This window comes from Saccopteryx bilineata, chromosome 5, assembly GCF_036850765.1.
Source record: "Saccopteryx bilineata isolate mSacBil1 chromosome 5, mSacBil1_pri_phased_curated, whole genome shotgun sequence".
NCBI classification, from domain to species: Eukaryota; Metazoa; Chordata; class Mammalia; order Chiroptera; family Emballonuridae; genus Saccopteryx; species Saccopteryx bilineata.
Genome location: NC_089494.1, coordinates 249,687,886 through 249,832,064, shown reverse-complemented (window position 1 = coordinate 249,832,064; position 144,179 = coordinate 249,687,886). Strand labels below are relative to the sequence as shown.

General features: G+C 42.2%; 1 protein-coding gene across 1 annotated transcript; it reads right to left on the bottom strand.

Annotated features, from left to right (window-relative positions):
- Window positions 1–53,164: 53,164 nt before the first annotated feature.
- On the bottom strand, window positions 53,165–110,062 carry DHX15 (DEAH-box helicase 15). Its single transcript, XM_066279250.1, has 14 exons — window positions 109,833–110,062; window positions 102,758–103,193; window positions 97,274–97,467; window positions 84,829–84,988; window positions 82,934–83,152; window positions 76,632–76,799; window positions 67,596–67,682; window positions 66,016–66,165; window positions 65,539–65,647; window positions 64,836–65,027; window positions 61,936–62,058; window positions 57,465–57,655; window positions 54,873–55,042; window positions 53,165–53,734 (listed from the first exon to the last, which is right to left on the bottom strand). The coding sequence occupies exons 1-14, from the start codon at window positions 109,901–109,903 to the stop codon at window positions 53,617–53,619; spliced, it is 2,388 nt and encodes a 795-aa protein (XP_066135347.1). The 5' UTR covers window positions 109,904–110,062; the 3' UTR covers window positions 53,165–53,616.
- Window positions 110,063–144,179: the final 34,117 nt, after the last annotated feature.

Below are 144,179 nucleotides of genomic sequence, written 5' to 3'. Positions count from 1 at the left end.
CCTTCTCGACAAAGAAATAAGGGTGTTTTTCCTACAAAATATGTTATTGAAACTTACCTCATCTCCAGTGTGGTCTGTGGGAACAAATCCAGAAGATGACAGAGAAAAAATGGGGTTATGTGGATATTATAGTTTCCCCCACATTGTCTCTTGTTAACCTGGTTAGCACCTGGTCACATGTGTTACAGTTGCTTCTGCCTCTTTCTCCTTTGTATTGAAATAGCTTCTGTTGCTTCCCAAATGCCAAGCACTGGCCTCAGCTTTGCACGTGTATGATCTCATTTAACTCCTAGAATAACCTCAGAAGGTAGATGTTACAATGTCCACTTTACAGATCATAAAACTGAAACTTAGTAGCTTGTGGCGCCAGCTGTGAAATACCAGAACTCCGCCATTACACTGCACTTGAATTTCCTTCTTGAATGTCTATATGGATAGATTTCCATTTGGATCGGTCAAAATTTTAAAGCAAAGTAGAATTCTTATACAAACCTGCTTGGGAAGATATAAATGTTTCAGAGATTCTTTTCTTCCCAGTAGAAATGGAGGACTGTGAAGCCTGGGTGATCCTCACCAGTAAACACAATGACAGTGTTAATAATTGTGCTGCATTCATCATTACATGTAACCTTTCTCTCTTCCCTTGATTTCATAAACACTGCATATTAAGTCTGGGCCAGATGCCTACAAACATCTTTGAAGGCAATATTTTATCATCTGAATATCTGGCCATTTGAAGAAGAAAAAAGAATAGCTTTCTCCAAATTCCTCACCCTAATAATTGCTTTTAAGGCTGAATGGAAATGTAGCTTTGTGCCTGTCGTAGCCCCCCCCCCCATGACCACCCACAAAGGCCTCTTCTCTTATGAAAGGCTCTCTCAGAATCCAAAAGCTGTCTAAGAAAACAATTATTTCTCTTCATAACTCTTCTGAATCTGCTCAAAGACCAGAAACTGCAGGGAATTTGATTAGAATCACGAATAGATCTAAGAGTAATAGTAAAGGACAATACTCAGCACTTCAGCTTGGGTTCCTAATCAAATAATTATTTGATTTTCATTATTTTGTTTAATCTATAATACCTCTTCCCAGGACATACCAAAATCTTTGATTTCATGTGTGCATAAAAATGAATATTGTATCAATATTTGTGTTGTGGCTTCCTAACTGGAACTAAGTTTACCGTAAAATAAAGATTTTAAAGTTTTCTTAAACACCCAGGGCTCATCATATTTTCTACTTTAGCTACAGAGAATTATTTGGCTATTTCTTTTTAGACTACGGATTGTCTTTTATAAGTACTGGCTAACATCCACATCAGGCAAGACCATAATGGCACTTTCAACAAGAACTGTTACATATGTACACAGGTTAGTTGCTTATTTATTTTAGTCCAATCCTTCTGCCTACATTCCAGCTATTGCATTCTGTAATCATGAAGAATATCTTGGGACCAGGAAGGCTGGATTGTGTGATGGTTTATTTAAGTGTCAATTTGGCTGGGCCATCGTGTCCAGATATTTAGTCACATATTATTCTAGATGTTTCTGTAAAAGGTATTTTTCAGATGAGATTAATATTTAAATGGGTGGGCTCTGAGTAAAGAAGAGTGCCCTCCATAATGTGGGTGGGCCTTATCCAATCAGTTGAAATCACAAAAAACTGACTTCCCCTGAGCAAGAATTCTGCCAGCAGATGGTCTTCAGACTGGAAGGGTAACTCTTCCTTGGGTCTCCAGCATGCTGACCTACTCTGCAGATTTTGGACTTACCAGGCCTCTAAAATTGCACGAACTAATTTTTTAAAACATCTCTCTCTCCCCTGTCTACTGCTTCACTGGAAAACCCTCATACCGACTATTTCTGAAGAGTCTACCATTGCTGTCATTTGCAATGTGGTTTCAGGTCTCTGTTTAGCTAATAGAACATGTCCTAACTGCACAGATGAGTCTAAGAAGTTCTAGACTCTCAACCACATTCCTTCAACCATTCTGCAATAGTTGTAACATGATTTGAATGGGCAAAGGCTACAGTCACCTCACTTCCTTGTTAACAATCAGCCAAAAGACACTAAGACATAAAATGCAATACCTTTTTCAAAATTACAAATTTTGAGATCACTACTTTTCTGGAAGATCATCTTCCAGAGTTAAGGATACTTGTTTTTTTTTTCAAGCAGGCAGTCATTCATGCAAATTAACCACTGAGTATCAGAGGCCTATTCCACGTACTGGAGACATGAGACGTGGACTGTCCTCATGGAGCTTACAGTCTAGTGGGGAAGACATAAAAAATAATGGCAAAAACAGAGATGCGAATGCAGAATGGAGAACATAGTCAACAATGTTGAGATAATGACGTGTGGATTCAGCGAGGGGACTGCTCTGTAGAGCGCATGGTTTTCCCACCACTTTGCTTTACATTTGAAACAGGTGTGGAATGGTACTGAATGTAAACTGTGGTTTAAAATAATAATAATAATTTTTAGTAAGTTATAGAATGTCCAACCACTGGGTTATATACCTGAAACTAATATTACATTGTATGTGAACTGGAACTGAACAATGAAAAAATGATTTAAAAAATATAAATAATGACAAAAAATATATATATTATCACTTGGCCTTAACAACCCTGACAAAGAGCCTAAGATTTCTACCCTACCAGTATAATACTGCAATCTTAGAATGAGGTGGAGTATTGTGGAGGAAGGTTGTCATGGGCTGAATTGTGTCCCCCCAGAAAATTCATGTTCAAGTACCAGCCACCGGTACCTTGGAATGTGACCTTATTTGGAGACACGGTCTTTGCAAAGGTGATGATGTTAAACTGCAGCTACCAGGGTGGGCCCTGGCCCAGTATAAGTAGCATCCTCACAAGAAGAGGACATCTGGGCACAGACACAAACAGAGGGAAGACGATGTGGAGAAACGCAGAGAAGACAGGCACCGGCAAACCAGGGAGAAAGCCTGGAGCGGGTCCTTCCCTTGTCGCCCAAGGAAGGAACCCACCTGCTGACAGCTTGAGCTCGGACTTGTAAAACTGTGAAAATAAACGTCTGCTGTTTAAGCCACCCAGTCCACAGTGTTTTGTAAGAGCCTGCTAGCACGCTAACACCGAGATTAAGCTCAAGCGTTACTTAGCCCAGTGGTTGAAGATAAGAACAAATAAACAAGTTACTGTAAAGGTGTGATTGAGCCGACTTGGTAACTGATACCAGTGAAGGAAGAAGGGAAGCAAGAGATGCAGGTGGGCTTGAGTTGTGAGTGTAGCAAATTATAACAGAGGCCACTACCTCCCTCCCACTTAGCCCATCCACCCCACCCACTCACCCCCACCACACACCTGCGTGTCTTTGTGACTTGGCTTTGCAGCTCCGCCCATCAAGAGGTAAAATCTATTTCTCCCCTCCCTGCATCCAGGCTGGCCTGTGAGTTGCTCTGACCCACAGAACGAGACAGCAGTGATGTTGTAGGAGTTCCAAGCCTAGGCCTCCAGAGATCTGGCAGCTTCCTCTCTCTTGCTTTTCATGAGAATTCTGTGATTGCTGCTGTGTGAATGAGCCTGGGCTAGCCGGCTGGACCATGGACACATGGATCGTGGCTCAGTTAGCCCCACAGCCGCCGCCAACTACCAGCTATCTGCCAGATACAGGAGTGAGGCCCTCAACTGCCCGGTGACTGCAGACATAACTGAACCCAGCCGGATCCAACAGAAGAACTGCGTGGCTTAGCTCAGCCCACATCCCTCACCGGTACAACTGCGCCCTTACCCATGGTTATCGTTTTCGGCCACAAAGTTTAGGTACACTGCGAAAGACAACTGAAATATAGGGTGAGTATTGGCACTATTTTCCCAGATAGGAAACTCAGAGGGATGCAAACTGGATAAGGAATTCTTCGACATAATGTGCTTGAGATAACGGGACTGTCAAATGGGACTGGTTAAACAGCTCTGTAGCTCGGGAGAGATGGCGTACCTGTAAATACAAGCCTGAAAGACAGTCATACGACTGATTTCTGTGCAGGGGTGGATTTCCACAGAGTTCAGGAACGAGTGACAGCAGGGGAGATCCAGGTTGGAGGCCCAGGAACAGCGCATTAAAGGTCAGGCAAAGCAAGAGAGTCAATGAGGGAGAGGAACAGACATGATGAAAGACAGGTGTCGCCAAAGTCAAAGAAATTTCTCAACAGAGGCAAAGGCACAAAAATGTCTAACTATACACACACACACACACACACACACACACACATATGGCTAATAAGAGTCCATAGCACCTGGGAATTATGAAGTCATTGCCAAAAGGGTTTCAGCAAAGTGAGTCCTCACCTGGGAAGCAGGCCAATGGTAGGCAAGGGAGTTGAGAACAGTGGGCAGTGTCTGCAGCTACAGCTATGGACAGTGAGTGAGCCTGGTGACCCATGGAAGGCTTACTAAGTAGCGCTGAGTTTGGGGACAGTAAAATTAGATGGCATTTCTTGGCATGACTGGGTCTTTCCAACAGCAGGCGACAGCTTGCCTGCAGAAGCAAAGGAGGCGGTTGGTCGGGCTAACCCAAGGCTGGAATTTGTGGACAGGTATAAAAGGCGAGGGAATAAAGGCGTTGAGGTTTTGGCAAGGATTGGTTAAAGTGATAAGTCGTGGCCTCGGGGTTGGCTACAAAAGGAGTGAGGGTAATGGTACTGGTGAAGAACGAGGAAACGCAGAAAGAGATCAGAGATATTGGAAAGAAATGGGTGAGGGAACTGAAAAGCTATAAAGCTATAATCATAGATCGTTATACTGGAGTTTAACCTTCTAGGACATTCCAAAGGATGAGGCCACGCTGTGGGCCATGTGAGTGGGCTACCGGAACCTGGTGGTGGATGAAATATTGCAATCTCTGAAGCTAAAGCCACTGGGTATGTCCTCTAGGGACAAATGCTGATAAAGCCACTGGGTATGTCCTCTAGGGACAAAGGCTGAAGATTGCCCTCAGGGGAGAGAGCTGGGGAGCGAGGGAGCTGTGATCGGTGTCTGAGTCCTCAGCGGTCATGGAGAAGCGACAGGGACAGAAAGAGACAGCAGGAGAAAGGAAGAATATAGTGTATGGGAATCCACTGAGGCGACAGGGATCGTCCAGCTTTGTATGATAGTGGCAAAGCAATGTTGTGGAAGCAGTAATGACCACTGCTCCTCTGGGTCCAAGACAGCAAACAGCCGCTGCTCCCCCACCCCAAACGCACTCTCTTCAGGAAGAATCTAACCATAGCCAAGGAAGGCTTCCGGAAAGGGAGTATGCGGTCAGCGGACCTATCCTGAGGACGCTACCTGAGGACAGAAGTCGTGCCCTACACTGCATTTAATGTTCTGGGTCAGTGATTTTGCGGTTTTTTCATCTCGTGACACACATAAACTAATTACTAAATTCTGCAACACACGACAAAATATATTTTTTGCCAATCTGACAAAAAAATAGGTATCATTTTGACTCATTCACACCGGACAGCTTTTGTTGTGTGGGCTGTTGTCATTTTCTTTTTATTTGGCAACCTAAGAAAAGAAGTCAGCACCCCTGACTAGACAGGTATTGTATGTTTTAAAAATTCTTGCAGCACACCAGTTGAAAATCACCGTTCTAGGTGATGCAACTAATGTTTTGTTTTGTTTTTTAAGATATTTATAAAACAAGTAAGACAAAAAAAAAAAAACTGTAGCTGTTTACTCTAAATACCATACAGGCGTAAAAGAATTATTAACAGCCCTGGCCGGTTGGCTCAGCGGTAGAGCGTCGGCCTAGCGTGCGGAGGACCCGGGTTCGATTCCCGGCCAGGGCACACAGGAGAAGCGCCCATTTGCTTCTCCACCCCTCCGCCGCGCTTTCCTCTCTGTCTCTCTCTTCCCCTCCGCAGCCAAGGCTCCATTGGAGCAAAGATGGCCCGGGCGCTGGGGATGGCTCTGTGGCCTCTGCCTCAGGCGCTAGAGTGGCTCTGGTCGCAATATGGCGACGCCCAGGATGGGCAGAGCATCGCCCCCTGGTGGGCAGAGCGTCGCCCCTGGTGGGCGTGCCGGGTGGATCCCGGTGGGGCGCATGCGGGAGTCTGTCTGACTGTCTCTCCCTGTTTCCAGCTTCAGAAAAATGGGAAAAAAAAAAAAAAAAAAAGAATTATTAACAACAGCTAGCATTCAAGCGGTGCTTGCTACCTTCTTAAATCTTCTATAGGCCCAGAGATAAGATGAGGCACTGTCCCTAAATTCTTCAGGAAAGAGGGACACTCCGGTGGTTTTGAAGGCTCTCATATTAGAGAATATTCTCTAATTACTTGATTTAAACAACTAAGTAATGCTCGGGGGAAGACTCATTAGCCTGCAGTGACCTTGGTCCACGCTTATTTGGGACACAGTGAGAGGTCAATTGACGGAACCGGTGAGAGAGAAGGCAGAGATTTATTATAGGTTTCATCTTTGTTCCTGGAGGGAGGCCCCACAATGCAAATGCTTAATATCACTGCATTTTAAAAATAACTATTAAAGCAAGCATATTGTATATTTATTTAACATTTACTTTATTTCTAGGTCTGTACTCAGTGTTGCTATAACAGACATGGTCTGTCTCTCTTCTCAGAAGAGAAGCCCTCCGGGTCACCATAATGGTAATGACAAAGAGAGCACTTTACACTTTACAAACACTCCCCACACATCATCGTAATACTGCTCACAGAACTTAGAGGATCAGGGACTGCAGATACTCCAGTACTTTCAGCCTTTTGTATAGTGCGTTTTCACCAATGAAATAAGTTAGTTTTACATCTCATTTGCATAATTGAACTGCTTTCTTTGACTTCTCATCTGCTTTTCTGATGTTCTTGTTTAATAAAAAAAAAATCAAATGCTTTTTTTTTATTGCTTTATATTTATTTTGAAATATCCCCTAATTGTGGGCAGTATATTAGTACAGGAAAAGAATGAGTATGGCCAAAACTTGGGGAAATGACCCAGTATTTATTTTAATACTTGTAAAAAAAGAATCAACCTTTTTTTAATTTTTTTTTTTGCTAGCAACTTGTTCTTTAAGACCTGTTTAATTGAGGGAATAATTTAAAACTATTTCTAATGCAATTGTTACCAGCAGGGTCAAAAAAATCAATTAGCAATGGAGTCCTACTTCTTAAAATAACAAGCCTTTGATTAACACTGTAAAGATGATTCCATTCCCTTTTACAATTTTCTTTCTTTTTTTTTTTTTTTTTTTTCTCTGTTCACAAAGCAATGTAACCCTTTTACTGGGACATCACACGAAGAAAGAAATGAAAGATTTCATTAGCACTGCTGCGTGGGCCTCAGAGTGTGTCCCTAACGTCAGATGCTATTTCACTCTCCAGTTTGGGTGACTAATTTTAATCCAGAAAATGTAATCTATCGAAGTGCAATAAAATCCCAAATAAGACTTTACGTTTGACTTACTAATTCAACTGTTCTCTTGACATTGTCAACAGAGCAGATTTAAATGAATCAAGGATCTTAACTTTCAAGTAAGTCTGAAAGCTTCCTTGCTTGCTTGTGACAGACAGACAGGGAGGAAAACAACTCTCCTATAGACATTGCTAACTGCCGCTCCTTCCCTTTGCTAAGAGAGGACGGGGCTGCCGGCAGGAGAGTCAAGGCCAGCAATGGAGAACTGGGCATTCACCTTGCAAGTCCCCAGTTGGAAATTTCCAAACTTGAAACAGCAAGTAGGGCAGACCCTAGCCATTAACTGTTCTAGTCTCTATATTCATTCTTTATTTTCCTTTCTTGGCAATGCATACAGTTTAAAGGAGATAACGGTACGTAAGTAGATAGTTAGGAAGGTGGGTGGGTGGATGGATAGATGGATGGATGGATGAATGGAGGGATGGATGCATGGATGGATGCATGGGTAGATCAGATAGATTAGATAGATAGATAGATAGATAGATAGATAGATAGATAGATAATAGACAGACACATGATAACTAGGTTCAAATGCATATATACACTACATATGGATATAGATACAAAAGGATTTATATACAGCAGTCCCCCCTTATCTATGGTCTGTCTTTACATGGTTTCAGTTACCCACCAACAACTGTGGTCTCAAAATAATAACTGAAAATTTTAAGGAATAAACAATTCAATAAATAATTCATATGTTTTAAATGGTACATTGTCTTGAGTAGCATGATGAAATCCCACACCGCTGAGCAGGGACACAAATCATCCCTTAGTCCAGTGTGTTCATCCTATAAGTTAGTCACCTGGTAGCCAACTGGGTTATCAGATCAGTGGTTACCTATTTTGAGAGATAGGGAAAGATCGCATTCACATAACTTTTAGTACAGTATATTGTTGTAATTGTTCTGTTTTATTCTTGTTGGTGTTAATCTCTTGCTGTGCCTTATACATAAAGTAAACTTTACCATAGGTATGTGTGTCTAGGAGGAAAAAACAGAGTATCTATAGGGTTGGATTCTGTCCGTGGTTTCAGGCAACCCCGGGGGAACTTGGAATGGACGCCCGGCAGACAAGGCGGGACTACTGTGCATGTTATATGTATCATGTGATTTATGTCTCTCCTACTAAATTCAAGCGCCCAGAGGGCAAGAAAGCACCCAGTAGCTGCTCAGTAAATCTTGTTCAATGAAAAACATCAGCAACACAAAAGGACAACTCTTCAAGACCACTCCTTGACAAATTCCTCCTGTGCCTTCCTCCTGCCCAAATGCCTCCTCTCCCCATCCCAACCCTACCTCTCACCTGCTCAAATCCTCCCCACTTTTCAAAGCCCACATCAAATGCCACCACCTTCTTAAAGCCTTCTGGGACTCTTCCAGCTGAAAGGGAATTCCCCTGGGTCCAAATGACCACAGCAATAATATCTGCTCCTTTCTTACAGCACATAGGCGTGGGCAAAAGTTGTTTTACAGCTCTCTGTAAATGGCAGTAATGCAAATAAATAATACAGTAGCAAATAAATAATGCTACAAGGATAAACCTTGTTTCCGTGAACTCACAACTATAAAGCTATGTTTGCCCACGCCCTGTGTAAGAAAGCTAATCATCCTCTTACCTCTGGCAAGGCTCTGCTTGAAACTCACACCCCTGTTAGAGACAGCATATTTTATTTACCTTCGATGCTCCCACCCATCCATCAGTGCATCCACCTGAAGGCAGCCTAGCATGATGGTTAAAATGTGGACGTAGAAGCCAGACACGATCGATAAAAATCCTGGTTAAATCCCTTCACCTCTCTGCACCTCAGCTACCTCACTGGTCATAAGTAATACTGACAACAGCACCCACCTCTTAGGGCTATCGTGATAATTAAATGAGTTAGTCCACGTAAAGCACTTTAAACGTTTTCTAGAATATTACAGGCGGTGTTCAGTACATGGATTCTATTATCATTGTGGCAATATCATTTACTGAGACCTACTGTGCCCGGCACTCTGTGAGGCTGCCACCTCAGTAAGTACTCTATAAATATCTGAGGACTGACTGATAAGACCTAACATTGACTCGGCCCTTGATTCATCGATCACAAAGGTCTTCCCAAGTCCAAGGTCTCATTGAATCCTTCCAACCATTCTAGGGGTGGATGTCTCCTACTTTCATGCAGGAGCAAGTAGAGTGCCTTCTGCTCTGAACTGCACGCACACACCTATTCCATGGGTGAGAATCTCCGCCGTGTTCACCTCACAAGCCCTCCAACTTCTAGAGAGTTCTTTTCCCATTCCCTCCCGCAGCTCCCGCGACATCACACGAAGCATATTTCTTAGCATCTGTTCAGCCTGACTCCTGTCATTAGATACATTCTTGCGTGTTTATAATGCACCACTGATTTGTTTCAGACTAAATTGTGGGATCTAAAAATAAAGTGATGTTGAACATATTTCTTTGCATATTAACTTTAAAGAAATGGATTAATCTTTTAGAAATAATCAAAAATGAATGACCCACTCAGCATGTTAGTTACCAAAAAAAAAAAAAACTTTGCAAAAATTAAAAAAACCTCAGATCCTCACTTCTTCTTTTATCATTTCTGAATTTATTCATTTAATATATACTTCATCATTTTTCATTTTAAAAAATTAAGAGGTCTGAATAGCCTCTAGTAAACCAATCGTGTCCTTCCCTGGGGAGGCGTAACTGAAGGCTGGATTCATTTATTCTCCGAGTCAAATTTCCACTTTCAAAAATGACATGGCAGAATTGTCCTCATCATCCTAAGAGATGGAATAAAGAACAATAGAGTGAGGCACATTATGGCATGGAAGTTGTTTTCTGAAATTTCAGCCATTTATCCAACACATCCGTTTGTCTGTCTACTACAGGGTAGGCAGGACAGGGATCCAGGGCCAAGGATGGGGTTCCTGCCCGCAAGGAGCTTGCTAAATCCACCAGGAGCTCAGAGTTATGAGAAACAACAATAAAACAAGGGAGAAGGTTACAAGAGAAGAAGAGAGTGCTGGGGGAGGCACAGAGATATTCATTCTTGCTGAGGTAAAAATATACGTCATGTCTATCTGCTAAATCACATAAAAGGTTTCCCCCTTCAACATATCCTCACACCCATCTTGACGACTGGCTTCTTTTCTTTTGGGGGGGACCTTAAAACACTCTCGATCATCAGCTGTTGGGTGTTTATCTTAAGCCACCAACTTCAGGTTTGGTGACATCATCTTATTCAATTCAACGTTTTCCTGTTACTCTGAAAGGGTTACATACACAAATAAGTAAGTATGCTTTCTGGTGGCAACACTAAACAATGAGGCACGGTCTGGTTTATGAAATGCAGTCATTCCACACCACGTTTCATTTTGGAAGAGGAGGGCCACAGACGACTATGAACAATTACCAAAATCGTCAATGGAATTCAATAAACATTGTTTAAAAAAAACTAATTATTTGTTACAATAACCAGCTACTACTGCCACTTTGTATTTGGAGGTTTGTAAACTACTTCCATTTGAAATGTAATTGATTCCATTTTTATCATTTGTTCAAGTTTATGTGGTTGTTCTCATCCTAAGAGATGATAACATCTATTTTCAGCAAATTATACATTATAATTCCTCATTCAAAAGCGGTAACAGAAAACAAAACGCTAATTTATGCTGTAAACGAAACTACAGAATCATAATCATTCATTGTTAACATTAGGGACGAAACTGCTACTGGAAATAATAAAATTGGAGCAAAATGTGGTAGAGCTTTTTTGGTGAGAGTCTTCTTTTTCTTTGTATTTTTTTTGTTTTGTTTTGTTTTTTTGCTTGCTTGCTTTGTTTTATTGTTATACAACTAACACACTTTCTCATATTCTTTCAGGCAAGAGATGACAAGGATGTTTGGTCTTCTCCCAGATATAAGCCAGACATTCACCTTGCCCCTTAGGTATTACCTGCAGTTCTATATTTCAAATCTACAGGAAGATGTGCTCACAAAGCACTAAGAAGTGCACGCTAGAAAGGGGAAGAATATTACAATGGCATGCCTGCTTTTCCACTTTTCATTAACCTTCCACACCTACATGTCCCTTCACATCAGCCATCAACCCCTCCCCCACCCTGAGTCTCATCTGTGTGAGGACCCCTCTGCTACACTTTCTTGTCAAGGTGAGCCTTCTCCCATGGCAAGCTCACCCTCTGTGTAAAACCGACAGAAAGCCGCCACTTTAACAAATCAGGTCAATTCTCATTAACAAAACATTTAAGGGGAGGTGGAGCCTGGTAGCCTGTTCCACACCCTGTGCTTTCCCTAAATAACCACCTCCAAGTGCAAAGATAGTAACATCACCCAATGGAATTTGCTCTTTTCCTGTTTTTATTTTTTCCTATTTTTCAAACATATAATCCAAAAGAAAGAAATATTTAAATATCATTGTTAGAGTGAAAACCTAAATTCCTTGAAGGGACCAAAAAGTCCCACTGCCTTCTAGAGTCAATCGCTTTTCTGCTGCCCTTTTATTTAATGCCGTCTGCTGCCCACATGCACCTTCTCACTGGCAGCGGGAGCATTGATTTCCTATGGTTGCTCTGGAAGGAAGTTCTGCTTTCTTGATGATGACTACAAAGGGGAGGTGACCCCGTTCTCGTTCCGGTGCGAAGCCTGCACTGCACTTTCGCGTGGCCACCAGGGCCGCAGGAACAATGGGGAACCCGCCAGATTCTCTCCGTCCCCTCTCAGAGGCTGTCTTGCTGTAAGTACTGACATTTCTATTTTCTCCTCCCCCATATTCTGGAAGATATGAATATGAGAGATGAACCACCATCAGTTCATGAAAATAAATGTTAGGTGCATGATTTCATATGGGAGACACCAGTTATAACACCATGGCCAAGATGAGAAAGGTAAATTTTGGATTAAACTGCGAGCATAAATATATGCCGTGCAAACCAAAAAGCATCTGCTTATGACTGTGAATGTATGCCTCAAAACATATGTGTATGTGTAAATATATATATTATATATATATATATTATAGGGTCTTGATGCATATGAATATAAATTACTTAATGAGACTTAAAATTGGATTTCTATTGTAAAGTATTATTTACATTTGAAATGAGCCTTCCATAAATCATAATTCTTTGATGTTGGCAGTTGCCAACCTGAAGACTCTTTCTGTCTCTCAAACTGGATCAACTATTTAAATTCTAACGAATGGCAAATTCAAACATGTAGTGCAGCCCCAAGAAAAGAAAGGAAGAGCCCTGGCCAGGTCGCTCAGTTGCTCAGTTCGGTAGAGCATCATCCCAACGCGCTCACGTTGCACGTTTGATCCCCAGTCAAGGTCCAGGTTAGACTCAACCGGGGAATGCGTGAATGAGCAGAACAACGGCAACAACAACAGAATGCTTCTCTCTCTTTCTCTCTTAAAGTCTCCAAAGTAAAAATTTTTTTAAAAAATTATTTTAAAGAAATGAAGGCATCACATAGTTATGGTTGATTCATTAGGGAATTATTTTTTTTAAGGTTGTATTTATTGATTTATTAGAAAGCAGGGAGGGAGAGAGAGAGGGAGGAGGCGAAGAGCAGGAAGCATCCACTCATAGTAACTGCTTCTCATCTGTGCGCTGACCAGGCACGTGTGGGGTTTCAAACCGGGGACCTCAGCATTCCAGGCCGACACTTTATCCACTGCGCCACCACAGGTCAGGATCACCAGAGAATTCTATTTAACTATATAAATAAATAAAATGGGCAAAGTTGGCCAACAAAGATCTTTGCTATTTCATGAAGCTAGCAAATGAATGACACCATCATGAACTTGCTGAAAACGTACATGTGACCCCATGACCTTTTTTTGTTGTTGTATTTGTCCAAAGTTAGAAGTAGGGAGGCAATCATGCGCCTGACCGGGATGCACCCAGCTCGCCCACCAGGGGGCGGTGCTCGGCCTATCTGGGGCGTATCTGCGTTGCAGGGAGCCATTCTAGTGCCTGAGGCCAAGGCCATAGAGCCATCCCCAGCGCCTGGGCCAACTTTGCTCCAGTGGAGCCTTGGCTTGCAGGAGGGGAAGAAAGAGATAGAGAGAAAGGAGAGGGGGAAGGGTGGAGAAGCAGATGGGCGCTTCTCCTGAGTGCCCTGACCGGGAATTGAACCCGGGACTTCCACATGCCAGGCCAACGCTCTACCACTGAGCCAACCTGCCAGGACACCATATGGCATCTTTATGATGCGGTGACAGTCAGCAAACTGTAAACAGTAAGTTTGTACTTGAGGCTTGGAAATTAGACTGTCTGGAGGAGAGTCCAGTCCTGCCCCTCAATACCACTGAGATCTTAGGCCAGGTACTCTCTGTGCCTTATTTTCCTCATCTAAAAAATGGGAAGAATAATAAAAGTACCTATCCCATATGTTGCCCTGGAGATTAAATGAGTCAAATACTTGTAAAGTGTTTGGAACATCATTGGTAAACAGTAGCTACTGTCACTGCTCTTTGGTTCCCAAGCTTTAGGTTCACGGAACTTTATAAAGAAAAGCAAACGGTATTTTTAAGCTGGTGCCTTAAGAAAGCTAGCCTGACTGTAAGACCCCCAATAAACCCCCAAGCTATTACAAGTCTCTTACTTTTCTGTCCCAATATTGAGAAAACTGTCTGGGCTTAGGTTAGCTAGATTTATAGGTGGTTTTCTAAAAAACAGGTAAGTCAAAAATATATATGTAAATACACCTGAAAACTATCTTGTTGTTCAAAATACATCTTCAGGAAAATAAAAGTGTTTATAATGTAGAGAAGCCCAGTTTCTATTTTTGGAACTTTGAAATATTGGCTTTCTAACAACTTTGTAAATGGGGGGCATGCCCACATCTTGGCTCATCTCCACAGATCCAAACATTGTTACCACTTTAAGAATTACAAAATACCCAGAAAAGAGGAGGAAAAATACTAAATTCTTTCCAGTCCTTGGACGGGATGGAAAAAAAGCTTTCCTCAGTGGGCTGTTTACTGCTCTGGCTATCTATATGCATGAAAGTAGTGCCAAGCCATAGAAAAGAAAGGAAAAAAAAAAAGGCAGTCAGCACAAGCTTTCAACAACTTACCCACATCCATTAATGATTCTGCATTGAAACATCTATCCTGCTTGAAAAGACAGAGTGAGGACAAAGAATTACAGGTACTGGCTAACAAAAGTCCGGGGCCGAATTCAAAACAGACACTGCCTACTCTGACAAGAGAGCATGTCTCCTTAGAAGGATGCCATTTTATAGTTCTAGTCTGGAAAACTCGGTGGAGTGGCCAGGGGCTGGGGAGAGAAAGAAAAGTTAAAAGAAAAAATCATAGTTAAGTTGGTTGATAATGTTTTATGTATATATATATACACACACTCAGTAACCAAAAAAACTGGTCAATCAGGTGAATCAAGTCAGGTGTCTGGCCTCACAGACACCCAAGCAGTAGGCTAATTGGCTCCATTTTTCATTCTCAATTGATTGATTCAACATCATACAAACCTGGCCTGCTTCGATTTGGGCTTACATAGTGACAACGCATAAGGTGACCTAGGTCCAAACTGCAAGCAGGAATGACCACTCCGCGGTCCACTTCGTGACAGAGACAGAAAGCTCCAACAACTAGGAGAGAGACTTGCAGGTTGAAAAGCACAACATAAAAGGATGAGGTTGGGTTCAGAAGCTTGCACTGCTGCCATCCCTAGGCGTGAAACTGTAAATTAAAGAATGGTCTGTTGTATGCTGCACTGAGCCAAATCACAGGCATTTCGCATACACGCTTTAATTGGGGTTTTCATTCTAATTGAAGAAATAAATTCCACCTAAGCAGATGCTTGCCCCCCCCCACTATGGTATGTTTTGCTCATTGGCAAGTAGTTGCAAAATATCTACAACACGGTCTACTCAGATATAAGATGGAATTTCCCAGTTTTTAAATGGTAACAGATGCAGTTTCAGCTCTAATACACACTGGCTCTCTCCCAAAAAATCACCCCAATCCCCACCACCACCAGCTTTAATAACGAAACATCACGGAATAACTAAAAGCCTTCCAGTCAACGATGATTCATGCTTGAGTTTTGTTAGTGTGTGTGTGTGTCTGTGTCTGTGTGTGTGTGTGTGTGTGTGTGTTTAGTAATGAATAAACTCCCGAGTTGTTCCCAAATGTCCAGGTCTCTTTATAAAGAACCCCCATTTTTGTTATTTTTATCACTTGCTTGTTTATAAGCAGAGGTGTTATAATCAGGTTTCTTGTGAAAATGAAAGTAATCAAAAATGCCTTGTGATTCCAGGAAAAAGAGCTTCTTAGGGAGACATGCCTGCCTGCTATTGATTTGTAAACAGGCTCCTTTTACATGGTATTAGATGTTGAGAGCACATCATATTGATCTAGAAATAAAAAGCTTGATTTTTTTTTTTTTTTTAGTGCAGGCAACCCTTACCTTCTTAAGTACTTTATACAGTAGGAAGAGGGTTTTATTTTTAATTGAGGTGGAGTAAACAAATTATATTTGAAGAGCATTGCTATTTTTAGGGAATGGAGAATTTGTGAGCTTTTTGGCAGCAATTCAGGTAAAAAAATCATGAATAAGTCTCGCTCTTTCAAATTTGGCCCAGTCCTCTGCCTAGCAGCCCTGCCCAGCGTCCAAGATGAGATTTAATGTGTTACTTTTGTTTTGCTTATTTTTTTTCTCTTCTCTGTAGGAACAGTTGGGTGTAGGTTTCTCAGTCATTTGCCCATCATGCTCAAACGCTGCCATGCAAACTCGGGATCACTAAGAACCGTGGTCCTTATACCCATGTGTTCTTCAGCCCTGGAAACCTCAAATCCCGCGCAACGCACTGCCTGGCTGCACCTACCCCCAGAGATGGAAGCTTCTGTAGCACTTGAGGGCACCTTCCTCTAATGATGTGCATCGCTCATTTGTTTCTGTACTTCATCTTAAAGTTCATACCGCGCCACTGGAAGAAGGAATCGATACTACCAGTGATCTCCCTCTCCCCACCCTCCAGCTCCCCTGCACTACGAGGAGCACACCACCCACTACCAGCCTGTGAGCTAATCACCCTCCACAGAGCAGCGCTAGCTGCTTTATCAGAAATTCTTTCCGATTTTCTTAGCAACGCGAGGCGCCCTTTCTAGAAGAAAGATCTTGCCTTTTGGGGAGGGGTGAAGAAAATGCTTTTCCAAATCAAGTTTAACTAACTTTACCTCAAGAAACCAACGGTTTTCTCCTTTTTAAAACGCTGCCCTCGCCCCTTTCTCTGGTTCTCCTCTTTTACTCTCACCTTGCCCCTCACCCTTGCCTCTCGTCCACCTCCTTTGGTTTCCAAGGAGTTTGCACGAGATTGCATGTCTTGCAAAAGCTGGCCGCAGCGCTTAGCTTTTAAACGCTCTCAACGACTTGTTTCCTATCTCATTAAAGATGTTGCTCGTCCTCCCATCGCTGGAAAGCTGTATCACTGCGTGCTTTCTCACCCAAGTCTCTTTCCTGTCTTCCTTCGGAGGAAAACTAAGTGCCCGTTTTGCGCGGCCCTGAGGTGCCGGTCGGAGAAATAACGCTGAGAAACTTATCCTAACGTAGCTGACTCCAGGACTGGGGGCCGCGCGGCGCGGCGGCGCAGCGCTGCCGAGGAATTCTGAATCCCCACTGGGCTCGCGCCGGGTGCGTGGGCTAAGCCTTTGCTACGGGTTTCAGTCCTTAAAGGCTAGCAGAGGCTGGTTTCTGACTCATCGACAATCTCTCTCTCTCTCTCTCTCTCTCTCTCTCTCTCTCTCACACACACACACACACACACACACACACACACGTGCACAGACAGGCAGAGACAGACACACAAGACACACACACACACACACACACATACACACACACAGGTGCGCTGACGATCGCTCCTGGAGAGAGCTGGAGTTTGCAGAACCCGAGGGGTCGTTGGCTCTCGGTAATCAGAAGCACGCACGCGGAGGCGTGGAGGGCATCAGGGCCCAGCCAGACTCGGCAGGTTGGCCTGGAGAAAGGCCCCAGCTCGGGCCACGGGCAGCCAGAGAACTCCCCAAGCCCCACAACTCCAGCACTGGCGCGACCACCCCGGGATTCCTGCAAGTTTCTACTCATACCGGGGCCTCCCGTTTCCAGGCTGCCTCGCCCAGAACCCTCATTTCACGAGCCTGGGCCGCCCTCCTGCTCCACCCGGAGCTCCACACCCCCAGAGCCGCCGGCACACTTCCCAGGAGCGGCCCAGACGCCCCCACCCGCGGCGGCGGCCCGGCGGTCTGGCCAGAGCTCGCCGTCTCCCGCTGCTGCTGCCACGGCGGCAGGAGCCTCTCTCCAAGGCTCCCTAGACGCCCTTATGTATTATTCACTCGGATGGCCACGGCGCTTTCTGGAGAGCCCACGCCGAGACGCCAGGTCTTCGCCCGGCAACTGCTAGTTTGGCGATTTCCGTTTATTTTGAAAGCTGGGGGTGATGCTGGAGTGGCAGAGCACATTTTTCAGTTGTTTTGCTCTTGGATTTTTTGCGAGGAGCTCTCAGGAGCGCTTTGAGCCGCGGGCCCCGGAGGGAGCGCGCCAGAGCCGGCGAGTGCAGCGGGCGGGCTGGGAAGAAGAGACGCCACGGCGAGCCGGGCTGAACTGAGCTCTTTTCTTCCACACCACCCATCCCCGCCGGCCCGCTCCCCCCAGCGGCGCGCGCTCCGCTAGCCCGGGGAACCCCCGCGCCCTGGACCGCCCACCGAGTTGCTGTGCCTTTAACCATTGCTCCTTCACCTCGCCTCCGGCCCCAACTTTCCCCAGCCAGGACATGAACGCGCGGAGCGCGCGCGAGCGCGCGCGTACACACATGCACACGCGCACACACACACACACACGCACACAAATCTCTCCTTCCTCGACTCCAGCTCCACTTCCCCGTGTAGTTTGGGAATGACAGATGTCTGTAGACTTTCACCAAACATGCGGTGGGGCAGCAGACTACAACAGTTATTTAATTAAAAGGCATTTTTACCTCTCTGTTTCTCGCTTTGGCTCCCAGAATAGCTTTTGCACCCCTAGAACCTGAGCACAAGCCTGCCTCTCCAGGTTACCAGTGGCCGCTAACACCCATCTGCTTCCACACACCCCCCTTCCGGAGTCTACCCCCAGCTTCCCTGCCCCCCACCGCCCACCCGTCACACCGACATGCACACCTAGAGGCCAGCAGCGGGGAGCGTTGAGGGCACGATGCAGCCAGACTGCATTGCACAGTCATCAAAGTTAAGTGTGTGTGGTTGTGGGGTGCTTGTGCGCGCCGGGGGAGGCGCGGGGTCATGGGCACCTGAGTATCCACTCTGCCCTCCCCCTCCGCGGGGTTAGGGGACGCCTCCACTTGAGATTGCAGCCATTTTAGGGAAAGAGGTGGCTCGGGGCCCCGGGGGGAGTAGAGGAGGAAGAGCACGTCGCGAGGGACTCGAGGCTCCACGGCCCCTCCGCGCAACTGGCGGGCGGGCAGGAGCCGGGCGCACAGGGGCGCGGCGCCCGCGGCGACTTGGGGAAGGTTGCGCTCGAGTTCCCTGGTTTTGCCTGGAGTTGCTCGGGGTAACGTGCCGGCTCCAGCTTCTTTCTCGGGTTCCCGCTGGGCTGGGAGGTGGGGGGCGGGGAGGTTTCGGTGGCAGACTGGGCACGGGAGGGACGCGACAGCCCCTGGAGACTGGAGAGCTAGTTTTGGGGGAAGGGAAGCACCTTCTCTCACCGGTTGGCACTGACCCAGACAGTGCGACCCACTTGACCCCCGGCCTCCCCACCCCCTCTGGAGCCTCTGCCTCCCCGCTGTGTGCCAAGTGAGCGCGCAGTGGGGGGCATGGGGCGCGACGCCGCCCGGCACCGAGCCACCCCTTACCTGGCTGGAAGGGGTTTCCCAGGAGGAGCCGTAGTTGTAAAAGAAGGAAGAGAAGAAGGTATCTTCCGACAGCCCGCGGCCCGCCATGCTCTGGATGCAAATAAAATGAGGAAGGGGGGGAGCACACAGCAAAAAGCAACCAAAATTTTTCAAAATCAAATTAAACCAATAAGCGAAGAAGAAATTCTCTCGAAAATAAAGAAAAGGAGGGGGAAGGAAACGGCTAAGAGAACGAAAACTCTCGGCGATGCTCCCTCTCCGCTAGGAGGGATGCTCGGGCTGCCGCCGCCGCCGCCGCCGCTGCTGCCGCCGCCGCCGCCGCCGCCGCCTTCTCAAGACGGTACCTAGAGAGGTTCGTCCTGACTTGGGCAGCCGCCGCCGCCGCCGCCTGTGCCGGCTGCGTGTGTGCGCGCGTGTGTGTGCGTGTGCGTGTGTGTGGTGTGTGCGCGCAGAGCAAGAGACCGCAGGGGAAGCAAGAGGGCGAGAGAATGAGCGAGCCTGGATGGAGAGCGCAGAGGCAGAGCGGACGGGCGTGTGCGCGCGGGAGTGCGTGCGTGTGTGTGTGTGTGCCTATGTGTGTGCGCGCGCGTGTGTGGCTGGGTGTGCGTCTGTTTGGGGAGCTCACCGGAGAGCCAGGGCCGTCACGTGGGCGCGCTGACTCCGCCGGCTGCCGGGGACAGCCTGTACTACAGCCCCGGCCACTAAATCAGCCCGCGCCGCCAGACCTTGCAGCCCCCTCCCTCCACCTCCGGCCGCAGGCCGCCCTCCCCGCAGGGCCGTGCGCGCCCCGGGCTGGCAGGGAGCACGGGTGCGGCTGCGGGCAGGTGGGTGAGTGGGGAGAGGGTCACCCAAGCCGCTGAAGGGGAAAAAAGAGCCCGCGGAGACGCAAAGGGTCCACGTTACGTCCCGCGCTCTCTTGGCACACCTTCCCCCCGACCCTCTTTGAAGATTTTTTTTTTTCTTTAATCCCCAAAATTGCTTTCCGGTGCAGAGACCCCTTTTCCAACCACGGGAAAAATATATATTTTTTCATACAGTTGCGACGTCTCAATTTTCTTTCTTTCCCGGTGCCCCTTATCCCCCCGCGCGTGCATACACGCAGGCACATGCACACCCGTGGCCACCTCCTCCCATCCCAAATGCAAACCCATTTCCTTTTGCCAGTTGCTGTAGTTAAGCTAAGTCAATGCTACATCGAACTAGGCAAGGCTGAGAAAACTGGGAAGTGGATTTAGGGGACAATACTGCCCCAGCAGGAAGAAAGGCTCTAGTTTGGCGTTCTGTTGATTTAACAGTTAAAAACGAAAACGGGGTTTGTATCTTCTGCACTCAAACTCAGGCCCTTCAGCCTAATTCTTCAAATCAAGCTATTCTATTAAGTCTATTGTATGTTCTAAACATGTAAACATAAAATTACTCACACATGATGGTATATTAGGACCAAACCAACCGTTCTCAATCTTAATAATCAAGTACCTGAAAGTTTTTTTTTCTGCAAAAAGCCATTCTTGACTTGTTTCCCCAAACTCTTTGTACAGATATTTATAGCAAGCAAAATTCCAGTAAAAACTGGCATATCTGTGTAAGATGCTCTTGCAACTATCTTGAGACCTTACAGAATAAGAAACTTGAAACAACCTGTTATGGACAATTTATATTGTTTTGTTTGAGTCCTTTTCCAAATGTTGTCCATTTTTATTCAAACCTGTTGTGTTTTTGTAAGACTCCATACTTCCTCTTGTACATTCCCAACTGGAGGTCAAAATCCTCTGTGCAATAAACATTTCCACAGGAACCTGGTGATGTCACAAACACCAGCTCACGATTTCAAAGGGGAAATGAAGCAGGAGAAAAGGATCTCTCTAGAAAGACAGCTTCTGCTTTCTTGCAAATGGCGTTACTTCTACTAGAGATACAGAAAATATATTCGGTTTCTGGCTAAATATGTTTTCTTTTTCTGGGACTGACTTATTTTTCAAACATATGTCAAATGATCTTTATAAAACATAAGTCATCGCCCTCTTTTCAGGCTTTGTGGAGAATGGTGCTTCAAAGCAGTGGTCCCTCGCTGCACTGGCCACTGTAGATTTTAATAAAGGAGAAGAGAATCTTGTTGTTGTTTCTAAAACCTGGATGTCAGAAAAGAACATGGAGAGATGAAATTTAATGTACTAACTTCAGACCCAAATAATGCTGACTGACCGGGCTTCAGAAATACCATAGTTTATAAGAAGTATCAGTCTCACAGAAATTCTATTTAGCTATCAAAGTTACTGCTGATCTCACCACTATTGAATAAAGGGGCTTCTCCCCCATTGTTTCTTCTATTGTTTCCTGTGTCTCCAGGCTAGGAGGAAGAGGGACACATCCTGCAGGCTGTGTCCCCCTTTAATCCCGCTGCAGTCCCACTCCTGCAAATATTAATTGTAAAGGGACTGGCCACTATAAAATTAGGCCCAACACCCGGGATTGCTTAGGCTTCCTGTCTAAATAAACTCCTTTAGATAGAATTTATGAAAAGCATTATAAACATTTACTTTGTCAAGTGCTTTTCATATGGAGTACAGTAGCTCTAGTTACATTCCATCCCCACAGGCACCTGGTTTCCGCTGTGGAGCCACTTCCGGCTGATGCAAGTTAGTTCTGTCTCTGTGATCCCCTTTCCTGTTTGTTGAGTGAATCTGGAAGAATCGGGGACTCTTTGTCCCTATTTCACAGATGTGGAAATAGGCCCAGAAATGCTAAACACCTGCCCCAGGCCACCCAGCTACAAAGTAGTAAGAATTGAACCCAAAGTTTGTGACCCACCTACCTGTCTCATCCAGATCTGACTGAACCCATCACAGCTCCACTCTTATGTAGTCATTTCATGTCCCCCCCCCCGAAACAGAGCCAGCAGTTCCACTCTCTAACCAAATTGGTGTTAAGTATACATTTGTTAGACGTGTTCATTTAAAAACTAATTACCTGGTTTTTTTTAGCTCATCTGCTCCTCAAGAGGACCCTGTTAGGAAGCTATTATTATTTTTGTTTTATTCATTCATTCATTCATTCATTTTTAGGTGAGAGGAGGGGAGATAATGAAGCAGACTCCCATGTGCACCCTGACCAGGATCCACCAGCAACCCCATCTGGGTCCAATGTTCCACTACCAAGCTATTTTTAGCACCTGAGGCTGATGCACTCCAACAGAGCTATCCTCAGTGCCCTGGGCTACATTCCAACCAATTGTGCCACTGGCTGCAAGAGGGGAAGAGAAAGAGAAGTGGGGGGGAGAAGTAGATGGTTGTTTTGCCTGTGTGCCCTGACTAGGAATTGAACTGGGCCATCTATATGCCGGGCCAATTCTCTATCCACTGAACCATGAGCCAGGGCCTATTTTTGTTCTATAAATGATAAAACTGAGGCTCAGGGAGAGACCCCGACTCACCATCCTACCTACATCTAGGAAGTGGCAGCGCTGGGCCTTGAACCAAAGACTTTTGTCTCGTGACTTCTCTTTCCCTGAAATGTAGTCTGTCCCATCTCCAAACATGTGGACCCACTGAGCAGGCTCAGGGCCTGCAGAGACATCCAACCAGGGGCCGGCAGGAGTCAGTAGAAAGAATGTCCTGAGCAGCCAACGGGAACATCTGTATGAACAAAGTCAGGCCTCCAGCCACAAACATGTGGTTCCCCTCAAATTTCCAGCTCTCTCTTCTTTAAACAGGGAAGGCCCAAAGAGAGCCACCTGGGTAGACTTCTGATAAAACGCCTTCCTCTCAGCCCAGCCTGCTCCTCTCCGGGGCAGCCCTTCCGCTCTGAAAGAATTCTTCCTCGAGAGGTTTGCTCACCTGGCATTAGCACAGTAACGCGGAGGTTTGTTTGCCAGTTCCCAACAACATAACAACAAGCCACCCCCCTCTACCCCCACAGGGGCCCAGAACAGATGGAGACAACCAACCCCTTGGGAAAACAGAGAGAGCCGCTAGCTCATTGAGAAAAGATCACCCTGGCCACCTTGCCAACTCCATGCTGCGCAGAATACAAAAGCCTAAAGATGGAAACCCAAAACAGAAAGCTCTTGATTTCCAAAACCCTTGGTGGCGGGTTTTCTCAAGGCAAACCAAATTTTCTTCTGCATGCATTTTCTGTCATAGTGTCAAGTCACGATTTGCCACACTTGAACATGTGATTTGTTGAATTGATATCATTCCATTAATGAGAAAAACCGTCTTTATTTGTACACACTCTTTCCCACCCCCTGCCAAGAAGTAAGTGTTGTATTAATTCCATATTGGTAATTGGTTGGCAGTCCAGACGATGCTGGGGCGTTTTCCTTGTTTATAAATGAGGTGCATTAACACACTCAGACCACTAGGGTATCATTTAGTGAATGGCTGCTCTGCTCTGCAGATGCGAGAGGCCAAATTTTAGATGTGGATAAAAAATGATCGTTTTGGCAAAAACTGCAGATGGGAAGCAGATGTAATGTACAGAGGAAGTTTTATTCTGTTCAGTCTCCTTCCTTTATTAAAATGGAGTCTGCTAATTAGTCTTATTTTAAAAAGCCCTCTGAATGCAAACTCCTATGTGTTCATTCCAGGCAAAGTGAAGACCTTCTCGTTCCTGCCTTCAAGAAGTTGACTGACTCAAAAAGATGTTACTTGGCGAACAGTTTTTCTTGGATATTTGTTTAAAATTTTACATCTTCTCACCAAAATTATAATTACCCTGGGTAAAGATCAGCATGGAGAAGGAGAGAGACAAGGAGACATTGAGAGGGCGGCAGAGGCATGTAGCCAACAAGGACGGTGCCCTGTGAAATGCGCAGAGAGACCAGGGCAGCGAGAAGGACGCGGCAGTTAATGCAAAAAGAAACTAAAGAACTAAGGCAGAAAATGAAACCTCAAAAATAACTATGACAGCCCTGGCCAGTTGGCTCAGTGGTAGAACGGGCCAGTGTGTGGAAGTCTCAAGTTCGATTTCCAGTCAGGGCACACAGGAGAAGCGCCCATCTGCTTCTCCACCCCTCCCCCTCTTCCTTCTCTCTCTCTCTCTCTTTCTCTCTCTCTCTCTCTCTTCCCCTCCTGCAGCCAAAGCTCCATTGGAACAAGTTGGCCTGGGTGCTGAGGATGGCTACATGGCCTCTGTCTCAGGTGCTAAAATAGCTTGGTTGCTGAGCAACAGAGCAGGGGCCCAATGGGCAGAGCATCGCCAGGTATGAGGCTTGCTTGGTGATCCCAGTCGGGTGCATGCAGGAGTCTGTCTCTCTGCCTCCCCACATCTCACTTAATAAAAAATAAAATTAAAAAAAAGAAGAAGAAAATAACTATGACAAGAGTAATAACAAACACGTACTGAATACTTATCACAGACCAGGCATGATGTTATATACAGGACAGTCTTCCTTTTTTTGTTGTTTGTTTTTTTGGTTTTTTGTTTTAGCTTCCCTGAGACAAGAACTGGAGTGCAAGGTGTTAATTTGGTGGGAGGTCCCAGGAAATACATGTAAGGAAGCAGGGGAAGTGAGATAAGGAAGTGGAGGAAGCATTACCATGACAACCAGAACAGGCTCCTACCTGGGAACCACGGGGAGACATGGAGAACACACCTTCCAGGGTTACCCCATTCAAGGGGCAAGGAAGCCAGGGTACTGAGCCCCCCCACTCCTCACTGAAGGCTGCTCCCAGGTGTTAGGAACACTGCGGCACACTCAGACCCGTGGCAAGCAGGGCCAAAGTGGGGTCTGGCAACCAGAGAAAGTCCTCAGGCAAACAGAGGCAGAGGCTGACGTTGGAAGCCGGGGCCATGTCCATGGTGAGGGGCGTAGGGGTATGTATGGGGAAGGCACCCAGAGCACCTGCTACCCAAACACAAACTCATTTCACTGTACGAAGACCTCATGAAGTGGGAACTAGTACATTTCTACTTTTTCCCAAGAGAACACAGGCTAGGAGAGTAAGAAGTGGCATCTGTTGTTTTTACCCGGCTAACACTGGTTCCCTCTTCTGGTAACAGCCCCCTCCCTGCCTTTCCTTTGAGGAACACTCCCTCCCCCGCCTCAGCGATCTGACCTAACTTCCCCACTCAAAGCCTGCAGCACTGACCCCAGCTGACCCGATAAGAGCTCTGCCTCAGATTTTTGCTGGAGCCATGGGGCAGGAGGTGTGCTCTTTCTGCCAGGAGAAGGAAGCCTGGAGCTCGTCCAGATCATGCTACTCCCAGGAGAATGATCCCAACTGCTTGAGAACGAAGCCAGCCCCGAGGAAAGCCGGCCTGAAAAGCCAGCTCTGAGAAGCACCACCACAGTTTCCTGACTTTCATCTTTAGAGAAACTGGATCCAGCCCAACCTGAAGCTAGACACCTTCCTGGACTTTCCAAGTGCGTCGGCCAATAAACTCCTCTTTCATTAGAAGTCCGTTTGGGCTTAGTTCATAGAAGTTAAGCGACTTGGCCAAGATCGCACAGCTAATGAGTAGGAAGGTAATATTCCAGCCCAGGGAAGCCTGCTTCCCCGTATCATTCAAGGGCCCAGGCTCTTCACCGGAACGCTCGACGGTGGCAGTTTAGCATCTACCACAGGGCAGAGCTCAGAGCCCCATCACCCTTCTCATCGCCTGGCCCTAGCGTGGAGCCTCTTTCTTCCTAGATGCCACTGCCAGTTTGTTGAAGAGCCTAATGGGTCAGGGTGTGCCTCAGCTTTATTTGAATTGCTTGTTCCGTCAAATCATTAAAAGTGTGCCATGTCTTATTGATGGTCACTTGCAAAAAGGCCAGATGGAAGTGATAGAGAGTTTGAAAAGAAAACAGAGAATTAAGACCCTCATTTGGGGGCGGGGGAGAGTAAGCCCATTAGGAGCTATTTATGGACAACTCCTCTTTTATTCAGGATTCAGTGGCAAGTGACTGGCTGAAAGAAAAAAAAAACAATTCACTGGCTTTCCTAAGGGAAGAGACCAAGAATAGGGTTGCCCTTAGGAAAGGCTGTGTCTACCAAGGCTCAAACAGCACCAACACCACAGTCTCCTGGATTTGCCTGCCTTCGGGTTGACTTCATTCTCAGTTGTGCATGGAGCCTCCAGCCGTGTCTGGCTTACCTCTTTCTTCTTACCAGTGGTCCTAATGGAGAGTAGAGAGATGCCCCCCTCTCAACAGCCTCAGCAAAGCCCCTGTGAGTTCTCATCACTGGCTCTGATTGGGTCACATGCCCATCATTACACTAATGACGATAGCCAGTGGGCCGCAAGCTCTGACCGACCGCAGGCCCCTGCTTGGCTCTCCTGTGGAATCAGCACCAGCAGAGCACGTGAACAGAGACCGGAGGAGGTGCGGTTCCCCAGAGGAAAATCGGGGCACAATCTGATAACCTCTTATTTCTAGATGGATGATGCCTGGCTGTCAGGGAGGCAAAACTGACGGTCATCCCCATCAGTGTTGACATGACAGAGAACATGTGACCGCTTCCTACTGTGTTCAGAGAAAAGTGACACTACACATAGAACAACAGAGAATCCATATATAACAACAAAGTTAATTACAGGTTCTGATCTGCAAGCAATAGAATTCATTTCAATACCTTAAGCTGATACTCTGAAGTAACGCCTATAATTGCTGGGAGAGCCAGAGAACTGGGTGTAGATGCTACAAATAGGAACAAAGCGGCCAGGAAAAGGAGCCGTATGACACCCACTGCCCTGGAAGACTTTTGCAACCTGGTTGACTAGAACACCTGATCTCCTGAACTTAGCAGCTACAATACATTGCTCATTTCTTCTTGTCAGTCTGGGGCAGGTGTGCGTGCCTGGGGACACCATCCCATGCATGACCTTACCTGCAAAGGAGTCTGAGAAATGTAGTTTTCAGCTTTGTGGTCTCTAAGTACCAGAGGGTTAATTAAGAGGTGTTGAAACGGACACTGATGAGTTAATTTATAATATCTGCCATAGAGCAGATTACAAGAGTTTGGTGAGAGAGAACTAATTTAAGGCTGGACTCAAGATCTGATCACTGGTCACACTAGCTTGTCTGACTTGGCTCTGGTATTTGCTAAAAAACTTTAGAGGATCTAAGTGCCAAGGATAAGATGTCCACAGATGCCTATACTCTTCAGACCGCTCCTGGACCATACCTGTAAGTGCTGGGTGCCATTTGAAGACACAGATGATGACAGGACATTGTGTTTGTCTGTGGGAGGCAATCAGAAAGAAGGCTGGACCATGTTAGATGAACCATCTCGACACCTCTCCCCTTGTACCCCTATGGCCAGTGTTCGTACTTCTGCCCATTTACCTCCATCACCCTAAGCCAGGCCACTGTCCTCTCTTGCCTGGGCCTTCCGTTTCAGGCAGTCCCTGGGCTATGGATGACACAGGTTCTGTAGGTCGGTTCTTAAGTTGAATTTGTATGTAAGTTGGAACAGGTATGTTTGCCTATTAAACGCAACAAAGACAGAAGTTTGTCTTAACCTTAGTACTTATTTTTACCTTTCTGGGCATATAAATACTTAATACATTTTCAAATACAACCTTAAATAATCCTGGATGACGCAGAAGATGATGGACTTGTTGGAGATGGCGGGACTGGCGTTCGAGTCAGGGTGTGATTCTGCTGCTGGAGTCAGTTTCTTGAAGTCGGCCTCAAGGGAGGTTTGTACAGAGCTTTTCTTTTTCTTATCATCAAAGGCCCTGGAGCATCTCAGGCCTTCGGTTACCGTCAACTTTGGTGAACCTTTCTATATCAGGACCTTTCTTCTCTAACTTCGCCATTCCTGCTTCAGTGAGACGAAAAGCATCAGCTGCCTCTTCTGTAGAAAACTTTTTTGCTTCCGGAGTTTCTAGGTCCCTGTTTTCTTCCCTAAATGCTGTCATCTGCTGCTGTAGCATCGTAAAGTCTTCATTGCTTAGTTCTTTGCCATGAAAGTCGAGTCATTCTCTCCGATGTCCAGCTGTAGTTGATTACCAATAGCCCTTCCAGAGCTCCGTCCCTAAGTCCAAGTTGTAGGTAAGTGATGTTTATAACTTGGGGACTTACTGTAGTCCAATCTTTTCAAAGCACGAATATAACCACAGCTGCCCTTCAATGGTCTCCTTTGCTCTTTAGATCAAAGCCCAAATTCTTAAAACGACCCCTTCCAATTCCTCCAACCAAACCGCCAGCCACGACTCCAAGTCTGGCACCATTCTCTTTGATCCTGGCTGGACTAAGAAGCCACAGGACCCCTCACGATTGGATTTCTACCACGTCCCTCTCCATTCTCATCCTGAGTGACCTTCTCCTTGTCGCCTTGTCACAGGGCCCCCAGCCCGACACAGCCACACTGCTAGTGAACACATTCAGGTTCCAGAGACATCGGATTCCTCCGCACCAGAACAGCTTTGCTCCTATTGTCCCATCTGCCTGGCGAGACCTGCTCCAGATCCAGCGTAGAAGTCACTTTTGTGGGGGAAGCCCTTTGAAACTGTCCGAGAGGACGCTCCCTATAACCTTGTTTCCACCACTCCTGTGGGCCATTTCCCACCAGCCACTCTTATGCAGTGTGATTTTCCCCGCCTACCATAGGACCTACTTACTCCATAAGAGTTGGCTAAACGAGACCAAATAAACTTAAAAAAAAAAAAAAAAAAAAAAAAAAAAAGCGATCTCCCTACACCGAAAGCAATAATAAAGTGTGTTCTACTACCACCTTGAGACCTCAATTAATGTGCTTTTCTCCTCGTGAATCTTTGCTTGCGCACAAACAGAACCTGACAGCCCGAATTAAATCATTTATCTTTCTAGTTCTCTGCCTTGGCTCTAACACTAGTGAATAAACTCTGATATTTCATCAGAAACTGGCGGAAGCAGAAGCCACGGCCCAGTGCAGCCCATATATACACACATACAGGAGAAATGCCCATCTCCAACCCCTCTTTCACCTAGGAGGAATTAAACGCCCACTTACCCCATCTGATCATTTTGTTTTCTCACACGGACCCTAAAGAGCCCGTGTCTGGGTGTGCGCGCTCACGCGCACGCGCACGCTGGCGTACCAAGCCCATTATTCAACCCCGTACGTGAATTTCACAGTGCAAACCGCCCCAGCAGGAAAGAACACGACCAGAAACGCACAAAACTCCAGCTAAATGTTATGTTCCAGTTCCCTCTTATACACGGTGATGCCTTTTGATTGAGTGACCTATGGGTTTCCAACCATGGGCCCGTCAGAAAGTAAAAGCATTTCCACCCTGCAATGTATAATTAAATACATAGATGAAGTTTTCCCAGGTTCTGCTTTCGGAGTCAGACAACGCTTGTTTGCCTTCCATCATCATATATAAACACCCACAGGCCGGGATAATTCACCTTCGTTTTCCTGTCGCTAAACCTCAAATCAGGGCACCCTGAACCGCGCTGAAGCGTATCAGGAGGGCATCTGGTTATGAAGTCTGCAGCATTTCTTTTTCTTTGGATAACAAAACTATCCTACTTACAGTCCACTATTTGGAAAGGGATAACACGGGTATTAGACGCCCGCCGCCCCATTGAGAATGCCCGCGTGGGGTCTATGGATTCAAACAGCTTTTTTTCTTCGAACCTCTGTCTCAGGGATACTAAGGAGTCAGTGAGTGGTCTGGGGGTCGCTTCTGCCAGCTTCCCCTGCTGAGACCTAGACGCCGTGGGACCACAGCGAGCAGAAGGCATCAGGCCGGCAGGAGGAAGCCCAAGAGCCTCGCGCAGCACGGGGTTGGACCAGGGTTTCTCCAGCTTCAATACGCACAAGGCCCCTGGGAGCTTGTTTCAGTGGAGAGTCTGGCTTGGTGGAGCCAGGCTGGGGCCTGAGATTCTGCATTCTCTAGCAAGCCCCTGGGCGATGCGGATGCCGCTGGCTCTGGCACACAACTTGAGTGATGCTACTTTAGACCTCAGCTCCATTCGAGTCCGTAGAGGCCGGACTGGGGACCACCGCCTTGGCACCTGGGCACTCTTGGACAGATTACTTGACATCTCTTGGCCCTGGGTTCCTCATCTGTGCGACAGCGATGATAGCGCCTATCGGGTAGGTCTGCCAAGAGGATTAGATTAATGCACGGGAGAGGCTGAGAGTAATGGCTGGGGCATCATTAAAGCTTCTGGTGAGTGGTTCTTAGTGTCACCTGGTTCAGGGGCCCCCTGTGCTGACGCACACCGACAGTGACAGGACTCAGACCAGAGGCAGCTTCCCCAGCCTGGGGAGCGTGCCTTGTCCATTTTATTATTTCATTATCTTAAGTATTAAATTATTTTCTTGGTTTTATTTTCTCATTACACAAAGTAATACCGTACATGTTTTGCTTAAAAAAAGAAAGAGAAGAAAACAGGAAGGGAGGTAAAGAGGGAAGGACAGAAGGAGGGAAGAGAGAACAAATAAAATAAGAGAGCTCAGGACCCATATGGGTCTATATTGCTCTAAGTCCTATATACACGTGTATTTCAAACAACAGAATGATATGGTACCTACCCTTTTATGTTCACTTGAAACATCACAATAACAATAGAAACAATAGTAGCAACATCAACGATAACAATAGATCCTCTTTAGTAGGCTCTTGCTGTGTGCCAATGCCCTCCCCCAAACAGTGTCTTGACTCATTCATTTCCACCACGCTCTGACATTGACTCGTATCATCCTCACTTTAGAGGGGACAAAACTGAGGCACAGAGAATATAATTTAGCCAAGGTCACACAACTAGTAAATGGGGAATTTGGGTTAAAAACCAGGCAGTCGGGAAGCGCAGCCTGGGTCTTTAATTTCCATATTCTGCCTCCTTTGCAGGTTCGTCCTCACGGGCTGTTTTATTGCTTGATCCCCGCCCCCCCAATTGCTGCATCAGGAATATCTCTCCCTGCCATCCATGTTTTTGCACAACATCATTTTTGACAGCTGCGTAGTATTCTGTTGTCCATGATTAACTCCATTTTACAGATGAGATAGGTGAGGCTTGGAAGCTCAATAGATTGGCAGACCTTAAGGGTAACAACAATGACCCGCCTAGGAGTCTAGGTTCTGTCCACCCCACAGGGACACTGAGCACCTACCATGCACAGGGGATTTGCTGGCCTTAGTGGAGAATGGAAGACCGACAGAATTCTTACTGCTGGGGAAATGGCTGCCAGTGAGTTGAGCCATGTGAAAATGTATGTAAGCACATACATGAGCAAGATGATCTGAGGTACTGATAAGTGTGAGCAAAACAATCACACCCTGTGACGTGATGAGGACGAGTAGCAATGAGAATGTCGGAAGACTGTTGGAGGAGATGGAGATTTGAAGTGGTGACCCAGTGACAAGAAAAAGGTAGGTCATCACATAGCAATCTGGAGTCTGATTCATTTAAATCTCTGAACATAAAACAAAACAGTAACTCCGGAGGATGGTGTGCAGAAGTATCACTTACCTAAAAAACGCTCATAAAGAACACAAGGAAGGCGTGCAGAGCGGGCTTTAGAGCCAGAGGCTAGAGCGGGTGACCCTGGCTCTGTCCTCTTGTGGCCTGAGACAGTCTCCATCACCTGGTCAGCAAAATGAGCCTGGGACACTTACCTTAGAACAGGGCTGCTGCGAACTTGAAATGGACCAGCCACGGGCGGCACCTGGCCCAAAGACATGGAACACTTTGGCTGCTGTTGACATTGACACTCAGTGTTTGGACAGCCTGGCTGTTAAAAGGTCAAATCTGGGCTATGACGACATCAGTATTAATAGTAGAACAAGGAGATTCCTGAGACCTCACAAGCTACACGGATCTGTGAGCCTTTGGGGCATTGTCACCATGTCGTGATTAAGAGGCAGGCAATACTTTGGACATCGTGTTGCTGAGTCTCACCACCAGGGCAGCTTACAAAATTCTCAGCGATGACTTCTGGTTTTCATTTACTGTGTTTGCTCTGGTGAACTGAGGAAAAGGGTTGACAGGACCCCCTCGACCACTGTCAGCATCTCTCAACTCTCAGGTGGTGTCATTGTTGAGACAGAGGTGGGAAAGATTCGTGGATCTACGTTCATGGCAATAAATAATATTAACGATGGCTCCTACCCCGGGCTGGGCGGTGGGCTGAACACTTGACGTCCATCCCGCCATCATCCTCCAACTTTCTCTTCTCTGCATTTCACAGATGAGGGGACTGAGGGTAAGGAGCTTGGCAAGGCCACACCGCCCGGTAGGCAGCAGGCTCTGTGCCGTGTGCGTGGTCCTCACTCACAACAATGCACCAGGCTCTTCTGCTGCAGGGACACCCCCCCCCCCAGGCCGTTTTTCCCTGGTTAACTCCAACCCGGTCTTCTGATCCAGAGATGTCACTTTCTCAGTGAACGGCCCACACTCCGCATTCTCCTCCACGTCACCTGTCACAGCCACAGTGCTTCCCACTGGCCTCCCTTATAAAGTCGGGGTGAAGAGTACAACTAGGACATCAAGTACGTGGGACCAGAGCAAGCGCCCCCGCTTCCCCGCTGGGCCTGTCCCTGCCTCGGTTTCCTGGTCTGTGACCCCCGAGGGACGTAGCGATAATGACCTTCCAGGAGCATGGCCACGAGGGACTAACGTTGCTGTCACGCTGGAGGAAACGGCCTGCAGGTAGCCTGGGACATAGGAGGGTGGGGCCCCGCGGCCGAGCCCCTCACACTGAAACCTCAGTGAGGACAGGGCTGTCCCATCACATCACGGGGCAGAGCCGACCACCACACGTGCCCTGCAGAACTCCGTGAGGTGCTGTTACCATCATCATTCCCATTTTACAAACCAACTGTTGAGTCGTTGTCCCAGGTCACCCAGCTGGTGCGGACTTGTGGGCGAGGCGGCAGGGAGGTCACAGAGCTCAGGAGGAAACATTCCAGGGGAGCTGCACCTCCACGTCCTCCTCCAAACCCCCGGCACAGGAGTCTGGAGAAGGTCACCTCACTCGCTGCCCTGAGCAGCCAGAAACAAGGATGGCCAGAAAGGGGTGAAGGGGGCTCCCGGGGAAGACCCAGGGGCTTTAGTGAGCCCAGACCTCCTTGACCAGGCGGTGGGACCTCCCTGCAGGCCTCGGGTTCCCAGGCACAGAAGAAGTACAGAACAGAGACCCCCTTTCTCTCAAATGCCCTGGTGTTTTTAACTTGTTCCTTCATTTCCCCGGGGGCCTTCTGAGGGGCGGGGCCTAACGACTTCCCGGAAAGCGGACTGTGGGTGCTCCCGGTCTGCAGAGGAGGGACCCGTCCGGCCTGACCGTCTGCAGGGTCCCCATCCTTCACCCTCTCGGACCAGACCGCCCGCCAGTTTTCCCCCTCTTGAACTGAAGAGACTTGCAGACACAACAATCCTTTTAGCTTTTAGCATATTTAATAATTTATTATTTATCTGGTATTTTTTTTGGTAAGTGTATTCCTCAGATGGTGCCTTTGCATCTCCCGTTTCCAATTTGCACCTGCCTGACACAGCTTATATCACAGCCCCTAGATGTTCTTAAGGCAGGGATCCCTCCGCAGGCACCTCCTTCCTGTCCTCATGAATTCCCATGCATGCTTCATTTGCTCAAGAAGACAGCCTTCTCCCCTGTTCCCGTGCCCCTGCTCACGGGCACGCAAGCCACACGTGTCGCTTAAGACAGGGTTGGTTTTCCCAGCACGGGTTCTTTTTTTAAACATGTTTGCCCTTCAGCCTGCCATTAACCAGTTTCTTGCTACTTTGAAAAAACTTGCTCTCCTAAATTTCATTGCTCAGTTTTCTCCTCAGGGACTTTACCCTTTATTAAGACGTCAAAACCAATTTTGGAGCAATCACAGATGTCAAATAGTCTCATGAATCTTTCACGTCCTCCCCAGCTCCTGGCACAGCGGTGGGCACACAGCAGGGAGACAATAAATACTTGTTGCCAGCAAGGTGGTCCACAGGCCATGTTTAGAAAGGCAGGGTGGGGTACTGGTTAAGTACCGAGGCGTGGAGGTGTGAAATCAGCCTGTGTGGGTGTGAGTGCTGGTCTTGTCCCAGGTTGGCCATGTGACCGTAGGCACGTTACCCAAAGGCTCTGAGGCTTCAGTTTCCGCAGCCCCGCTATGGGACTGGAGGTCATCCTGCCATCTTCCAGGGCTTGTTGTAAGGATGAAATAAGTAACGCATTGAGGCTGGTTCCTGGCAAAGCACATTCTCAGTGAATGATAACTTTCGTCATCACGGACTGCCTACTGTCTGCGAGACCAACAGATATTAGAGAGGACCTTGAGTCCCAGACTCGGGCCAATCACACCTCTCCTCCCCTCAAGTTTGAGAACCACATGTGATAAAGGGACTAAGAGGACCTTGTCCTTGGTTGTCTACAAAGCGTTCCACGGTGAGAAAATGGTCGGTCCATGAGTCTCAGTGTCACTCTGTCATTTCTGTGTGACCTCAAGGCTAGCACCTGTAAAATGAGGATGGGACTTTGTCTCCTGCTGGGGAGAGAACCCACAATCTCTGTCCTCAAACCTATCACCTTCATTCAAATAATTTCTCAGCTCAGTAGTCTCAAATGAATGGCCCACACACCAAGTGGGACCAGCTGCCAGGCAGAGGCAGAAATGCCCACTAGGGGGCGAGTGCGTTCGCTCATTGTTCCCTGTGGTGCATTAGTCCCAGGTCAGGGAAGGGAAGCTGGAGACATGGGCACACCTTCTCCAGCCCCATCCCTGTGTGCCCTATCACTGCCCCAGCTCAGGAAGTTGTATCAACTCCATCTTAGAGCTGAGAAACCTGAGGCTAACCTTCCCTGGATCACAGAGCTAAGAGGAGACACTTGGGACGGAACCTCCATTTCTTACTCGACCAGGCTGCCCCCAGGACCCCAGGAGGAGACAGCACTGAACTTTGCCTGCAGGAAGGGAAGGTGTGCAGAAACCTGAAATGTACATACTGACAAAATGGTGTGTTACGTGTCTCTCCCCCCCCCCCAAAGGAGCACAGATTTAGGCTTACATTTCCCAAAGGGTGTCCCATGGGACATAAGTCCTTGGGAGGTGCTCCCTGAAAAGGGGGTAGGGTCATGGGAGTCCATGAAATGTGACCTTCATTGTTCTCTCTGAAATACAACATATACCCTAGGTCGGTAAAAGTCCTAAGAAGTCATGCAGTCGAGTCCTGTTTGCTTAACTTTATTTAAGCTGGTCAGCATTTCCTCAGCCTGTCTGACATCAGGGTTTTTAATACACATATGACAATCCTAATGTTCACTTTGAGAAATGCTGGTTTTATCAAACAAGGAAGGAAGATAATAAAAAGTAAAGAAATAGGACTTCACACACTTGAATAATGAATTGACACAGATGTCCCAAGGATAGAGGAAACTGTGACCATGCAAGGTACTTATGGAAATTCCAAGTTATAAACCAAAACCAGAACCAGAACCATAAAGAAGCCTAGATAGTCTTTACATTACGAAAAACCATTTCCCATTCACAGTGGCTCCCACATAAAATCCAGGAGACAAAACAAGATGGCAATCAAGTTGTTTCACACCATGGGGTGCAAAATCTGTCCACCCCTCGTTCATGCTCAGAGCTGAGATCGCGGCATGGAGCGCGAGTTTATTCATGAAGTTGCTGTCTTCACTAACATAATCAGAGGTTTGCTATGGCTCTGGGTTGGAATGGCTTAGAAAAGTACAGTCCATGCAGCGTTATTTACAATGGCCAACACATGGAAACAGCCGAAGTATCCCCTGGCAGGTGAATGGGTGAAGAAAATGTGAGAGCCTGGCCTGTGGTGGTGCAGAGCAAGTGTCAACCTGGAACGCTGAGGTCGCCAGTTCAAAACCCCGGGCTTGCCCGGTCAAGGCACATACAAGAAGCAACTGTGAGTTAATGCTTCCTGCTCCTACCTACTCCTTCTCTCTCTCTCTCTCCCCTATCTCTAAAAGAATCAATAAATGAAATCTAAAAATAAATAAAGCAGGCCTGACCTGTGGTGGCGCAGTGAGTAAAAGCATCGACCTGGAACAATGAGGTCGCCAGTTCGAAACCCCGGGCTTGCCTAGTCAAGGCACGTATGGGAGTTGATGCTTCCTGCTCCTCCCCCCCTTCTCTCCCTCTGTCTCTGTCTCCTCTCATTAAATGAATAAATAAAATCTAAAAGAAAAAGATAAAACATTTTAAAATAAAGCACAAAAATTTGTTTTTTTTTTTAAAGAAAATGTGATATGCAGGTGCACGTGTGCGCGGGCGCGCGTGCGCACACACACACACATACACACACACACACACACACACACACAAATACCGTTCAGCCATAAAAAGGACATCCTAGCATTTGGGACAACATAGATGGATCTTGAGCACATTATACTCAGTGAATAAGTCAAACAGAGAAAGGCAAGTACTGTGTGACCTCACTTATGTAGAATCTTAAAAAAAAAAAGGGATAGAAGCGACCAAATGTGTGGGTAGCAGAGGTAGGAGGTGGAGGCTGGAGGAAGTGGAGGAAGGAGCTCCGAAGGTATGAACTTCCAGCCCTAAGGCAATAAGGACTGGGGATGGGATGTGCTCGATGACTTAGTGAGCACACTGCTCTGTTTGAAAACTGCTGACAGAGTAAATCCTAAAAGTGCTCATCACCAGGAGAAAAACATTTCTGTAACTGTATGAGGCGGCGACGTTAACTTAACTGACCATAATGATCGTCTAACAATGTATACAAGCCGAGCCATTATGCAGTACACCTTAAACTTACATAATGTTGTATGTCGATTATATCTCAATAAAAGTGAAAAACAGTTAAACCAGTTCTTAAAGGATTACTCAATAAAAAAATATGAGACCTATAGATACATACATACATACATACACACATAGAAGTTATACAGAGAGAGAGAGAGAGAGAGAGAGAGAGAGAGAGAGAGAGAATAGAGCAGCACAGTCCAGCAGCTTGCACTGACCTCATGCCTCAGGATGACACAGAAGAGGAAGACTTAACTGTCCCGGCCGGTTAGAGGTGCAAATCCCTTGATCTTCCTCCTTCCTGTAGGTGTGGTCTAATTCCCTCCCCCGGAACCTGAGCCGGCTGGACCAGGAGAATAGTGTAGCAATTCCGTTCTGGGACTTTTGAAGATAGGTCGTGAGAAGCACGGCAGCTTCTGCCACAGTCTCGTGGGCCCCAGCCACTGGTGGGCAGGGAAAGGTCCAGCGTTCCTGTGAAGAGGCCACGTGGAGCTCTGCTGAGCTCGGCCCCCAGCCAGCACTGCCGCATCAGCCATGTGAGTGCCCCATCTTGGAAAGGGACCTGCCAGCCCCATCAAGCCATCTCAGCCCTAGAGTACCAGCGAGCCATCCAACCATGCCTCCCTGGATGACCTGACCCTGCATTAATGAAATATAATAAGATGACTGTATTAACCCACTGAATTTGTGGTCATTCGTTAAAAGTCAATCAATGACTGGAACGCAATTTTATTGAGTGTCTACTATATGATAGGCAGGCACCAAAGTACCACATTTCCCCATGTATAGGATTGTTGGTCAAATAAGTTTGTAAATATGATATATAGGTTTGCTCACTTATAGTTTGTATTGGGTGTGGGGGACAGGCTGTAAGCAGGCAAAGTCATTATAGCCTAAGACCTAGTTTTAAGACTAGGCTTTTCCCCACACCCTTGGCTGATCGCATGATGTGGGGTGGTGCACTCTCATGAGGAACCCCATTATTCCTCAGATAAGTGACTCTGTATCAGAGACTTCCTTGTTTGTATATTGGATTAAAGGTTTTGATTTCTGCACTATAAAGTGGGGCAGACCGGGAGCTTGCTCTCTCGGTTCCTGAAATTAGCATTAGAGGAGAGAGCAGAGAAAGGCCACGTGGAGGAGAGGGGAAGCAGCCAAGATGGTGGAGTGCTGAAGGAGAAGCCAGTTGGTGCAGAGTTGGTGCAGAGAGGAGATGGGAACAGAGGTAAGTCTGGTGAGCTAAAACCTTTGATTCTAGGAAACTCGGATAAGTCAGTAGCTTTGTGAGCACTGAATGAGTGGGTTTTGGAGCCCAGTGTGTGTATTTCTTGCCCACCGAGTACAAGCTAGGATTAAAGCTAATTGCCCACCAGTTCTTGGCTCCATTGTTGCATTACCGTCTGTTCGAATCTAATGCGAACCTGCATGGGCCAGGTGGCTGTGATGGTGGCCGTACCTACTGGCTTTACAAAGATGCACCTTTAAAAAAATTGGGGGGGTCTAAAATCTGGATGCATATTATACAGTGGTTGTAGATTTTTCTTGTTTGCATTTCCATAGATGGAACTGAGGATGAGGCAATATATGAAGACAGTGACTCATCATCAGACATAGATTAGGACAAGCTAATGGGTGGGAGTTTGACAGTGATGAGGAGTTGTATGAATTTTATAATGAATAAAACTTGAGTTCAATAACTTTATGTAATTTTTTTTTTCTTCAAATTTCGGGCCCCAAAGTTAACCTGTGCCTTAGACATGGGAGCATCATACATGGGAAATACAGTTAGGTGCTTCATTATCTGTCATCTTCCTAAGGGCCTCCATGAGGTACGTATCTAATCGCACAAATGTGAGAATTAAATTAAGGCCTGGCCTTGTGTAATAGTAAGAAACTCACCCTGAGTCACAGAGGAACTGTTTGGTCTGTCTTTAGTATCTTTTATGACAAGGAAAACCCTTTGGGGAAAGAATCCACAAAACACGTTAGGAATAACAGAGGTGGGAGAGAAGCAGAGTGAATGGTGCGTGTGTGTGTGGGCACGCCTCACATTCCGGCCAAAATAAAATCAAAGCAGTAGGCGATGGAGAATCTCCGTGAAAACACGCTCCCCTACGGGCTGCAGCTGTATCACGGCTCTGGAACCCAGCAGAACAGAGAGCGGGCGGGCGGGGGGCCCTTTCACAACGTCCACTTGTCGTTGAGAGGAGCGCTCCCGGGCCAGCTCCACCCGCCGGGTAACCCAGGCACATTTCCTCACCTTCGAAAGTGCTTCAGAGTTTACAAACCCCGTTTACCCACACGCTCATTTCAGCATGAGAGCAGATGCTTGTCCCAGGGAGCAACTTAATCAACCAATAATATTTATCAGGTACCAACTACGTGATTAGGAGATAGAACCTATCCTGGCTCCCCCCACCCCAACCCCCGGCTCATTTCCCTTTGCTTTCTTTGCATTTTGTTTTGTAAGGGCTTAAACATGCTTCTTCCCTCTTGAGTCCGTTTCTCCTGCATACCGAGAGCCTGATACCCATGTGCCTCTGGTAGGAAGGGAAGGGGGAGGCGGAGGGGAAACGGGAGGAATGGATGGATGAACAGGAGGGAAGGACTGTACGTGTAGTTAAGCAGTTAAGGGTGGTGTAGACCCGTGGAATCACCCAGGCCTGTACATTGCTGACCACGTGATGTGGGCCAGGTACTTAACCTTTCTAGAGAGTCTTACTTCCAGAGTGACTGGGGATTAAATGAGATAACGCATATCTCACAGGGAGGGGCTGACACACTGAGACGCTCAAAGGCGGGAGTTATGAGGAGGGGACATACTGCAGAGGGCAGAGAGCTTGGAGGAGGAAGGCAGCACAGGGCGAAACAGGCACGGAGGAGAGGTGTCTTTAAAATATTACCTGGTCCTCGAGGTGCCCAAAGCCCACTTAGGAAGAAATCAAAAAAGAGACACTCTACCAGGCCGTTTAAGGTGTTGGTGTGGACAGTAGCAGGCGGGGAAGTCAAGGAAGGCTTGAGATGGAGGGAAGGTGGGCAGGGACGGAGGGAATCAGCTGGGGCGGGAGGGAGGCTGGCGGAAGGGGGTGGGTGGGTGGGGGGCACAGTGGGAAGGAAGGGACAGATCCTTCTCAAGCCAAAGACATTATGTGAAAAGCACGTTCAGGGCAGTGTGTCTGGGGGATCCTGAACTGTTCCCCGAAAAGACTAGGCAGCCAGGCACAAGTGCTGGTCCCACAGGTCTGCAACAGTTACCAATCCACCTGCCTTTGAATAGTCAACACCCCAAGTGTCACAAAACCTGCCAAGTGTCTCCCTGAAGCCTGGGAAGTGTGGGACCAGACAGGAATAGAAGGGGTGCTTGGGGATGGGGCAAACTTTTCCTTTCTTTTTTTTTAGGCGAGAGGCAGATAGTGAGGCAAACTCCCACATGCACCCCAACCAGGATCCACCCGGCAACCCCATCTGGGGCCAATGCTTGAGTACTCAGCTATTTTTAGCACCTGAGGCTGATGTGCCTGGGGCCACATTGGAACTAACTGAGCCACTGGCTGTGGGAGGGGAAGAGAGAGAGAGAGAGAGAAGTAGGGTGGGAAAGCAGATGGGCGCTTCTCCTGACCAGGAATCAAACCTTGGACATCCATACACCGGGCCAATGCTCTATCCACTGAACCACAAGCCAGGGCCATTTTTTTTAAATCCTTCTTGCCCAGGAAATGTTTCAGTAGTCACGTGGCAAAGGCAGGGAGTGAATCCGTATATGAGCTCCCAGCTTCCTCCCAGCTCTGCTGATCCTTGATGGTGAAGGACAATGAAACAACTGCTCCTCCTGGGAAGCCCAGGCGAGCCTTCGGGTTCACCTCTGCCTCCTGCCCAGCACAGTGGCACAAAGCCCCACAATCAGGGATCCAAAACCTGCCAGCCTTGGGCCAGGCATTTTTTTCTTATGTGTGGTGTAAAGTTAATTCTGATTTCTTGTTGGTAATCTGCTGCGTGTTTAAAGCATTGCATGACTTAAGTGCTCTTTTCTCCCTTTCCTCATTCAACAGGTATTTCACGGAGCCCAGCTCTGTGCCGGGTCAAGTGAGGAAAACCAAGCCCCTGCTCTCACCCAGACTTAGAAACATGAGAGGGAAAGAGAAAGTCAGGATCGGAGGGTCTTTGTTATTTGAAATAAACCTCTGGAACAGAAGTAGGTGGTGCAGTGAGTAGAGACCTAAGAAGGCAGAGGCAGGGAGAAAGGACTGTGTTCCCGAGGGAGGGGCACCGTAGGAAGAGGGAGCCAGAAGGCACTGCTCTATAGCTTTATATATATTGCTCTATAGCTTTTGGGCAAAGCATGTGATGTGTAAGTTGTAACAGTTTCCTATTGCTGCTGTAACACATTATGTAACGCAAATTTAGTGCCATAAAACAAATTTATTACCCTATAATTCTAGAAGCCAGGTCCAAACTGGGTCTTAGAGGCTAAAACCAAGGTGTCAACAGATTGGCATTCCTTCTGTGGACTTGTGCCCCCTCCTGGGACCACTCTAACCTCTCTGCGTTGGTCATCAGAACCTCTTCTCCATGTCCCTCCTGCCTCCCTCAGATCAAGACCCTTATGTTTACACTGAACCCAGTAATTTAGGAGAATCTGCTCATCTCAAAATCTCCATCTCATCTGTGAAGTCCCCATTAGAATGTAAAGTGATACATTCACAGGTGCTAACAGTTTCCTGGGTGCTTGATCTTGGCTACTGACTATGCTCTTCCACATTTATTCCACACTCCTATGCTTAATACAAACGTATGCGGTAGATGTTAATACTATCCCCATTTTACTGATGGGAAAACTAAAACATTAAGTAACTTCCTCAGTGAACTCAAACTATCTTTTTTTTTTTAAGTGTTTATTTTTTTATTTTTATTTATTCATTTTTTAGAGAGGAGAGAGAGGGAGAGAAAGGAGAGACAGAGAGAAGGGGGAGGAGCTGGAAGCATCAACTTCCATATGTGCCTTGACCAGGCAAGCCCAGGGTTTCAAACCGGCGACCTCAGCATTTCCAGGTCGATGCTTTATCCACTGCGCCACCACAGGTCAGGCTACCTCAGTGAACTCAGAACTTGAATCCAAGTCTGTCTGACCAGCAAAAGCCCACGATTTTAACCCAATGGTTCTAAACCATAAATTCACATTAGAACCAAATATGAAATTTTGGGAAAAAAAATTCTTATACTTGGACCCCAAACATATAGACTTTGATTTATTTGGTCTGAGGTGGGGGCCAGGTTGAGAACCACTGTTTTAACTGTATTCTAAAACAGCCCCCCATTAAAACCTGGCAAACCCCTTACCTCAACCAGGTCCAGGCAGAAATGCACAAAGATGAACACAGCTGTCTAACCAACTAAAATAAGATGCTGGTTTCATGTGTGGTAAATGATGGCATTCTTAAGCAATTAAATTTCATATTAAACATGAACATATTTATGTTTGATGGCAGTTTTTAAAAAATCTGAATTGTAGCATTCCGAACATGTCATGTTAGGGTGCTGGTTTTAATCTTTTTTGAAGTATAATATAAACTGAGGGAATGGATCAAACAATACAGCAGAGAACTTTGTTAAAAGTGTCCAGTCAACATTCCTACCAAAGCAGGAATACCTTCAAAATTGCTAGGGGTGGCCACAAATGAATTAGGGCTTTGTTACATTGAAGTTTACATCAGGGTGCCTTTCTGCAAAGTCAAGATCACTAAGAAAGGTCAAGGTATAGTGGGGAAGACTTGTATTTGCCCTTTTGTTATTATTTTAGCTAGCCAGTGAGAGGGACAGACAGGGACAGAAAGGGAGATAAGCATCACCAAATCCTAGTTGTGGCACTTTAGTTCATTGCTTTCTCACACGTGTCTTGACGGGTGTGTGTGGGGGGGGCGCCTCCAACTGAGCCAGTGATCTCTTGCTCAAGCCAGAGACCTCTGGTTCACTTTCAAGCCGGTAAGCTCTCGCTCAAGCCAGCGACCTCGGTATTTCGAACCTGGGTCCTCAGCGTCCAAGGTCCATGCTCTATTCACTATGCCATCGCCTGGTCAGGTTGTACCTTTCCCTTTTAAACTCAGAATAAGAGGACTTAACCCTTAAGCTGGGCAACTCAACTTCAGCAAGCAGATATTCCTAGCCAATTTCTAGGTTTAAGCTGAAATTATCCCTGTACATTATTAAAGTAGCATTTTGTGCCCTCTAAAATAATTTTATCTGCTTATTAGCTAGCAGTGTGACCTGGGACATTTACTCTCTCTCACACTTACTCTCTATATTGAGCAATAGAAATAGTGCCCAGGGTTCCTCCCAGTGCTGCTGTTTGGACTGAATGAGTTCATTTGTGCAATTAGCTCCAGCAGTGCCAGGAACAGAGAAGGGGCGCACTCAATAGCAATATTCCACCTTTTCTATGAATGCTCATTAGGGTAGTGAACACAGGGTATGGCTCACTCACATCTCTGAAAGGCCTTGGAGCTTTTTCCTTTAAAAGCCTAAAAATATTAGTTTTAAATACCGTATTCAAATTGTACCTTCCCCACTTTAAGCCTTGTTGATTGGCTTAGGCCCTCTGTCAACACAAGACCACATAAAACCTGTCATGTGTGGTGTATCAGTTAGGATGGGCTAGGTTTTACTGTAGTAACAAAGATCCCCAAGCCTCGGTGATTTCTACAGCAGGTTTATGACTTGCTCATCTCCATCTGGGGTCAGCTGGGAATTCTGTCACAACACTCTGGAATGTTGCTGTGGCAAAGAGCGAGTGCCCATGTCACTTCTGCTCCATCCCAGTGGCTTAAGCAAGTCGTAAGGCCACACCTAACTTCAAAGGGGATGTGGAAGGGGCTCCACATGCCTGGAACCAGAACATGGGAGAATCACGTTAGTGACAACCACAGGGATCTTACAGTTTGCAATGCACTTGTCACTATGATTATCCAGTCTAATTTTCAAAATATCCAAGACAGCAGTTAATTAAATGTGATAATTCAATTATAAGGTGTGAGCAAACACCAACAAAAACAGAAAACCCAGTATAAACACTGAGTAACTCTGCCCGCTCTTCTGAGTGGGAGCACCGTGAGCATATGAAATGGGTAGGACTTGTTTGCTCAACATCTGCCTGCCTCTTGAAGGCTGTTTCCTCCGAGTGGAATTCTCATTTTGAATTCACCATTATATATATATGAGTGAAGGCCAATTAGTCTCAGCTTAAATACTGTGATCTTTCAATACTGGAGGAAAAACCAGTCATTCCCCCCACCCCCTTGAAACAGTGCAGCACACACCTCTAACACATCACCTTCACGGGGAGATTTAATTTGGACTGTGGAATGCTTTCTGCCCTAAGGACTGACTCTAGTTCCTACCCCTGGGTGAAAGACGAGACTGCTTTACCCCTGTCCAACAGCCGAGGAAGTGAACAAAATCTCAACAGTCAAGTAACAAGGACACCAAGGAAGACTGGCTCAAAACCCCAGCTCCTCCAGGCAAGTCCCTGTGCTGAGACTCATCACAAGAACCGCATGGCTCCCCAGCTGGCTTCCGAGCAGGGTTGCTGCCACCTCTGCCCCCGCGGAGACCCAAGTGTGAGTGAGGACCTGGAGTTAACTAAGGAAAGAAAGCGCTTTGGCTTGAAAGCCTGAAGGCTGGGAGTCAGGCTTTGGGGGTGGGGGTGGGGGAGTAGAGACGGTTTATCTAGCCCACTTAATGACGCTAACGGAACACAAGTGGGATCTGCTGAAGGCTGGATTTCAGACGAGACGGCCCATGAATGTCAGCGCCACGGAAAGCTCACTCAACTCTCCCTGCTCTTACCACATTAGTAAATACTTCTTTTCTGCATCTGCACAGGCAGTCCATGAGATGGCAAAGTGATGTGACCTTCAGTATTTTCTCTCCATTGAGAGATTAAGGAGTGGTCAACTTCTACCTTCGGCAGTTCTAGAGACACAAAACCTGAAAGCTTCCTACAGCAAAACACCTGGAAATGCAAGTAGAATATAAATATATGTAAAATACATAAAATCTCTCAGAATGCATAAATGAGCAAATAAAAAAAACCTAGAGGAGCCAGCCCCGAGGATGGGGATGGAAGGACTGAAACGTAAACTCGGCCCGTGTGACCGGGTATGCTTGGACGTGTGCCAAACTCGACAAGACGGGGTGGGGATGTGGGGTGGAGCGGAACCAGTTCCCCCGAGGATCCTGGGCCTTCAGAAGAGCACTCCGGGGGGGGGGGGGGGGGCAGATGTGCAGTGAGGATCAGCTCAGCGCAGCCGAGGGTGGGACAAGGTAGATGAAGAAATAACCGGCTTCAGGGCCCCGCCTTCCCCTCTCTCTACCCCCACTTTCAAGATTTCAAAACCAGCTCGCACTAGGCCTTGCTCAGGTGACCACCTAGGCAGGCAAATCATCTTCCAGGGCGGGCCGTTGTGAGAAACTGGTAAGTTTCAGTGCAGGTTAACTGCTTCACTAGCACACTAGCTGGTACAGTGTTCAAACAATGGTAGACCAAATCAAAACCTGTTCTTCCACCACCACACTGTTCCTTAAGTGAAGGGGTGGCATGCATTACCTGAAAATGTAACAACAACAAAAAATGCGTTTCAACTTTGTCAAGGGCCCAGATACTGATCAAATGATTAGAAAAAAGTCTGAAATTATCAAAGGTTCCTGCTACAGTTAAATCACTATAGTAACACACACAAATGTTTTAGTTAACTATTATCGAAACTCTCTTAATGCCGCTAGCATAGTTCAAGGTTTTTGTTCCCTTTGGGAAAGCAGGAATCAAATGGGATTATAAATAAAAGCCACAATGTACTATATATAACTGCTAGGGGGAAAGCCCTTAGGATGAGATGAAACCAGGACAAGGAACTGAATAACCTTGAAGAGAACTTAAGTTATCTCAGAGCCATGGTTTTTTTTTTAAAACGCGGGTGTGAAATCAATGACCTGAGGTCCCTTACAGCCCTGTCTCTGCTTCTCTAACAGCTTTTGCAATTGCAACAGAAACTATTCAGCTGTTTGGCCCTCCCATTTCACAAAAACAGTATCATTTTAAGAGCCACAGTCAAACTCTTGTTTTGAATTTTAAAGTGCTACATGACTGCTAAGGTTTAAAACCCATCTTCATTGCAAACCCAAGTGGATTTTCAACCTAGTAGAAAATTTGAATTGACAAAGCATGCAAAAATGAGCTCAAAGAGCTGCAGCCGTCCTCGGAGTGGTGAGAGCTGGGTGGTTGAAGTGTTTACTGTTTATGCTACAGGAAGCAATTGGAAGCACGAGGGTGATCTGACCAGAAACTGAAAACTTCATTCAACAGGGAAAGTCTTTCTTCAAGGAAAAACAACACAACTAAAAATCACAAATTCTTCATTAGAACTGTGTTTTCACAGGATTTTTATTTGGGAAGAGACTGATGCACGGGGTAGATCGCGAACTGTCAATCACGTGTTTGCAAACTTCTGATTTGTTACAGTCACTGGGTTTACATACATTTATAGACGATGTTGCTCCATGAACACATAGTGAAAAAGACACTGTCCAAATAACTTTGGATGTGAAGTAGAACTTAGTAAGAAAAATCACTTAAGAAATCAAATCTTACAGAATGGAAAATACTTTAACCACAGCATTCACACATCCCAAATGCTTATCTAAACAGAGGCGAGGCAATTAAACCGCCTTCACTCAAAAGGGTGTTGGAAGGCAACCATCCTATTTACGAGCCACTGATAAGTTATGACAACACTATTTCACAGCCTGTCACTGTATTTCTTTTAACCCTAGGGCACTAGGAATCAGGATTTCCTTAACACTAAGGACTTATCTCAAATGCTTCAGTGCAGAACGTTTAAAAATAAAAAATCAGGATTGCAATGCTGAATTCAGAAACTAGATAATACTTGGAAATAAAAGGTGGGGGAGTGATAGACTGCCACTTCCCACTTTCCTTAAGTTTCCTATTTTTTAGTAAAGAGCAAAACTTTAAACTTAAAACATAAATCTAGCAGGCCTCAAAATCCTGTGGGAAACGAAGAAACAATGAAAAACTTAGATCCTAGTGGAAAACTTAGACCTCTGAGTAGGCCTCTGTATTGTTCAGCTATAGTAATAAATTCGATAAGACACCTAATATTCCTTTTCACAATAAAAATAAATTTTGAAAAAATTCTCTAGATATCATACCTATACAACACTATCAGTATTTTTTTTAATATAAAAGATAACAAGTGGATGTCCTTACTTATGTCATCAAATTATTTTTCTTAGGGGACCGGAAAAAGATGCTACAGAAGAAAACTAATTGTTGTTTTTTGCCAAACAGTTCAAAAAGTCCTGCTGCTCCTGCTCACCTACCTGTGCCTAAATTCCATCATGAAACTAAAAAGAAAGGCCGAAACATTCCCTGGAAACCTCCACTGGCTCCTCGGAGGAGAAGGCAGCCGTTTCCCTACAGACATGACTTGCAATCAGACGCTGAAGTCAGATTTCCACACAGCATCTACCCACGCTGTCAACTCACAGATACAATGGGCATCATCCACACAAGCCTTGTGATTCAATCCACTCTGGAACCATCCCTGCAAGCATCCCTGACATATAATCAGGGAAGGAAAGCGTTCAGGTTACTTGAATCTTGTCATATTCATAGCACGATCAATGTTTACAACGGGGACTCTCTTTCCAGATGACTTTTAACTAAGAATCCGAAGAGTCAGGGATTAAGCAAGACAGACTGCAGGAAGGAGATCACAGTAAATATTTCAAACACAAAGAAGAGAGTGGAGGCCCCATGAAATACCTACCTCATCACATTTGTAACAGTGGGACAGGAAAAGCAGCTGCTTATGGGTGTCCCACGTACCAGGTTAGTTACCTATTACTTCATTTAGTGAAACCAATCCTTGGGCAAAGTTCTAAAATCAATCCCCCCTTTAAAAATGAGGAAGCAGTTTAGGTTAAGTCACAAGCCCAAGATCTCACTGTGGGACACCGGCCGAGCTGAGACTTGGAACCAATCAGTTTACAAAGCCAATACATACTTCCATCCCACTCCTTGGACAGTCGGTCCGGCTCCTGGCCTGCTAGATACAAGGATAGACAGTTTCACTACCTCCAGTGTGGAAGGAAACAGCATTTTTAAAAAGAAAACACAAGAAACCACAGCAGTCATATTTTTAAATATCTGCTGAAAGGTTGCATCATAGGCTTAGTGTTAGGTATAAAGGACACAGGGACCTATGACCTGGCTCCACCCCTTAAGCTCAGCCTACCACCTTTTTTTTTTTTTTGTATTTTTTCTGAAGCAGGAAACGGGGAGAGACAGTCAGACAGACTCCCGCATGTGCCCGACCGGGATCAACCCGGCATGCCCACCAGGGGCGATGCTCTGCCCCTCCGGGGCGTCGCTCTGCCACGCCCAGAGCCAGTCTAGCGCCTGGGGCAGAGGCCAAGGAGCCATCCCCAGCGCCCGGGCCATCTTTGCTCCAGTTGAGCCTCGGCTGTGGGAGGTGAAGAGAGAGACAGAGAGGAAGGGGGGGGGGGTGGAGAAGCAAATGGGCGCTTCTCCTATGTGCCCTGGCCGGGAATCGAACCCGGGTCCCCCGCACGCCAGGCCGACGCTCTACCGCTGAGCCAACCGGCCAGGGCCAGCCTACCAGTCTTATATAGCTCAGTCTCCAATAACAGAAATAGGGAGGACCATTGAGCCTCACAATGGCTCCAAAGCATGGATGGGGAAAAGCATTTCATGTAAATAAGCAAGAAGACTTGGGATTCATTTTGGTTTGGAAATGTTTCCCATCCTAAAACTGAAGAAGTGACTTTTGGATTCTGTTCCCTTCTGACTAGTATATCACTGATCCACTCTAAAAATGTAATCAAGAAATGGCTGCACTGAAAATCCACACTATGGCCTGACCAGGTGGTGGCACAGTGGATAGAGAGTAGGACTGGGATGCAGAGGACCCAGGTTTGAAAACCCAAGGTTGCTGGCTTGAGCACAGGGTCACTCACTCTGCTCTCCCCACCCCCCCGTCAAGGTACATGAGAAAGCAATCAATGAACAACTAAGGAGACTAAGCCACAATGAAGAACTGATGCTTCTCATCTCTATCCCTTTCTGTCTGTCCCTCGGTCTCTGTCACCCCCCCACTATGATAAAGAAGCAAGTCACCAGTAATAAAAGCTCTCCTTATCAGACCCTGCAGTGCTGCTCAAGGAGGACCTGGGATTCAGTCAAGCTCCCTCCCATTCCCATTTCCTTGTGAACATTAAACCAGAATGGGAAACTAGACTCACCTCGCTCACACAGGTGCGTAGTAGGTAATACAGGTAAAATGTTCTCAACTTCTGTCTTAGACACATGCAGCAGACCCTACCCAGGCTTTACGTCCACAGGCTGCCTGGGCCACAGCCCAGATGGGACGAAGGAAACAGACGGCGTGGTACCGGGAGCTTTTAGAGGCAAAGGGAAGAACACCAACCAGCTCCGCTGACACACAGCCCCACGACCTCGGCTGTCAGCACTTCAGGAAAAAATGGGAATGCAATCTACCCTGGAGTAATGGGGCTGAGTTCTGATCAGGAACTCTGAAGAGTTTCTCCACATTATTTTAGAAGTTGCTACTGCCCGCTTTCCCTTGCACCAGGCCTGATCATTTGTTGCCTTCAGTCTGGGTACCTTACTGTTTCCTGGTGAAAACATGACTAGACTACAACTGTCCAAGAGCTACCTTAAATCTTCTACACTAGTCGGTACCAATATTCTATTTCTCTATAGTAAAAACCAGCCAACCAACCAACCACCTGGGCGCAATGGGGGCTTCAAAGACTTTTATCCCCAACAAACAAATCACCTTGCACAAAACTGACATGAGCAGATCCTGTTACATTCCTTTAAGGAGTCAGCTCTAAAGCTGTCTGTTTCTATACTAACTCTTCTCCAGAAGGCAGCACCACCCCATTCATGTTTATTTAATTGATTTTAGAGGGGATGGGGGTAGAGAGAGAAAGAGAGAGGGAGAAAGAGACAGAAACATCACTGTTCCTGTGTGTGCCCTGACCTCTGCACATCAGGACAGTGCCCTAACCACCTGAGCTATACAGCCAGGTTAGCTTTTAAATGTAAAGAGACACAGTAATAAAAAATAAAATTTAAATTACAAAAGTTCATTAACATAATTAGTCTTAGGAAGTAACAATGACACAAAACAGCCAAATATAAAACTTAACCCCGCAACCTCTGCACTTCGGGACTATGCTAACCAACTGAGCTACCCAGCGTTTACCCACAGGGACGGTACTGGGCACGACTAAAACTGCTGGGATCTGAACACATCCCTTCCCAGGCTTTCTCTAGTGTAAAAAGACACCAGAAAATTTAAACCAATGCTTAATGGTTGATGTACATACCAAGTTTGTCAACTCTACTTTTAAATTCAATATTCACAAAAACTGCATTGGGAAATATGGTTTGTTTCTCATTATAAACAGTGCTTATAATTAAGATATTCCTATCCCAATTATTTAAGAAGCCATTTTTAAAACATCTTTGATATTTTAAATGTTATTTGATGGGCTATGGACGTATGTGTGCAGTCTCCAAAGATGAACACTGCCCAAGGTCTGCAAGGGTCTCTTCTCAGCCCTTAGCCACACACAAATCCATCCTACAACAATCAGATACCTTAATTTATAGTGAGATTAATATGAGCCAAAAGCATGCTGTACTTGCTGGAAAAGACCATGTAAATCATTTCATGTTATCAATCATCAACAGAATCATGTTATTCATAAACTGCATTAGCAGAGAGTGGTGGCACGTCTAGCCCCTGGGAACTACAAATTCCACTGGCCACTTTGGACCAGAGTGCTGAATACAATTCAAAGAACACCTGGCGGAGGTTCATCAGGAATGCTCTGGACATCCAAACACCATGTCAATGAGGGAGGCTGAGGAGAAACAGGCTCTTCAGCCTAAACGGAATAAGGGGGGGTCACAGGTAACTCAAACGGCATTGTGCAACAGCCTTATTGAACTTTCTCTAGAAGGAAGAATTAGAAATGGTTACAGGGAGGTTTCAAGCTCAGCATTTCTAACAGAACTATTAAACTGTCTTCAAAAATAATGGTCTTCTTTAAAATATGTGCGCAGAGGAACGGCCATTAACATTATTCAGAAGAGAATCCTAGGTGCTTGTAGGTACCTTACAAACCTCATATTCTAAGGCTAACTCATAGGCACTACACAAAAGAAGTTAAGTGCGGAACACTTTCTGGCTTTTTGGATTCTGGCTAAATGATTTGATTACAGGATGTATGTTATCCCGCCCTATTCCCTCTGAGCTGTGTTCATTTCCTCACCTTTCACAGTCACAGTTCTCCTTACTGATGGCCTCCTTTCTTTATCCCACAGTCACAACAGAGAGCGCCTCTACTATTTGAACTTGTAAGACAACCCTTCAGAAAATCTTCAAAACAAGTTGCTAAACATTACAGAGATATTTTAACTTTCTTGTTCTACATATATCACTTCATAGCTGCAACCACCTATGTGAACAAGGGAAACTGTAACCACTTTAATTTTCAGTTGCCAAATCTATAAAACACAGGGGTTGGAGAATACAAGCATTAAAAGCCGTAACTTTGCAAATAACATCAATGATTAAGAAACCATCCACTTTGGTCAGATGTGGCCAGTCTTGCCAAACTGGAGACAGTGGGTAGGCGTGATGACAGGGAATAGAAGCTTGGCCTGCTTCCTTCTGTCCACGTGGCCCACACATCACTTGACAAGATGGAGAAAACATACGCCATTCCTAGAAACTCTGCCAAACACCAAACTTGGATTTACACATCAGGAGCTCCATTAAGTTTTCCTAGAAGAAAACCTAATGGTATAATACCGGATTTTTAAAAACCACAAGTTTAAGCAATATATACTATGCCGAGACCCATTTAAAATTGCCTTACGATCAATTATATAGATATGCAACTGTCTTACAAACTGTTCACTCATGGCATAAATTTTAACAGTCAACCTATACCTTTGGCAAGAGCTGCCTTTTTGGTGAAAATGTCTAACCAAGTACTTCTCTTAACACCAAATAATTCTCATAATGTTGTCAATGGATAATGTAGGATAAAATTTTAACCAATTTAAACATTATCTAAAATATTATTTCAGCATGTAAATTATTCCACGAGAACAAAATCAGATTCTTACAGAACACATTAACTCCTTCATGCCACTAGGCCTCATTTAGTAACAACTACCTACACTAAAAAATGTTAGCCTGAAATACTCTTTAATTTGCCCAATTAACTCCTGTAAGTCACATACTAGAATTATACTTCAATGTATATTTAAATTCCAACTATGCACATATTCTACATTTCCTTTACCATTTAAATATGTTTAAAGGGAGTAGGATAGAAGGGTGTCCAGACATTAATGAATACAGGATTTAGTGCTCAAGGGAAAGGAAGCGATTAGAGACCCTTTGATGGGTCACACTGAACATTTTATTTATGGTTTATAAAGGATTTTTAACTTCTTACTCCCTGTTACATAAAATGGAAAGTCAAATGCACATTTTAACACTATACTAATTACTTATGTACATTACATTAAAAAAATCCAACACTGAAATCAAGACCAAGATCTACAATATAGTAAATATCATTCCTTACTATCTATTTAATACAAATAAACATTTGTTTCAGAGACTAGAGTGCTCAGAATGTTTTTCTAACAAAATGAAATGCTAAAAATGTGGTTCACAAAATAAATTATCAGCCTTATGAAAACGAAGAGAAAGCTTTCCTTTCATTACTCTTTTTGAGATCCGATTTTGAATAAAAACTACCTACTTTATCCCATATACTACATCCTGATTAACCTAACAAAAGTACAAGACTATGTTTTTAAAAACACTGCTTTAATGACTACTTTACCTAAGGAATAGTCCTTGTAGGAAGATGCTAAATACTTAGAGCATACTTACAATTAAAAAAATAATAATAAAAACTAAAAAGAAAGAAAAGCACCACACTTAGGAAAGGAACTTAGGAAGGGAAGAAGCCATACTTAAAGAGACTAAAACAAAGATATCAAAGTACTTTGGCCAAAATTAGTATAAATAGACTTTATTGAAGTCAGTGCCTCTGTACTGAGACAGAAGATTGTGTCTACATAAGCACAAGTTGTAACATTTCACAACTTCTAAAAGGAATGTCAACAATTACAACGATCATGCATACCATGGTCGATAATCACATTTTAGAAGCATTTTCAACCATTTCTAAAGAAATGCTTATAACCTTGTTATATATAGAACTACTTTCAATAAACTGCAAAACATTGATCGACTCTTCCAGTATGAGCTACAGTGTCAACACAAAAGGGAGGCATAAATGTTTAATTTATGAAATCAGAATGGAATATTTACTGTAAAGAAAAATTAAAAAGCTTTCAAATAAAGGCCATTATTGAACCAACGTGAAGAGCACAACTTGAACTTTTCAGTTCATTCATCTTTTAAAGCTGTCCTCTGCATAACTTTAGTTCTAATAAGCATTGAATTCAGTACTGTGAATATTCCTTGGACTGAAGTTTGGCAATGATGCGGTCCAACTGTCTCTTTGCTTCACACTGTGGGAAATTGCTCATGTCATAATATTGAGGGGCAATTTTCACCAACCTGTTCAGAAGGAGGGGAAAAATCACCAAATTAACAGAGTTGCTAAAAGGATAGGCATTCCTCATCAATAAAATCATGTCAAAATTACAAATGCCTAATCCTTATAATGTGTTTAATTCTAGTAAACTATAAATATTCTGATGCCAGACTTACTATAAACTTAAATTCAAGATAAATGGTTTTAAAATTCTTTATTTACAAAAAAAAAATTCTTTACATTAAAGATATTAACATAAAAGTACTTCATTTATTCACCGTAGAACACTATTTTGACCAACCTCTCCAAGGTTATAGTAATAGAAGTTCTGTATAAGAAACATCTTGATATTTAAGCGATTGGATCTTCTCATTTTCAAATTTTTAATAACTGTAAATATATATATAATAAATACTCTATACCCCAAGAATACACTTGACTGAAAATATTTTTATGTTCAGTCATACAATTTTTTCTCAACAAAGCATGTAAGATAAAATGGAAATGTCCCATACAATTTAAGTGTCAGAAGTCATAAATCAGTGCAGAAAAGAAGCCTCACAATATATAGCAAGTGACAGCAACTAAGTAAGTGCTTTCAGTGTCACTATTCTTGGCTGACATTTCCCATCATAACTTAGTGAATGGATTCTGGGAGAAAAATAATAGCCCCCAAATCCCCACACAAATGGGGTGCTCATTTTGCTTGAAATACCAAATCTACTTTTTAAAAAAAATCAAACACGCTAAGATACAAAGACAGGAATAATTTTCGTATTTGCTTAAGGTTCCCAAAACACCACCATAAACATAATAAATACCTGAGAGCCAATTATAATGGGACAGATAAAATATAAAGACTGACTGACTTCTGGAACCAGGGAATTCAAACAGTTAGTGACCGGCTCCAAAAACTTCTGATGCTAGTCAACCATAGCTTTCTATTTTGGTTCAAAATCCCGCCCATGCCCACAATCCCACTGTTCTCTGAGCAAAGCAAACACTGTAAGAGATCAACCACACCATCAGGTCAAAACCCCTGGTACAGGGAATACCACGTTCTCCTACAAGGGGAAGAAACAATGCATACCCTATAACAAAGTCCGATTCCATTCTGGGCAAAATGTTAACATAAACTAATGAACAAAAGGCGTCACTTACCATTCTGGCTTGATATCTGTACACGTCCGAATGTAATTCTTTGTTGTAAGAACAAATTCGTTATAAAGCACCCATTCAGGCTTGTGGTCAAGAACAGTAGAGGGATGCAACTGAACCACCTGGTTATCTTTCACAGTTAAGTAATGCCCTGTTCGTTCTAAATGTGCCACCTGAAATCAAAACCCAGTAAATTAATGCAATGCTTCTGATCTGCTAGTTACAAAACAAGTGGTAAAAAACTATCTATATAGAATAATTAGGGACATGCAGACCTCTCACCTTCTGCTTTTGATTCCATGGCTATATTTATCGCTGCCTGATAGAAGCAGAGACCAGAAAAATACTACAGAAGCCAAACCCAACTCTGCCTGTGTTTTTAAGGCTTGTCTGCCAAGAATGGTTTACAATTTAAAGTAATTGGAGGAGGCAATCAAAAAAAAATTGGTACTCAGTAAAAGTCATATAAAATTCAAACTTCAGTGCTCATAAATACAGTTTTATTGGACCACTGGCACGTCCATTGTCCACGGTTGCTCTGGCACTAGAAGAGCAGGCCGAATTTCAACAGGGACCCAATGGCCCACAAAGCCTGGCATATATACTATCTGGTCCTTTTCTCTGCATTAGACTATTTGAGTGAGTTCTTTAGCACCAGATGACAACTATGGAGTAGATGAACAATTACTAGAAGCTTTATATTTAAGATAGAAAAATAAAGAGCAGAAAAAGGAGAAGCAGAAAGTACTTATGAAGAAACAACAGAAGAAGGAGAAAACAGAAGGTACATGCGCATCTTGGCTGTATTTCTCCTGTCTATAATCAAACACATTGGTGACTCTCATCTAATCTTCAATTAACAAATGCTAAAGCAGGTAACTATATGTCCTTTCCAATTCTAGACCTCTAACTGTGTAAATAATAAAAATAACAAAAAGTAATTTTAAAAATCTCAGTTTTAATCATTAAATATTAAGTATACACCTAAGCGCCAGGTACTATAATATAATGCATGGCATTGTCGTAACAAATTTAAATCTTAAAAAAATTATAAATCCATGCTTGAATATGGTTTTGTCCATCATCTTTGAATTATTGAAAAGCAAATTTAAGAATATGCCAAAAAAAAATTAGTATACACTAGTAAATATTATAAATATAGTTAAGTTTGGAGAATTTTTAAACCAAACTCTAATAAGCATAAGATCTTATAAGATGCTGAAATAAATATTCTTAGTTACTTTGATTTTAAATACAGACAAGGCACCAACTTGCTATTTTTATTCTGACACAGTGCATTTGAGGTCCATCCTAATGATTGAACTCACATGGCCTCAAGACAGCCACACCTTGCTGAACAGACATAGCAGAAGAGAGGATGAACAAACAAGCAGGAGACAGAAGAGAGAATTAAAAGCAAGCCCATTCCAAATAATAAACTGATTTGTTTTTGCTTTTATCACCAGAGAACTTCTGGTTTTAAAAACATAAATTTAAATCCCCTAAAATAAACGTTCATTATATTTATCTGAAAAGTTTCATTTCAGTTCCTATAGCCTCCAGTATAACATACATAAAACTAAGTGGAACCATTATCTTTCATCTTTATTACTTAGCTCAAAAGACATTTTTGGCTTTTGTAACACCCAATCATCTTAGTTATAAATACCAACAAGCACCTACAGGAATGTGACTGAAATACAGCTGTTTGAATATTTGAATGTTGGGGTGATTATGTAGTTTCTACATACAGAGAAAAGTGAACTATACTTCTGGAGTCGCCCAACAATGGCTTCCTTTCAGTACTCTATTATATGTCTACAAGGGAGATCTAGATTCATGGTAACTTTAATACATTTATCAAAGTCTTGGGTCGAAATTTATCTTAAGGAAACAGCTGCTAATCCCACCTGAAAATGCTCAACATATCCATTTGGTATTAAAAAAACACTACATTGCCCTGGCCAGTTGGCTCAGCAGTAGAGCGTCAGCCTAGCATGCGGAGGACCCGGGTTCGATTCCCGGCCAGGGCACACAGGAGAAGCGCCCATTTGCTTCTCCACCCCTCCGCCGCGCTTTCCTCTCTGTCTCTCTCTCCCCCTCCCGCAGCCAAGGCTCCATTGGAGCAAAGATGGCCCGGGCGCTGGGGATGGCTCTGTGGCCTCTGCCCCAGGCGCTAGAGTGGCTCTGGTCGCAACATGGCGACGCCCAGGATGGGCAGAGCATCGCCCCATGGTGGGCGTGCCGGGTGGATCCCGGTCGGGCACATGCGGGAGTCTGTCTGACTGTCTCTCCCTGTTTCCAGCTTCAGAAATATGAAAAAAAAAAACACCCACTACATTAATAAAAAAGTAATTCTAAAATTGATTTCTACCTAACTGAATTGATAATGTGCCACTTGGGGAATTTGTTATTTATTAGACACATAAAATGTCTTAGTATAATAGTTCATTCAAGATCTACACATAATGTTTCAGATCAATATTCACAGGTTTTCTTAAACTGGCTTTTGTGTTTAAGTGGATTAAAAGGGCTATTCTAGAAAGCAAAAAATATTGTTAGTATTTATTATATATTCCTGTATTATCAACATACCTGCATAAAATACCCAGTAACCAAAGCTTTCCTTATATTAATATAATAGTCCCTGCTTGTAAAGTCTGTACTTCGACGAGGCAAATTAAATCTGTCCATAATTCTCGATAGTTGCTGGCGTACATTGTCTGCTGACATCAGGGACCTGTAGTTAATGAAGTTGTCATAACACCACTGAACAGATTCATGATCTACAAAGTTGAAGAAAGGGGAGAAAAAAGGGTGCATGAATCATGAATCATCCAAGCATCACCTAATTAAAAAGGAAAATTGTTATAGAGTAGGCTCAATAACCCAGAAACAGGATCACCCAAATCATCTTCACAAGTAAATTACAACGTTCATAACTTTATAAAAATCTTGCCTGACCAGGCAGTGGCACAGTGAATAGAGCGTCGAACTGGAATGCGAAGGAGGACCCGGGTTCGAGACCCCGAGGTCACCAGCTTGAGTGTGGGCTCATCTGGTTTGAGGGAAACAAAAAAAAAAAGCTCACCAGCTTGGACCCAGAGTAGCTGGCTCGAGCAAGGGGTTACTCGGTCTGTTGAAGGCCGTGGTCAAGGCACATGTGAGAAAGAAATCAATGAACAACTAAGATGCCACAGTGAAGAGTTGATGCTTCTCATCTCTCTCCCTTCCTGTCTGTCTGTCCCTATCTATCCCTCTCTCTCTCTCTCTCTCTCTTCCCTGTATTAAAAAAAAACAAACCTGTAGTGAGGGTCAAAATCAGAAATAACACTTGAGTTTTTAGCTACTGGATGACAAAATAATAATTCTGAATAAACTATATTTAATGAATTGAGTTGTTTTAGCCATGAACATTCACCTGGTGGTTTTCAATTGGTGGTCTAAGAGGGGGTGGGTGGAAGGAGATTGATAAGATGTCATTATCAGATTCAATTAAAGAGTTTTAACAGTGAGTTTGAAGTAATTACTATGTATTTTTCTTTATGCCTGAGGTAAAGCATTCAAAACTTAAAGTAATGTTTTATTGTGACTCATGTGCCATTTAGTGGTTGACAAAATATTAAATGCAAGTGATCAAGTTCACAGGGATGTCTGGAACCCCAGTCATGTTTAATAAGCAAGGCTTATTATATTTAAGGATTTCCAAGTAATTTTACCACGGGTGTTTACTATCAAAGGAATGTTTTCAATGACTAATCCTTGACAAGCAACTAGTGTTGCTCTCCTGTAAGAGCTCAGACTGTAGCATAATAAAAAACATACAGTGACATCTTTATGTACATAGACAACCACAGAAGCCCTTTGAAAAATAAACCTTATAGGTTCACTGTGAAATGAAGGGAAGGAGGGAGCTTAAAAAGTGAGACTGTGTTGATCCTCCTCAGGCTATTTTAATGTACATTTTCTTAACACCTTTTCAGAGAAACAACAGAAATCTCAATACTGAGACAATAAAAATGGAAACTTTTGAAAAGTATTAGTTTTCACTCTGAAGTATAGCTTTTCTGAGGTTCTCAAGTTTTGAATACACAAAAGAGCAACAAAAAGACAACTTTAACTTGTCAAGGCATATAGAATCATTAGATATGTACCTAAATTTGTGAGAAATAATTTGATATATGGGAGGGATAAAATCTAAAGGTAAAAAAAATTTTTTTAAATTCTTACCAATACAGTAAACTACACAAGTTCTGAAGCCAAACACACACATAGAAACCAAAGCTTTGCAAAAACTCAAAGCTAGCTGTTTTTCAAATGTTAAGCAAAAAGTATTAAGATGAATTTTAGCTTTACTATGTAATCAACCATTTTATCTAATGAAATAGATCCTCTTGATTAATCATAACTTTGCTATTTTTCAAATATACTTGTTTCACTTATTAACAACATAATAGCATCATGTCAGTGAAAACATTCCAGATTCAATAGCTTTGACATGTTCAAACATCTGAAGTTTGATATTAGCGCCAATGAGTGGAAGCATTCATTCTAACTCATGACATTTTCTCCTCTTACTTAGGAGTAGGACAAAGCTTTGGTAACTGTCTGCCTACCGTTCAATATTTTCCCGAAAGCTCCCAATTATTAAATGCATGCATAAAGGACAAGTATTATTTAGTAATGTCATTTTTAAATCTTAAGTTCCTGATTTCCAAAAGTGCACTGTCATGTTTATATTTAAAATAAATTTCTAATGTCAACCTTAATTCTATTTTCATAACAAAATTAAAAATTCCAAATACACTCCTGTGCTACTTATCACAAGCTTAAATAACAAAATACAATCTCTTAATTTTAAAAAGATTAAAATGTCCTGTGAACTTTAATAGGCTAAAGAAAACGTCTACTTTAGAAATTTCAATTTCCACTTAAAACCGTAGCTTCCTACTATCAATTCTGAGAACCAAGTCGGAAGTGAATCTGCTCCCTCTCAAGGCCTCCCCTTTAGAGCCGCTGCTGTCAGTCTGGTAGCAGGTGATGTGTCTGATGGTCCCCAGTACCAACCAGCATGATACAGTCTGCACACTGGAAGAGATTTCTTGAACTGACCAGTCCTATCAAAACAGTCTTTAACATTATGCATTTCTGTATTTCAGGCACAAGAGGGATAAAATAAATGTTCTGAAGCGGACTATGTGGGGACCTTCAGCTCCTGGCATCTCAATCACTTCTCACTGACCTCTCCTATCTGCCCCCAGTTTGTTCAGGCCGGGCCGAGGTTTCCACACTCCCTCACCTGATGGACTCAGTTCTATTTAACACATACCAGTTCACAGGTAGAGGTGTGCAGTACCTCCGCTGCTATGCACTTTGTTCTACACACTGGCCCTCGAGCAGTTTTTAGATCCTGAGATAAATAAATTCACCACCACCCCTACAGAGATGTGCACAAGTCAACAGACTATTTTAGAAGTGTAAATAGGATTTTTATGAGATAATGAGTTCTAAATGAAACAAGAGATGTAAAATGTGAACACCAATGTTATATATATTTAAAAACTAACTTATTAGCAGAAACCACCAACTCAGTGATTGAGGACCCCGTATTTTCGGTCAAGGTGATGCTATAGGGCCTGTCTTTGCTTGCATACCGGTAATCCAACAGGTTAGCCTCCAGATGTGCAGAAATCAAACACTTTCCGAAACTGGTGCAGTTATTTCTATGTTTTTCCTCTAAGTTTTCTGTTCATTTAATTTTATCAAAATAGTGCATTCCAACAAAAATATCTACCAGTACCTTGATTACCATGTTTCCTCCATTGCAAATAACTATAAAGTGCTTTTCATGCCATTAAATATTGTCTGAAAACACAATTTAAAGCTAGAACATCACGTGGTTGTATCATAAATCACTGAATTATCTTTCTGTGGGGGGGGCATTAAGGTAGCTTCATTTTTTTTCTTTTTACTATCATAAATAACTCTGATGAAAATCTTTAATTATGTCTGTGTCCACAGAATTCAAGATAACTTCTGGGTCAAAAGGGTATAGATTTGTTAAGGTTCTTGATAGTATAAAATCTACTGCTTTTCACAGACAACAATTTATACTTCCATCTGTTGTATGATTGTTCCACTAAACCCACTTGTACACAGCTATTTTTTAACTCTTACTAATTATACAGGTAAGAAAACAGTAACTCAGTAATAATGCATTTCTTGAAAAGCTGCACTTTGTCCCTTGTATGAATTCATACACCACTTATAGCCTGAGAATAGTCATCTATATTTGGTGCCCATTTATTCATTTATTTTAGTTTTATTTTTATGTAAAATCTATTAGTAAAAATATTAGACAGTAATGATTCTATGAATCATACAAAACTATTAATAAAAATGCAAAATATAAGAGAATAAACGGAAGTATATAAAAATCTATGTTAGAGGCAAACTATACAAGTATTTCATTTAACATTGCTAAGTTATTCTTTTTATTTATTTATTTTACTTTTTTACAAAGAGAGAGAGTCAGTGAGAGGGATAGATAGGGACAGACAGACAGGGACGGAGAGAGATGAGAAGCAGCAATCATCAGTTTTTCATTGCGACACCATAGCTGTTCATTGATTGTTTTCTCATATGTGCCTTGATGTTGGGGCTACAGCAGACTGCTCAAGCCAGGGACCTTGGGTCCAAGCTGGTGAGCTTTTGCTTAAACCAGAAGAGCCCGTGCTCAAGCTGGTGACCTCAGGGTCTCGAACCTGGGTCCTCTGCATCTCAGTCTGAAGCTCTATCCACTGTGCCACTGCCTGGTCAGGCACAAGTACTTTATTTTTATTGCCTTGTGTTTTCCAGCTTTATATAATTGGCGCCCCTACCCCATTGTAAAAGCAAACCTTTAAAAAAGATCATCACTTTCTTATCACAAATGCTAGTCAGAAGTTTTTTCTAAAAAGTACCCCTGGTTTTCTAATGGAAATTATCACAAAGAAATGAAAGTGAGATGAAGAAATTTATGTGACATTTAAACAAAAAAAGTGCCTTCAATCTGTTTCACACTTACTTTGTTTAAAAGCATGGTAGACATTCAGCAGTGTCAGATGATCTCCATCTATATGGGCAAATCTCATCTTGGCTTCATCCGCGGCTTTCTTGGCCTCCGTGGGGCGAACAAAACACTGTGGGACTAAACAAGGTTGGTATGGGCCCAACACAAACGCCCATATCGATGAGTCACGCATTCACAGATAGAGGAACAAGGCCTAGCTAGGTCAGTTCACAGAGCATAGGGCAGGGCAGGATGGCCTCCAACTGCATCTTGGACTGTTTACTACCTTGATTTGGTACATCAACACCTAACCACATCTGCAAGACAAGAGGGTTTCAAAGCTACAGAGTACCTGATTATTTTAACTAGATCTAAAAGTAGGCATCAAAACAGCTATACTGAAGGCCATCAAGATACTAGAAAGCTCAACTTATTTCAAAAACCAGTGCTGATAGCTCTACCAATAACCAGAATTATGGTATCAATAGCCATTTTGCTAAGTGCAATTTTTCACAAGGCCACCCATTGAATCCACTGAATGGCTCTGAAAGTTAGGAAGCTATACTTGCCCACTGCAGGGCTAAAAACAACTTTCCAACCAGTCTGTTGCCACGTTTCTATCATAATTTTTTCCCTAGTGCTGTGGCTATTACCAACTGGTGGGTATCACTATTAGCACCGGTGAGCAGAAGCATATGTAAACATAAAAGATATCATGAAATCTCAGGTTTTGAGGATAGCAGTAGTGGTGGAAGGTTAAACCGCCTCTGAATTAGAAAAATTCAAAAAGGCTGGGGATAGTCAGCCTAGTTTTCGCACATTTTCATTAAAAGATTAGTAAATCAAGTCCCAACTTATAAAAAAATGTTATTTAAATCAAAACCTCAATATAAAAGCAAAATCCAGTATTTAAGAAGTTGACAATTAGTCTGAAACAGTCATTATTTCAAGGGTCATCAAAATATTTAACTACAGTATTTGTTTAGAGCCTCAATATTAATTCACATAAAACTTTACGTTGTTACAGAGCGTGCACTACATTTTTTGAAATACAACTTTCCTTAATTCACTTTAGCAATTCCAGAGTCATAAAGCAGTATGAAAATAAAAATACTTAACAGCTTGGGACTTTGTCAACACATTTTTAAAGCTGTTAAACCTTGTCAATTCAAAAAATTATAAATTATTCAGTTCAGATAGAAGATTATGGGAATAATCGACAATGAAATCATACACAGTAATGAAATTGCTCTTTCCCATACAGTTTACCCTTTAAAAAGATGCCAAAGAAGCCAGAGAGACAATGACACAGGATCACAGTAAATATTAAGTCTTGCTTAATATAACTGAAGCAAGGTAATGCATTCAAGTACAGAGACCTCTCACAATTGTGAAAGTGAACGTGAACTAGCTACCAGTTAGTGGGGATAAGCAGCACTCCATGTGAACCCTGATCTGCACTATAAACTTCAGAAACTAAATGGAAAACAAAGCATTCCAAGCTCAGCAATCTTTTTGTTCCAATTCCCCCCACAAATGCCATGCTTAATAACTGTTGCACATAAATATTCACTCCCTTAATGTGCTCAAGATGACAACCTATGCTTTGCAGAACTTATTACAAGTAAGACACACAGCTGAAGAGTTCAACTGCATCACAATGACCAATTTTTTAAGGGACTAACAGTCTAAACTCAAACAGTACTAACTGCATGCTTGATGAAAGAACTTGGAAAACTAATAAGTGGGTAGCAGACAGATACACAAATAATCTGTTCCCTCTTGCCCCGGACCTTCTCTGAACACTAAACTCTTGGGATAGGCACACCGGGAGAATCTAACAAACACCATCTAGTAAGAAAGGCAGACAACAACCTACCACCACCTCCGCAAGTGAGACTACAATTTAATTAAAATGATTCGAGACACTGCCCTGCCCATCTGCTCTGAGTCTGATCGGTCATAACTCTGCAAAAAGACATTTTAGCTAGTTCTTAGATTTAAAAAATTCACACCATTAAAATATACCATACTAAACTAGGCCAAAATTTTTATATTTAGAATTTTTTCAATTTATTCTTTAATTCTGAATTATCCGAGGCATTAAGTTATAATTAAGACTGAGAAACCACTCTAACTGAAGTCAGTTCTCCCCAATATCAAAACTAGTTAATAAAACTTTCATGTTTAGGTAAAAGAATCAGTGTGCATCTGTGTGTTGACAGTATTTCTTCTTTATGGAAAATTTAATTTCCAAGTTACTATACTCATTTGTGGCTTAATCTTTACTACTACTCAACAGCATTATTTATTTAGCTTAATGTTCCAATTTTCAAAATTAGCAGTTTTATCTCACGTATCTTTCTTTATCAAGTGTCTACCTCCCACTTTAAAAGAATTATCAGTTTAGATTTTAAGCCTAAAATTATACATTATTATTTCTCTATTTATTTGCTACTCAGCTTGAAATTCACCTTTGACTGCCACTGGAATACATATGTACACAAGTAGAACAAGCTTACTTTAAACAGTAGTTTGGGTTTGTCTCAGGCTGACTTAATGTGCGAAGTTCTAGAACAAAGTTCTCCTCGTACTGTCAGTAATAAACCACAAACCTGGCAGACCTGACAAAGAGCTCGGTTACAACTGTATTCAGACTTATGTTCTTCTTATTTCAGTTTTTATTTGCACTGAAAAGAGCCAATGATTTTACTTTATTCTGTGCACATGACTTTGCTTTTCTAAATAATATGTCATTATGAAGCTATTTACAAGATATTTAGGAAACAAAATGAGTTCCTTAAAACCATCTATAAAATTCACTATCATACTAAATATTAAAAAACAAAGCCAAAAGTGAAGTCCACCCAAACTTGGAAGAGCTGGGTATGTTTTAGTTCCTCTCCCTCTATTACCTGACAACATAGCAGTAATAGATAGGACCTCATTAGAACAGTTGTAGTCACAACTTGCAATAACCATTTTAGCGAGCTGTGGATCAAGAGGGAACTCTGCCATCATGGATCCCAATTCAGTCAGATCTCCATCGTCATTTAAAGCAGCCAGATAATTCAGAAGTTCTAGCGCTCTCATCAGAGTTTCAGGAGCTACGGGGAAAAGTCAATCTATTAGACAGGCTGCCTTCAGCAAGCAAAAACGTGACGGTGTACAGATGGTGCTAAGCAATCTTACTGTCAGTCTACAGTGGACCAAACTAAAATCTCAAATTGTCATCAAATTCAATTACAGAGAGCTACCAAACAGTGAATTGTACAGAATTACAGAATTTTCCTGTATGGTAGTTAAAACTGCCACCTTCATATGTAATTGGTAATTCAATGATGTGCTCAAATTATTTTTCCTAAAAAACAAATTAGAAATTTTCTTATATTTTCATGCCTAATCAATACCTCCCAGAATAATTTAATTAATCTGAAGAGAAGTGAAAAAATTCACTCATATAACTCTCACTGTTAGTTTTAATGCTAATACACAAGACTTACTGTGATGCTTACTGACAGAAAAAGGTAGAAAATTTTTACATATATGTGCTAAAGAGGATGCAGAGAAAGCCAATTTTGGTTACAGAGTTGGATAAAATATGCTGAGAATTCATACCTGGTGGATCCATAAAATCAAAATGCACCAAATCATCAATACCAAGTTTCTTCAACTGTAACACAACTGATCCTAAATTAGAACGCAGTATCTCAGGATAGGTGTTATCCTAGCAAAAAACAAAAATGTCTGTTGTGTTAAATATTCCTTAATCTTCTTGCTCCAGAAAACAAAACAAGTTATGTTCTGTGCCTCCTTAACTATTTACTTTGATTTCTTCTACACCACTGACTCAGGTGAGAAAAATACTTGAAAGAAATCAGATACTTTCTGTGAACTATCTTTGTACTGTCTACCTCAACTTCAAACTGTAACAAGAGTTGCACTGGTAGATTACCACATAATCTGACTCAGGAAAAGAAAACTAAGGATCTTATGGTACCAAAAGGCAAAATGAAACAAATTAAGCAATTTCCTTCTGATAGTAAATTCATTTTAAGTTCCAAACTCTAAGGAAGGATCCAGTGAATCTCTTACCTGCATTTCTGTTTTATAAGCTTTCTCTGTGTAAAGTCTAAAGCACTTTCCAGGCCTGGTACGTCCGGCTCGCCCAGCTCTTTGTTGGGCTGAAGCTTTACTAATAGCTGTTACCAAGAGAGACTCAACTCTGATTCGAGGGTTGTACACCTATTAGGAAAGAACAGAAAAATGATTCTTTCTTCAATTAAACACAAAATCGAGACTTACCAGAAGTACCAAAAGCCCAGAGTTAACCCTGAAATAGATGACCACCACTAATCATGCTACCACAGAAACAGAATCCATCATCCTATGCCTTAACTTTTTTCCAGATAGTCTGAAAGTCAAGATGACATGGAAAAGCTCTTATCTAACACATAATCTTTACTTTTTCTAACCTAAAATAATATCAGTTCCACTAGTTTTACTTTACCTTTATAGTAGATAGTGCTAAAGGCCTTTGCCTGAAAAGAACCTGTCAATTCCAATACCTGATGTTCAGAGCAAGCATCAAGGAAAAATATTTTAAACTTGGTCCACAGTTACAGGCCCAGGCTGGTTGGCTAGGTGGTAGAGAGGACAGGCCCGACGTGTGGGTGTCCTGGGTTTGATTCCCAGCCAGGGCAAACAAGAGAAGTGACTATCTGTTTCTCTACCCCTCCCCTCCCCTTCTGTCTCTTCTCCTCCTGCAGCCAAGGATTGATTGGTTCAAACACATTGGCCTCAGGATGGCTCAGCAGAGCCTCTATCTCAGGCGCTGAAAATAGCTAGATAGTGAGTGGCCTCAGATAGGCTGAGCATCAACCCAAGATAGGGGTTGCTGGGTGGATCCCAGTCAGGGTTCATGTAGGAGTCTAACTCCCCTCCTCACACTTAGAAGAAAAAAAAAAAATCAGTCACATGATTTCAGTTTAAAGGGAAAGTTTCCCATCAAAATCATAAATACTATGCACAGTGCACTCTATCATACCTATAAAATGTAATAAAAAACCTTTGAATAATAAAACATGATATTTATTGAGTAGTCACTTCATTTGGCAAAAGTGCTTTGTATTCAGTACTGTTAAAATACAGGTTAACACAGGCCCTGGCGTGGCTCTGGTCGCAACAGAGCGACACCCCGGATGGGCAGAGCATCGCCCCCTGGTGGGCATGCTGGGTGGATCCCGGTTGGGCGCATGCGGGAGTCTGACTGCTTCCCCGTTTCTGGCTTTGGAAAAATACAAAAACAGGTTAACATAATACCTTTATTAAAATACTATGTGTGTCACATAATAATAAATCTAATTTTGTTGGATAAGTAACTGACCTGCAGGAATGATAATCATGTACTCTAATCACTAACTCATATTCCTTAAATAAACACATTACATAAAAACACAGAAAAAAGAACCTTAAAAAAATAAAGCCAAAGATTAATAAACATGGAATTAATTTGTGAGAGCCATCTAGAACACAAAAGATTTGTATCACAGAAGTCTAAAAATGATAAACAGAAAAATAATTCTAAAAAGGAAATTTCAGCCAATGAGTGCAGTATCCACTGCTAAGTGAACACTAATTTATGAAGCATATGACTATTATACTAAAATACGTACCTTTTGTTTTGCAAATCCAGGATCAATCACAAATACCACACCATCTATTGTCAAAGACGTCTCTGCAATGTTAGTTGACACAACTACCTATTTAGAAATAAACAGTATATAAATTATATTCCACCCTGGCTGGAGAGCTCAGTTGATTCAAGTATGTTCCAAAGCATAGCATTTGCCGGTTCAATCCTGGTTCCTGACTGTACAAGAGCAAATCGACTGTTCCCATCTATTTCTCTCTCTTTCCTCCTCCCTCTCTGAAATCAGTACAATAAACATTTTAAAAAGAAAAAAAAAAATTATATACTCCAAGTGAAGTAAAATTGAAATGACAGTAAGATTAGCCATTAACTTTCATTTACATCAAATTTCAACCCAGTATACCTGAAGTAATGTTTGATCTTCAATAGCCAATATTACAAAAAAACTTAAGAATTCAAAGTTTCATTTACCATATTATAGGAAATTCCTTTTTCAATAAACTTCCTTTTTCAACAAAAAATAGTGCATTTTGATAATTCTAACAGAAAGACAGCATAAAAAAATGTATCAATAAAGCAATATAAGCTTTCCTTCCAGGATATCTCCCCAACAGACCACTCCTTAGTTAATACCCAACTCCATTTATAAAGAAAAATTTTCTATCACCAAAACTCAACTCAACATTCTAAACAAAATGGCACACGGGGGGGGGGGGGGGTCTCAAATTATAATTCAAGAAGAACAGGCAGATCATGACACTCAAACACAGATGTTTCGGCAAGTATATAATCGAAAGGAGAATAACATGAAATATGTCACTATATACAAAGCAACTATTGCCTGACCAAGGTGGTAGCGCAGTGGACTGGGACGCAGAGGACCCAGGTTCGAAACCCCGAGGTTGCCAGCTTGAGCATGGGCTCATCTGGTTTGAGCAGGGCTCGCCAGCTTGAGCCCAAGGTCGCTGGCTTGAGCTAGGGTTCACTAGGTCTGCTGTAGCCCCCTGGTCAAGGCTCATATGAGAAAGCAATTAATGAACAACTAAGGTGCTGCAAGGAAGAACTGATGCTCCTCATCTCCCCCCTTCGTGTCTGTCTGCCTCTATGTGCACCTCTCTCTGATTCTGACTCTGTCACAAAAAAACAAACCAACCAACAAAGCAACTATTAACAATCAGTTGAACTTTCTATTGACAGGGAATAATGTTTAAAGCATTTAAATACTAATAGAACTTGTATTTTATGTGCTTTTATTACGTTTTAGATGTTTTGTGCAACTGGTTAAAAACTTGAAAATAACTAATTTTTCTTTATTTTTAAACAATGGGAAAAATGGGATCGTCATTTGTATTTTTACCCAGAACATCAGGCTTTCAGGAACAGATTACTGTCATTAAGTAGGAAATGCCTGCATATGCAAGCAGTTGACACAGAAGATAAATCAGATACCAAGTCTGCTCTTATACCTTGTACAGTTTGTAAAAGATTAGTCATGGATAGGAAGTTTACACAGCACCAAAGATGGCCTGGGAGATTTAAAAAGGGTTCACTTCCACAGCAAAGTGGAAAACTCACTGATAATATGGCATTTAGGAGAGATACTGAAGGTAAAGTGGAATCAACTCACAAGAGAAAGGATGAGCATTTAACAATAGTATGTCCAGCTTACACAAGGACATACTAGGCAAGGCCCAAAGCCACACATAAGAAACGAAGACTCATCCTGACAGAAAATCTTAGATTTAAAAACTTACTCAAGAATCACCAACAGGGCATTATTTTAGAATCATTTACATGTCTAAAACCAAAATGCTTCCTTTTTACATTAGCCAGTTGAAAAAACTGCTCTGCTGCCTGACCTGTGGTGGCGCAGTGGATAAAGCGTCGACCTGGAAATGCTGAGGTCGCCGGTTAGAAACCCTGGGCTTGCCTGGTCAAGGCACATATGGGAGTTGATGCTTCCAGCTCCTCCCCACCTTCTCTCTCTGTCTCTCTCTCCTCTATCTCTCCCTCTCTCTCTTCCTTTCTCTCTCCTCTCTAAAATGAATAAAATAAAATAAAAAATTTAAAAAAAGAAAAAACTGCTCTGCTAATTAGAAAATGAATTAAGAAACCAGTGGTGGTTCGATGTTACCAAAATAATTTTTTCAGAATACAGTGGTACCTTGAGATACGAACAGACCAACATACATTTTTAGGATATGAGCTGTAACTTGGTCCGTATTTTTGTTTGAGATCCGAGCGAAATTCCGAGATACAAGTCGTGATTCGGGAAGCTGCCACTAGTTGGCGCACAGGTCCAGTATCGGCAGTTTGATATGAGAGTTGACTGGCTTACGAGCTTGGTTACAGAACGAATTAAATTCGTATCTCACGGTACCACTCTATTAGATGACATATATATTTAATAACTAGAACTGAAGCAAACATAACGTATATAAAGTTAACAGGTAAATTTAAATATAACCTGAGTTTAATAATGTTCTAGAAAGTCAGTGTGTTGTCGTAGAAGCAGCAATGACTTTAAAGATAAGTGGCAGAGCCAAAAATCAAACCTAATTAGCTAAGTAATAGTGGAAAGGTTTTAACATCAAGCCTCAATTTTATTTTGTAACTTTTACTTATTATTCTAGCTAAAACAACGTTGTAAAGATTAGATAATGAGCCTGACCAGTGGTGGTGCAGTGGCTAAAGCGTTGACCCGAGATGCTTAAGACCCAGGTTTGAAATTCCAAGGTCACTGGCTTAAGCACAGGCTCACTAGTTTGATGCCATGGTCAATGGCTCAACTGGAATCCGCCGGGAACAAGACACATATGAGAAGCAATCAATGAACAACTAAAGTGCCACAATTATGAGCCGATGCTTTTTATCCCCCCCCCTAAAAAAATTAGATAATGAATGTGGAATTGTAAACTATACAAAACCTACCACATCCTTGTCATTAGATAAAAGGGCTTCTGGTTTCCTGACCTTCTAGGGTAACAACTGTTATAGTTCTGAACAAATCTAAAATAAAAAGTAGTGGAGGAGCCCTGGCCGGTTGTCTCAGTGGCAGAGCGTCGGCCTGGCGTGTAGAGGTCCCAGGTTCAATTCCCAGCCAGGGTACACAGGAGAAGCGCCCATCTGCTTCTCCACCCTCCCCCTCTCCTTCCTCTGTCTCTCTCTTCCTCTCCCGCAGCGAGGCTCCATTGGAGCAAAGATGGCCCGGGCGCTGGGGATGGCTCCTTGGCCTATGCCCCCAGGCACTAGAGTGGCTCTGGTTGCAACAGAGGGATGCCCTGGAGGGGCAGAGCATCACCCCCTGGTGGGCGTGCCGGGTGGATCCTGGCCGAGCACACGCGGGAGTCTGACTGTCTCCCCGTTTCCAGCTTCGGAAAAATACCAAAAAAACCACCAAAAAAAATAGTGGAGGAAATTACTTTTTAAAAAACATTACATATATTTTTTTAAATGCATATATTACATACAGTGTATACAGTGTGTCCATAAAGACATGATGCACTTTTGACCGGTCACAGGAAAGCAACAAAAGAAGATAGAAATGTGAAATCTGCACCAGATAAAAGGAAAACCCTCCCAGTTTATACCTATTCAGTGCAGTTCGATGTGAGCTCACACACACATTTTTTTAGGGCTCCTTAGGTAGCTATCCCGTATAGCCTCTACAGACTCAGCACTGACTGATGGCCTACCAGAACGGGGTTTCTCCACCAAACTGCCGGTTTCCTTCAACTGCTTATAACACCAAGTAATGTGATTCCTATGTGGTGGCGCTTCATTATAAACACGCCAATATTCATGTTGCACTTTGGTCACGGATTCTAATTTAGCGAGCCACAGAACACACTGAACTTTCCTCTGTACCGTCCACATCTCGACTGGCATGGCCGTGGGCTGCTCCACTGTATACATGGTGTTACGTCATCATCTGTGCATGCGCACATGCTGCCACATCATCCTACAGAAACTGAGAGGGTTTTCCTTTTATTTGGTGATTTCACATTTCTATCGTCTTTTGTTGCTTTCCTGTGACCGGTCAAAAGTGCACCATGACTTTACGGACATGCTGTATATTTCTTCTACAGTAAAATACAATGTCTTTTGATGTGATCAACCCTTGAGAGCTAATTAAAAATAATTTTATTTAAGGTGCATGCGTTTTGTGTGTTTATAAAATACTACTTCTGAGGAGGCGAAATCATGTAACTACAGAAATGTTTAAGAATCAGGTGATTATGCCAACTTGGCAAGCCCCATGTCACTGGCAGTCTTCTGCCCATCTAAAAGTCAAATGCCAAAATACGTGTTTTAAAAAAAATTATGTAACAAACTGCATAACTTTGAGAGTACTTCTGATGACTCTACCACTATACCTGGAGGGATATAAATACTACTAGCTAAGGCTAAATAAAATATAAGCACATACATAATACAGAAGAACAGACAAATAAATGAGATCAAAGTCTCTAGCTCTAGCTGCTTTAAATCTGAGCAGTAAGGAGAGTCAAGCCTTAAGTATGCTCAGATACAAGTGGCACATGACCTAATCAGGAACTGGTCAGAACACAAAGTGACCCTAAATTTATCACGGCACTTACTTATGGCCAATTGGAATACATGTATAAATGATACAAGCTTTCCAGACTGTAACTTGGCAGTTAGTGTTCAAAGGGCATTAAAAAGGTTCAAAACTCATTACCAAGTAACTATTTCAGGTAAATAACCCTAAACATAGGGAAAAACCTATTAACAAAAGGCTTGACATTTTTGCCAATTCTATCTTTTCATATCTTAAATGTGCCAAGGAGTCAACTTTCATCCAGATTTATCCCTTTTCCCCCCTCAGTGCTATGCCTGCTAATTGAATCCATTCCAGATTTATTTCAGTAATGCCACTTTACAGAACTCGGCAAACTGGAGTTGCTCCACCTGAATTCTATTTGGACCCAATAACGCATTTAAGTTAAACTAGTTTGGATTTTTAGCCCCCAGGGAACTGAGGGAATAGGGTCTCCAATTCAGTATAAATTTTCACTTATTTAATGTTAACACTCCAATGGACCCACAAGTTATCTTCAGACAGTGGGTCATTCAGTCTCTCTTCAAAGGGCCATTTCTTTTTTTTAATGAGCAATGTATGCTCCAAGCCATGTTAATTAGTAAACCATAAGATAAGCTACAGGAAAATCAGCTACTTACATGGACAAAATTAATGAAATCTAAATAAACTCAAGGAATAGCTGCTAGTTTTTAATAACACCAAGTCTGTAATACAGCAATTATGTCTTAGTCAAAACACACTTAAAAGTGACATAATTGATGAGTCAGCTTTAATGTGTAGAAATACTGTAGCTGTAGCTTCAAGTCAAATACCTGACTAAACGTCCAGCATGATCAAAACAGGTAAAAATATTACCCCTCACATTAATACGTTCTGCATTTTCAACCTTTTTAATCATTAAAACTTTGAAATAGTTTACCATTATAGTGCTATGTTAGGAATGTGTACATAAAAGTAACTAAGTAATTACAGTATTAGTAAAATAAATGCTTCTCAAATCCCCAGATGGCCACAAAACTTTTTTTTTTAATTTTTTATTTATTTATTTTTATTTATTCATTTTAGAGAGGAGAGGGAGAGACAGACAGAGAGAGAGAGACAGAGAGAGAGAAGGGGGGGAGGAGCTGGAAGCATCAACTCCCATATGTGCCTTGACCAGGCAAGCCCAGGGTTTTGAACCAGCGACCTCAGCATTTCCAGGTCGACGCTTTATCCACTGCACCACCACAGGTCAGGCCAAGGCCACAAAACTTTAATCTTTAGTATAGGTAACATTTAAAATAGTTAATGCTAAAAGGCTTTTTTGTTAGTTTTACAAATTATAAACCTTATTTTGCATAAGTTAATACAATGAGGAATAACAAATAAGGCACTAACTTATAAAAGATACCCACCAAATATAAAGCAATACAAAATTAATTAGTTTAGTGGAATTTTAAAAACTGTATTAAATATTCTGTTCCAAATCCTTCAACACTTACTATATTCTACTCTATGCCAGCTATTTTCCTTGTATTAGAACAAAGTACATAAGCAATTTAACAACAACAACAACAAAAAATCAGACTATTTTGTTTTACACAAGTGAAAGCAGAAAGTAAATCCCTAAATGCCCCTACGTAATCTTTAATTAATTGTGAAGGGCAATCACTGACAGTTAACACTCTTGAAACGAAAGCTCCATTCTAGCACAGTAAAGTTTAATTAGTAAATTCACAACAGCCTGCCCCTTGGTGGCTCAGCGAATAAAGCGTCAACCTGGAATGCTGAGGTTGCTGGTTTGAAACCCTGGCCTTGCCCAATCAAGGCAAATATGAGAGTTGATGCTTCCTGCTCTTCCCCCCTTATATTTCTCTCTCTCTCTCTCTCTTCTCTGAAATGAATTAAAAAAATAAAAAATTGTGTACTTAAAAATAAATTCACAACAGAAGAATTAAGCATTGGCCTCTAGTTCTTTGTTTCACAAGGTGGACAGGATATTATCCAAGTTGTGGCATTTGTTAAAGAGAACTGGAAAACAGCAAAAGAATGCCCATTTTCATGTTCTGGAATCCACACTACCCTCACAGAGAACCTGGATGAGCCTTAATTCTGACCCTTCTCTCTCCCCAGTCCCACCAATCCTTTCTCCTTCCTAACTGGGCCAGCACTGGGGTCTCAGGGTCACCAGCTCACCCTGCCCGCTGTCAGTGCTCTGCCAATGAGTTGCACACATTGTAAGTTTTAGCACGCGCTCCCACCTCCTTCCGGACAGCGACCTACCCAACATCAAAAATGTATCTGATGAGTAAATCGTCCTCTATGAACTAACCTTCTGTAATATTTTTTCATTTTCCCTTAAACAGGGGCTTCAAAGTATTTTTTCTCAAAATAAGACTGAGGTATCGATTGCTAAGACTCTCTGTCTCCGTTTCTCCCAGGAAGGCCATGCCAGTGTCCCTCCTAACCTCTAACATGAAGCTGACAGGCGCCGAGAGAGAACACGCATTCCCAGCAAGGGGTCCTGTGCGCAGCTTTCGCTGGACGGAGCAACACCCACGGAGGACGGAGGGACACTGTGGCTCTGAGCTGTGAACCTAAACTAAAAGCCAGGGTACGCCCAAACCTTTGAGAATTCCAACGGTTACCCGTCACCTGTATGACAACCAGCTGCTGAAGAATCTTTCTCTTCAGTGAAAATATTCCTCAATATTCTTATGACTTACTAGAACAAAAAGAGCAATAATTTAAAAAGGAAAAAAATGGGAAGGCCCAGACAAGTGGCTCAGTGGATCAAGTATCAACCCAACAGGCCAGAGGTCATGGTTTTGCCCCAGGTCAGGGCATCCACAAGAGGCAATCAACGAGTACATACTTAAATGGAACAACTACATGGAAACAAGCTGATGCTTCTCCTCCCTTCCTCCAATCAATAGAAAATTTATAAAACAACTAATACTACTCCATGGGTTTCAGTTGTAGATGCTACAAAAGGTATCGTGTACTGAACAGGTACCTAAATTAACACAACAGAAGAGAGATTACATGTAAAATAAGATTAAGTAATAAATGGGAAGCCATACTTCTTAAAGCAACTCAAAATGGAAGAGAACTACATAAAAAGGCAAACAATAAATCTTGCTGTATGCCAATTTTCACACAATGATAGAACCACCACTGTAAAATAAATGCAGACATATACCAAATACACGATTTCAAGAAAAAGTTTAAATATTCCACAGAGGATGCATTAACTCTTTCCTATAAAAATGTTTAAGAATAGCTAGTTCACATTCATCCTTTGATACAGAATCAGCTAAAAACTCCAGATAATTAGCATTTTTCAATCAACAAATCAACCTGAAAGCTGTATACTAATGCATCCCTTAAAACTTTAAGTTCAGAATGCACATAAAGAAACAAAAAAGATATTTTAGCAACAACAAAATGACAATTGCGAAGTTCCACATATGAAGCCAGAATCAGACTATTTTTTTTAAGTCATGCACTACTCTAGCTAACTCAGGAAAAACTCAAAAATCTGCCCCCGCCCTGCCACAACTAATTTCTTGTTAATTTATATTCTACTACACTGGTGTTGCATAACCATTCAGTATTTTTTTTTTCAATCTGAGAGGTGTTTTTGGTGTTTAACTTTTACACAGCCCTGCTGAAGAATTAGTCATGATATATTTAACTATCTTTATTAATTTGTACTTTTCAATAATCAGTGAAAATCTTAGCATCAAGATTAAAAAGTATAGGAAAAAAAAAAAAGGTGGTGGCTTTTAGTCCTGAGCACAGAAATAAGCAATAAATAGCTTTCAAATTAAAAAATAAAGACTTTAAAACTAGAGATTAAGGATACTAAAATTCACATGTGACTATTATTTAACTCAATCAATCGATGCAATCCTTTTTTTCAAAGAACTATGAGAGCATCCATCTGTTAAAAATAAGAGCATGGCTGTACTGCTTTGACCTGGGACTCAGATCCCTTTCCCATGGTTAACACAGCGCCCTGAGGAGGGATGGGGACCCTCGCTCCCTCCTGTGCCCAGCACACATCCACACCAACAGGACCCCAAGTTCCCACCCTCAAAATACCGGCGTATTTAGACAATGGAATCCGTGCTACTGTTATTCGAGATCTGTGTAGTTAACACTTCATACCTTGTCCATGATACTTGGTCAGACTGAAGAAACAAGTGCTTAGTTTTTGCCTCATGATTTAATGGGAAGAAAGACAGTACTTGGCCATATTTCTCTTTTCTTAACTCACCCTAGCCATCGTTCCATGTGCTAAATAGTGGAAAACCATATTTGCTCCTTCTCTAAAGTCAAGACTCCACCTAACTATATTTTTCCATTTACATTTGAAATAGCTTATTTTGTAGTGTACAATCCAGTTCACAACCACTGGTAACTTATTCCTTTGTAATGCAATACAGTTTGATATCTCAAAGACAAATCTTATAGTATACGTCAATTAGTTATAGAACATTCTGGTGCTACCTTTCTTCCAATTGCTCCATTCTGCTTTTTTGGAGGCGGAGGTTCAAAAATGCGTTGCTGCTGCTGAGGTGGGAGTGTTGAGTACAATGGAATGATTTTAATGTCACCAACTTCAGGGCCCAAATCGTCAACCTCACGCTTTATCCTCTTACAGGCTTCATCAATTTCCTACAAAATGAAAAGTCTGAGTCTAAAAACAAACTGAATACACACTGAAACATTTCAAGTACTGATAATCCTAGGTCTATGTGGCATATTTTCAATTTAATAATCAAAACTAATTCATTTAGCAAATTTCATTGGGATTTCCGAAATAATTCAGAAAACTCTGATTGCTGTAGCCAAACATACAGATGACTGCCTCATTGGTATCCCCCATTCCCTTTCTTTCGAGTTGGAAATCCTAATTAATTCTTAACAAATTGTATTAAAATTGAAATTTCTCACCCAGGAATGTCTAACTGCAGTCATAACCTTTTCAATTTTCACAATCTAAAAGAAATTGATGTGCTAGATTTTTAAAGAAGCCAATTAGGCTTTAATGTCCTGTTATCCCTAATGCAATTATATGGAAGATTTGCTTCATTGTTCCTAATGAGAACAAACACCTGTACAGTATCAACATATTTAAAAACTAGGATAACCCAAATATCTTAATAGAATTATTCTGGGGACCACTAGGGCAGAAACCACCTGAGTGTAAGTGAATATGACTAAGATGACTGCAGTTACCATCCTCATACTCTTGCACAAACCACCCGAGTGTAAGTGAATATGACTAAGATGACTGCAGTTACCATCTTCATACTCTTGCACAAACCACCCGAGTGTAAGTGAATATGACTAAGATGACTGCAGTTACCATCCTCATACTCTTGCACAAACCAGCACCGGTTGAAAACACGTTCTTGCAGCACTTTCGAAAACTTGCCTACCACAAAGAACTGTTAAAATACATTTGCATTCAAATCCAGTTTAAAAAGGACACACAAGGACTATTGAGAAAGTGTGGGAGAAAGACTAGATGGAGGCTCTAGCAGTTGGCAAAGGGAGTTAAAAATCAGGAGGAAAAAAAAAAATCAGGAGAAATGAATTGTAAATTTCACTAAAACATTTATTCAGTTACAACCATTAGTATGTTAAACAAACCATTTGGATTTGGCAAGCAAAAAACTGTCTTTTACAAAAGGAAAAAAAAAATTCAGGTAAACTTTTTCCATATTTTATTTCAAATTAGAATTTCCCTTGAAATTATTTTAATCAAAGTACAACTTTTTTCATATTAAAGCAAAGTTCTTGGATACTTAAAAATATTTTGTCATGTTTCAAACACACTAATTTTCTTAAAGGGTATAGTCTCAAAAACTGTGACACAAAAATTACTAAAGATTCTGTTAATAGTTCCCTTTGAGAACTCAAGTTTTTAAAAGAATGTCTTTCACTGAAAGAAAAAATATAACAAATAAAACATTTTATAAAAAATAAAAATTGTTACAAATGCTGTATCTAGATTAGAATGCCCCCTGCTGGCATGCCAACACAAAATTAGATTATCTTCCAAATCAAAACAAGTTTGAATATAAATGCTAAACTAGATTTCGCTAGAATAAAAAAAGGAAAAATGGCTAGTAATACAAAGAATATTCATACTTTTATTAATTTAATCATGTATGGCCAGAAAATAAATGTAGAAATCACCAAAAAACCCAGATTTCACATACAGTATTAGCAAAAATAAGTGCCCCAAATTGTACATTTTCAGATTCTGGCCAGGACAGATCAATTTGTTATTGTGTAGTACTGGTAATGCAAAGGTTGCCAGTTCGATCAATCCCCAGAAAGGCACATACAGAAACAAACTGATGTTTCTGTCTCTCTCTCATCCTCTTTCTCTCTCTAAAATCAGATAAAAATTTTTTTAAAAAGTGGGGTTCAATATCTACAAGTATGCACTTACAAACAATTGATATTGCTATTACATTCTCACCTAATTCAGTAGTTCGTCTAAAGACTTTGTAAATCCAGATTTTAAGCATTAGTATAAAACATTAAAAAAATTCTAAAATTCAAATCTTTCCCAACCTTTCAACAATTAAAACTGTTCTTTCCCAAATGAAGTCAGACGACTTACAAAGGCACTATTGTATAAATTAGGGGTCGGGAAACATTTTGGCTGAGAGAGCCATGAACGCCACATATTTTAAAATGTAATTCCATGAGAGCCATACGACTCGAGAATGTTACGCATTATCCAATAAAAATTTGGTGTTGTCCGGAGGACAGCTGTGATTCGCTCCAGCCACCCGCAACCATGAACATGAGCAGTAGGAAATGAATGGATTGTAATACATGAGAATGTTTTATATTTTTAATGTCATTTTTTTAATTAAAGATTTGTCTGCGAGCCAGATGCAGCCATCAAAAGAGCCACATCTGGCTCACGAGCTATAGGTTCCCGACCCCCATCATAAATGGTCAAAATGGTAATATAATCTGGTCTTAAATGTCATTTTAAAATTTCATACAAGATAACTAAATTGTTTGTTATTCAAATGTATGAGCAATGAATTCCCAGAATCTACTACTTAAGATGAAGACTAGTAAATACTAAAGACATGAAGACTAGTAAATACTTTACATATCTTTATATCAGTGCTACTATACACAATCAATGAACAGAGTACATTAGGTTCTCTGCTACCTTCACCCCTGTCTTCAAATTCAAGACTTGTCAACAACCTCAGAGAAACTCAAAAACTTAACAGGACACATACAAACCCAACTCACAATGACCTTGATCCTTCATTGACAGACATATTCTACTCCCCGCTAGCATACACGTGAAAAAGCCATGGGGCTTATTACTCCTTTCCTACCCCCAGCTACAGCATAGGAAAGTTGCCAAAATATCAAATGAACAAATATCAACTCATAAAAATGGCTTTCAGGTCCTCACCATGAGGACATATGATATTTCTGATAAAATTCTAATATGCTTGGTTATCTGAACACAATAACTATTCTAAATAGCCTTTAAGAAAAGATGTTATGCATTTTGAAAGAAGTGAGAAACTTACAAATACCAAACACAAAAGGACAAAACGAATACCTCAACACCACATTATAGGGTAAATATGGTTTACATGCCTTCAAAAAAGCAGCCGGTACTCTTGCTTATACAATATACAAAAATACAAAAATTCTTTCATTCAAAATGCATAGAAAGGAAGAATAATATCTACAAGAGGTTTGTCTATAAAACTGAACTCAACACATCTTATTTCCAAAAGAACAAGCATGATTCATTCTTTATTGAGAATGACTTTGAACCCCAGAGGACATTTGACAGTCTGTAGACATTTTTGGTTTTGACAACCAGGGTACTCTAATGAGTAAAGACCAGCCCTAGCTGAGTAGTTCAGTTGGTTGGAGCATCATTCAAATACACGAAAATTCTGAGTTCGTTCCCCAGTCAGGGCACATACAGGAATCAACCCATGAATGTATAAATAAGTGGAACAACAAATCGATGTTTCTCTCTCCTCCTTCTTCTCTCTCTAAAATCAATAAATAAAATATTAAAAATATAACAGCAATAGGTAAAGGCCAGTGATGCTAGTAAACACCCTACAATGCAGAGGGCACCCCACAACAAAGAATTACTTGGGCCTGGCTTGCGGTGACACCATGGATAGAGCATCAACATGGAATGGCTACCTGGTCATGGCACATATGACAATCAATGAACAACTAAAATAAAGCAACCATGAGTTGATACTTCTCACTTCCCATCCCTCTCTCTCCTCTCTCTGTAAAAGCAATATATAAAATTAAAAAAAAAAAAAAAATTACTTGGCTTACAACATAAATATTGTTGAGGGTGAAAAACCCTGCTCAACAGAAAAGAAACTATAGCCAACGTAGCTCAAATTATAATCATATGGTCAATAGTGAAGAAATGGACAAAAAAAATTTACTCAAATATTATCTACCGAGCATCCCTGTAGAGAAAGACCACAAACAGGAGTGCACATGGAGTGTAAGCAGGCGTGGCCTAGCATGCCTCTGGGATAATGAGGGCAATTTCCACAGTATGTTTAGGGTGGTGGCAGTGATGTACCACAGGCACAGAAACATTCCTCAGGAAGAGAACGTGAAACTCAGGAAATATAAAAACGCCCTAAGGAGCCTATGGAAGATGCCGATTCCTAGATTTCATCCTTGGCTCCACCTGTTTCAGCAAGTCTGGAACAGGGTCAAGAACCGACTTCGTTTCAGAAAGCTCCCCTCTCCTGGGAGGCAACACATTGACCACACTTGAGAAAAATGCTCTGGAGCAGGGTCAGGTGTTCTGGAGCAAACGGACAAAATATTTTAGGTTTTGTATCCATATACCATCCATACTGTACATTCTTTGCTTTAAATTACAACTCTTCAAAAACGTAAAAGCAAGTTATAAATAACTACTGGCCATACAAAAACAGAAAGCTGGAGGGTTTGGGTGCAGAGCTATTTAAATTTAACAAAACTCTGTAAAAGCAAATTTTAGTCCCTCCTTTCATTAGTCACAGTTCAAATACACAGAAGTCCTATGTCACTGGTAGCTACTACATCGAACAGTGCAGATTAAGCACATTTCTGGCACTGGAGCAAGTTCTCGTCAGACAGCTCTGCTCCCTCCTGAAACGTGCTCCTCATCCCTGGAGACTGCAGCATCCTCTGGAAGCTTGTTAGGGATTCAGAATCCCACGCCCACCCTGACCTTTGGGTCAGAATCTGCAAGTTCTCTAGGCACAGTGGTACCCTGAGATACAAACAGACAAACATACTTTTTTTTTTAAGATACGAGCTGTGACTCGGTCCATATTTTTGTTCAAGATCCAAGCAAAATTCCGAGATACAAGTCGAGACTTGGGAAGCTGCCGCTAGCTGGCACACGGGTCCAGTATTGGCAGTTTGATATACGAGTTGACTGACTGACGAGCTCAGCTACAGAACAAATTAAATTCGTATCTCACGGTACCACTGTAATCTGCATGTTTATTAGTTTGAGAAGCATATTCTAGAAAATTCACGACCCGGGTTCGATTCCCGGCCAGGGCACACAGGAGAAGCGCCCATTTGCTTCTCCACCCCTCCCCCTCCTTCCTCTCTGTCTCTCTCTTCCCCTCCCGCAGCCAAGGCTCCATTGGAGCAAAGATGGCCCGGGCGCTGGGGATGGCTCTGTGGCCTCTGCCTCAGGCGCTAGAGTGGCTCTGGTCGCAACATGGCGACACCCAGGATGGACAGAGCATCGCCCCCTGGTGGGCAGAGCATCGCCCCTGGTGGGTGTGCCGGGTGGATCCCGGTTGGGCGCATGCGGGAGCCTGTCTGACTGTCTCTCCCTGTTTCCAGCTTCAGAAAAATGAAAAGAAAAAAAAAAAAAAGAAAATTCACAAAGCCTACTAGGACAAATGACAAGCTCTAAGAAAAACCTTTCTTAAAAGGCTTTATAAAAAACTGCTTTATCCAGCCCTGGCCAGGCACCTCAGTTGATTCAAGTGTCGTCCTAATACATCAAGGCTGTAGGTTCGATCCCCATCCAGGGCACATACAAGAATCAACCAGTGAATGCATAAATAAGTGGAAAACAAATCAATGTTTCTCTCCCTCTCTCTCAAGTCAACTAGTAAATGAAAATTATTTTAAAAACCTGTTTTATCCAGATAGCTTTTCCTGAACATACATAGTCAGTTAAGAATTTCACAGCACACCCATAAAGATTTTGTTGGGAACGAGTTTGAAAAACAAGTTTGCTGCACCTGAGAATAAAATCCCTATCTTAAAATGAGACCGATTCTATCTAAGGAATTGCAGCGATTCCTTCCCATCCTCAGTGAGCATGTGGAAAAGACAAACACAAACACTGGCTGGTGGTGCCGGGTGACTGAGCTACCCACACTTGCTCACAAGCTTCTGTAACTATGAAAATCTCATTCCACAGCAGCTGTCATTCAAATTCACACCTCATCACATACTACCAACCACCTAAGACTCTTCAAAATCAAGACTAAATTGCTAAATCTCGAAATTCTAAAAGTATTTAACACTCTTAGGATAATTGACCAGTATACAAACACTAATGGTATGAAGATATTAAGAGTACATGGATAAAAGGGTTTACATTATTTGACATATAAATACAAGCAGATTAAAGAAAAACTTTCAATAAGGTAAAAAATATATGCGAAGGTAAGTTTAAAGTTGTTGCATATAGAAATAACATGCCAATGGCCAAACAACAATGCAAATAACCAGGATACCTCTTGACCAGTTAAGAAAAGTAGAAGATCTCCTTCCTCCTCTTCACACATGTGGATTTGGATGACTGTTCGAATTGCTGCTTCAAGGTAATCTCTCTCTGGTTCGGGAGTATAAAAGATCTCAACAGGATGTGTGCGTCCAGGAATAGTTAAGAGAGGACAGTTATCAAAATAAATCTGGAATTTTCCTGCGTCTAGAGTAGCACTCATAACTATAACCTGGGGGTAAAAGACAGTAAATTACCTGAAGTTGTCTTTAAAGATTCTTATGTGGACTTAGAAAAAGAAATGATGGTTACTGTTATATATATTATATAGATGTTATAAAAAAGTCTACAGGTTTTCATACTAACAAATTGTGATTAAAAAAATAAAATACAGAAAAGTTCAAAGTATGGTATATTATTTATGTTTAACTAAATTAGAAACAAACCTGACATCCAATAGACCAGGGGTCCCCAAACTTTTTACACAAGGGGCCAGTTCACTGTCCCTCAGACCGCTGGAGGGTCAGACTATAAAAAAAACTATGAACAAATCCCTATGCACACTGCACATATCTTATTTTAAAGTAAAAAAACAAAACAAGAACAAATACAATATTTAAAAAAAGAACAAGTAAATTTAAATCAACAAACTGACCAGTATTTCAATGGGAACTATGGGCCTGCATTTGGCTAATGAGTTCGTCAATGTGCTACTCTCACTGACCACCAATGAAAGAGGTGCCCCTTCCCTTCCAGAAGTGCAGCGGGGGCTGGATAAATGGCCTCAGGGGGCTGCATGCGGCCCGCGGGCCGTAGTTTGGGGACCCCTGCAATAGACCTACAATGTTATCTTCATGAAATACCTTAAAAATCAAAGTTTATAAAATTATTAATATGTAAAAGGACTGGCAAAGGACATCAATCACTACTCTGTAGTATGATTACTACTGCATTTACTAAAACAGAACACAAGAACCTTGCACCTGAGGGAAAAACAATGCCAATCAGTGGCACAGATTAAAGTTTCTCCCTTTTTCTAAATCACCTTTAATAATCATGACTTCTCTAGAAAGAGTCCTAAAATAAACACAGCTCTCCTTTTCTTTATAAACACAACACAGAAGGTTGTCCAGGGGCGGAGCTGCATGAGCACAGTTACCGTGCTCCTTTATGAATCATGTATTACATAACCCATGAAATATTTCCTTCTATAGAAGGCTCCCCCCTGAAAACAGTCTACTACAGAATTCCTCATTTCTACTGACTCTCCCCACTAAAACTTCAATAGCTCATAAAGCTTAATCAGTAATGGTAGTACACAGTTCTTCAAATGCATTCTTTAAAAGCGTAATTTGTTTTTATGCGAAAAGTATACTCAAACATAAAAAGGGGGAAGGCAAAACCTTCATTCAATTTTATCAACATAGTAACACTGGCCAGGGTATAATTGGTATGACGGGGGAAAAAAAAACCCACTGGATAAGCAAATGAATTTCTAAGAAGTGAGTTGTTCTGAGTATAGCTATTCCCCTAGCCAGCATTATGAATAAACTTTATAATGGGTCTATTTGTGTTAAGATAGGGACATAGATACGATGCTTAGAGGCAGCTTTTGTACTTAACACAGAGTAGGGGGAGCAGAAGGATTACAAAACTACCATGTTATTAGATCCTTAACAAAAACTGGGTGGGTTAGAAACTGAAAAGATTTGGCTTAAAATACATTACTAAAAATTATAAGTTAAAGTCTAAAACAAAAACACAGCAAAGTAAATCAGAAAAAAACCAATGTAGGCACTTACTGGTTGTTTCTCTTACAGTTGATTAGTGATCAGCATGTGTTCCCTGTTTATTATATGTGCATGTTTTACAATGAAATAAGTAAAAAAAAAAAAAAAAATACCTCACCTTTAAATCTGATCTCTGTCTTACAACTTCCTTCAGAACACCCATGAGAATATCTGTAGCCAATGTCCTCTCATGAGCCTCATCAAGAATGATCACACCATAGCGCTCCAGGAGGGGATCATTCATAGCTTCACGAAGTAACATGCCATCAGTCATGTATCTATAGTCACAAAGAACATGTTGGTCAAGTTTCATGTAGGGAAAAACCGTATGGTGACAGTTAGATCAATGAACAAAATGGAGGGAAACCAGGCTTAGGGATGGCTCAAGAGAAGTCAGCTAATATGGAATCCAGGCACTAGGTGAAGGGTGGTTTGCAGAATAGTTGTATGGGCCAGCCAACCCCTTTCCATTTTATTCTGGCTATTACTGCCACTAATACAAATCAAACTATCCTTAGCTTGGCACCTGGACAAAACAAAGTCTGCCTGCAAACGCTGAAGTCACATCTCATTCCCTTAAATTCAAATCCGTGATTTTATTTACAGATTAAAAAGTGGTATAAAATCTGAAGTCATCATTTATGACTTCACTATTTTGGCTCTATTTTTCACAAATTAGTCTAACCTAATCTTTCATAGACCAACTTGATATTTTTAGCTGATGCCATCTGTTGGAGCAGTAAGTTCAGCATATTGACAGTGTACAAGAAAAATGAATCCTCTTTATTTCACCTGAACACACTTCTGGAATCGACACTGCATTACCTGCAAGACCATTTTATATTAAGACCATGAAAGAAAAAAGCATCAATTAAACTATGACTCAAAGCCTTAATAATGACAGTGCGTGAATCAGCAACATTATAGCCTCTAGCTGCTTTGAAATGTCTTTGATGTAGTTGAGGACATTTGGTAATTTCTCCTGCTTTTAGATTTTATACTAAGAGGAGATAAACAATTCTTTTGTACATTCTCTCAATAGCAAACAGTAGTTTCATTTACTACTTGTAAGTAACTTCCTTACATTCCTCAAAGCTCTTGTCTGTTTCTCTGCAATAAAAAAGTCACTAGTCCAACAACAAACATTTGCTTAAACACTATCAAATTTACAACCTGCTACTCAGTCTGCAAGCCTCATTTCAATATGGAATACTACCTAGCATGATATTTTGATTATAAGCAAACTCAACACATAGTTCCAAATATGCACATTGCTTAAATTAAGTGACAACACATACAGCTGGATTAAGTTCAAGAATTCATGGGCGACAACCACCAAACTTCCATCAGATTGCAAAATGTATACAAATTTCACATACTAAAAATGTGAGGAAAAAAAATCACAGCAGATAAGTATTAAACTTTACCTTGAAAACTCCTTAAAACACATTTTTAAAAAGCCACTTTCTTTATTTTCATCTTACAGCACCTCACCTTCCTCAAGCTTCAGACAACCACTACACAGAGGCATTCCAAAGCAAAGATGACCCAAATACTCATTCTTTACTTTTTTCTCAGAGGGGCAATGTTACAAATGGCACACTGTAAATACTGTATATTAGATTAATGGAACTACATATTATTTGCCTTGTTTTATTATCAACTATGTATATACTATTACATGTACCAACTTAAATGGTCAACTAAGTTCAAACCCTCTTACTTCTGCTCCAGAGACAGAGTCCTGGATATTCCTCATTATTGATCTGATCCTAACCCAGTAAGATCCAATCCCATTAGATACTACAGTTATACCTTGCACCACCAGTTAATATAAGAACACTATTTGTACAAGAGAGAGCTTTGGGGAAAAGAACATTGTCATAGTTGGAAGGTCTCTTTAAGATACTATCAAATTGATTGCTTTTACCGTGAAGAAAACAAGTATTAGCAGTTAACTTTCCCAGTCTCAAAACCAGTTAAATAGCCTAGCAAAACTAGGATCAGTGTACCAGTTCCAATCCAGGGCCTCTACTCCACTAACTTTCCCCAGAGTCAGAAATCCATGGATGATATATGTAGCAAAAAGCCTACACTTCGCTGTACTGCTAGATGCACGAACCCCTTTGCTAGAAAAACAAATAAAAATCAAAGTAACCTGTCAGAGCAAAAGAATAGGCAGAACCGGGAAGCAGTAGTTCTACAAAAACCATAGCCATTTTCCTCTGTGGACTTCACGGAGTAATGAAATAATTATCCACACTAAGGGGTGAGTCACAAGAATATGGTGTCACCATAAAATTATGGTTACATAATTTTGAAGTTTCAACAATGAAGTAGTAAACAAAAACTACACAGACAGCCAAAGTCTGCATTTTACTGGGTACCCTATTATCCAAAATGTTTCTTTGTTTTGGGACAAAGACTCACTTAAAAACTCATCCACTGCCTGACCAGGCGGTGGCGCAGTGGATAGAGCGTCGGACTGGGATGCAGACGACCCAGGTTCAAGACCCCGAGGTCGCCAGCTTGAGTGTGGGCTCATCTGGTTTGAGCAAAAGCCCACCAGCTTGAACCCAAGGTCGCTGGCTCCAGCAAGGGGTTACTCAGTCTGCTGAAGGCCCGCGGTCAAGGCACATATGAGAGAGCAATCAATGAACAACTAAGGTGTTGCAATGCGCAATGAAAAACTAATGATTGATGCTTCTCATCTCTGTCCGTTCCTGTCTGTCCCTGTCTATCCCTCTCTCTGACTCTCTGTCTCTGTAAAAAATAAATTAATTAAAAAAAAAAACAAACTCATCCACTTCACCTAGGAACTGGAAAGAACTGCACAAATGGGCCTCACCCCAGACCTATTTATTCAAAAATTTTGAAAGTGGGCATAGCAATCTGAGTTCTAACAAGCTTTCATGCGATTCTGATGCTTGCTAAAGTAGAAAGCAATAGTTTTAAACTAATCAAGTAAAACAAGAGGACAAGAGTAGATTAAGCAAAAGCTGATGCCTAAAGCAGCAAACATGTCCTTGGAATAGGTTCCTATTCCCAAAATAAGGAAATAAGATACACTCAAAAATAAGAAGCCCTGGCCGGTTGGCTCAGTGGTAGAGCGTCAGCCTGGCGTGCAAGGGGTCCCGGGTTCGATTCCTGGCCAGGGCACACAGAAGAAGCGCCCATCTGCTTCTCCACCCCTCCCCCTCTCCTTCCTCTGTCTCTCTCTCCCCCTCCCGCAGCGAGGCTCCATTGGAGCAAAGATGGCCCGGGCGCTGGGGATGGCTCCTTGGCCTCTGCCCCAGGCGCTAGAGTGGCTCTGGTCGCAACAGAGCAGCGCCCTGGAGGGGCAGAGCATCGCCCCCTGGTGGGCATGCCGGGTGGATCCTGGTCGGGCGCATGCGGGAGTCTGTCTGTCTCTCCCCGTTTCCAGCTTTGGAAAAAAAAAAGATAAGCCCCAAAAGAAACAACAACAACAAAAAAAAGTGTTGAGTAGTATCAGCTTAAGCATTTTTGCAATGGGCACACACAGACAGCACAGTACCACTACAAACAACAGACCACCTGACCCCAGGCGACATCACAGTGATATAAACAAACAAAGCATGGTAAAACATAATGTACTGTAATGTGTCATTTGTTTATCGTTGTGTTTATGTGTATTTATATAGAATTTTTCCAAAATGAATGCCATAAAAATTTTAAAATAAACGTTAAAAAATGTCAACTGCCTGACCAGGCGGTGGCGCAGTGGACAGAGTGTCGAACTGGGATGTGGAGGACCTAGGTTTGAGACCCCGAGGTCGCCTGCTTGAGCACAGGCTCATCTGGTTTGAGTAAGGCTCACCAGCTTGAGCCCAAGGTTGCTGGCTCGAACAAGGGGTCACTCAGTCTGCTGAAGGCCCACAGTCAAGTCACATACGAGAAAGCAATCAATGAACTAAGGTGCCGCAACAAAGAATTGATGTTTCTCATCTCTCTCCCTTTCTGTCTGTCTGTCTGTCCCTCTGACCCTCTCTCTGACTCTCTGTCTCTGCCACCAAAAAAAAAAAAAAAGTCATTAACTAATGTTCATGTTATGAGCAATGAATAAACCATCTATGAATGAAAGTGATCTCCAATAATTCCATGCTATGTTACTTGGTCTGGTGTGTGTGGAGGGGGAAAGGGAGTCACAGAGGGAGAAAGGGGTGTGTGAAGAGGGAGAGGTGGGAGACAAGAGAACTCTCCGAAATCCCTATCTTAAACCTCACCCCCTAAAACCAATGCCTGATTGATCAATGATGTTTAAAACAAACAAAATATTAGAATATAGGGATTAAATTATTTTAAATCTTGAGCAGGGTACGATGCATAATCCAATGTTTAAAAATAAGTTAATTAAATATTTGTATTAAATTCAAGGTTTCTACAGGGCATGAAGTATAGAAGTGGGTAAAAACAGGTTAATAATAAATTCAATAATTAATAAATAATACAAGAATAAAACTGTTTCAGGTACTCACAAATGTAAACCTACTTTTGCCCATCCCTGTACTATCTATCTATCTATCATCTATCTATCTATTTATTTATTTATAAAGGGAGAGGAGGGGCAATAGAAAGACTCCTACATATACTCTGCCTGGGATCCACCCAGCAACCCCCATCTGGGGCCGATGCTTGAATCAACTGAGCTATCCTCAGTGCCCAGGATTGACCCTTGAACCAATTGAGTCACTGGCTGCAAGAGGGGAAGAGAGAAAAGGGAAAAGGAGAGAGAAGAGAAGCAGATGGTTGCTTCTCATGTGCGCACTGACTAGGATCAAACCCAGGACATCCATATGCCGCCAAGCTCTATCCACTGAGCCAACCAACCCAGGTCCTGCCCACCCCTGTACTATAATCAAAGCAAGGAAATCGCAAACTGGACAAAAATTGCATCCTGTATCCAGAATACCAATTTTGTTAAAAAGTGCCTACAAATCAGTAAGAAAAAGATCAACCAACCATAGGACGACAAGCAAAGAATAGAAACATATCAAATTTTATCAATCCTACAATACTGTATATTTTTTCAAGTTTACCTTTTCTGTTACTGGGATGCATTTAAATAGTACCTTACAAATGACTGTCAACTTGGTAGCAATACTTCTGAAAAGAGTGTCTCAGATTCCAAATAGAAATACAAATGACTCACATACATACATAAAAATGCTCTATTTCATACAAAAATATGCAAATTAAAACCATAATGAGATTCCATTTCTCACTTACAATACTGACAAAGATAAAAGAAGCTCCACAACACCGTGTGGGCTAGGGGATGAAAACAGACCATTTGTCATTTCTTACTGGCCAGAGTAGATAAAATCTCCATAGAGGGCAATCTGGCAACAGCTAAAAAAATTCAGACATACCCTTTGACCCAACCAATTTCATTTTGTAGAAAACTCATTTCAGTTATACATGTGTGGAAAAACTGTGTACAAGGTTATAAAAGGGTAATAAAGAAAGCAGCATTTTTTTAAAAACAGAAACTGCAGACACTGGCCGGTTGGCTCAGCGATAGAGCTTCAGCCCGGCGTGTGGAAGTCCCGCGTTTGATTCCTGGCCAGGGCACACAGTAGAAGCGTCCATCTGCTTCTCCACCTTTCCTTCTCTCCTTTCTCTCTATCTCTCTCTTCCCTTCCTGTAGCCAAGGCTCCACTGGAGCAAAGTTGGCCCGGCACTAAGGATGGCTTCATGGCCTCCACCTCAGGTGCTAGAATGGCTCCCGCCACAATGGAGCAACACCCCAGATGGGCAGAGCATCACCCCCTGGTGGGCATCTGGGTGGATCCCAGTCGGGCTCATGCAGGAGTATGTCTGTCTGACTCTACGCTTCTAACCTCAGAAAAACACAAAAGAATAAAACAACAACAAAAAAAACCCTGCAAATGTGTGACTAACAATAGATTTAGGTAAATAAACTATGCAGCCATTAAAAAGAATGTGGCAACTTTTTTTTTTTTTAGAACAATCTCCAAAATTCAATGTTAGCAAAACCAATAGCCGTATGTCTTGAAACAGTCCTGCCATAAATGCTTAAGTTAATTTGTTTCGAAAATTCACCTTACAAAGTATTATTCCAATACTGTTGGAATTTGGTTACCTTTGAAGGTACAGCTGATATCCTGGCGTAACTATAAATCAAAACTGTTTTGAAATAATCCAAAACTTGACTCAGCACAACCCAAAGAAATTCTCAACATCTGCTTCAAAGGATTATCTATTATAATGACCAGCACTGTTTAATCTGAGTACAGGTATTGATCAACTTACGACCTATGCAACTTACAACCATTCGACTTTATGACCACAATCGCTAGCCACCACTGCTCCGTGTCTGGCAGTGCAAGTGTTGCCCAGCTGGGCGTATGATAGTGCGGACCAGCTTCCGGCAGCACTACCATCTCCGTGTGCACCATTTCAACTGTTAACCCAGACTCAGTACAATAATGAAAGAAAATTATGATAAAATATGACTTAAAAGATTTTTATAACATCATTTCACAATACTATACATACAGCCTACTCAACTTTTGACCAAATCGTGTTACAACTGGTCTGTCGGAGCCAATCGTGGTCGTAAGTCGAGCACTAGCTGAAATCAGATTTACTGCTTTCCTGATTACCTAGGAAAGATTTACAAATACACATAAAGATTTATATGGAGACAGGAGGAATCACGATGGAAAGGAGAAACACATACAGTGGTTAAGAACACATCCTTGTTGCAAAACAAGATAAGGTTCAAGTTCTTGCTTTCTTACTGGTGTCTGACCCTGAACAAGTTCAAGTTCTCTAATGCTCCTTTTGTAAAATGAAAATACGATGGCTAGTGTTTAAATTAAACAATGTATACAAAGCACCTAGAATACCAACTGCCTGGCACTTGGAAAGTATTCAATACAGCAGGATTCTATACTACAGTCTTAACTAACTTTCACCTAACATATTGGAATAACCTTACCTCTACAAAGCACACAGTATATTACAGCCACATTTCTGTCCCTACCAATTGGATTAAGTTTCACACAAAACAATAAACAAGACAAAAAACAAAGCGGGATATACATATCCTAAATTGTCTGCTTCAGAAAAGATTGAAAAAGACGAGTCACACACACATAATTATTATCAAATGGATAAAGTAACTATAAAAGAGTGAACTAGGTCTGGAATTCCAGATTTCCCAAGACGAAATTCTCGTGAATTCATACAATATATGTGCATTTTGCAAGTGTTTGAAGTTTAAACCCCATGTTAAGGAGACATTTTACTGCATCATGGAACTTCAAAAGGTCCACATTCAGGGAAATTGCATTGGTCCTACATTAATAGATTGATAAATAAATGTATACGTTTTAAGTAAAAATGAAACATTTAAGGTTTGTATAAATCTCCTATTTACCACTAAATTTTTAGTTAGATTAACTCTCTCTCCCTCCCTCCCTTTCTCTCTTTTTCTTTCTTTCTTTCTCTCTCTCTCCTCTGTCTCTCTTCTCTAAAATGAATAAATAAAAATAATTTTTAAAAAGTTAAAAAAAATCATCTAATGGAACATCTCCGTCGTCCAGCAGCGCTTCACTGTATATACATGCAGTCACGAGAAGAATGAACTAATCTTGGGTATAAACAGGTTACTTAGTGATAAAAGAAAATTTATTTAATGATAGACTATTTCCAGAGAATAATAAATATGGTCTTCCCTTAAAGATTCAAAACAATGTTACTGTTTTCATACTCAACATGTGACATGACAGGACTAGCCTGAGATAGTTCAGACTTCCAACTGTATATCATGCTACATTACTTTTCATGTCATCACTGAAGAGCTGCATTTTTGATAGTTGCTGTGATTAAAGAGCCAAGTACAGTTGACCTTTGAACACCATGGTTTTGAACAGCACGAATCCACTTATACTCAGATTATTTTCCCCCAAAATAATCCTATTTTCCATCTGAGGTTAGAGACCACAAATACAGAGACCAACGATATACAGTGATCTATGCCTTTTTGCACATGGACTTACACATCTGCAAAGGTAGGAGGGACGTGGGGGGGGGGGTGTCCTAAAACCAATGCCCTGGGACAACACCTAGGGACAACTCAAGTTTTTGACACAGATGGGCATGAGGGACCAGCACCCCTACCCCCTGCACTGTTTAAGGGTCAACTGTATAAGACAAAAATCAATATAGAAAATAAAGCTGGCAGTATGCAATCTGATTTTACGGTTTAAGAAACTGCAGTGTTCAACTGGCACAGACATCACATTTGTAAATAATGGTGGTTAAAAATGAAATTAACAGGCCCTGGCCGGTTGGCTCAGCGGTAGAGCCTCGGCCTGGCGTGGGGGCGACTAGGGTTCGATTTCCGGCCAGGGCACAAGGAGAAGCGCCCATTTGCTTCTCCACCCCCCCTCCTTCCTCTCTGTCTCTCTCTTCCCCTCCCGCAGCTAAGGCTCCATTGGAGCAAAGATGGCTCTGGTGCTGGGGATGGCTCCTTGGCCTCTGCCCCAGGCGCTAGAGTGGCTCTGGTCGTGGCAGAGCATCGCCCCCTGGTGGGCAGAGCTTCGCCCCTGGTGGGAGTGCCGGGTGGATTCCGGTCAGGCGCATGCGGGAGTCTATCTGACTGTCTCTTCCCGTTTCCAGCTTCAGAAAAATACAAAAAGAAAAAAGAAAAAAAAAAAGAAATTAACATACTGTGGGTTTTTTCCTTTCAATTTATTTATGGTATTTGTTTAACAGGCTACTTATATTGTTAGAACCAAACTGCCAAATAAATGAAAATCTGAGTTATTTCTTTAGACCTAGGGTACCATAAATGAAATTACTCTGACATTGAGTATGCTGTAAACCAAGTCAGCGTGAGAAGGTCTACTTTACTTAAAACCTAATGTTGCTATCAAAGTCTCTACATCCTTCTCAGCTCAGATAAAATACCTCCTCCAAAGCACATGACATTCAAACTACCTTAACTGCTTCATAGTTTATCTAACCCAATCAAGTCAAAGAGCCAGTGGCACTAGCAATAGTTCCTTTATATACTTAATGTCCTTTTCATTGGTAAAGAAATAAAGATTTACATAGGCTCAAGTTCAATTTGATATATCCTTAGCAAAAACATTACACAATGAGGCAACGCTAATTTTACTATATACAACAGCAGTACATATAGCATGATTTATATACAATGACAACTAGTAGAAGTAAACAGTCACATAGAAAGGCACCAGATAATACTTTGAATATTAAAATCTGCAATGTTTTAACACATTTCTAAAACAAAAAAGGACAAAAAGCAGAGAAAAATATCAAACCCATTTGCAGTACCATTTCATGATTCTTAGCTGTAATGATTAACAGCGGCCAAAGCACAGATTTAATTCTGCACAGCTAAAATAAATTTTCAAAACACTGTGCATTCCTCAAATTTTCACAGGTTTTGAAGGAAATTCTTTACCATCCTCACAAGAGAATTTACACAAAGTTAGCATCAATGTGTAGGTTCCGTCTGACATTTTTTAGACATTGGCACTGTAAATAAAGAGCCTTCTATAACTAATAGTTTACAAATGCTTAAGTACAAAGGTCAGATGTACTAACATATGCAGACCTTCAGGAAATCAACCTAGCTTTCTACAAATTAACAAAAGCTAATAGCATTCTAATTCTAGAGTGACAACAGTGATTTTTCTGATAAGAACTGCTTAAGTGGTAAGTAACCACTTATTCTGAATTCACAACCCCTTTCTAAATATCCAGTAAAACTGCCTTAATCTAACTTTCGCGCTACACTTTAGTTAGAACAAAACCTTCCACATAACAGATGTTCAATAAATTAGTTTATAATTAATGTTTGTATAATTAATGATCTCTAAAGTACCAGGCCTGTTTCCACATCTACTTCCAGCTTTAGAAGAGTATTTGAATTCATTCATTCCATAGTGACAGGTCAAGGTTTAATTCAAGTCAAAACCCCCAAATTGTAATTTAATTGTTGTGTTAAAAAGAATTTCATTAAATTGGTTTAATAAGCCCCTTTCTAATTAACTGGGTTAACTGAGTTAACTGGTAATAAGATCCAATAATTTCTCACACTGGAAAGCTACGACCACCATTAGCAGCAACAAGAGCAGCAATGTGGACTTTGCACTTGCTGGGTGACAGGAATTACTCCAAGGGCTGTACACAAATTAACATATTTAATCTCAGAACAACCCTATGAGAGTTATCATTAGTTCTGTCCTCCAAAAAAGCACTGAGCACAGGGAAGTTAATGAATGCAGCCAAGATCAGAGCTAAGAAGTAGCAGAGCTGGCACACAACCAGGCACTGTGATCCTGGAGTCTGTGCTCTAGGATCTGTTTCCTTTCATTTCTCCTCTCAAGTCATCTATTTCAAAATGAGACAGCTGTGTTGGAAACCACTCTGGCCGTAAGCATTTGGTGCTTAAAACTGCTATTTCCAGGGGCCCCAAAGAATTGGCTCTGACACTGTCTGGGAATCTGCCCTGCTGTAGCCTTAGAGGTTCTGTCCAGCCAGCTCCTTATGGTTAGCAGTGTTTGCAGTGAACTCTTATGTTTGTTAAATATTTTTAAGTTCCTTTCAACTTCTTGCCTAGATTGGCTTTTGGAAATTAAAATTTTCTTCTTTAAGTTTTGAATCCATATTGTAGAACAGCATTTCTCTGGCTGATCTGTTTAAAATGTCTCTCCCTCAAGCTTTACAAGGATGTATCACACCTGGGAACCCAAAACTACTCATTTCTCACTGACACTTAACTGTAGATTTCATCCACGTGTTGCCTGTAACTTTTCTTGATTATCTACCAACTCATCCTGAAATTATATAAAAAACATATGAACTCAAAGAGAGAGCTACAGCACATTTTGCTTCATAAACATCACCCCAGATTGGGAACTTAACATTGTGACAGATTCCAAAATTGCAATGAATCTGATATCCAAAAGCAAAAGATACAGAATAAAAGGCAAATTATATGTATACCAGATCACCCTGTCACTATACCCTCTTCACCAAGAGAAGTTTTAACACATCAGAAAAAAATGTCTTTCCATGAAAAATCTACCCCTTTTTCATGATTATGCTGAAAATTTTCCCAATCTATATTATAGTGACAAATTTGTTATTCCTTCCATTCTCCTTAGATTTTTATTTTTAATAAGGGTTCCATGCACAAAGCAAGTATACATATAGACACAATCACTGTTGTTCTCAAAGAGTTTATACTCCAATTAGGCAAGAGATACACATGATCACATTTTAAATATAAAAGCACAAGCTTGGATTTTGTCATTCTTTTGTCAATTATACTGTAATTACACCTGATCAATGAGACTATCACTAAACTAAAGATTTATTCAATGAAGGGTTAGGCCAAAAATATGCCTCAACGAGTCACAGACAAGCTGATTAAGTAAATACAAGCTCAGTTGTTAAGTGATATTGAATTCATTAATCTGAAGTCCTAATAAAATATGCATCAAAGAAACTAGGAAATAATGGCATAACCCTTGAACAGTACTGGGTATTTTGATTATGAAAAATATTTAATTTGTAGTATCAGTCACATTTTAAAACCTTTGAGATATACACTGATATATTTACAGATAAAAGGGTATGCTGGCTAAGATTTGCTTCAAATTACGTAAGACCGAAGGTTGGAATATGGATAAAATAAGACTGGCCATAGTTAAAGATGCAAGATAAATATATGGAAACTCATTACATTATTCTACTTCTGCATATATTAAAAAAATCTATGTAATATTTCATTTCTCCCCTTATTATGTATATATTTCTGCAAGCGAAGACACTTTCCTGCCCACATAATGCTGTGTTCCAGAATTGTCTTTTAAAAAAACTTCCGGGGGAAGATTGCAACATGACAAAAACATTATTTTTAGAAAATGATTTAAATGTCACATATAAACAGAGGCAACAAAAGAGAAAGATTTTCAAAAAAAATTACAGGCAATATACATCACAACTCATGCAGAATGCAAGTGTAAGATGAAGATAAAAAATTAAGAGCACTAAATAAAAATCTGGTAGACAGAAAGCTCAATACGGTAGACAATCATGTGTACCACAACACAATGAAGACGAGTGAGGACTCTGAGGAGACCCCAAAAATATATTACAAAACAAAAGATTCCTCCTTTCAGCTCAGAATATACATATATATATGCATAATAGCTGTATAGTTAACATGAAAAGTCCTCTCCCCCAAATAAATCATCCCATCCCACCCATCACTCATTCTACAACTGTTCTTTACTAAGATGTCACTTTACTTTTCTATCACATTTAAATGATTAACATTTCACCTAAGATTCAGCATCAAGTAACTCAAAACTGACCTTTGAACTTCAATGTCTACTGAATATTCTATATATTAGCACCAAAAAACAATCCAATATAAAATGTTATCTAGTAAGTCTAAGAAGGTCTACTTTAGACTATTCTAAATTTGGATGACATAAAAACTAAAAGTGTCGATTTTTAAAGACAGTACTTACTTAAGAATTGTTTTTGCACTACTGCAGTCTTCAAATCGAATGGAGTAACCAACTTCCTGGCCCAACATCACATCCATTTCATCAGCAACTCTCTGAGCCACACTCATTGCAGCCACTCTCCTGGGCTGGGTACAGGCAACTCCTCTCTTGGGTCCCGGTAAGGATCGCATGTACTCCACACACCACTGTGGAATCTATCAAATAATTCACATTTAAATTAATTCTACTCTGCCTGTATATCAGGTTTATTTAACATAAAGTATTTTATAATATTCTAATAATAAAACACAAAAGTCAACTAGGCACACTACAAATTATTATGATTCAAACTTATAACAGAATAAGCACTCTAAACCAAGGAAGGGTCATGTAGAAAACTGACATGATGAAACTGGACTACTGAGTGGGCTAGGTCCACTGAGGCTTTGCAAAATCTAGTGCCAGGAGTTCTACCATTAACCATTTCTCTATGCACAGGAGAAAAAAATCCAACTTATGAAAAATTCTACTTTATAACAAAGATTAGTTTCCAAAAACATTTTAAGAAACATGAGTTACAAAATACAGGTAAAAACAGAAGTCATACCCGATATATTTAAAAGCTGTTATCTTTTCATTTAATTCAAATTTAGTTCATAAGCCAGGAAAATCTAGGCGAGTTGTGCACAATGGCAGTATCTTTGGTACCACACTAAAAAGTCAATGTTAGTAGTTGTCATATATTAAATTCAACAGGACCTAGAGAAGCAAGAGCAATACTTCCCTGAGGAAAGGCAGCTGCCAAGGGGGAAGGAAGAAAAATCCACCAAGTACAGGCTGGTTGACTGCCATGATGACAGGGCATTTCCTCCCTATTTCATTTTCAATAAAAGCTAACAGATCCTCTATTTCCATGTTTCTTCACTGGAAAAGAGAAAACCATGGAAAACTCAAAGTGCTCACTACATTCAATGGGAATCTGCTGATACAAGAGGCACACGATGGGTCTCCATCAAAGCCTCCAAAGCCCACCAGACTAATGCTAAAAAAAAGAAACACATTTGGGGGGGGGGATTTTTTGGTACATAATTTGCACAGACACCTGAATAATACTGAAAGCTGTACTATTACTGTATTTTAGTTAGTTACTCCAGCAATTTGGGGATGTGCTGTAAAATACCTGAAATATTTGAGAGGGAAGGGTACATACATACTGCTTCTACAGAAACACAACAATGTGTATCTTTAAAGGAATTAAATGAGCAAAAATACTCAACTACAAGATAAGTGGCTCTCTTTAAGTATCTAAACCCACAGTTCAAAGTTTAAGTAACTTCCCAGCAAGGCTTTATAGCTATATATTCATTTCAGCAAGCCTCTCACAAACACAAAATATACTTTGTAAGACCAAACAAAACAAATTCAAAAAAATATTCACTGGTCAATTAAAGCATGTATAATTAATTCACAAATCTCAAAACAAGAATGCTCCCAAATTTTTAAAACTTCACTCCAGTGAAATGAACAGCTTACCCTCACTTTAAAAATAAACAGCCTGACCAGGCAGTGGCGCAGTGGATAGAGCATCAGGCTGGGATGCAGAGGACCCAGGTTCGAGACCCCAAGGTCGCCAGCTTGAGCACAGGCTCATCTGGTTTGAGCAAAAGCCCACCAGCTTGAACCCTCTGCTGACGGCCCGCGGTCAAGATACATATGAGAAAGGAATCAATGAACAACTAAGGTGTTGCAACGCGCAATGAAAAACTAATGACTGATGCTTCTCATCTCTCCGTTCCTGTCTGTCCCTGTCTATCCCTCTCTCTGCCTCACTGTCTCTGTAAAAAATAAATAAATAAAATTTTTTTAAAAAGAATAAAAAAATATATAAACAGGTTTGGCTAATTAAGCAGTTTTGAACTTTTGATCTCCTTTTTCAACTCTTAAAGCAGGATGCCAAAAAACTAAGAGATTCAGTGTATTAGGAAATTAAAACTGAAATACTAATTCTTAACAATAAAATCTTACTCTAAGTTAACAAATATTTTCTATGAAAAGTAATTATATTTTCCAACCCCCCCCCCCAAAGAGCAAAAGGACACTGTTTTATTTTTGCTTTTCTCTAATGTCTGGCTTGATAGAAGACAGTTGAATTCTTTTATCTGCTTCTATTTTAAATATGTTGCAATATTTTTGTTTTATTTGTAAGTGTACAAATAAAATCCCAGGAACTTTGAAATGGTTTCAAGGACTTTCAAGCATTCCCAGATGATATAAGGAGAAGCGCTTAGTCAATGCATCTATTCATATTTCTAAGAATAGCATTGAGAAAGGAAGTAGGTCCTGAAATATGCAGGCTATGGCTACTCACGCCAGGCATCAGATCTTCTACAGCTATTCCTCCTTCAGCTTCTTCCCTTCCTTCATTTGTGGCCATCTTCCTAAAAACTAATCCTCAACCCTCTAGTCTTGTTTTACGTGTAGAGTACCCTAAGCGGTCTTCTGACTGCTAACATTATAATATATTAAATGTCAATCCCAACTCCAGTTCCCATCCATGAACCAGTGGTCATATCCATTTGAAGATTATTTTATTGGTATCCCAAATTCAACAAGTTCAAAACCAAAACTATTTCTCACCTTCCTCCAAATATTTATTAATCTCTCCTGGGCCCCCTACTTAATAACAGTAACACCCTAACTCTAATCAATCCTTTATTACCCATTTGATCACCCTATATGTAATCAAATTTTGTTATGACCTCCTACACAGTCTGTAGTTAGCATTCTCACCAGACAAGACATTCTGTAAAAATCATTGTCATTCCCCTCCACTTAAATAGCTTCAAAGAGCCTGACCTGTGGTGGCGCAGTGGATAAAGCGTCGACCTGGAAATGCTGAGGTCGCTGGTTCGAAACCCTGGGCTTGCCTGGTCAAGGCACATATGGGAGTTGATGCTTCCAGCTCCTCCCCCCCCTTCTCTCTCTCTGTCTCTCTCTCTCTCTCTCTGTCTCTCCCTCTCCTCTCTAAAATGAATAAATAAATAAATAGCTCCAAGGGCTCCCCAAATACAGCAAGACATGTTAAGGCCCAGCCTACTGATCCAGTCTCACCAGCCTGCCTCACTCTTCATGTGCATCCTACACTTCGTCCAGAGCAAACATACATGCTTCCCCTTCTCTGAGCCTGTGCCCTCGCTCACGTCCTTTAGTTTCCTCTACATGGATATCATATGTGTATATAAGTTGCAATGTGAAATGTCTTTACTGAGCCTCAGTCAAAAGTTAGTCATCATTTGATTCTGCTTGGAGAATTTCATTTTTCTGACAGGCACAAAAAGATAACCCCAAATATGACTAACTACTACTGATGGTTTTGAATCAGTTTACCAGGGTTTGCCCAAAAAAGCATTTGGGTGAAATTCACTATTTAAGACTTCAGCTTCCTTTCAAATCCCCTAAATGACCTGCAATCCTAAGAATCCCAGCATCTTAACTATCCAAACAAACAAAAATAAACCAAAAAAGTAACCCAAATAATCATAAACCTCTGGACCACCTTCCTCTATACTACTACTAAATAAACTCATCTCTGAAACAAAGTTAACCATACACGACCAGAGAAGAGCTGTATTAAATGAACGTAACACTGGCTATGCATCAAAGAGAAAAACTGAATATTGGGCCCCTCTAAACCTACTATGCAACCTAGGGAAATCCACTAAAGCCACGATTCTCATTCATCTAGGCCTCATGTTTTTGGTCATCTGTAATATGGGGACTAACAACCTCCTTGCAGACATGTTGAAAAAAATAATACATACCAAGAACACAGTGCCTGGCTTTACCCAATTAAATGGGTGTTGTTAATACTATGCAAATGAGATAAATTAGTTGAAATAATTATTCAAAATACTATGAATAAGTTTTAGAGTTCTATCTTTCTATGTAGTCCAGTGGTTCTCAACCTGTGGGTCATGACCCTGGCGGGGGTCGAACGACCAAAACACAGGGGTCGCCTAAAGCCATCGGAAAATACGTATTTATTATACAATACATTTTTAAATAAAATATGTATTTCCGATGGCTTTAGGCAACCCCTGTGTTTGGGTCGTTGGACCCCCGCCAGGGTCACGACCCACAGGTTGAGAACCGCTGATGTAGTCAATTTTTAAAATTTCCATCAGGTGATAAAAAGGAATCAACAGTTTTAGTTCTAACATCAACACTAAGCTTTTATTCACTTAAAAAGAAAAATCATACAAAGCCCAGACTTTAATAAAAGCTTCCTACTTTAATTACTATTGTATCCATGAAGTACTCAAAAATTGATAATTTGTAGCATATGTAACAACATAAGGAGATGTATATGCAGTATGCTCAAATATAAACATATCATAGGTACATTAACATGGAAAACAGGACATTAGGAAACACAACACATTAATAATTATTTCTGTCTAAGTAATCATAAAATTCTTTTCAACAGTTTCCTGAATGTTCCAAATTTTCTGCAAGAGCCAGGAGCTGCTATTTGTGTAACCTCCAAGAAATTTCTAACTAATGGGTCAGGCTCAAGCATATGAAAATATGGTTAACCTCAGTCTAGCAAAAAAATGCAATTAGAAGTTAACTGAAATACCACTTTTCACCTATCATATTTGTAAACTTCAAGTTCAGTGGTCTATGCTAATCCAGGTTTCCCACATATGCTCTCATGCATGCTTGTTGAAAGGCCCAGAGGTGACCTAGAGAGAGCTATCTGGCTATATGTATCACAACTACAAACAAGCCTCTGAACCACCAACTCCACTTCTGGAAATTTATCCCAGATACACTTGCTCATGCACAACAAACACTAGAAGTAGCCTAGATGTTTATAACGTGGACCCAACAAATAATGGCTCACCTATGTTTGAAATATGTCCTGGATATATTACTAACAAGATACTAGTAAGTGTTTAGTGTTGTGCGTGTGTGCGCGCGACGCGTGCGCATACACACATGTGTACAGAAGGTGCCGAGGTGGAGGTCATGAGTCAAGAGACTTTATCTCTTTCATTTTTAAACAGGTAATATTCACATGGTCCGAAACAAATACAAAAACAAAACAAAGCAAATAAATCAACAAAAAACCAAAAATGACAACAACGAAAACCACTCCAGTGGTTCAGAGCACTTCATCCAAGCACTGAAAACAAACCCTACAATCCCAATTTTGTGCTACCCCAGAGGTCAAGTGGGAGGGACAGAGCACCACTCTGCCTTCCTTAATGTAACAAAACCAGAAAAACAGCACTGCTGCTTCCCCTCCAGACTCAGGAAAGGAGACACTCCCCACTGGGTTCCCGCTCTGAAAGTCACTACAAGGTGCTCAACACCAAAGCAGCTGTTCTTCAAGATGTCCTGTCAGGCAGCAGACAGTAAGAAGGATCACCAGGTTCAAGTAAATAACACTTAGCAAACCTAAACATTAATAGAAATGTGACACAGTATGCAATAACTCACCTGTGTTGTTTTGCCAGACCCCGTCTCACCAACCAGTACAAAAGACTGATGTCTAACCAGAATATCTGTAAACCTATCCTTGTATTCCCAAACAGGGAGCTGAAGCCGTTTCTTTAGAATATCATAGTATCGAGGAGTATGGGGTAAGTTGGTAAATGGATTAATGCACTGTGGAAGTGATGTGTGTCCTGTATGTGCGGTATGTGTTGAATGGGCAGAATGTGTTGAATGTGTTGAATGTGCTGAGTGGGTCGAGTGAGCTGAATGGGAAGCTTTTAGAGGTGGTAATCCAGCACTGATAAGCATAGCATTAGTGGAAGCTCGCAATTCCTTCTCCTTTTCTTTTTCCCTTTCCCGCTCTCTGTCTCCTCTATCTCGTTCTCGGTCCCGATCTTTAGACCGATCTTCACGATCCCGTTCCCGATCCCGTTCCTTCCTAAAAAAAATAAATAAAAACTTTAGAATTCAGATTCTCTAAAGTCACAAAGAAAGTAAACATCCAACAATCAAAGGAATGATACAAAACTCAATGAAATATATGAGTACCCAAAAATAATGAAAAAGAACTTATATAATCAAGGAGTATTATTCATGCCGCTACTAACAACCTTCCCTTTTTAAATGATGCCTCAAATTGTTAAGGGACCGTGTCTTTCTACAACCTTTGGTCATCAGGTAACACCAGAACTCAATTCTCTGCAAGTCAAACTCTTTTCTACTCAGAAGTTAAATTCTGAGGGCAGGGTGGGGAAAATGTAGGTGCAAATCAGGCAAAAAATAAATGAATAAAAAGGACAGCATCACAAACTTTCCCAGAGTCCCCTTCAAGTTATATAAAAGGTATATTTTGCGGCCCTGGCTGGTTGGCTCAGCGGTAGAGTGTCGGCCTGGCGTGCGGGGGACCCGGGTTCGATTCCGGCCAGGGCACATGGGAGAGGCGCCCATTTGCTTCTCCACCTCCCCCCCCTCCTTCCCCTCTGTCTCTCTCTTCCCCTCCCACAGCCAGGGCTCCATTGGAGCAAGGATGGCCCGGGTGCTGGGGATGGCTCCTTGGCCTCTGCCCCAGGCGCTAGAGTGGCTCTGGTCGAGGCAGAGCGACACCCCGGAGGGGCAGAGCATCGCCCCCTGGTGGGCAGAGCATCGCCCCTGGTGGGCGTGCCGGGTGGATCCCGGTCGGGCGCATGCGGGAGTCTGTCTGACTGTCTCTCCCCGTTTCCAGCTTCAGAAAAAAAAAAAAAGAAAAAAAAGGTATATTTTGCATTGAACTTTATGTTCAAAATTTAGCAAGAACACTGCTTCTAGACAGAGAGACAATTCCCTCTCACATTACATTAATAGAAATATGAATGAAAAGATTATATGCAAAGTTTCCCCCAAAACACTTTCCCAGTAAGCACACACTGCTGTATAAGGAAAACTAAAACACTTATTATTCTGTTGTTGCAGGTACTCGTGCATGATATTCTTAATGCAGTAAAACATCTGGAAGCACTCTGTAAGCCCAAGTACACTTTGGTCATATATTAAAAACAAATTTCACTGAACACTATTAAGTTGTTTAAAATTACGCAAATGTGCACTACATTAAACTTAGGCCAATATTAAGTAGCCAATTCTAGTATCTACTTCCAGTTACTACAGATGATCCCTAACACAATAATTTTAAAATAATCTTATGTTCATTCACTCTACTGATCCAGTTCACTTCAGACAAAGTCCTATAGCAGACAAACTTACCACAAAGTGTTTAGACCCAGACTTTCAAACAATCAAGACAACGTGGCACTATGACACAAGCCACTAGACATGCTATATTTCCTTATTCCTAACACACAAGACATAGAAATGTCCCACGCCTGATTATGAATAGCAGAGTAGGAAATATCATTCATTCTCTGTAACAAGAGTGAGTTAGCGCCCTGGCCGGTTGGCTCAGCGGTAGAACGTCGGCCTAGCGTGCGGAGGACCCAGGTTCGATTCCCGGCCAGGGCACACAGGAGAAGCGCCCATTTGCTTCTCCACCCCTCCCCCTCCTTCCTCTCTGTCTCTCTCTTCCCCTCCCGCAGCCAAGGCTCCATTGGAGCAAAAATGGCCCGGGCGCTGGGGATGGCTCTGTGGCCTCTGCCTCAGGCGCTAGAGTGGCTCTGGTCGCAATATGGCGACGCCCAGGATGGGCAGAGCATCGCCCCCTGGTGGGCAGAGCATTGCCCCTGGTGGGCGTGCCGGGTGGATCCCGGTCGGGCGCATGCGGGAGTCTGTCTGACTGTCTCTCCGTTTCCAGCTTCAGAAAAATGGAAAAAAAAAAAAAGAGTGAGCTAGCTAGGCAACACTAACTCTCCTTGGTAGAATACAACTAAAATGCTAAATTCAACATGAGAAAGGACGGTTCCCAATTACAGAAATAGGCTAACCAATTTACATTTAATCTTGTCCTTCCCAAAATAAAGAATTTTAGTTCATAGAAATTTACTTAGAAAAGCCTTATTACACATATATATACTTTTCACATTTATAACCACTTCCACATATATTCATATACATACATCTCAATGCTCACCTTCTACAGAACCATAGGACATACAAGCTAAGATGTAAGGCTCTTATCCCGCCTGGCATAAAGGGAAGGAAAGCAAAGAGAAAAACCACTAGGGATAGCCTACTAATACATACACCAAACTCTCACTATTCAAAACTTAAGCTTCCTAGCCTATCTCTGAAACATGACATCAGTCATCCTTTCTTTGATTCTTCACTCTGCCTCTGGTCTAAGGTTCTCATTGATTAAATAAGTATTTAAGTGCCCGCCAAATTAGAACGAGGAAGTTTATAACATGGTGGATAGAAACATGCCCAGCAAAGTGAGAAGCACTGTAGCCACAAGGGTCAAAGAGTGGACATCTTTAAAGATCACAGAATATAAAAGAACCTTTAAAGAATATCTGATCTAAATAGAATTCCTGATTCTAGCACTCCAGGTTGGGGGAACAGGGGTGTGCAAAACCAAAGTTTAATGAACTTCTATACTTCTAGCACAGCATCAGGCATTTAACATATGAAGGTACCCTTCCAAGGTTATAAACCGTGGATGGAGAATGATGGGCAAAGTAAACCATTATCACCTTGCTTTCTTACAGTAATACCTATTCTAACAAAGATGTTTTTCAGGGGCCTATGAAGCATAAAATGCATTTGAAGACACAAAGATTAACTGCTGACCATGAAATGGGCTAACTGTGATACAAAAGTAAAAGCAGCACTGAGCTGCACTGCCATTGGCAAGGTATAAGCCTCAACTCACTACCCTGCAAAACGAATAGTAGTCACTTAGATTAAAATAAAGCAATGGAAAGGATGCAGAAGGCAAATCCAATCACTTTGAAATGATGCTTATGATTAAACCTGTCCACCATCATCACCGGGGAAGAGAAAATAAAAACTAAAGGTCAGTTAAGGAGGGTTCAAAGTCACAGCTTCATAAATATGTGTAGACTTGCACATATGGAGGGTTCTTTCTAAATAGGCACTTTAATTATTAAGGAGTTTTGTTGTTATGAAGATATACTATTTGAGGTATAATGCTTAAAAACTATCAAAGCAGTGCTTTATTATCACTTAGCTACAATACTGGCGGGAAAAGACAATATGACACAGTTGCTGAACACGTGATTCTGTACTCTCTCAGCTCAATTCAAGCTCAGCACTTAAGCTTACTAGATGGCCAGTTATTTCTTTCCTCATCTATCAAGCGTGGCTATTCATGTCCTGTGGGGTATTCCAATAATTAAATGAAATATTGCTTATCATTAAAAGTTTTTTTTTCTTTTTTATTTTAACAATACCATGTTAAAATTCCACGTGAATAAATAACATGATCTAAAATACTGCTAATGGAAGTGCAAACTGGTTATCAAAATCAGAATTTTACACAAGCACTGCTTTTGTTCTGGCAATCTACCTTCCTCCCAGCAACTCCTCATAACAATACATGTGCAATATGTACACACAGAAAGTTCACCGTACGTTTGTTTCACTTACAAGATAATGAAGACTAGGAAACTGCAAAAGCATCATTCAACAGGAAACTGGTTAAGTTACAACACAATTCACACATGGAATACTATGCAGCCAATGAAAAGAATAATAATGTATTCCTATTCTATACTTTATTTCTGAATAAATAAAAATTAAAAAAAACATTTACAACATCTCACTGATACTAAATTTTATAGTTTATACCTGTGAACAAATATTCAGAGATCTAAAGAAAGTTTATCAAAGGATTAAAGACAGGAATGAAAACTTCCCAAAATTTACTTGCCTATTTTTTTGTCTTCAGGTATTGACATTCTTTTTTTCCCCGGGGCAAGTTACTCACCCTCACCTATTTCAGAGGATTGTAAGGAAAATGTCCTTATATATAAAACACTTAGAATAGTTTCAACAGTACAGTATGTACTCTACAGATGTCATATTAGTGTATTTGTTTCACATTTCACCAACAGGAAAAGCTCTCACCCTCACCAGGAATAGCAGAAATTAACATCAAAGTGAAAAATGTTCCTATTTTCAAAAAGTTGTTCCTAAACTTCAACAGTAGGTTGTCTTTTCAGAAGTAATTATATATATGGTATGATGGAAAAAGCAATTAGATCAGTTTGTAACAGAAACCAAAATTAAAATATACTAGGAGTAGATAAAGCTCCACAAGGTAGGGCAAAATTTTGGGATTATGAATGTGCATGAAGTCACCCACTGAACCAATCACATTCCCCTCTTGCTATGGGGAAATGGTACATGTTTGACAGTGAAGTTCACAAAACTGACAAGCCTACCCTCTCAAATAAAACTACCTGCTAACTATCAAGACTTAAAAACAAACCTGCATGACTGTGTAACAGTCAACAAAAGTGACTTTTCAAGTTATAAAATATGCCGGGGAAGAAAAAACCCCAACCACTAGAAAATGTGGTGAAATCACTGATAAAGAAATTGGTTTTATGAGAAATATTAAGGTGACACAAAAATAACTACACAAATGTCCCTCTAAAATATCTCAGAACGTGATCTTTATTATAGGTAGATATCAAATAATAACCAAGAGAATCTTAAAGCCACCACCAACAAACCAGAAAGTCTACACTTTAGCTAAGGATACGTTTTGCAAGAGACAGAGAGCAACCCATGTACATAGCATGAGACCACTAATCCCCTCAAAAGCACTGAAATGGTGCACATACACACAAATATGAGTAAATTCACTCCTTTCCAGTGTATTGTTCCAATCTAAACTCTTGTGAGAGAAATCAATTGCATCTTAGCCAGATGACTGTTTTGCTTCACAAGAACCAAAAAGCATGTATCCTTGCTTTTCTGACCCATCATAAATGTCATTAAAATAGGCTGTAATGACTGGTAACTAGTTACAGCATGTGTGCTCTAATTAAAAAAGAAAAAAAGCGAGAGGCTAAGAGTGAAAATGAAAAGATCAAAGTTCCAAATCCATCTGCAAAGTGTGTAAGGTTGAACTAACCACCTTAACTCGAGGTCTCTCTCATCCCTTAAGTGGAGTTGATTACATTCCCTTTCAAAGTCACTTGCAACTGTAAACAGCCCGTGACAAGAACCTCTAATAGTCTAAAGATTTGATGGGGTGGAAGGGACCACAATTTAAAAAGAGAGAAAACAGAAGTCTGACATTGGAAACTAACAAATGTATAAGATTAAACTGTTATATACTTCTGCTTCCCAAAATCAGTATATGAAAAAGTATCAAAAAGTACACCCTAATTTAGCTTACACTCCAGACAGACATCTGGCAACACAAATGAAGGGCTTTGAGTGAACAAAAATTCACAGAAGTTATATAGGTGACCCGACACAGTGATTCTGAACACGTACACAAATAATACAATAAAATTATACAAAGTCACTGGATAGTCAGACTTCTGTGTTTTTGCTTGGATTATCCAAATAAGTATCTGTACTTCAGGAATGATAACTCACACTGGACAACAAAATGATGTTGATGCAACTGTTAAAACCGTGTGTACCTTTAAAGAAACGCTAAGGGAAAGGAATCTGAAACAAGTCTCAGTGTATTTCGACTCTCAACCTCCCCACGAAGGACAATTTGCCATAAATATTAAAAACATCATTTGAAAAGGGTGTTCTTGTTTCAAAGGCTGTTTGTGAAAGAAGGCGGGAGGGATAGAAACAAACCATGAACTTATTTGGGAAAAAATAAACAAAAGTGCCTTCTAGTTCCTATCCCAGGAAGGCCCAATAACCACCGTTATAGCCAAAGCAGAAAATAAAGGAGATGGCGGGAGAGTCGGCCGAGAGCGGAAGTTTGCCTAGCAGCTACTTTGAAGTGTTTGAATGGACGGAGGCACGCGCTCTCCCGCCAAAGTATAAACGCAGAGGCCCCAAACCACCAGCCTCCCTGCCCGTCAGGTAAGCTCCACGTTTTCCTCTCTCCCGGCAGGCCTTCCACGCTCCCTTCCCCCGAGGACTGCCGGTCTGCACGCCTCACGCAACCCCCGCCACCCCCACGCCCGCCGGCAAGCCCCGTCCACGCGCTCCTCCTCTCCCCGGCCCGGCCCCCGCCCGCCCCCAAGGCCCCCTCCCCGGCCCCTCGGCCCGAGAAGTACCTGCCGCCCTTGGAGGCCACTACCCCGCCGCGCCCTCCCCCACCCCCGGCGCCAGGCCTCACCCGGGAACCCGGGCCACGCGGCCCGCGATCTCCTCCTGCCCGCTTGCTTCCCCGAAGTGACTCGCTTGGCTCAGTCCGGGGAGGAGGCGCCCTCGTGGCCACGCCAGACCTCTCCACCCGCCCGCCCGCCCGCCCGCCCGCGCCGGGCGGCGGCCGCGCAACACCTCTCCCCGCGCCCTTGCCCGGCCGAACGCCGGGAGCGGCGCCGCTCTTCCCGACCCGCCCGCCGCTAGCGAACCGAGCCCGGAGGGAAACAAAGCGTCGGACTCCGAGCCCCGCTCCGCCAGGCCGGCCCTGGCCTGCTCCCCGCCGGGACTCCCAACAAAGCCCAAGCCGCTGCCGCGCGCCCCCGGCCTGGCTTACCCATCGGTCCCCGCACGCTTCTTGCCGGAGGGGTAATCCTCCCCCAGGTCCAGTCGGTGCCGCTTGGACATGTTGGAGCGGGAGATTACGAAGGACGAGAGAGTAAAAGCTGGCGGCCTTGTCGGCGAAGTCGACGGCAGCTACTTAACTCTGGAGGACCCCCACCCCTCCCGCTACAACAGCCTACACCGTGCGGCCGGAACCAGGAGCTAAAATGGCGGCGGCGACGAGGGCCGGGCCTGCGTGCGCGCTTCCGCAGCGTGCTGTGCGTGCGTGCGTGCTGAACGCGCACGCACCGGAGGCGGGAATTCCAGACCCGGCCTACTTCCTTCCCGCCCGCCTCCTTCTATTACAGGCGTTTAATGGGGTCCGAGCGGCTGCTGGGCGGCATGATCCCCTGTGGCCTTCACGTCTCTCTGAATTAGGAAATTGAGAGAGGAAAATGATCAGTCCTACTTAGGAAATCCTATCCCTCTGTATTACCCTGGCATTAGGAGAGTCTGAGACTCCAAGAGTTTGAGAAACCAATCAATCATATCGCAGAGCCCCAACTACTTACTTTCCAACTCCAGTTCTAGAACTTGAAGCCACTAACCACTCAGTTGCAGTGAGGAAACTGAGATGAGAAAAATGTCAAAACTTGCCATAATCCATTCCCCCCACTTTTTTTTTTTACCCAATCTGGTCAACAGTCACCCAACCTACTGATGTTTTTTAATATAGAATAGAGGAAATTGGCAGTAAGAACATAATTAGCTTTTTTCTCCCCTGTATGCTTTTTTATACACTTCCACAGTGTAGACCCTTACCTCTATCATTCTTACAGTGACCCTTATTTTATAGTTGTGAACTCTAAGGTAGAGGGAGGTTAAGAAATCACACAGCCATTAGATCTGTCCCTAAAGCAATAGCAAATTTAACAGGTAAGATGACTCTTAACCTCTTTTGTGGATCTCTCCTCAAGATCCCATCTGCTTTCTCACATAAATTTATTCCCAAAAGAACCGCACAAGAAAAAGATCTGTGGACCAACCAAAGCTGGGTCATCACTGTAGTATGGGAAATGGATGTTTGGATGTGGGGGAAGAACATGGTCAGGTTCTTATCCAATCCTCTTATGCAATTCTGCAATTGCTAAGGTTAAATACAACCTTAATAATGCAGCTGATAAAAAGGGTTTCCAATTTTTTTCTACCAAATCCAGATTCCAAAGTTAACGCAAAGAGAAGTGGATATCTTCACTAATAAAATGTACAGTACAACTTTTTATCCTAAATGTACGTTAACAGTATATTGACTTTTATGAGAGGTTATGATGCATGATCACTGAATTGTAAACCTGGAAAAGAGTTTCCAGCTGATTTTTTCTTTTACATCATTTTAAAATAAATAAACTTGAGCCCCAGGTCATATCCAAATTCATACAGCCAGTTAGTGTCAAAATTAGAATTAAAATTCAGTTTTCACTCTAACTATTCCAGTACCAGGTCTCCAACTTCCCAGTCTGAGAGCAATTATAAAGTACTTTAAAATTTGGGGGAAATAATGAAGGAAAAGGTTAGCATCCTACCCACAGAAGTGCTCCATCCACCCTTGGAAGCATCAGCCTCTCAGAAGTGGCAAAGAGACTTGGTAAAGGAGGAACTGAAATCAAGGTGACAAGACTTTCTCCTTGGGCCAGTGCATCTCCATAGAAAACTGAAACCTAACCAGTTGTGTTGCAACCTGAATGACTAAAGAGAGGCCATGTTTACCAAAGAATAAGTGGCCTTTCTGGAATCTACAAGGGGAACAAAGGGCCAGAATCCTACAGGATGTTCACACTGCCTCTGAGGAGGGGCAGAGTTTTGGGTCTAGGTGACCTACCCGAAATGTTCAGATGCAACAGTCTCTAGAATAAGCAAGAGCCATCCATCAGTCCCGCTACAGCAGGGGTAGTCAACTTTTTTATACCTACCACCCACTTTTGTATCTCTGTTGGTAGTAAAATTTTCTAACCACCCACCAGTTCCACAGTAATAGTGATTTATAAAGAGGGAGGTAACTTTATAAAATTTATAAAGCAGACTTACAGCAAGTTAAAGCATATAATAATAACTACTTTATGTCGGATTTTTGCTAAGTTTGGCAGAATAAATCTTTATAAAACAACTTACTATAGTTAAATCTATCTTTTTATTTATACTTTGGTTGCTCCGCTACTGCCCACCATGAAAGCTGTAATGCCCACTAGTGGGCGGTAGGGACCAGGTTGACTACCACTGCTCTACAGCATCACAGCCCAGTTTTCCCCTTTGTCTGATTCTACTTTCATGCCTTCCTTTCCACTGGTGTTGGTCCTAAGTACTCCTTAATAAACTTCCCGTGCACTAACCTTTGCTTCAGAGTCTACTTTTTATAAAACCAGACCTAAAAGATATTTGGTACCAGGAATAGTCCAAGCAAGCAGGCACTGTGATTGGATTTTGGAGTTGGCCACCCATTGTTGGCTAGCAATGACTCACTAGTGGCAGGTAGAACACAGTCGCCACAAAGAAGCAGGGCGATTGTTAACGTTAGCCAGTGGTGTACTGGGAAGGAGCGTGCACAAAGTATAGAAGAAATAACTCTAAGAACATTAGAATGTGATTGGGTATTACTAAGTGGACTTGATTATTTGGAGAGAGATAAAGAAAGTCTGAGAGTGATTAATCTCAAGTGTGAAAACCAGAAGACCTTCCCTGGGAATACCTGTATATAAACAAATTCTCATCTCCTACAGTGGGAAGGAGGAGAAGACAGATGCCATTGCCAGGACTTAAATATAACAGTAGCTGAAGGCCAAATGGAAACTTCCAAAAAAAATTCAATTCTCCATGTACACAGGTGTGATATGTCAAGGTTAAGGTCCTGGTTCTGAAAGAGTGGGCCTCCGACACTTGGGATGGGGACACTTAAATTGATAGACCTGAAAACTCTTAAATCCCTAAATTCCCTTCCACCTGGTGAGCCTGACAAAATGCCCACTCCTCCCTATTAAAAGCTAGTTTTGCTTCCTTGTAAGCTAATTCAGAGGCTTCCTCTCTGCGGGATAAAACGAAACTTTCTCAGGATCTAGCCCCACTTCCCCCTGCTGGCCCCTACGCAATAATTAGGTTTAAGTCACCACATAGGTGATTCCAGGGAATTTCTAAGGCTGATAATATTGGAAAACAACCACAAAGAAGATGTAGGACCTGGGAAAGAAGTACCAGCAGGAACCAGGAAAGTGTGCATGGGAGTGAATTCTGAGGGTTCTGCATAAAGAAGGGAGGAGGGAGGTGGGACATACAGTTAAATAAAGGAGAATTTTCGGCCTAGCGTGCGGAGGACCCGGGTTCGATTCCCGGCCAGGGCACACAGGAGAAGCGCCCATTTGCTTCTCCACCCCTCCCCCTCTCCTTCCTCTCTGTCTCTCTCTTCCCCTCCCGCAGCCAAGGCTCCATTGGAGCAAAGATGGCCCGGGCGCTGGGGATGGCTCCTTGGCCTCTGCCTCAGGCGCTAGAGTGGCTCTGGTCGCAACATGGTGACGCCCAGGATGGGCAGAGCATCGCCCCCTGGTGGGCAGAGCGTTGCCCCTGGTGGGCGTGCCGGGTGGATCCCGGTCGGGCGCATGCGGGAGTCTGTCAGACTGTCTCTCCCTGTTTCCAGCTTCAGAAAAATGAAAAAAATAAATAAATAAATAAATAAATAAATAAATAAATAAATAAATAAATAAAAGGAGAATTTACCAGTTTGAGAGTACTATCTCAGGATATAGGATTTAACTTACACAAGAACCCCAGGTGATTGCATGAACACCCTTAGATGTCATCTGGAAGCATGACAAAAGCAATGGCCCACAGTATACCAAGGTAAGAAGAAATACCAGGATGCTGGGGTTGACGGGTTAAGAGGGGATTAAATAAATCAAAGAAATCAACAGCTAGACTGAAAATACTTATATAAAGGTGGAAAATCCGGCAGATAAATATATTCCACAGGAAAGTTCAGAGATATACTTACCGAATCAATAAGGAATTTTCTGGTATCAAGATCACTTATAAATTCAGTGGTGGCTCTTTCCGTAGTCCAGGGCTGAAGATAGAAGATGCCATTTCAGAGCTGGGCTCCTTGAAAGTGGTAGAAATGATAGGCATCTGTAACAAAGAGGTCACATGGTGGCATGTAAATATCAGAAGCCAGGTGGATGCTACAAGGTAGGAATGTAGTCAGGGGGCCTGAGCCACAGAGATAATAGAGAATGTAAACAGAATATGGCCACTAGGGCAGAATGGATGGGTACCATCAAAGCAAGTCCTCAATCTGAACAACCAAAATAACTCAAGAATGCCTTCATGAAAACTTGCCCAATTTCTGGACTTGAACCATGACAAAAACAAAATTCTGCACACTGAGTAAAACAAAGCAGAAAGATGTGTTCATTATATGAATTTTCACCTGCAAGCTGGGAAACTCAAGGTTACTGGGTCAATGAGTTCTGACTTGCTGAAAGACTAGTAAAGGGTTTTTATGGGGAAAATGCAGAAGTTACTTGGTTTTTTATTTGACTTGTTGCCTACTGATCTCCTTCTTTATTTGGATCAAAGGAGAAGATTCAGAAGAATAAGAAAGTCCAGAGATGGCATGAATAGACTTGACACTTAGAAATTGGCTGGAGTCCTTTGCTGATTTCTGAGAAGAGCTGTAAATTTCTGCATCTTATGTTAAGTGAGGTTGAGTTTGTTTTTCTTTAATACACCTCCATGGGCCAACTTCATTTTGACCCCAACATAAGCGAGTCCATTTTAGTTTTGGTTCTACAATCAGTTTTGAACCTGAAATACATCGATAACAGGAGAAGCCATGTTCCTAGGAGCAAGGAGTCTTATAACACCATAGCACTTTCCCTCCCCACTCCTTACCACCACACCAATAGGGCTCTAGTATATAACAGTGTATTACAGCTGAAAGAGTTGTAAGATGTACACTCTGAGGAAGAACCCCTAAGGAAACCCAGTATCAACAGGGGAGACTAAACAAAGACACTGGAAGAATTTAAAAACTCTACCACCTACACTTAGAGGAAACATTAAACACAGACCAACTGCTAGCCAGATTAACATAAAGCCTCATTAACATAAAGCCAATTGTTGGCTTCAGTTCCTCTTACCCAATACAACCTGCAGGCTTTCCACAAAAAAAAAAATTATAGGCAGTCTAAAAGACAAGAGAAAACATAGGTCTGAAGAACAATGCAAGTAATAGAACCAGACTCAAATATGACACAGATTTTGGAATTGGGAGTCAGCTTCCTAATTCTAATTCAGTTTCCAATCAATTTTGAATTAGAATGAAACAGAGAATTTTAAACAACTATGATTAATATGCTGAGAGCCTTAGTGGAAAAAGCAAATAAGGGACAAAATAAGGTGGGTAATATAAGTAGAGAGATAGAAACTTTAAAAAAGAGTCAAAAGCAAATGTTAGAATTTTAAAACACTATAACAGAAATTAATGCTTTACAAAAAAATATTAACAGAAGTTCTGGAACAAAGAAATGAGATAGCTTGGAAACTCAGACCTACCAGTAGAAAGGAAGAACACTGGAGAAAGAATAAGTGAAGGTAAAATAAAATCTTTTTTTCTTATTGATTTGGGATGAGAGAGAGATGAAGAGGGAGAGAGAGAAGCATCAATTCTTCAACTTTGTTGTGCATCCATTGATTGCTTCTCTTAAGTGCCCTGACCAGAGCTTGCACCTCTATGTTGAGCCAGCTCCCTCTGGTAGCTTCTTGCACACAATCCAGCAGACCCTATATTATTAGGGGTATCAGTGGTAGAAACAAATAATCTATGGATTTTATACAAATCCCAATAAGAGAATCACAGTATAGATCCACAGGGTTGAAAGCCACATCAACTGCAAAAGAGATTAACTACCTTTCAAAAAACAGGTCACAGAGTGCTACCAGGTCCTGATAGAGACAAATGCCTCACTATGGATCATCAATTGACCATGACACCAGCATTACCACTCATGAGCTATGCTCTGTCACACTCTCCAAGCCATAATGTGGGGGTAGATTCAAATGGAAGAGGTGCACCTAGGATTGAACATCAATAAGACCAGAGGCACAAGCACGCTGCAGGAGCAGGTAGCATGCAGGTAGCTTCTATCATCCAACACTGTTACACAGCACCTCTCCCTCAACTTGCAATGTGCCAGCTCATGGGAACTCAGTGCTATATCTTTGGGATGTTGACATTATGTTGGTAGTTTGAAATTGACCACAGTGGAAGTATTTACATCATGAAAATTAGCTAATGCTACAAATTAGATTTCTCTCTCTCTCCCTCTCTCTCTCTCTCTCTCTCTCTCTCTCTCTCTCCTTCCTTCTTTCTTTTGGAAAATTGGTTTGTAAATATTGACCAGTATGTCACTGCTCAGCTCACATCTCTTACTGTGTAAGGAGACCCTTGATAATCAATTGATATAAGAGAAAAAAGCCCGAGGTTGATTCACAAATGGCTCAACGGGGTTTGCTGGCACAAGCTAAAAATGGATGATGGCTATTCTGCTGCCCCATTCAGCATGGTCTTGAAAGATGGTGATAAGGGAAACTTCTCCCACCTGGTTGGCTACTTTGTGTAGAAAGAGAAGTGACCTGAAATTAGAGTACAAAAGGACTCATAGGCAGTGCTGAGTAGCTTGGCCATCTGGTCAGGGATCTGGAAGCTTAGAAGATTAGGGTACAGTGAAGTCTAGGGTAAAACCATGTGGATGAACATATGGAAATTGGCATAGAGTGTGAAGATCTTTATTTCACATATTAATGACCATCAGAGAGCATCCATCATAGAAGAGGCACGAAAAACATATAGTTTAGTTGAAAACGGCCAGCCTCTGTTGTTAGCCACTCCAGTGTTTATATGATAGAGACATGAATGAAATTCCCTTGATAGCTGGGATGGAGGTTATATATTGATACAAAAGCATGGGTCTCACTTAACAAGGCTTATCTAGCTACTTCTATCACTGAATGCCCAACCTGCTAGCAATAGAAATCCATGATGAGTTTCCAACATGACACAATCACTCGGGGACATCAAGCAATCATTTGGTGACAAATTAACGACATTGTATACCATCTACCCTGGAAGGGGTAACCATTCATTATGACAAGAATGAATGCATAGTCTATGGATATGCTTTTTCTGCCTGCAGGGTCTCAGCCAGTACCATTATCCAAGAGCATACAGAATGTTGAGTCTTCCAGTATGAAATTCCACATACAATTGTGTCAGACAACATTAAAGGAAGTGCTGGAACAGGCACATGAGCATGAGATCCACTGTTCATGTTACATAGTGCAGAAGAGCCAGCCTAACAGAAGAGCCAGCTCAGAGACAGCTGCTAAATTGTCTAAATAATTTCTAAATTTTAGAATTCAAAAATTCTAAATAATTGACGTCTCTGTGGTGCTTTTTTCCGAATGGTAGAATACATATGTCTGGGGATCAGGAGTTGGAAGCAGGAGTACTTTCACTTCCCTTCACTTTTAATGATCCATTTTGGAAATTTGTGCTTCCCATTCCAGAAACTCTGGGTTCTCAATAGTTCAGAGTTGTCCTGTTCCTGAAAAGGGAATACTTCCACCATGGCTGCCAATTGGGCTTGTTAAAGCTCCTCATGCCAAGTGACAAGGGTAAAAAAAGGAATCATTGGCCCTGGCCGGTTGGTTCAGCGGTAGAGCGTCGGCCTAGCGTGCGGAGGACCCGGGTTCGATTCCCGGCCAGGGCACACAGGAGAAGCGCCCATTTGCTTCTCCACCCCTCCGCCGCGCTTTCCTCTCTGTCTCTCTCTTCCCCTCCCGCAGCCAAGGCTCCATTGGAGCAAAGATGGCCCGGGCGCTGGGGATGGCTCTGTGGCCTCTGCCCCAGGCGCTAGAGTGGCTCTGGTCGCAACATGGCGACGCCCAGGATGGGCAGATTATCGCCCCCTGGTGGGCAGAGCGTCGCCCCTGGTGGGCGTGCCGGGTGGATCCCGGTCGGGCGCATGCGGGAGTCTGTCTGACTGTCTCTCCCCATTTCCAGCTTCAGAAAAAATGAAAAAAAAAAAAAAAAAAAAAAAAAAAAAAAGGAATCATCGCCCTGATCACAAGGTGGAGGTAAGACTGTAGTTATATACAATAGGGCAATGTGTGTGTGTGTGTGTGTGTGTGTGTGTGTGTGTTTTCCACAGAGGTGATCCATTTGAACCTCCGTGTAATTTTGATAGTAAATAGACACATGTCACAGCTATAGCCTGAGAACACTGAGAACAGCATAGTGACCAGGGACGCAGATCCTTAAAACTTGAAGGTCTGGGTCATTCTGCAAAGTAAATGGCCAAGAGCACCAGAGGTAATGGCCAAGTGTGGGGGTAAAATAGATGGCCAGTAGTAGCGAGAGAGGGTGGATGTTAATTGAAGCACTGGCTCGAGCAAGGGGTTACTTGGTCTGCTGAAGGCCCACGGTCAAGGCACATATGAGAAAGCAATCAATGAACAACTAAGGTGTCAAAACGAAAAACTGATGATTGATGCTTCTCATCTTTCTCTGTTCCTGTCTGTCTGTCTCTATCTATCCTTCTCTCTGACTCTCTCTCTGGCTCTGAATACACACACACACACACACACACAAATAAAAAACAAAAAACAAAAAAACATAGAACTAAGTGAGATCACTTCATCCATATTAAGAAGGAGAGTGAGAACCAGGCTCTGGTGTTTTCCTGGTGCCTTTTGATTTGCCAGTAGCAGTAACTAAGAAGAATCAACTCCCAAAACCAGCAAGGATGACAGAAGAACAAATCATCAAAACCTGGTCTTTTAAGCCAAGAATAGTTAGCCTATCAAGAAGAGAATGTTAACTATTTCTAAGAAGCCCAGTGTAGTAGGCAAGAATTTGGCTCCATGATTCTTGTCTCCTGATGTTTCACCTGTATATGCTATATTATGTTGCAAAAGATACTTTGCAGATGGAATTTACAGACTTTAAACTAGAGAGATTATACTGGATTATGCTGGCTGGTCCAATGTAATCACAAGAGCCTTCAAAAATGGATGAGGAAGGTAGACCAGTCAGTCAGATTGATGCAATGGAAGAAGAGGCAGGAGAGATTCAAGTTTCAAAACATAAAAGGGACTCAACCCACCATTGCTAGCTTTGGAGATAGAGGAAGAGGCCCTAAGTGAAGGAATCAACATGCCTTCTAGAAGCTGGGAACAGCCCCTAACTGATAGCCAGCAAAAGATACAGTTCTGCCACCACAGGAATCTGAATTCTCCAAATAACCTGATGGAGCAAGGGAATAGATTCTTCCTAGAGCCTCCAGAAAGAAATATAGTTCTGCTGACACCATAATGTTAGCCTGGTGAGTCTTCTGTCACATTTCTGTTACATAGAACAACAATTCTTTTGCTTTAATTTGCTAGGTATGTGGTAATTTGTTCCAAGCAAAAATAGAAATTGAATACAGAGATAAAATGGGATGGAAAGATGATCGCTGGATTTGGGATGATGGAAACCATTGGTGACCTTTATATGAGCTGTTTCGGAAGAGAAGTAGGGATGAAAGCCCAAATGGAGTGGGTTGGGTGAATAGGAGATAAAAAGACATGTAGACAGTTCTTTCAATGGGAGCCAACACGTGACAGAGTGATAGATAAAGCCATGAGTTATGATACACTGTCCAGGTTCCAGAGAAAGGGTTCAAGTTAGTGAAAAATAACATTCGGTTCCCCCAACAAGAAGAGATATATTAATGTGAATGCAGTCAGCCTATCTTGGGATGGCCAGACAAGTCCACTGCTGACTTTTCAGGGTTCTGGGCAAGAGTATGTTGTAAAATACCTGTACCTCACTTCCACAGGCTTACGTAGAGACACCAAGTCCAGATGAATTTTGAAGGTTTTTTTTTTTTTATAGTGACAGAGAGAGAGTCAGAGAGAAAGATAGACAGGAACAGACAGAAATGGAGAGAGATGATAAGCATCAATCATTAGTTTTTTGTTGTGACACCTTAGTTGTTCACTGATTGCTTTCTCATATGTGCCTTGACCGTGGGGCTGCAGTAGACTGAGTAACCCCTTACTTGAGCCAGCGACCTTGAGTCCAGGCTGGTAAGCTTTGCTCAAACCAGATGAGCCATGCTCAAGCTGGCGACCTCAGGGTCTCGAACCTGGGTCCTCCGCATCCCAGTCTGATGCTCTAGCCACTGCGCCACTGCCCAGTCAGGCTAAAGGGTTTTATTAAAAGGAGGAGTTTTAGTCGGCCTAGCGTGCAGAGGACCCGGGTTCGATTCCCAGCCAGGGCACACAAGAGAAGCGCCCATTTGCTTCTCCACTCCTCTGCCGCGCTTTCCCTCTCTGTCTCTCTCTTCCCCTCCCGCAGCCGAGGCTCCATTGGAGCAAAAGATGGCCCGGGCGCTGGGGATGGCTCTGTGGCCTCTGCCCCAGGCGCTGGAGTGGCTCTGGTCGCAACATGGTGACGCCCAGGATGGGCAGAGCATCGCCCCCTGGTGGGCAGAGCGTCGCCCCTGGGGGGCGTGCCGGGTGGATCCCGGTCGGGCGCATGCGGGAGTCTGTCTGACTGTCTCTCCCTATTTCCAGCTTCAGAAAAATGAAAAAAAAAAAGGAGGAGTTTTATTAATATGCCGGCTGCATATGACTAACACAGGGCATATCTGACCCAAATCGTGCAACCTCAAGTATATTTCAGAGGCTGGTTATATACCCTTTGACCACATACAGGTTGGGGGAGCATGACATCATGGCACAATCATTAACAAGCTTATAACATTTGTCTAGGGCAGGTGTGGCCAACAGTTTTTGCCCCGGGCCAGATTAGAAAGAAAACTTTTTTCATGGGCTGGACAAAATATTAAAATTAAAAAATGTTAAATACAAAAACAAATTCGTTTAAACAAAATTTTATTATGTAATTTGTTTACTTATTCATTTATTATGAATAAATGTAAGTGAGTGAAAAAATTTAATATACAATATTATTTTAATAAAGATATTTTTTAATAAAAATATATTTACATACCATATAAATATCCAAACTGTATCGCAATCAATTGAAACAATATTTAATTAATAGAATGAGCTTGAAGGGGTTATATTGCAAATAAAACAATTACTTCATCTTACAAACAGCCTGGACACGTTTTCAGTTATCAACTGCAGTTATTGTCTATGCTACAATGCCACTTGATTCAGCACACTTGACCCCAAAAATAACAAATTGTTTTGACCTTGGGTGTGCACTGGCAAATTCTGCCTAAAAGAATGTGGGTTTCACATCGCCGCTAAACGTCAAACAGTTCATATCAGGTACAGACGAGTACAAAAGTTGTAAATCTTTATAATGGAATTTTTTAAAAAAATAAAGAAGTATCGTGAATCCATTCAACCAATTATTGGAAGTTAACCCTAGATTAGTTGCACAGAATTCTTTTCCGCGTATCACTATCTTCTTAAATATCTCAATTTGCAATAATCAAAGGCGCTTTGCTTCTGAGTAGCTGAGATTTTAAAGTAGCGGAGAATATTAAAAATTTAATCGCAGGCCGCATAAGCTCATTACATGGGCCGGATGCGGCCCGCGGACCATATGTTGGCCATGCCTGGTATAGGGGGTCCATCAAAAACATGAAAACTTTCAAGGTAATACACTCAAAGACATTCAGAAATCTTTTAGTGTCTATCTCCCCTCCTTTGCCTAGAAGTATGTTACTCTCAGGATTCCAAGAAGGGAGGGAGAGCCAAAATCAGTGTAGGGTGGTATGTAAATTTTGTCTTTTATTGAAAGGGAAAGGAAGTTCTTCAGATAACCTTAATTCTTTCAGAGAACTAAAACTGAATGACCCAGTTGTCCTTGTAAGTCAGGAGACTTTCATATCCTTCTCCCTCCATTTTCCAAAGAAATGATGGGACAGAAAGCCTGACTTTTCCCTCTTCAAAATGACATTGCCAATACTAAGTTTTACAGTTCTCTGGCACCTTACCACAGGTACAAGTAAATGCTCCTGGCCCGTGGCGTGCACACTTTTCCTCCCCTCCCTGTAGGCACATCCCAGTCTGAAAAATCTTGTTTTATATATTGTAAAGCCAGTAGCCACGGCCACCATCACAGCTGCCTGGCCCATGCAGGTTCACATTTGATTCAGACAGACGGTAATGAAACAACGAGCCAAGAACTGGTGGGCCATCATCTTTATCCTAGCTTGCACCCGGTGGGCAAGAAATACACACAGTGGGAAAACACTTCCCTTTCCATTCAGGGCTCCCAAAGTTATTGACTTATCCGATTTTTCTAGAATCAAAGTTTTCTACCTCACCGGCCTTATTCACGTCTGTTCCCCATCTCCTTCTCCCTGCACAAACTCTGCACAAACTGGCTTCTCCTTCAGCACTCCGCCATCTTGGCTGCTTCTACTCTCCTCCACGTAGCCTTTCTCTGCTCTCCCCTCTAATGCTAATCTCAGGAACCAAGAGAGAGCAAGCTCCTGGTCTGCCCCATTTTATAGTGTAGAAATCAAAATCTTTAATCCAATATACAAACAAGGAAGTCTCTGATACAAAGTCACTTATCTGAGGCATAATGGGGTTCCTCATGAGAGTGCACCACCCCAGGATGGGAGCCTTAGGCTATAATGATCCTGCCTGCATATAGCCTGTCCCTCACACCCAATGCAAACTATAAGCGAGCAAACATATACATCATATTTGCAAACTTATTTGACCCACATATATTTTGTTTAGTAATTTAGTTGTGTAGGGAGAGAGTTACATCTGGACTCTGTTGCTTAATCATGGCCAGGAGCAGAAGTCTTACTGTATGTTAGTAAAGTAAGTCTGTAGTACTGTAGACTCTTGGTATGCTGCAATACCTGGGAAGGAAAGTTGTCACTCATTTCTCTTTAGTTCAAAATTTTCTTGGCTTTTTGGGTCCCTTTCTCTTTTATATAAATTGTATAACCAACTAACTACATACCCTTAAAAAGTCCTATTAGGATTTGGATTGGAATTGAACTAAATTTATATATGTTGGTCAAATAAGTTTGTAAATATGATATATGTGTTTGCTCGCTTATAGTTTGTATTGGGTGTGGGGGACAGGCTGTAAGCAGGCCAGGTCATTATAGCCTAAAGTTTAGTTTTAAGACTAAGCTTTTTCCCACACCCTTGACTATTGCATGATGTGGGTGGTGCACTCTCATGAGGAATCCCACTATGCCTCAGATAAGTGACTTTGTATCAGAGACTTCCCTATTTTGTATATTGGATTAAAGGTTTTGATTTCTACACTATAAAGTGGGGCAGGCCAAGAGCTTGCTCATGGTTCCTGAGATTAGCATTAGAGGAGAGAGCAGAGAGGAGAGCAGAGAGAGGCCACGTGGAGGAGGCCAGGAGAAGCAGCCAAGATGGCGGAGTGTTGAAGGAGGAGCCAGTTTGTGCAGGAAGAAGGAGATGGGGAACAGAGGTGAATAAGGCTAGTGAGCTAGAAACCTTTAATTCTAGGAAACTTGGATAAGTCAGTAGCTTTGTGAGCACTGAATGAGTGGGTTTTAGAGCCCAGTATGTGTTTTTACTTGCCCACCGGGTGCAAGCTAGGATTAAAGGTAACGGCCCACCAGTTCTTGGTTCTATTGTTTCATTACTGTCTGTCCGAATCAAATGCAAATCTGTATGGGCTAGGCGGCCCTTATGGTGGCTATGGCTACTGGCCATACAATATACTAATAGGAGGTATAACTGCTGTGGAGCAGCACGGCTCCTAATAACGGTGCGGAATTAAGGAAACACACTTATTAAGAAAAAATGGGACCAGGAGGACTCTTCAAATGCTGATGGCAGTATCTGAGTGCCCCATAACCTCAGTTTGCTTTATTATATAGCCATATGCAAATCAAGAAAGTCCTTGATACAAAGTTACACATCTGAGGCTAAAACAGGAACTCTCCCAAGGCATAAACAGGAATCCCCCTACCCTGCATAAGTGAAATCAACCAACATCTGAACAAACAAAGAGTCAGAGGAAGGGCATGTAAATTGCCTCCAGCAACTTAAGGAAGCAAGTGAAGTGGGTGCAAATACTCAGCATCACAGCCAATATGGAGGTGGAGGGGGGAGAACTTAGCCTTTTGCTAAGCCTTGAATCTACAATGGCTTTTTGCCATTTATGGTCCACAACATATAACAAATATTCTTGCATTTGTTTATGCCCTGCCCTTGGATGGGAAAAATTAATATTATAAAATAACACTTCTCGGTGGCTAACCGTTGATGGCCTGGAAGGCAGGACACATGATATGATTGGACCGTACTTTGAAGACCCCATAGGCTGGCTAATTTAAGGTTGATAAGCTGGCAGGGGTGGGAACTCTACTCGAGAAAAACATGAACACTGTAAAGATAAGGAGTTAGAGTGATCTCTGAGATAGTTTGTTATATGAGAAAACAAGAAGGAGAGTATACAAGGCTTTCCATCATAGCAAGAAAGACACACACACACCCCCAGACATACACACATACTGCGTATGTACACACATGGCATTAAATCTATAACTACTTAAATTAAAAAATGGAAAGCTAATTAACTATAAAAGCAGTTTGAAATGACTTCCTGTGTGGGAAAGTGGTGAAGAAGCTGAGATAGGAGCAGGACTTTTCTGAATATACCTTACTGTTAGACTTGACTTTAAATCTATATTATATATTTTACCCAATTACACATCAAACTTAAATTTTTTAGGAGAAATCCCTAAATACTAAAAGTAAAAGAAAACTAATGAACTTAATCCAACTGAAAGCAGGTTGGTGGCACAGCTACACAGAGAGAACTAATTTAAAGTGACTTTTAAGGCGCAGCAATTTGATGGCCCATCCTTAGCAGATGCCGGGGAATCAGAGAATCGCACCATGTATATTAAACTGTGCTCAGAAGTCTGTTTTTAAAGACCGTGTGGAGACTGCTGTTTCTGAGCTTGTGCCGTAGGAGGATGGCCTCAAGTAAACAAGGGGTGCTGGGGGATTGTCAACAGTGTAGCAGAAAGATCAACGAGTTAAGTAAAAACTCTGTAGTCTTACATTTGAATTGCAATAATTAGTATAAACTCATGACATATGATATGTGCTGTGATCAGCAGACACCATTTTCTACTTGTCTACAGGAAAAGTCCAGAAGCAGTGGCTAAACTAGTCACATCAAATGCCCAGATGGTTGTCCCAAATTGCATTTCCCCTAGGAGGAGGCAGGTCCCCGGGAGCTCAGCTAGGACAGGTGCAAGGGCAGGAAACACCCTGCCTGTCCTGAGAAGCTGAGCTTCCTGCTCCCTGGCCTGACCTCAGCCATCCCCAGGGCTGTGCCCCAAAGTCTCACCAGCCAACCTGAAGAGGCGCCCACAGCCACTGAAACATATCAGTAATTACTATAAGATATTGAAAATCATCCAATCTGTTTATGCCCACTGGCTCTTTTTTTTTTAATTATTTATTTATTTATTCATTTTAGAGAACAGAGACAGAGCGAGGGATAGAGAGAGAGAGAGAGAGAGAGAAGGGGGAGGAGCAGGAAGCATCAACTCCCATATGTGCCTTGTCCGGGCAAGCCCAGGGTTTTGAACCTGCGAACTTAGCATTCCAGGTTGACGCTTGATCCATTGCGCCACCACAGTTCAGGCTATGCCCACTGGTTCTTAACAAAACGAAACTTAGTGGTCACCTTTAGAGGATTCAAGGATAGCAGCTCATCTGAAACAGACATTTAATGATGTCAAGAAATTGTTAATTTTTAAGATGTGATCATGGTATTTCTTTTTTAAATAAATACTGAAATTCTTACAGATTAAACAAAACAAAACAAAACAGTTCTTCCTTAAATAAATGGAACATGATTCCATTTATTATTACAACAGTTTTCTTTTTGAATGGTGGAAGGAATTGGATAAAATTAACTTTAAATCCATATGGAAATGGAATGCCTAATAGCAAAGAAAACTGTGAAGAAGATAAATAATGAGAGTCTGGCCTTCAACTGAAAGCCTCTGTAATAAAAATTACTGTAAGACAACCACCATACGATTGGCACAAGAGTACACAAATCAGCGGAACAGAAGAGCGGGTCCAAATATAGATCTCAATATATATCATAATTTAATATGTGACAAAGGTAGTATTTCAATTCTGTGGAAAAGAATGGTTTACTTAATAAATAGTGCTGGCATAACTGGTCGTTCATCTAGAACAAAATGAACTTGCATCTCAATTTCACAACAAATCCAAAAATAAATTTCAAGTGGATTAAAAACTTAAATATAAACAATAAATCTTAGAAGATCATTTAGGTGACTACATGCAAACCTAGGATTCAGATGACACTTTTTTTTTTTTTTTACTAAAGCCACAATCCTGGAAAGTATAAAAGAAGACATATTTGACTATTTAAAAATTTAAAACTTTTATATGGCAAAGGATACCATAAACAAAGTTAGGAGTCAAAATGTGCATATAGAAAAATATAGGCAATGCAGATAACAGATAAAGGGTTAATATTTCTTATATACAACAAACTCTTACCAAGTGATGAGAAAAAGATTAATCCTTCCAATTTGTAAAAAGGGCAAAAAAGTGTAAACAAGCAATTCACAGAATAGCGAATCCAAATTGCTAATAAACGTATTAAAAGGTATCCAAACTCTCCAACAGTCAGGGAACTGCAAATTAAAGTAATAATGAGACATTACTGTTCACCAATCAGACTGGAAAAAATTAAAGAGTGATATTATCTATTGCAACCTCATGCACTGCTTGTAAAAATGTGAGTTTTATTGCCTTTTGGAAAAAAAAATGTCGAGCAGCATCTATTAAAATAAAGAATCTTTATACCCTTCGACCCAATGATTATACTCCTAGGAGTGTAGCCAGTAGAAATAAAAGAACCAGTACAAAAAGCTAAATGGAAACTTGTTTATTACAGAATTATAGTACTAAAAGCTAAAAACAAAGTGAATATGTACCCATAAGGAAATGGTTGAACGAATTGTGTATCTGCATCATAAAGTACTATGCTGCTGCTAAGAAGAAGGAATTAGAGCCACTGCCCATGAATTTGAAGGATTTCTACAAGATGCTGAATGAGAAAGGCAGGATGCCAAGAACTATATATACTATGCATACAGATGTATGATGGTTCCCAGTGATAAACTAGTATATGGGTATGAGTGTTATGTGTGTGTAAATGTCTATATTTGTATGCAAACTTCTCTTTTATGCATTTAATTATAATACATATTATATACACTCAGTGTGTGTGTGTGTATTAGGGGGAAAAGCTATAACTGAATCTACATCTACATATTTACAGAGATGTCTGTGACATTGTTAAAAATTTTAAAGTAGTCATGTGTATTGTACAATTCTACTTTGTCAAAACAAAGCACAAACAAAAAGTCCTCTATTTCTGTGGGCTGCATAACACTTATAATACTGAATGAGCCGTGAAAAAGCGACGAAGGGATAAATGCCAGGTTGTTAGCATTTGTTATCTCGAAGGGGATTGAAATGGGGATGAAATGATGATTAACTTTTTCTTTACACATCATTGTACTGTTTTACTTGTTACAATAAGGCTGTATTGCTTTGTGACTTGAGAAATAGCAAGCAGAAAAAATAAAGAAAAAGTATATTGGATATTCTGTCTAGAGAACATGATATTTTTTATTATATATTGAGGTGATTTTCTTTCCCCTTAAATAAAGTTTTCTTGTATTTCTAGCTTGCTAAAAATTTTGTTGCTATAGTTGTTTTTAAATCAGGAATAAGCATTTAAAGTTTATCAAAACCCTTTTTGGCATCTGTCTAAACGATCACCTGGTTTTTCTCCTTGAATCAATGAATCATTTTACTCTTTCGTACCTGTATTGTCCCAAGTAGGGATCAGATCCTGTCTAGAGACTTTAAATATCATATATGTGCCAAAAGCCACCAAATATATATTCCAGCCCAGACTTCTCTTTGAAACCCCAGATCCTGGGTGACTGCCTATTGACATCTCTGCTTGACTGCCTAATTTATATATTAAACTCAACACATCCAAAATGGAACTCACAACCACCTTCCCTCTCTCCTAAATTCTACTTTACCTGAGGCTGTCCTTATCTCAGATGGGAACAAGCACCTAACCCATCTAACCAGTTGGTCAGGCCAGATGTGAGTCAGATGTGACTTTTCTCGTTCTCTCACACTGCACACCCAGGGCATCAGGAGATCCTGCTTGTTCGACTTTCAAAATACATTCAGAATCAACTGCTTTCCTCACCTCCACTGCTTCCATCCCCTCACCTGGATGACTGGTTGTCCAGTTCTGTTCTTGTCCTCCTACAGTTTCCTCTCAACATGACACCCAGAGTGAAGCCCTTTAAAATGTACATTAGATTAAAGCACTCCTTTACTCAAAGCCCCGCACTCCCCACTCTTCCCGGCACAAATCCCCCTAATACTGTCCCCGTTTTGTTTAGATTAAGACCCAAAATCCATACAAGGACTACACAAGCTTCCTCTGATATCTGGATCTCCTCTCCTCTATTCTCCTTCTAGCTTACTCCTCCACAGCCATTCCAGGGTCCCTGAAGTCCCTAGAATATGATAGACACACCACTCCCATCCGGAAGCCTTCACACGTCCGGTTTTGTCTGTTTTGCATCTCCTTCTCCCAGATGGTTGCTTGGCTCGCCCTCTCTTCCCCTTCTCCATGAGGCCTGCCCTGACCAAGCCATTCAACAAACAGTCCCCCTTGCCCCCCATCCACATATCCCCCTTGACAACCTCCACTCATAGCAGCCTGAAATGTTTCTTGAGTCTCTTTCGTTGTCTGTCTCATCCCGCTACAACATACGCTCCAAGAGAGCAGGAATCTTGTTTTGTTCACTGATCTGAGAACCCAAATGCCTAGAACAGTGTCTGGCACATAACAGATGTGGAGCAAATATTTGTTAACTAAAAGAATGAATTAGTGAATTGCTTTAGCTCTGAGCCCGGACTGGACTTCAGCTCAAAACAGTCTTCTCAATGCTAGATTCCTCTCTTGCATGTGTTTTTTTTTGTTTTTTTGTAATTTTCTGAAGCTGGAAATGGGGAGAGACAGACTCCCGCATGCGCCCGACCGGGACCCGGCACGCCCACCAGGGGCGATGCTCTGCCCACCAGGGGGCGATGCTCTGCCCCTCCAGAAGAGAGAGACAGAGAGGAAGGAGGGGAGGAGGTGGAGAAGCAAATGGGCGCTTCTCCTATGTGTCCTGGCCGGAATCGAACCCGGGTCCCCCGCACGCCAGGCCGACGCTCTACCGCTGAGCCAACCGGCCAGGGCCTCTTGCATGTGTTTTGAACTTGTAATGTTCTACAGAATTAAAATTTTTTTTTTTTAAATATGATTTCTTTTGATTTTTCTCTTTTAGGAATAATTCCAAAGTTCTGGTTTACTAATGAAGCTTATTATTGTTTTTCCCCACACTGGTCTCAAATCTGTTACAGATTTACTGTATTCTTTTTAAAAGTACCTCTTTGGTTGCTTTCACATGATTTGGTGAGGAAGGAAAGGCAGATGTGTGTGCTCACTCCCCCTATTCTCGATTCAGAGAATTGGGAATTTGTTAGTGTGGGTCAGTCTCTCTGAGTCTGAGTAAATCTCATGAACTTGAATTACTGGAGGTTGGGCCCTGGTGACCCCATCAATACAATGTATCCTTGTGAGGCCTGGCTTGGCCACCCGCTGGCCCTTCCTCTAATATCTCTAGCTCCAGCCGGTTAAATGTAAAACTGCTCGAGTGACCAAGATATTATAAAGCATTTTTTTAAATTCACAGAGGAAATGAATTGCATAAATGCGAGATACTAAAAATGAGGTTCTAGTGGCTGATACCACATTTCCTTTCTGCTAATCAACTCAATCTTTTTTTTTTTTTTTGACAGAAATAGAGAGAGAGAGTCAGAGAGAGGGATAGATAGGGACAGACAGACAGGAATGGAGAAAGATGAGAAGCATCAATCATTAATTTTTTGTTGCAGCACCTTAGTTGTTCATTGATTGCTTTCTCATATGTGCCTTGACCGTGGGGCCACAGCAGACTGAGTAACCCCTTGCTCTAGCCAGAGACCTTGGGTCCAAGCTGATGAGCTTTTGCTCAAACCAGAAACCAGATGAGCCCGCGCTCAAGCTGGTGACCTCAGGGTCTCGAATCTGGGTCCTCCGCATCCCAGTCCGACACTTTATCCACTGCACCACTGCCTGGTCAGGTTCGACTCAGTCTTAAAATTAAAGATATCCACCCAAATCCTTAGGGAACTCACTGAAAATCTTAAGCAGCTGAAAAAATTTCTAATCCCCTTTTACCATGGCTCTACTAGTCAATTAAAGACTTTTCAAAACAGGCCCTGGCCGGTTGGTTCAGCGGTAGAGCGTTGGCCTGGCGCGCAGGGGACCTGGGTTCGATTCCCGGCCAGGGCACATAGGAGAAGCGTCCATTTGCTTCTCCACCCCCCCCCCCTTCCTCTCTGTCTCTCTCTTCCCCTCCCGCAGCCGAGGCTCCATTGGAGCAAACATGGCCCGGGCTCTGAGGATGGCTCCTTGGCCTCTGCCCCAGGCGCTAGAGTGGCTCTGGTCGCGGCAGAGCATCGCCCCCTGGTGGGCAGAGCGTCACCCCTGGTGGGCGTGCCGGGTGGATCCCGGTCGGGCGCATGCGGGAGTCTGTCTGTCTCTCCTCGTTTCCAGCTTCAGAAAAATACAAAAAAAAAAAAAGATTTTTCAAAACGTAAAATATGCCTTTTTTATGTCTGTTTTCAAAGTCACTAAACACCAGATTTTGACCATTGATTTACATGCTGGATATACCTGTCCTACAGAAAGAAATTTGGTTAATTTAGGAGTTTGAGAGTGTGCTAAACTATTTTTATCTGACTTTCCCTCCAGCATAGCTTTCCTAAACCAAAGAAAAACATGCTTTTTATTTCCTTCTTAAACATAATTTATATTTTCAATGCCTTTGGTTTTTTACTTTTATGACAATTTATGACTATGTTGGATTTGCAGGGGTAGGGGGAGTATCTATTGTGAGTCCTTTTGTCCAAGGCCAAATGTAAATTAATACAGATCACCAAATTATAGAACTGTGACCAAAATTATTACTTTTAATAATGTGACTTGCCCTTTTGTCTACTAATGTCAGCCAATACTGAGACGAGACCTTGAGCTTATCAGCTGGGTCAACACCCCACCTATCAACACCCCATCTGTCGACTGGATATACTAGTTTTTCCAGATCTTTAGTTCAATGAATAGACTCAGGTCCTTGGCCTCCTTATCTTCTCCAAGATACTTCCAGTTGGTAAACCATTGGTATAAATGACTTCTATTATTTTAGGAAAACCTATGGAAGTGGAGGCCCTCATCTTCTTTTGAAGTTTATCCCATTGTTCTAACACCCTGATAGTAAATAAGTTCATTGTTTTTTTGTTGTTGTTCATCCACAACTTTTTTACTTTGCTGTAAACTCATTTTCTCTTAATCAAACTTATTGGACATGGAAAATCATTGCTCATTATCCTCTATATTATTCTTGGAGACAATGCACAAGCTCTCTCTTTAGTCGGTTCTATTTTAATTTTATACTCATGAAAAAAATGAAAACCTACTTTTCATTTCTCATCATTTTTGGATGCCATTCAACAATTCCATATGATTACTGAAATGCGGTGGCCAAACTGGGGCTCCATTTACCAAATCTTTCTAGAGATGGTAGTTTTCAAAAGATTGAAACAATGGGAGAAATTAAACAGGAAATGACAGCTTTAACTGTTTAAAATTTTTGAATGTCTGTACCATGAAATTTAATAAAACTGTCAGGGACAGTATTTATATTACACATAATAATCAAAAATTCATATCTATACTATGGAAGAATTCATTAACATCAATAAATATTTGCTTATATATAAAACCCATTTTTTAACAATTTTTTTTTTTTCCAGAGACAGAGAGTCAGAGAGAGGGATAGATAGGAACAGACAGACAGGAATGGAGAGAGATGAGAAGCATCAATCATTAGTTTTTTGTTGCGACACCTAAGTTGTTCATTGATTGCTTTCTCATATGTGCCTTGATCGTGGGCCTTCAGCAGACCGAGTAACCCCTTGCTCAAGCCAGCGACCTTGGGTCCAAGCTGGTCAGCTTTGCTCAAACCAGATGAGCCTGCACTCAAGCTGGCGACCTCAGGGTCTTGGATCTGGGTCCTCTGCATCCCAGTCTGACACTCTATCCACTGCGCCACCGCCTGGTCAGGCATAAAATCCATTTTTTAACGAATATTTTTGTATTTATTTATTTATTTTTTATTTAAAAAAAATATATATTTTTTTTCTTTTTTCATTTTTCTGAAGCTGGAAACAGGGAGAGACAGTCAGACAGACTCCCGCATGCGCCCGACCGGGATCCACCCGGCACGCCCACCAGGGGTGACGCTCTGCCCACCAGGGGGCGATGCTCTGCCCATCCTGGGCGTCGCCATGTTGCGACCAGAGCCACTGTAGCGCCTGGGGCAGAGGCCACAGAGCCATCCCCAGCGCCCGGGCCATCTTTGCTCCAATGGAGCCCTGGCTGCGGGAGGGGAAGAGAGAGACAGAGAGGAAAGCGCGGCAGAGGGGTGGAGAAGCAAATGGGCGCTTCTCCTGTGTGCCCTGGCCGGGAATCGAACCCGGGTCCTCCACACGCTAGGCTGATGCTCTACCGCTGAGCCAACCCGGCCAGGGCTTAAAAAAATATTTTATTAATTGAGTTTTTGGGGAGAGAGAGAGAGGAAGAGAGAAAGGGTCAGGGGTGAGGAGCAGAAAGCATCAATTCTCTCATATGTGCCTTGACCGGGCAAGCCTGGGGCTTCAAACTGCGACCTCAGCATTCCACATTGATGCTTTATCCACTGTGCTACCACAGGTCAGGTTATCTTTAATTCAAACATTTTGGGGGGTAACTTCACACTCCAGTAGACACATGAATGGATAATACGTTTACTAGCCAGTACTCCCTTTTCCTCAAAATTTACCTGACATGTCATGTCTTGGTAGCTTCCAACCAACTCTTAGGAAACGTGAGCTCTTTTATAAACTCCATGATTTTATATTTTATAACATATTGAACTGCTCTTATTACAGTAGTTACCACATTATTTTGCAATTATTTATACGACTGTCATCGCTACTAGAATTGATCTCTTGATAAAGTGTCAGAGCAGGAAACATGTCTTTGTTTTATTATATTTTCATTGTCTAACATGGTATGTGGCACATTCAATAGGTGCTTCCTAATTGCTTATAAAATGAATTAGTTTATATTAAAACAAATATAAATAATAATTATAGAATAATAGAAAAGATCTCCTGCTTCAAGCTCTTAATGGAAGATATGCAACCTAATGCAATAATATTTTGTTCAAGAAGACTTTAGTACATTAATGGCATGTGTTCTTTATGCCTAGGAATTTAAAGATATAAATATAATTTAAAAGGTTGAAATTCTCCTGAAATTAATTTATAAATTCAGTGTAATGCCAACCAAATGGAGGGTTTTAAAAAAACTTAAAATTATTCTGAAGTTTGGCCCTGGCTGGTTGGCTCAGCGGTAGAGCGTCGGCCTGGTGTGCGGGGGGACCCGGGTTCGATTCCCTGCCAGGGCACATAGGAGAAGCACCCATTTGCTTTTCTCCCCCCCCCTTTCCTCTCTGTCTCTCTCTTCCCCTCCCGCAGCCAAGGCTCCATTGGAGCAAAGATGGCCTGGGCGCTGGATATGGCTCCTTGGCCTCTGCCCCAGGCGGCAGAGCGACGCCCCGGCCCCGGAGGGGCAGAGCATCGCCCCCTGGTGGGCAGAGCGTCGCCCCTGGTGGGCGTGCCGGGTGGATCCCGGTCGGGCGCATGCAGGAGTCTGTCTGACTATCTCTCCCCGTTTCCAGCTTTAGGAAAAAAAAAAAAAATCTGAAGTTTATCTAGAAAAGCAAACAGAGAAAAACCAGAGAAAATTCCATGGATAAACAGAAATAATGAAGAAAAATAGTCCTATCAAATATTTAATTAAGTTATAGTAATTAACATTCATGAAATAATATGAAAAACAGAAAGATCCTATTAAATAATAGAATGGAGCCTGACCTGTGGTGGTGCTCCTGGAAAAGTGTCGACCTGGAACACTGAGATTGCTTGTTGGAACCCTGGGCTTGCCTGGTCAAAGCACATATGGGAGTTGATGCTTCTTGCTCCTCCTCCTGCTTTTCTTTCTCGCTCTCTTTCTCTCTAAAAATAAATATATAAAATCTAAAAAAAAAAAAAAAAATAGAAAGGGAAATTCAGAAGTGATCAGAAGTATATATGAACATCATCATACAATCAAGTTAGTCTCTCAAAAGTGGTGTGAGAAAATGTCCTCTCTGATAAAGGACGTTGAAAAACTAGAAAGTCATTTAACAAACATCTGAACTTCCATCAGAGGAAGTTCAGTGGCTTGAAATGCCACGACAACAACAACAAAAACCTTAGGAGAAAAGATGGGTAAATTTAAGATATAGTAGGGGGGCCATATGAAGCATGACATGAGATTAAGAAACCACTGATGATAAAATTATTTAAAAAATTTTTTTTAAATCTTGAAATTTCCATGCAGCAAAATATCCTCAAAAACAAATAAACAAAAAACTCTCCATTGACAAAATCAAAAGATAAACAAGAATCCGAAAGAAAAATGTCTGTAACATGTGATTCATGAAGGACTAACCTGTTTAATATACAAAGAGTTCATACTTATCTATATGGAAAAGATTAACAACCCAATAGAGAGATGTACAAAGGCTATGCACACAGAATTAATAAGAGAGCAATAAAATTCATAGAAGATAGACAAAGGATATGAACACAAAATCTATAAGAAAGGTAATAAATACATAAAAAGATAATAAAAGAGTATCAAAGTAAACCAATTAAATCACATTTTTTACCTATCAGATTAACAAATATATATATATAATATATATATATTTCAAAACTGGTGACATATAGTGTTTACCACAGAGAAGGAGAATAAATACTCCCAAAACAATTAATAAAAGGTGAAAAGAAACAAAATTTTGCAATTTGGCCTTTAGCTGAAAATACAAACATATTGTGAACAAACTACAGTCTTTCTTTTTTTTAAATTTCATTTTATTTATTCATTTTAGAGAGGAGAGAGAGAGGGAGAGAGAGAGACAGAGAGAGAGAAGAGAGAGAGAGACAGAGAGAGAGAAGGGGAGAGGAGCAGGAAGCATCAACTCCCGTATGTGCCTTGACCAGGCAAGCCCAGGGTTTTGAACCGGCGACCTCAGCATTTCCAGGTCGACGCTTTATCCACTGCGCCACCACAGGTCAGGCAATACAGTCTTTCTTTAGCTCTTTAATCTATAAGCTTTTTTCTTTAAAACATTTTTGAACTCTTCTGTTGAAACCTAAGACAAAAACACACACAGTAACCTAGGCCTCGGCAGGAGGAGGATCGTCAACATCACTGTCTTCCACCTTCACATCTCGTCCCCCTGGAAGGTCGTCAGAGTCCCCCTGGAAGGTCGTCAGAGTCCCCCTGGAAGGTCGTCAGAGGCTATTGCACGCACGGAGCTGTCATTTTACTTGAGAGCAACGTCTTCTTCTGGAATCCCTCCCGAAGGGCCTGCCCCAGGCTCTTCCTTTCAGAAATACGTCCGGGGTGGTTTGTTTGGTTTGTTTCTTTTCTTCATCACAGATTTTCTTGTAGGCAGATACTGTAATTTTCTGGGACCATCGTCACACATAGGGTGCGTGACTGTGTATATAAAAACTATCTGGAAGAATACATAGTTTGTTAACAATGGTCACTTCTGGAATCAGAATCAAGAGAAGATATGAGGAAGTTTGTTTTTTACTTTAAACTCTCTTTTATTTTTTATAAGTATAAAGTATTTTTGTAATCAAATTTAAAAACATTGAGATCGATTGCTCGGGTTTCCTAGAGTAGTCATTAGAAGCAAATCCACTGGGCAAACGGTCTGGCAGCATATGCCAAGCCACGGGGCTGGGGCCAGGGTGACGAGGGTGAGGTTCTTGTTTGGGTGCAAAATTTAAGGGGACACCAAAAAACTCACTAGTCAAGATAAATGATATTTTAATGCAATATTTTAGAAAGATTAAAGTTAATGCAAAAAAAAAATCTATGATGAACAAAACAGCAGTTTATTTATTTATTATTTTTTAGAATTATTTTTATTTATTCACTTTAGAGAAGAGAGGCAGAGAGAGAGAGAGAGAGAGAGAGAGAGAGAGAGAAAGAGAAAGAAGGGGGAGGAGCAGGAAACATCAACTCCCATATGTGCCTTGATCGGGCAAACCCAGGGTTTTGAACCGGCAACCTCAGCGTTCAGGTCGACGACATCAACAGTTTAGATGAAGTTCTGCAATTGTACAACTTGCCTCACTTACCTCTCACCCTCGTGCTGGTCCCCTTGGATTCTGTTTCTACCTAAAGTGTTGTTGTGAATGATGATGCATTCACAGCAAGTTGCAAAGATAGTACAGGGAGGTCCTGCATATTCTTCACTGAGTCTCCCACAACAGTTAGATCTTACATAACCATGGCATAGCATCAACACCAGGAATGTGACATTGGTGCAGTGCGTGTGTGTGGTTCTGTGGCATTTTCTTAACGTGTAGATTTGTGTAACCACCACCACATTCTTGGTGCAGAATGATTTCATCCCTGCCTTTCTCCCATCCTTAATCCCTGGCAAAAACTAGTCTGATTTCTACATCTATAACTTTATCACTTTCAAAAGTATATTAATGGAATCAGACAGTCTGTGATCTTTGGAGACTTTATTTTTTCACTCAGCATAATGACCTTTTAAAATCCATCCAAATGGTTGTGTGCATCAATAGTTTGTTTATTTTTTAATTGCAAAGTTGTAGTCCATGGTATGGATGTCCCAGTTTGTTCAACCATCCACTGACTGAGGGAAATTTTGGTTGTTCACAGTTTTGGGCTATTTCAAGTAGTGCTGCTATGGGAAACCATGCTCAGGTTTTTGTACAGATGTAAGTTTTCATTTATTTAGAATAAAAGCCCTAGGATAGGCCCTGGCCGGTTAGCTCAGTGGTAGAGCGTCGGCCTGGTGTGCAGGAGTCTTGGGTTCGATTCCTGGCCAGGGCACACAGGAGAAGCGCCCATCTGCTTCTCCACCCCTCCCCCTCTCCTTCCTCTCTGTATCTCTCTCTTCCCCTCCCACAGCCAAGGCTCCATTGGAGCAAAGTTGGGCCGGGCGCTGAGGATGGCTCTGTGGCCTCTGCCTCAGGCGCTGGAATGGCTCTGATTGCGGCAGAGCGATGCCCCAGATGGGCAGAGCATCGCCCCCTTGTGGGCATGCCAGGTGGATCCTGGTCAGGCGCATGCGGGAGTCTGCCTCCCTGTTTCCAACTTCAGAAAAATACAAAAAAAAAAACAACCCCCAAAACCAAACAAACAAACAAAAAAAGCCCCAGGATACAGTTGCCGTGCTATATTGTAAGTGTATGTTTAGTTTATTAAGAAGTTGGCAAACTATTCCAGAGTGGTTGTACCATTTTACATCCCCACCAGCAATGTACGAGAGTTCCAGTTTCTCTGCATCCTCCCAGCACTTGGTATTAGTTATGGGCTGAACCATGTATTCCCTAAATCCGTATGTTGAAGTCCCAACCACTGTACATGACAATGAGACTGTATTTGGAGGTCGGGTCCTTAAAGAGGTATGTAAGGTTAAATAAGGTCATTTGGGGTGGGCCCTGAACGAGTATAACTGGTATCCTAGAAGATTAGAAGAAGAGGAGATTGGGACATAGATACACACAGAGACACACACAGAGAAAAGACTACGTGAAGACACAGGAAACATGGCCAGCTACAAGCCAAGGATAGAGGCCTCAGGAGGATAGCAACTCTGTTGCCACCTTGTGCTCAGACTTCCGGTCTCCAGAACTGGGAGAAATAAATTGCTGTTGTCTTAAGCCACCCCGTCTGTAGTATTTGTTTATGGCAGCCCAAGAGAAAGAATACAGCATGGTCATTTTAAACTTTAGCTGTTCTGTAGCGATAGCTCATTGTACTGTTAATTCTCCTTTCTAACTCACTTTGACTTGGAGGGGTGGGGAAGAAAGTGACCTGGTATTGAGAAGAGGTATTTCTTTCTTTTTCTTTTTTTGTATCTTTCTGAAGCTGGAAACGGGGAGAGACAGTCAGACAGACTCCCGCATGTGCCCGACCGGGATCCACCCGGCACACCCACCAGGGGCGACGCTCTGCCCACCAGGGGGCAATGCTCTGCCCCTCCGGGGCGTCGCTCTGCGCACCAGAGCCACTCTAGCGCCTGGGGCAGAGGCCAAGGAGCCATCCCCAGTGCCCGGGCCATCTTTGCTCCAATGGAGCCTTGGCTGCGGGAGGGAAAGAGAGAGACAGAGAGGAAGGGGGGGTGGTGGAGAAACAAATGGGCGCTTCTACTATGTGCCCTGGCAGGGAATCGAACCCGGGGTCCCCTGCACGCCAGGCCGACGCTCTACCGCTGAGCCAACCGGCCAGGGCCGAGAAGAGGTATTGATAAGAACTTCGCCATGAAAGCCTATTCCTCAGCGATGGTATGGATGAAAGATGTCCTTTTTCTTAGACAGTTATTCTACATTGCAAAGGTCCAGTCATCCTCCTGTCATATTTTGCATTAGTAAAATAATTACTAGAGTTGTAAAAATTTTCTGTGTGTATTTTTTGTTGTTGTTTTAATGGTTGATCATAACATCATCTTTTGGAAGATAGTTTAAGCAACAGTTAGGAATGCGAAGTTTAGTGAAATTTTATCACCAATGCAAATAACTCACAGAGACAAGAGAAGAGTCAATACTCAGTGTGCATCGCTTAATAGTCCTGTGCTTGGGTCTCCTTGCTTCTATCATCCTGGACACTGACTACATACTCTTCTGCCTGGCAAGTGGCAGAAAATTAAGGGTTGGTATTGATTGTAAAAGCACTTTTCAATTCCAGAAATATTAAAACTTAACAAATATTTGCATTTATAATCGCAAAATTATAAACATTTGTTTCCTTTATAAAGACTATGAGCTCTTTAGGGCTACTATTTTTTTCTACTTCCTCTCTGTGTCCTTAGAGTCCAGTATGGTACTTGGTATGTACTATGTGCCTAATAAATATTGTAGAATGAATGGGCAAATGCAAAATGTGAGCTAGGCAGGTAACTAAGGTTACAAGTTCATGGACCTGTCTTTGGTAAGACGGACATTGTTTGGAAGGTGTGGTTCTCAATTTGCTTTTTCTTGTTCCATGAAGAGTGATGAAGTTTGCAGAATGTTTTTCTCAAATTCAAAAGGAGAAAATTCATATCAATGAATAGAATCTTCTGACTGAAATTGTCCATAAATCTCTGGAAACTGCTTCTATTTCTCTGATAAGAAACAGTGTAAAAACAAGTGACTAAACAAGTAGCCAGCAAATATATATTAACAGGACATTTTAGAAATACCTGCTAGTCCTTAGGTGCAGAGGCTGATTTCTCAAGAATACGTGTGCTCAAGGCTGTTGTGCTTTATTGCATACGTATAATCGTGTAGTATATAGGCTATAAAATTGTTCTTGGTTCATATGATAGAATTAGAGAAACCAGTATTTCATGGTGCTATTCAAAGAATCTTCTCAACTATTCAGGGGTTAGGATGCTGTCTACGCAGAGGGTCTTCAAAGAGGGAGGCATGGAAAGCCTGGGCGTGAGGTGTTCTACACAGTTTTCTGTGTAACAAACTATCCCAAAACATGCAGCTTAAAACAGCAACCATCTTATTGTATCTCACAATTGTGTGCATAAGGAGGTTAGGCAGGAAATAGCAGAAGTGCTCTACATGGTATCACCTAAGATCACTTGGCAGGATTTATTATTTTTTTCTTTTTCTTTTTTTTTTTCCTTTTTGTATTTTTCTGAAGTGAGAAGAAGCAGGGAGGCAGAGAGACCAACTCCCGCATGCTTTCTACCAGGATCCACCTGGCACGCCCACCAGGGGGCGATGCTTTGCCCATCTGGGGCATTGCTCTACTGCAACCGGAGCCATTCTAGCACCTGAGGTGAAGGCAGCCATGGAGCCATGTTCAGCGCCTGGGCCAACTTTGCTCCAATGGAGCCTTGGCTGCGGGAGGGGAAGAGAGAGACAGAGAGAGGAAGGAGAGGGGTAAGGGTGGAGAAGCAGATGGGCGCTCCTCCTGTGTGCCCTGCCAGGAATCAAACCTGGGACTTCCACATGCTGGGCCGATTTGCTTTACTGCTGAGCCAACTGGCCAGGGCCTCGGCAAGATTTAGATGGAGGCTGGGATGACCAGGAGAGTACAAGATGTCTCATGGCTTGGCAAGTTAGAGGAAAGACTTGGTTCTGTTGGGACTGTCCACTGGCATGCCTACAGGTGGCTTTTCAATCATGGTGGCCTCGGGGTCATTTGTCTTTTTACCTGGCAGGCCAGGGCTGCATGGTTGTTTATGGCCCAATCTCAGGATCATATGTGGTACTCCCACTATATTTGATTGGTCCAAACCTGCCCAGATTCACCCTGCCCATCAATCCCACCACTCGAAGATGAGAGTGTCAAAGAATTTGCAGCTTTGTTTTGAAACTGCTGTGAGTGTGGAGAGGGGGAGAATCTGACAGGAAGCCAAATTTATTGGGAGAAAGGCAGTGTGTACATCAAGCCTGAAGGCCATGGGGAAGCTGCAAGGTGAAGGATGAGGACTAAGTTTAGAATCTCAGCAGCAAGATTTAGAAACTTTATGATAGGAGGCACTGTCGGCGTCCAGTGTTCAGGACTAAGATCTATAAGTAGCAAGAAATGCTGGACACTCCCTTTAGGAGAGGTGCAGAGTCTAGTGTATTATACTAGCTGACATTTCTCATCAAAGGAACTCAGATGGCTGGACTGTTGCTTATTTAGGCTTGGACATCTAAGTGGTGTGGTCACCGGAAGTCACCATTTCCTCTTCTCAGCCACTCAGTATCTTTTCTGTTCCACAGATCATTTCTCTAAACCCTGAGTGAGAATCACTGTGTTTCTAGCCTCTCCTCAAGTGAAGGCTTCTGCTCAGTGCCCCAGATGACCCACAGCTTAAACTCTGGGGACCACGGGATGGAAAAGGTGAGTCAGCGCTTCCCTGGCTTCATTGACTCCCCAGCAGGACCTCCGGCTGGTCTCACATCTTCATCAGCAAGTCTCAAATCTGTCCCCTGGATTCTGTCTTCCTGCGTTATTTCCCCCATATCCTCAGCCTCTTTCCTCTTTCCTTCATGCTGCTGTTCCAATCCCGTCTGCTAGTTCACCCAGGGTTCTCTGACGCTTTCTCTGCACCGATGTTTTTCACCAAAATATTTTCCTACCAGCAACTCTTCAGGGTAGCTGATCGTTAAGTTGTCAGAAAGTTTCCAGGCCGACTGACCTTGTGTGGAGGTCAACTTGGCCATGGTAGGGTTGCCATAACCCAGCTCTCTCTACCCCAGAACAAATTGTTAAACACTTATCAGCATTCTACTGTTCACCTCTTCATGATTTTATTTCCTCTCCTTTTGCCTCCCCTCCCCTCTGTCTGCATTTGATTCAGAAGCCATCGTTTGCACTTGCATTTGAAAATAACATACAATGGATAAGAACAAGTGGCTTCGCCTCTCTAAGCCTTCATCTCCCGTCTATAGAGTGGAGAGAATGCCATCCTCCTCACAGATTGCGGTGGGACAAGACCAGGTCACACCTGACCGTGCTCAGCAAAATACTCAATGTTGGTGGTGCATACCACTCTTCCATTCCCCACCCAGGCCAGCCCTGGGGTACTCATTTATCCAGATGCTTTTTGGAGCAGTTGTGTTCTTTGAAAAGCTGACACTAATAATCTATCAGTAAAGTTTAAGTTGAGAAATTGTTTTCATGACGGAAAAGGCTCTTTAATATTTCTGTGATGAACAGAGAAAACCAGGCCTCTTTCTGCAATGCTGGACCCTGGGCAGTTGGAGGGTATTTCGAATGGAGAGTCTTGGGTTGTTACCCATGCTGACACTTCTACTTAGACAAAACTCTTCTTCTGGGACTATTCATGGGGCATTTGTCTACATTTGACTTGGACTCACTTCCATGGGACCAGTTTCCCTGTGTGTTGAGGTCATTGTGCATTGGGGTCAGACATGGACAGCTGGACAAACGTGTTCCTCGCCCTCATCTCCTTCACTCCAGAGTATGAAATACATGCATCCCATCCTGTGAATCACTGTCCGTGGGGAACGGCTTTGCCCAGTGGAATTCATACCCAGTTCTTCCTAAAAGATTAATTTTATTTGGAAAAATACATGTTTTCTTATGCTAGTGTTACTATTTTTGATGAGGTTAATTGCCCCTGTTTTACAAGTGCATATTTTAATGGCTAGCAAGAATGTCAAATGCTTAAAGTAAAACTAAAGACAGGAAAAATGAGAGGTTATCTCTTTGCCTTCAGAGAGTGCTAAGATTTTTGTTTGTTTGTTTTTGCTGCTGCATGCTCCCTATGGACCATTTTATTTTACAGCTAGGTTTGCTGAAGTCTGATTTACATGGGGTAAAATTTACCTATTTTAGCGTAGAGTTCTATGAATTTTGGCAAACACATGTGTTGTGTAACCATCACAATCAATATATAGAACATTTTCATTCCTCCCCCAAATTCCCTAGGACCCTTTGTAGCCAACTCCCTTCCCTTCCCCCGTACCCCAGGCCCTGGCAAGCACTGATCTATTTTTAATCCCTTTAGTTTTGCTTGTTCCAGAAAGTCCTAGTAATGGAATCGTACACCGTGTAGCCTTTTGAGTCTGGCTTCTTTTCCTCAGCTAATGCCTTTGGGATGCACCCATGATGCACTTGTCCTGGTGGCTTGTTCTTTGTTATTGCTGAACAGTACTCCTCTGTGAGGCCGTTTCATGGTTTGCTTAGCCGTTCACCAGCTGAACGGTATTTGGGCTGTTCCCAGGTTTTTGTTTTTTTGGGGTTTTTTTTTTTTACAGAGACAGAGAGTGAGTCAGAGAGAGGGATAGATAGGGACGGAGAGAGATGAGAAGCATCAATCATTAGTTTTTCATTGCGCATTGCAACACCTTAGTTGTTCATTGATTCCTTTCTCATATGTGCCTTGACCGCGGGCCTTCAGCAGACTGAGTAACCCCTTGCTGGAGCCAGCGACCTTGGGTTCAAGCTGGTGGGCTTTTGCTCAAACCAGATGAGCCCACGCTCAAGCTGGTAACCAGAGGGTCTCGAACCTGGGTCCTCTGCATCCCAGTCCAACGCTCTATCCACTGCGCCACCGCCTGGTCAGGCAGTTCCCAGGTTTTGATAATCATGAATCAAGCTACTGTTAATATCGGCATACAGACTTTTATATGAACACAGGTTTTCATTTCCCTTGGGTAAATCCTATGGTCCATTGTCTTGGGCCAAACTTCTGTTACTCCCCTGAGTGTTTCTGCCTTAACCTCAGGAACCGCCCTGTCTGGAGAGTTGAGTGCTTCAGGCTGAGATGTGTGAGTTCTAGAGCCTGGGAGCAGTTTCAGTATCTAGGTCTCTCTACTACTGGCAAACGCTCCGCAGAGACAGGGAAATGCCTAATAAGCAGAGAAATAGGTGGGTGACAGGCGGAGGGAGGAGCATTGAGCAAATATAGGGCAAGCAAGCTTGAAGCCGTGCTCCTACGTCAGGTGCTGTAACTAAGGGCTTCTTTTTAATTAGCAGCCCAGCTGCCTACAACACCGAGCTGTGCTTCTCTGCTTATAAACTGGAATCGTGACTCATGGAATTACGATTTGCTTCAATCCACTCTGGCCAGTTGTGCCTATGGGCTAATGTATTGCAGCTGATATATGGACTCCAATGAGATGATTAGGAGGTCTCTGGTCAATAGAGATTTCTATTAATAATTCTATTTGAGGAATAATCATGGCTAACCCTTAGTGAGCACGTGCCACGTACCAGTTACTATTCTAAGGACTTTACATATGTGAACTCATTTAATCCTCATGACAACCTCAGGAGCTAGTGATAATCGCTCCCCCCACCTCCCCACCCCTCACAGACTTCACAGACTCTGAGGTACAGACCAGTTAAGGCTCATTAGCAAGTGTCAAAACTAGAATAGAAACACAGGCCCAGTGGATTGGGAGCCTGATCGTTAGCCGCCAGGCC

Coding starts and splice junctions, on each gene's coding strand:
- DHX15 (XM_066279250.1), bottom strand. CDS start 109,903: ATGTCCAAGCGGCACCGACTGGACCTGGGGGAGGATTACCCCTCCGGC. Junction 103,194..109,832: donor AAGCGTGCGGGGACCGATGG/GTAAGCCAGGCC, acceptor TATTTTTTTTAG/GAAGGAACGGGATCGGGAAC. Junction 66,166..67,595: donor CTGGATTTGCAAAACAAAAG/GTACGTATTTTA, acceptor CTTTCCTAATAG/GTGTACAACCCTCGAATCAG.